The sequence below is a fragment of the Urocitellus parryii genome, chromosome 5, assembly GCF_045843805.1.
Source record: "Urocitellus parryii isolate mUroPar1 chromosome 5, mUroPar1.hap1, whole genome shotgun sequence".
In the NCBI taxonomy this organism is placed as follows: Eukaryota; Metazoa; Chordata; class Mammalia; order Rodentia; family Sciuridae; genus Urocitellus; species Urocitellus parryii.
This window is the reverse complement of record NC_135535.1, coordinates 7,937,911-8,045,540: the sequence shown is the minus strand read 5'-3', so window position 1 is coordinate 8,045,540 and position 107,630 is coordinate 7,937,911. Positions and strand designations below refer to the sequence as shown.

The window sequence follows — 107,630 nt, the reverse complement described above, 5'->3', positions numbered from 1 at the left end:
GCTAGACAGGTGTTCTACCACTGAGCAACACACCAGCCTGTCTCTTCAATTTTGAAGGTTACTTTTTCGACCAAGAGGAAACAGATGTTGATTAGGCAAGATTTTCCCTTCCGAAAATCCCTGGGGAGGGGAAAACAATTTTAGCTTCAGAAGACCCAAATTACCAGTTGCAGGTGGGAGCCTCATACTAAATGGCGACTATGAAAGTCATTTCACTTTGTGGTTTCCTCCTTTGAGAAATGACAATGATAACACCAATCCAACTTGTATTACAAAAGCTAATTTATGTGGACATATCTTATAAAATACAGAAAATGTTGGTTTCCATGTTAGAAAATGATATTAACAACATGGGATGAAATAAACATTCAACCTTTAACCTTAGTCATATTTTAAAACAGTTTCAGGAAGGCAACTGCTTTACCTTCTTATCATTGTCACCTGTCTCTATGTAAAGCTCAATATCAGCATATATATTTACTTCTCTAATGCCCTCGGTCACAGTTCATGAGTGCTTACTATAGTCCAGACCAGTGCTTTATGCCCATTACCATATTAATCGCCAGGAGAAGCCCTAAAATATTAAGGTGGTCATGTTTTTGCCAAATTTAATCATGAAGTGTTACAGTAGCCACAAGCAAAGGGCTTGGTTGGCTTTCATCTGTTGTATAGAATTAAGTTACTGCTAGATGACCTGCCCTGGAATGACTTTCAGGAATAGTCCTATCACTCCATTGGGTCATGACATAAAGATGGACTGAAAGTCAAAATACATAATTTAGATACTGAAATGTAGAAACCAGAATCTGAACATATAATGTATTCTTATCGCCATACTGGGGATTGAATCGAGGGGTTCTCTACTTCTGAACTGTATCCCCAGTCCTTTTTGAGGCAGGCTGAGACAGGAGAATTCCAAGTTCAAAGCCAGTCTCAGCAACTCAGTGAGGTCCTAAGCAACTCAGCAAGACCCTGTCTCTAAATAAAATACAAAAAAGGGCTGAGGGTGTAGCTCAGTGCCTGTACAAAATAAATAAATAATAAAGTTCAATATCATTTGTCAAACTGAGAGTGATGGCACACACTTATAATCCCATGTAAGGGAGCTGAGGTGGAAGGACTGAGTTTTCAAAACCAGCCTAAGTAACCTAGCAAGTTCCATCTAAAAAGCAAAAAGGGCAGTGGTGGGGAGCTCAAATCAGAATCATTGTCATATAATCAGAATACACAACAAACAGAAATCCCAGACTCTGGAAGCTGAGGCAGGAGGATTGTGAGTTCAAAGCCAGCCTCAGCAAAAAGCAAGACGCTAATCAACTCACTGAGACTCTGACTCTAAATAAAAATATAATATAGGGCTGGGGATGTGGCTCAGTGGTTGAATGTCCCCGAGTTCAATCTCCAAAAAACAAAAACGACTGTGATGAGTGCTCAGGAGAATGAGGCAGAAAAGGAATCTGAGGCGGGGCAGCATATACTGAAAGTTTTTTCCTTGACCAAATGTGTCCATGTGCTGAGCTCTCAGGGCCAGGTGCACACGTTCATCATACACAGCACAGGTTCCAGCACACTGGGGTTCCAGTGACCCTGAGTTCAATCCTCGGTACCAAAGAAGAGGAAAAAATGGAATTCCATTGCTCTACGAATTAAATAGAATTTTCTCTGAAGTTGTGATGTTTCTGATTTTTAAAAAATTTCCTTCCTTATTCTGAGCATTGTTAGTATCCAGAACATTTTCAAAAGATGGCCGAGTTACAAAAATAATACTATTCTTTTTAAGATAACCAAGTTAAATAAACATCAAACCCCTTGACACTACTTATACTGGGTGTTAAAAACCTGAACTCTTCCTGTTTACACCTATACCATCGGTAGAGATAAAGCCACTTCTTATGTTGCTTCTACATTGGCCTGTGGTCAGGCTACTTACACTGAAAACTGCAAATACTCTAGTAACATGAATTAACTATTTATCAGATGCCCAGCATCATCAGCATGGTTATATTGACTCTATTTACCACCTTCCTTTTTTGGCTAATACTTAAAATCATAATTTTAAAGGCAATAAACCACTAAATGTCAAGAATTTTTGTTCAACTATCTAACAGAAAAATCATAAATATTTGCTTCCACTAGCATTGTACAGGGGGGTCTCATTGAATAATTGCCCAAAAACTTCTGCCATATTGATTATCCTTATTCTTGAAGTTTATAGCTATTGTTCATTACCTGTTATTTACTGCTTATTTATTTTTTGTGGTTGGTACTAGGGATTACAAAACTTACTTTTCCAGCTTTTTATTGAGACAGTATTCTGCTAAGTTGCTCAGGCTGGCCTCAAATCTCAAGACTCATTTCAGTTTCCAGAGGAGTAAGAATTATAGGCCTGCACCACTGCACCTGGCTATTTAGAATACTTCCCTCCCCAAGCACAAGCTCTATTAAGTACACTATATTAGTTGTAAATACTGGCACACAATTAACTTCTTGGAATTACTATAGTTTTAAAATTTATTTTTGAGCCAGTTATGAGTGAACTAAGCACTTAATATACCAGGATCACTTACTACTGGGAAAATGTCCTATTGGATGTACACATCAGTACATATGAAGTGTGATATTCTTTTAACAAAGTTCATTCTTTCTGTATATCAGGTACTGGGATTGAACCTAGAGGCCCTCTACCACTGACAGGCTTTAGCAAAGTTGCTGAGGCCGGCCTTCAACTTGAGCTCCTCCTGCTTCAGCATATGGTTACTGGGAATATAGGTTATGTACCACCATGCCTGGCTTGGTTTGCAATTTCTTGAGATAATTAACAATTAGGAATTTGGGCGCTAGGGTTGTGGCTCAGTGGTAGAGCCACTAGCCTAGCACACGTGAGGCACTGGGTTCAATCCTCAGCACCAAATACAAATCAATGAACAAAATAAAGGTGTTATGTCCATTTATAACTAAATATGTTATATAATTCATATATATGATTAACTGCACAGCTGGGGTTGTGGATCAGTGGAAAAGCACTTGCCTAGCTTGTATAAGGCACTTGGTTGAATCACCGCATATAAATAAAATAAAAATAAAAGTCCATCATCAACTAAAAAATATATATTACAAAATTAACTTTGTACATTGGGTCAACAAAGTAGAGAATCTAAAAGGAACACCTCTGAAGACTGAGTATTTGAGAATCCCAACTCCACAAGCAAGCATGGGTATTATCCTGGGCAATTAAGTGCTTTCCTTCTACAAAATAGTATGTGCAGTATCAGAGCTGAGCCAATATGTGCAAATGGATTACAATTCACATGGATTAATTTTAGATGTTAGCAAATTCTAAAATGGATACTGCTTCTGTTTTACCCTAAACTAGTGTTTCTCAGTGTGGCAAAAGGAAAGTCGGCGCCAAATCTTGTTCATATCTTCTGTAATTTTTTGTTGTTGGCCACACAACCACACAGCTATAGACTGTGTATGTACCATCTTTCTGAACAGTTAATTATGGCCTAAACAAACAAAAAACACACAATCAATGATACGAGAAGAAACATGATGCTAATTCCTTATATTAACTCCAGCATCTCAGTGTAAGTTTCTCTGACCACCTCTCCCTATTTCCTCAGGGTGTTAGATGATCACCAAGGAAATCCTTTTAGACTACAAACAGAAGCTACCTGCCAGGTACAAAGCTGCAGATCTGATCTGGGCAGCCACCAGAAAGTATGTACACCTCTGCACAACTTTGGTAAAATTTTAAAAGTTTTTGTTAGTAGCATTTAATGACCTATACCTTATTATGCCCGGTAAATAACTTCAATGACCAACAGAAATAAAAGATGTGCTCACAAAAGGTAGTGGGGAGTCAATATCCAGTTTGAAACCATATTTTATTTTTAATATAGCTAGAAATATCCAATAACTATATATTTTTAAGCAGAAAACTTTCTTTTCCTTCTTACAGCATCATTAGCAGAAAAAAAGAACATTTCTCGTTTTTAGAAATGATACTGGGTCTCTAAGAAAATGAAGACTATCTGTTGTATTTATGGAACTTAAAGTCTAAAAGCACAGGACACATTTTCAGAAGAGTAATTTACTTTTACCCATTTATATTCGTAATATTCGAGTATAGTTAGGTCATGTACAATTAAGTCAATCAAATCAGGAATCCAAGAAGAAACTGTTCTTCTTGAGATAAGCATAGCACACATGAGATTTTGAGAACATACATGAACAACAACAACAACAAAAAAACACCAGCAAGCCCAAATCCAAGTATAAATGGTGTTTTTTTCCAAGGGTTTTAAAAGCATGCTCCATTAGCATACGACTTTTTCTCATTTTTGTAACAGATGCAGTTCTGTTTACTCATGTACAGTAAAGGGTTAGAACCTGTATAAATATTAGAAATATTTTTATAAATGTACTCCAAGGAATTTATCATTTCCTTTATCTTTGCAGGGACAAAAGGGAAAAAGAGGTGGGGGTATGGTCGCAGTATTTAAGGAAGAGCTGAATACAATAATGAATCTTCATGGTGCCAAGAACTCCATAATGAATAACCAGGCTCTCATCTATTTTATAATTCATGTTAGATCAAGCAGTTAATTCCATGTATGGTTACCAATAACTCAAACCATATACTCTTCAAAATACAAAGATCAATAGGTACTTCCAAAATAGAACACCAAACACTAAAAGGAATCCTTCCTTCCAATGTTTTTGACATCACAAGATTTTGCCAGAGTGGAAGTCTAATAACATTTAAATAAGCAATCTCATGGCTAAGAAAGAACTACAGCTCTTATGGGTATTATTCCACAGCTAGGGTATGTATTACATATTAAATTAATCCCAGCATTAAATATGCTTTGCACAATTATGGTATGATAGCAGTGATGATGCTAGTGAGAAAAGATTATCTTTAGTTCAAGAAGGGGGGAAATACCAGAAGCAGAAAGCAGACATAGTTGGTCATTTTCTGATGAGAAAAGGTAAATTTTAAACATAGAATATAAAAAGAAAACTACTCCCTTATTTCCCCACGGTGGAAATAATACGAAACATTTATTTGATATATTGAACAAAAACAGAGCTAAGTAATCCAACTCCATTGCAGCATAACAAAAAAAAAAAAAAATCACCTCTTCAACACAGTGTAAGGATTTAAATGCAACCTGCATAAGGGCACATGTCATATAAAATAGTAAGACTGCTGCTGCCTTACCAAGTACTTCCAGTCCCTACCCAGGTTAGAGTGAAATACTGGTGGTCCCAATAGTTTTATTGAAATTAATCATTTAAAAAATATTTTTAAATGACGAATCAAAATGCCTCAGTCTCAGTAACCATATATTCAACTGAAACTTTTATCTATGTAAATGAGATTTATTTACTTCCCACTAGTAAGTCTTTATTTCACTCACATTACAGCTATGTATTTTCCATACTTAGTATCTGCTTTGCCCAATATCAAAGAAAAAATCCAAAATGATTAGTAAATAAAAATGGAGGAAATAACACCCCCTTGAGTTTTAAATATTTTTAAGGTTTAAAAAGTGTTTTAAGTTTGTAATTCCTAGTAGGAAAACATTATCTGAATGAACACCCTAATGGCAAATCATTGTAAAATGCTTCAACTGGATTTGCTGCAGAGGGGTAGGGATTATCTTCAAAGCACCCCAGCTCTCCTGATGAGGTCAGAGGTACACTGGTTTGTATTATTGCGACAGCCATTAAGTGATCTAGGTTGCTTTTCCTTCAGTAAGGGTTTTGTCAGGTGGGCATTACGCTTGACCTCCAAATTTGGCTGACAATTTACTGATGAGATTCATAACCTTTGGGTTGCTTTGATATTTTGACATATTTGCTGGGTTCTGGGCCACATCCTGGAAGGCCACCATAACTTCTGGATCCTGTAAAAAAAGGGTTTTGTTTATTTATTTTTGAGTATTAAAGAAGTGTCCCAATTTATCAACAACTTTAGGATCCTGAACCCCATCTCTTTATTTAGACCTGTAATTCTGCTATGGTCAAATTAATTGTGGATTAGACACTCCATGAAATATAAATATTATTAATGTGCACCTAAAAGTCAAGCCTAACTGTGTTGCTTGAGCTGAATAATAAAATAAAGCACACACAACTTTAAGGAAGAAAAAAAAGATAACATGTTACTAATTGCCAACTATTACAGAGTATGTCCTATAACCAATTCTTAAAAACCTACTCATTACAAATGTCCCAACTACAAAATTAGCTATTGGATAACTAATATAAATGCAAAATGGTTAAGTGACCTTATCACTTCAGAGAATTATGTAGAAATGCCTCAATAATTAAAAGTCCAAATTTCCTCTTAATAAGTCTTACCTGCATGGCTGCAAGAACCTCCGGATCACTAAGAATTTCATTGAGCCCAGGCATTCCTGCCATTCCAGGCATGCCCCCTCCCATTCCAGGCATTCCTCCAGGAAAATTACCAGGCATTCCTCCAGGAAAGCCACCTGTAAAAATAAAGCAAATAATCATACAGACATCATCTATACTCCAAACAAGTCTTTAAAAACTTTCAATTGAAAATAACACACAAAAAACTAAGGATACCACCTAAGCATAATGCAGTGTCAACAGTCTAATCTGAACAAGACATAAAGTGCAATTTCTACTTTTCTTTTATAATTAAAGCTGAAGTCAGGAGTGGTGGCATACACCTGTCATCTCAGCAACTCCAGATAATGAGGCTGAAAGATCACCATGTTTGAGGCCAGCAAGCAATTTATCTGATATTCTGTCTAAAAAAATTACAAAGATTGAGGATGTAGCTCAGTGGTAAGTCACCAGTTTAAACCAAGGGCTCCTTATCATTGGGCTACTTCACCAGCATCTTTTCATTTTTATTTTGAGACTCAGCTCTCTCAAATTGTCATCCTCCTGCCTCAGCCTCAGTCACTGGGATTACAGATGTGTGCCACCATGCCTGGGGACTCCAAGGCTTTGAAAACTTAGCTCATACCCATAAAAAAAGTCTTCTCCAATTTAGAAAATAAAATGCACACAAACAGAAAATTATATCTTGTAATAGTACACATCAGTGGTCATTTTCCTTTTTTTCCTCAACTTTGGTCATTTTCTAAAAACGAAGGTATATGACAGTTATGAGCTAAAACTCAATTTTGTGTTTTTAAAATTTGTTGAGCACACCACCTTTTTATTTTCTAGTTTTGAACCAAATAATTAAGTTTTAGCCAGTAGCAAAGTAATGTAAATAGAATTTATAAAGCTTTCATAAAATAAAACTAGTTAACATCAAATAGCTTTAAAAGAAAAAAAATTTCCAAGTATCCACCTGGTCTAACTGCTTCAATTCAGGAAGTATTTGATAATCATTTTATGAGCATAATTTTCTCACTCTTATCTGCCTTTCGATCCTTTGTTATCATTCAAAACATTGCCTTGTTTCTTATAAAAAATTTGCCAGAAAAAGAAGAATGTTTTGTTATTTTTATGACAGTACCCGGGACTGACCACCCCAACCCGTTATTTTATTTTCAGACATGGTCTTGGTAAGTTGTAAAGCTCAACAATATAGTGTTTTACATATCCTCATGAGTTTTACTGTATAACAGAACAAAAATTCCATTATGGCAATTTAAAAATATTTAAATTGCATCATAATTAATTAATAAAAGTGTAACACTCAAAATCCAATATAAGCTAGTCATTTAAAAAAATATACTACTGGGGCTGGGGATGTGGCTCAAGCGGTAGCGCGCTCGCCTTGCATGTGTGCGGCCCGGGTTCGATCCTCAGCACCACATACAAACAAAGATGTTGTGTCTGCTGAAATATACTACTCAAATTCTGAGGGAAAAATACTCTATTTCTAACATAAAAATTCTTAAATATATTTAGCATGTAAGTCAATCTCATTCTACACACACGAGCCCTCCAAATAGAACATATTTTAATTGTTTATAGTATTAACAGTTTCAGTTTTTCCCCAAATGTACCTGGAAAAGAGCCAAACTGAGCTCCTGCTTGTCGTCTGGCTTCTTCCTCCTTTAAAAAGAAAAAATAAATAAATTATATCACAGGATAGTCTGCCAACATTACTAATCCATGTAAATTTCTCACAAAAAAATTACAAAATAAGCCATTAGCAGATTTTTTAAAAATGATAAACGTAAAAGGCAATACTAAATTAAATGGTACACTCTATCCCTCTTTGAAAACAAATTTTCGAACACAATTCTCATTGAGCATCATCATCATATTATTCTTCTGTGGAACTGGGCATTGAACCCAGGGCCTTGTATCTACAAGGCAAGTTGATCATTATTTTAATGATTTCAAATAGAATATTTTATTTCTCTGAAAAACAAATCAAGAAAAGCAATTGCTTATAAAAATTGCAAATTCTCAAATGTTTTAACTCCAAAATGAAAGCCTTTGACTAGATTACTAAGACTGCCGCAACAATTATTTCCCAGTTTCAAATTCTCCATATTCTCTCTACAAAATTAGATAAACACTACAAATATGTTTATAGATCTGCCATTTTTTTAAGACAAAATGAAAAGATATATAAAATCTCCCTTACACCCAGGTAAAAAATAAGACATATAAATGTATGAAAATTCTAAAGATTATGTTCTATGAGACTAAAAAAAAAAAAAAAAAAAAAAAAAATCAAGCATTATCTTTAAAATAAGAAACAAGGGGGGTCTGCGCAGGGAGTTGGGCTCCGGACCACCACCGCCTTGTTCCTCTGCCCCGACATGGCCGAGGAGATGACTGAGGAGCTGTCCACAGCCACGGCCTACCCAGAAGATTTCTACTGCCTGGTCTGTCAGGAGGTGCTAAAAACGCCCATGCGGACTGTGGCCTGTCAGCACATAACTGACAGGATTTCCAGATATTGAAGTGGAAGTTTCCCTTTGTGTTATCCTTCCGTTCATTATTACTCGGTTACTACAAGAGTGGAGTTTCTGTAGAAAATGTTTCCTGACTGCAATGAGAGAAAGTGGAATACATGTGGAAATGTGACTAGAAGAGAAAGAGTGTGTACAGAATGGATCTTAGATCTTGAAAATATCAAGAGGAAGTTTTCTGGTAGCTCTAGATGCTGTGCAAAACAGATTAAATTCTATCGTATGAGACATCATTATAAATCTTGGAAATATCAGGATGAATATGGTGTTTCTTCCATCATTCCAAACTTTCAGATATCTCAAGATTCAGTAGGGAATAGTAATAGGGGTGAAACATCCACATCTGATAACACAGAAACTTACCAAGAGAATACATGTTCTGGGCATCCCACCTTTAAGTGTCCCTTGTGTCAAGGGTCAAATTTTACTAGATAGCGTTTACTTGATCACTGTAACAGTAACCATCTATTTCAGATAGTTCCTGTGACATTTGTGTGTCTCTTCCTTGGGGAGATCCTAGCCAGATTACTAGAAATTTCATTAGTCATCTAAATCAAAGACATCAGTTTGATTATGGAGAATTTGTGAATCTTCAGCTAGATGAGAAAACCCAATATTAAAATGCTGTTGGAAGAATCTTTTCAAGTAAACATCTGAAGCCTGTAGACAACTATACATCTTTGTACCTGCAAGTGCCATCTTTAAGAGGAAAACTATATGAAGTCACCGTTTCAGTAACTTGATGTGTATATTAATAAAAGTAATTCAGTCTATTGTTTTAAATTTTTTAATTGAAAAATAAAAGTTGGGCCACCTAAAAACTTCATCTTCTTGACAAGTTAAAAAATGAAAGTTATGACATTACTTTAAAAGCATAAAAAAGGATTATATCTCAGAAATATAGTGAAAAGGGAATCCCTGTTGTACTTTTATCTTTTTTTATATTACATACTTTTGAATTTTTCATTATTATTCTGTTGCTTTTGAAATTTGGTGCAGTTTTTCCTATTTATTGTACCCAGGTATCACACAACAGCAAAATCTGAAAGACGTGATTGGACATAAATGTAACAAATCTGAGCCAGTTGTCAGAGTTGCAGAATGAAAACTTGAAGTGCTAAATGGAAGAATCCAAAGGAAATTTTTTAAACACAGATTATAGCTGAAGTACTCAACTATAAGAAAATTGTATTTATATAACATTTAGTATTTTTGAAGATTAGATTATTTTTGAAGATTAGATTTCTTTAATAATGTTAACTCTTAAAAAGTAAAAGTTCATTGCAAAGACATTTCCTTTTTGCTATTAGAAGGAATTATCGAGAAAAAAAATTATTTCTTTGGGGGCAACTGGTAATTCAATCTTGTTTGTTTGATCATTTTGTAAGTTGAAATACCAAGCTGAATAACAGTTGTTTTGCCACAGAACTTTCAATAGCCAGTGTTTCTCATTAGCTGAGATGAAACTTATATCACCAAAATTTTAAAAAAAGTAACAAATGCTAAATGATATAAGTTGGTTGCTATTACACCTTAAAAATTGAGTTTATACACAATTACCCTATTTATATGATGCTCATTTGTTATTCTCAAAAATAATGCATGTGACTATGATGGTAGTGAAAATAGATTTTACCAGCCACAGTTTTGCTACTTTATAGTCAAAACTAAGTTTTTCTTTAATATTGGGAATCATAAAGTATTTTGTAGAAGGGCCAAATCACAGAAAAAAAGGTTAAAGTAAATTCGCTGACATTCCATACTAATACACAATGTTTATGCTTTCTTTAAAATTACTAAAAGATCAAAATCTCAGAAGTAGTTTGCTGCTAATATATACATATATTGAATAAAAAGGTATATTCTGGTTTTCTTAAAATCCTTGTTGACTCTTCTACAGTGAACATTTTTTAAAACTTGATTTAATAAAAATGTTAATTTGGAAGTGAAGTTTTGTAAAAACCTTTTTCAGTCAAACAGCAATGACTTTATTTATAGATAGTAATAACAATCACACAGAAAGCCATACATCTTAATGCCTTTCTTCAGTTATTCTAAGAGTAATGTTTACTGTATGCTTTAACATTTTTTCTTCAGTTAACATGAATGTAATTTTAGGAACAGCAGGATGAAGGGTTCTTTTTAAAAAGACACTTTCCACCATAGTTTTTTTTCCAGTTTAAAGCAAAAACTTTAGTAGTTTCTTTCAAAGTTTAACATGTACAGCCTATGTCAATTTAAACCATTCTGAAATTTGGTTTAACTTCTTTAAAGGAAAATTGTTGGTAGAGATCATCTTGATGAAATTTTATTTTGAAGTTTTGTGAATGAGTTAAATATTAATAGTCTTGTGTGTTTTACACATAAGCTTTTTCGTAAGAAAAAAGAAAGGGCAAATCCTGTTCAAACAAACCAAACAAAAAACATCGCCAAATTTTAATCATTTGATTATGAAAAATTTCTGACTTAAAAAATTGGGGGTGGGGAGTTTTGCAAGGAGTGCTAGGGATAGAACTCAGGGCCCAGTGCATGGTAGACAAATGATCTACCACTGAGCTAGAGCTACACCCCCAGCCTAAAATTTTTGACTTTAGAAAAACATAAAAAGAACACACTTTGGTTAAATATAACCCAACTTAAAAATTTTAAAGACTAAAAATATCCCCACACATTGGAAACAATGAAAGGAGACTCCTTTTAAAGTAATAAACACTCTATAGAACTTCAGCCAGCATTAAATAAATTGGCTAGGAGTTGGAATAATATCTCAAAACAATGATCTACAGTATGTTCCACTCAGGCTTAACTAAAAAAATTTACCCTCTGGGCTCTCTCATGTTCTTCTCGAGCCTTCTTAACTCTTTCTATTCTTTCTTTGATCTCTCGCTCTTCACGTTTTCGCTCATATTTTCTCCGATGTTCAGCAATTTTCTGGGCCTAGAAATCAGAAACCATAGGTAAAGTGTGCTCCAAATTTAGGCTAAGGGCAACACAGCTTTTAAGTTACTTTTCTTTGTGGAGAGTTGTTTAATTCAATAGGTAGTTCATAAAAATGACATTTATCTTATAGGAAATGACCTAACACAAATTCAGGCATTAACAAGACCAAACGCAAATGTACAAGACACAATGAAGTCTGGGATGTACGGATAGAGAAAAATGCAATAATCTCAAACAATTAACTGAGTATGATCAAGGACAACAAATAAGTTTCAAAGGTCAGAACAATTCTTGCTTATTAGTTTCTACCAGGTACACAGTGTTAAGAATTCAGTTACAGCTCAGTTCAGTAGGAAAATTATTAATGATGTTTGTCATGAGAAAGCAGACACTGGAAACTCACAAAACAGGAGTTGGTCACAGTTGTGTCATTTATAAAATGAGGAGGGGGCCAGAAACATTTAGTCTTGGGGCCAGGGATATAACTCAGCAGTTAGAGTATATGCTTAATTAGGCCCTGGATTTGATCCCCAACACCACAAAAAAGAAAAAAAAAAAAAAACTAAGTCTTTAGTCTCATTAAATTACTTTTGGGATCAAGAAAGCAAATACCCATGGGTGAACTTTTTTTTTTTTTTTTGGGGGGGGGGTTACTGGGGACTGAACTGAGGGACATTCGACCACTGAACAACATTCCCAGCCCAATATTGTATTTTATTTAGAGACAGGGTCTCACTGAGTTGCTTAGCACCTTGCCATTACTGAGGCTGGCTTTGAACTGATGATTCTCTCAGTCTCCCAAGCCACTGAGATTATAGGCATGCACCACCACGCACAGCAGCAAATATGTGTTCTATAGCTAGAAGTTTTTGGCAGTGCTGATGACTGAACTGAGGGCCAGGCATACTAGGCAAGTACTCTAGCCCTGAGCCACACTGCCACCAGAAAACGTGTTTTCTACAATATCTTTCATCACGACTCGGCTAAGCCATGTTATTGGGATAGGGGGGGGATCAAATGAAGTTTGGTTCTAGATAAGTTAAATTCAATAAAACCTCTATTATCTTAAAATCTTTGGAAATAAATTCTTAGAAGTGTACTTTCTTATAAAGCTGATAGATCTACCATATAAAGTGCATTAAATTTAACTAACAATTTTAAATACAATAAATGTAAACAGAATGTTTTAGATTTTGGAAATTCCTCACATCAAGAAAGCCCTCATGCTTTGTCAAAAGTGGCTGTATACACCTGTGATTATATTAGGACAGACCAGATGTGATCCCAGATCCCACATGTACGGGGTTTTCTATTTCTTGCCTCATTGTAAACTTGCTTTTTTCCATTTCTGATTTTCTGGCTTTAATTCCACTAGTCTTACAAACATGTTAATACAACATATTCTAATACATAATGAGAAATGAAAAGCATTAAAACCTAATGAGATTTCAGAGTTAAGCACAAACTTCAATGATTATAACTTCCAAATGTTTCTCTGCATCTATTTCTCAGATAAATTATGGCTCCCTGGCCTAAGTCCTAAAGCCATAGAGTCTTATAGTAGTAACTTTCCCTTTTTCTACTTTACCATACCCGTGGTTGAACTTCTTTCAGCATTGCACTAGCATCATCATCATAATCCAGTTTACAGGCAAGAGCAAGATCATGGGCTGCTTCTTCCCAGTGGCCCAAAAGTCTGAAATAAGTTTAAACTCATTACAAAGAGCCTTTTATACATAGTCACCCTATGTAGCACAGCATCTGTCTTCCTTATAGGAAAAGAGTTTGATTAACAAAGAGTTTCAAGTTCTTCTATAGTAATTGTAAAGTTGCTCTATTAAAACAATGTTTAAAATTTAAATAAAAAATTAATTTCTTAATTCAGAGTCACAAGACATTTTAAAAAGTATGTACAACAGGAAGTTTCAACACATCAAAAAAGGATTAACATGATTTATACTTACTTGCACATTACTTTCTAGGTGAAATAAAAGGACAAAACATGAGTGTCTGCTTATAAAAAGAGAGTAGGAACTAAAGGTAGCTTTCTTTGAATGGAAGAAGTGAAATAATTTTTTATTTTGCATATGTTCTTTATTATATTCCCTCAATTCTTCATATTGATCTCATTATTACTTTGAAATTGAAGCCTTTAAACTTTTTTTGAAACAAACCACCTCAAAACATAAAATATAATTAATAATACTATTTACCTGTGGGCTTTCCCTCGCCACTTGTAAGGCTGAGCTGAATCAGGATTTATTTCAATGGCTCTGTCACAGTCTCGAATGGCAGCATTTGGCTTCTGTAATTTGACGAAGACACTAAAAAAATAAGAGTGGTATTAAAAAAATTCATTTTAAATAATAAAGACTGCTTGGGATTACTAGGGCAGCAATTCTATTCAAACATTGAATAGAAGAAATTCTATTCAATGTTTCTATTCTATTCTAGGAGAAGAAATTATGCAACAAGGGGTGCTTTTCTATTTCGAGTTCTCACCTGGCTCTCTTGGCATACAGAATGGCCAAGCGAGGATTTAGCTTGATAGCATCTGTGAACAAGTCAATGGCTTTCTGTAGTTCACCTAAAGTAAAATAAAAGTTGAGAAATGTTCAGAAGATAGAAGTTTTTTTGAAAAGACTAGTTGAGGCTGTAGCTCAGTGGTAGAGGGGATAGCCTCCCAAGTATTAGGCACTGGGTTCAATCCTCAGCAGCACATAAAAATTAAAAAAAAAAAAGGAAGGGGTACTTATCATGAACCCCTGCGTTCAAACCCCAGATCCACAAAATATAATAAAAAACTGGCTCTTGAAAGCAAACTTTTTACCATTCCTCTGTGGCAGCTCACCCAATACAGGCAATTTGGGGATATATAAGATCTCTCCAACAAAGAACAGGATGCCATATTCTTAATTTTAAATTTATTCACTAGATCCCATATTCATAGTTAGCTTCTTTATCTCTTATGTGATTTCTCTTAAATGAAATTATTCAACAAATAAAAATATACCACAGAATTAGAACAGTTCTTTGCACAAAGTCTAATACTTCTTGGGGAGGCAAGACAAACAATTTTAAAACAAATATCACAATTCATTGAGAATAATATTTATAGTTAGTGAACATGTAAACGACTTTAATAGAACTCATAAAAATATCATAAAACATTTAATTACATTAATTATTAATTACTACATATATCACAAGAGGTATTACAACTGAATATCTAATACACAACTCAGATCTACTGTGTTCAAAAGTTAGCACTTACTTCCTATTCCAACTCCAAATCTATTCCAAATCCCAATCAAATAAATAAATAAAAGGCTCATCAGGCTCAGGACATGATAAACTTTCTGGAAAGGGCTACATAAGAATTCTTTGCAGACCAATAAATTTGTTGTAACTATTCAAAGATGATGATGTGGTAGGAAAGCAGTCACTGTTAAGTACCAGACCTGGATTCAAACCAAGGGATTCTGGTGTATAGTACAGTTTCTCACTATATTCCTGCCTCTTGAAATCAAAGTATCTTTGCCATTGTGAGGTATGAATACGATGCCTCATTGAGAATGCTAGTGTTTCATCATTTAAAATATACTATAAAACTGCACAAAATCTAAAGTAAGAACTGGGTCAAACTTATAAGTACATAAACAGGGAGCTTGGAAATAAAAATAAAAACATGACTTATTAGAGGCAGTGCTTCATTTTTATTGTTAAATACTGCTGAGACAAATTTTAAAAAAAAGGTAGTAGGCCAAAATGATTGACAACAGTAAAAAAAAAAAATAGGTGACACTATGGCAAACATCCTGGGTAAATCACAACTTATCTGAGTCACTCAGGTTTTTGCTCCATAAAATAGATGATTATGAGGTTTTTAATGAAATAATATACACAAAAACATATTGAACTTTCCAGGCATGCAGGGTATTAAATGTTAAACAGAAATTCTAGGTGGTAGGTAAATTAAGATTATTGTGGAACAGAAATGGTTAGGAAAAGCACTGGTTGGGAACAATTGATGGGTACAAATGAAAGATTGCAATAGGTGAAAAAGAGCTCTGTAGTAGTAGTAAAGCACATGTAAAGGGAGACAGGTCTGACCAGAATGGAAGACTAATATTCCAAAATAGAAGAAAACAAAGATGGAAAGGTAAAATATGGAGTCTTGACTCTAGCACACTGATAGGATATGACAAATCTTTAATATGTACATAAAAAAGTCACAAGTAACAAGCAGAAGAACAATACAATAAAAAGTAGTTCTTATATAATCTTGGGGCAGTGAACAGAAAGCAATAAAGAAAACATTTTGGGGGGTGGAGATGTGGCTCAAGTGGTAGCGCGCTCGCCTGGTATGCGTGCGGCCCGGGTTCGATCCTCAGCACCACATACAAACAGAGTTGTGTCCGCCGAAAAACTAAAAAATAAATATTAAAAAATTCTCTCTCTCTCTCTAAAAAAAAAAAGAAAGAAAGAAAGAAAGAAAGAAAACATTTCAGGTGGGCAAACTAAACGCAGTTGCTGTATAAGCTTGTATAAATTTGTTACAGGGATCTACACAAAAAAGGTGATAAGATTATCCTGCTCCCAAAACAAAAAATATAATAAATAAAAAACCTGAATATATCTGCAACTTGGAACAATACTGAACTCATTCTAAAATATAAAATAAAATTGTACTCATTCTAAATCTTTGAAGTCCAAATGCATACCAGCATTGTGACAGCATCTATTTAATACAACCTTGTGACACTCTATCATACAAACAGGTTTGTGTAACATATTACTGATAGTAGCCAGGAACAGTGATACACACCTGTAGTCCCCAAAACTCAGAAGGCTGAAATAGGAGGATCTCAGGTTCGAGGCCAGTCTCAGCACTCTAGAGATATCCTAAGCAACTTAGACTCTGTCTCAAAATAAAAAAATAAGGGCTGGGGTTGTGGCTCAGTGGAAGAGCACTCATCCAGCATGTGCGCCTCGAGGCGCAGGGTTAGATCCTCAGCACCACGTAACAATAAATAAATAAAAATAAGGCTGAAGATGTAGCTCAGTCGTAAAACACTGAGTTTTACTGGGTTCAATCAGCAGTATATATGGGGGGAACCCACAAAACACATTTATGCAATTATTAAATTATAACCCATTACGCCTTACACTAAATACTATCAACCCTCTTCCACTTTGATAGGATTTTTTCAAATGTGCAGGGAAAGATGAGAGTTATATACCTATGAACATCTATCAAGGGTGCTATTATATAAAATAATTCTAAGGGTTACCACTACTTTTGGTGGGGGTGTGAGGAGTGACAAGGGTTCTTTCCTCTTTTTAAAGCTTCTCATAAAAGAAACACCATGATACCCTCAAAAAGCAGAGGCTATTGAGTACAATCAGGATCTGCCATGCTCCCAAGCATCATCTCTGACACTGAGTGATTCCAGCATCTACCAGCATGATAACAAATGTAAGTTCCCTTCAACTTTCCCACTATTTAATTGTCACTGCAGTAGCAAGGAGAAAAAAAAAAAAAAAACATACTTACCATCATTCAGGGCTTCAATGGCAGCCCCTTTCTTTTCATTTGCTTGATCCATCATCTCCTCGGTTATCTGAGGAAATTGAACATTATCTTAGTAGTAAGGAAAGCAAAAGGAGGAAGCAAAAATTTTTTGGACTTTTACAAACCACATTTTCATTCATTCTCAAGATTAATCACAATAAGTGATTAGTAAGAAATTATAAAGAATGAGTATTATCATTTGTAAATGAGGTGTTCCTCAAAGGCTCCTGTGTTAATGAAGGACATTCGCAAGTAAAATGCCTGACTTGTGAGAGTTGTAACCTAATAAACCTGTCCTAGATTAAAAGGACTAAGTAATGACTGAAAGCAAGTGAGTCATGACTACAGGAAGTGGTTCTGTGATTCTGTGATTATATGCCATGCAAGGGGGTCCCTTTTTCCCTGCCACTCCTTCCTAACCCTTCCTGGCTGTGTGCAGCGGTCCTCCACCATGCCCTTCAGACATAATGTTCTGTCTCAACCTGCTGTCTGTGGACTAAGACCTCTGAAACTGTGAGTCTCAAATAAATTCCTTCCTCTAAGTTGTTCTTGTCAGCTATTTTGGTCACAGTGACACACAGGTGACCAAACCATGAGCTTTTAACCTTTTGTGGGGGAGAGTGGAAGTGGGAAACCTGGAGATTGAACCCAGAGGTACTTAACACCTGAGCCACATCCCCAGCCTGTTTTTGTTTTGAGACAGAGTCTTGGGTAGGTTGCTTAGGGCCTCGTTTTCAACTTGCAATTCTCCCTCAACCCCCCGAATTGCTAGGATTACAGGTGTGTGTCACCGTGTACTGCAAGCCTTTTCACTAAACAAACTTCACTTTCCACACTATGCTCTAGACATGACCTTTGCTTTGCTCCATCCTGAACAAAGCATGATTGTTCTGCCCTAGCTTTACCACCACCTTCACAAAAATACTAAGAAAACTACACAAAAATACGAAGTCCTATCTCCTCACAGATAACTAGTTCCCTTTAAGCTTGAACCCTCATGTCTCATTTATTGCCATAAAAATATAATGAAAGATGTTGACAGTACAAAAGTTAAAAAAAACTTTCAGTAAATAGACTATCTTAAAGAGACATTCAGAAATAGTTCCTTTAATCACATCTACTTTATCCCCACCACTGTAGAAAACAGTGCCTGGAGGTGCTGGCTAATTCATTAAGAAAATGATTTGATAGGTTTAAGAATCAAAAGGAATGTAGCTGTCTTTATTCTTTATACTTATCTAGAAAATCCAAAGGCACTGACAAGTTATTAGATATAGTAAGACAATTCAACAGTTGTCAGGTACAAGAGCAGTATTTAAAAACAAACAAAAGCCAGAGTTCCTCCACACCAGCAAAAGTCATTTATAAAATGTTATAGAACAAGATAATGGGGCTGGGGATGTGGTTCAGTGGTAGAGTGCCTGACTGTTATGAGTGAGGCCCTGAATTTCATAGCCAGTACAGTAAAAAAAAAAATTGTAATAAACAGATAATAATCACAACAAAAACTAAACCTAGGACACATAGTTTATAAGAGCACACAAGAGGAAAAAATAAAATTCTATTAAAGAACAGCTCAGCGGCAGAGCACCGGCCTACCATGTGCGAGGCCCTGGGTTTGATCCTCAGCACCACATAAAATAAAATAAAGATGCTGTGTCCGCCGAAAACTGAAAAATAAATATAAAAAAAATTCTCTCTCTCAAAAAAAAGTTGTTGGGCTGAGGATATGGCTCAGTGATAGAGCATTTATCTAGCACGCACAAGGCCCTGGGTTTAAACGTTAGTACCCCCACCCAACCCCACCCCCCAAAAAAGAAAGAAAAAATATAATAAACTCCTCAGAAATAATCCTACACAAATCCAGAGTAATTTTATCTTATTTTTGTAGTACTAGGGATTGAACACAGGGCACTTTACCGCTGAGCTATACCTCAAGCCCTTTTTATTATTTTGAGACATGGTCTCACGAAGTTGCATAAGACAGACTTGAATTTGCAGGTTCAAGCAGGTGCTTCAGCCTCCCTATGTCACTGGGATTACAAGGATGTGCTACTACACCCAACTATGCCTGAGTAATTTCAGAAAAATCATTAGCAAAAAACCCCACTCTGTTTCTGGCAATATGGTAATCACAATATCCTGAAAAACTCTAAAATCAACCAAGCTTTGTCCTAAGAATGTAACAAAATTAAATGAAGGTTCAGTGATGAACCCAAGTGATCAATCTGTTTTTCACCCTTGTAGCAGGTGTCAATCCTGATACATTACAACATTGTTTCTTAAAGTAATACAGTACACCAGACACAAAGTATGTAGATTCAGGTGAAGAGAATGTATGTCATCTGACCAGACAATGCCCAAGATAAATCTCGGACTCCAAACACCTACACAGGTAAGCATAACAGAAAACCAAAAAAAAAAAAAACCCTGTCCCACACAAAGCAACATTCAAGTAGAAAAAAAAGAGGGGAAAAAGAACCTCTCCTGAGTAGTGAAAAACAAGAGCTGGACTCTTATCTGGAATTCCACCATTACTTGTATAGTTAAAAAAATACAAACAAGTTTGGTAGTGCCAAGTCCAGGGCTTTGATGCAAGCAAATATACTCCCATTTGGAGGAACATACCTTCTACAGAGGCCTCAAAATTTTTCCAAAGGCGAGACCCAATGAACCAAAGAACTCATGGTCAAAATAAAACATACACATACAGCACAAGTAAACAAGACACATCAATGAGCAAGAGCCAGAAAAAAATGAGAGAGTAAGACCAACAAAAGTTCTACAGAACTTAATGTATTTAATAAAATCAATTTCTGAAAATGGGTAAAAAGCAAGACTTAGAAAAACCAAGTAGACTTTAAAAAGAATCAAAGTAAAGTATCAAAATGGCCCCTGCCCCCCCCCACACACACACACACATCGGGGACTAAACTCAGGGGCACTGTATCTCTGAAAAAAATCCCTAGACCTTTTTTAAAATTTTGAGACAGGGTTTTGCTAAAATGCAAAGGCTGCCCTCAAACTTGTCATGTTCCTGTGTCAGCCTCCCAGGTAAGTGGGATTACATGTATGTGCTACCACAATCAGCTGAAAAACATAAAACACTACAATTAAAACATCAATGGAACATCAATGGACTAGAAAAATATACGTAATTCAGTACAGAAATAAAAAGCTAAAGCTTAATAGTGAAAAGAACCTCCCATATATCTAATCAGGTTGCAGAATAAGGGAGGAGAGAGAATACGGAGAACTCAATATTTTGAAGAAATACTTGAGATGTTCCAGTGCTTAAGAACATTAACAACCTTAGAATTTAAGATGCCCAATGAATCCCAAATAGAACAGACAAGTTACTAGAAACATAGAAACACTGAAGTGAAATAATCCAATCAATAAACAGATCATACAATTTTTAAGGATTTCTTTTACAAATGATGACAAAAAGTACTTGTATCTATTCTTGACAAACATGCATAAGACAGGGAAAATGTTACAGGTTACTGAAAGACATTTTTAAAAAGAATTAAAAATTAATCTCAAGAGGGGAGGTATGTTCTCTCCCTAACTAGATTTAGAATTAATACATTTCTAGTGGGAGAAGCTTAATTTGGAGGAAGAGAGATTTCACAATCTGATTCTGAAATTTATACAGAAAAACAAAGGGCCAAAACACTCCTCAAGTTTTAGAGGTCCCTGTCCTACCAAGTGACAAGGTTTATATGTTAAAGACAATGAGGCATTAGTGCATAGAAAAAATTAGGCAAATCAACAAAAGACCACCAACCCAAACACATATGGAAACAGTACTATTTTTGCATCAGAGAGAAAAGGAATTCTTCAATAATGACACTGACAGGTAAACTATAGATCAGAAAAGCAAAAGAGAAACAACCTAGTTGAAAAACTGGGTAAGGGTCTGAACAGAATTTATAAATAACTGAAAGACATTATAACACTCAACCTTGTTCAGCAATCAGGAAAATGCAAATTAAAAACAAGGACATATTAGTTCACGTGACAAGTCTGGCAAAGATCAAATCTGACAATATTAAGAGTTGAGGACAGACCAATATTTTAAAAGTTGCTATTATTACGTTCGAGTGCTTCTAAGCATTTCCCCCCATCAGCCACTGATAGACCCAACCTGATCTTTTCTCAAAATTGGGAGCCATGAAAAGATAATTTCGACTTGCCTGGCTCTCTGACCAGATTGCAGCCCTCGCTGAAACTTTAGTGACACCTCACAAATCTTGGCCTTCCCTGGCCAGATAACGACCCTCTCTGAGACTCTAATTAGACCTTCATATCTGATGTCGGGGCCAGCAAAAATATAAACTAGCATTAGTGTCATGCACCTCAGAGTTCTGTTATCCGTAACCCCACTTTGTGTAACTTTCTGGGCTATAAAGCTGGGCTGCAGGAAAGCTGAGGCTGCTGTCTTGTTCTCGCGGTTTTGGGTGGGAGAAGCAGCCCGGCCAGTCGAAATAATAAGCTTGCTTTAATTTGATTTTAATTGGAGTCAGGGGTCTTTTCTTGCGTCTTGGTCTAACACCATCGAGAAGATTTTACAGGGGCTGGGGATGTGGCTCAAGCAGTAGCGCACTCGCCTGGCATGCGTGCGGCCCGGGTTCGATCCTCAGCACCACATACAAACAAAGATGTTGTGTCCGCCGAAAACTAAAAAATAAATATTAAAATTCTCTTCTCTCTCTCTCAAAAAAAAAAAAATTTAAAAAAAAGAAGATTTTACAGATTTTCCTAATTTCATTTTTTGTTGTAGTTGTTCTTTTTTGGTACCTGGGATTGAACTCAGGGGCACTTACCACTAAGCCGCATCCTCAGCCCTATTTTCTATTTTATTTAGAGACAGAATCTCATTGAGTCACTTAATACCTCACTTTTGCTGAAGCTATCTTTGAATTCACGATCCTTTTGCCTTAGCCTTGGACTGCTGGAATTGTAGGTATGCGCCACCTGCCAGGCCAGTTTTTCCTAATTTCTGCCCTACTGCATATAATCTATAACATATGTTCGTGTGCCAGAACCCTTTGGAATACCACTAATCACTGTAAAATCTAAAATTTTTTCAAGGCTCAGGAATCAAATCTCTCAATCTTTGAGGATTCCCTGTGACAAAACCATTTTGGAAAACTGTGTGGCTTTAGATATCCCACTAAGACACAATTCTTTTTTTTTAAGTATATAGTGAATGTTACTAACTTTATAGAGCAATCAAACCAGATGCAAACTTAAAGACCAAACAAAATAACAGGAGATTTTCACAAATCAAGTTTTTATGTAATAAAATAAAATGCTTAGCTAAATGCCTTATTTTTAAAAATAGTTTTTGGAGGTTGTAGATGGGCATAATATATCCATTTCATTTACTTAGTTTTATATGGTACTAAGGATCCAACACAGTGCCTCACATGTGCCAGGTAAGCACTCTACCACTGAGCCACAACCCCAGCCTAAAGCCAAAGATTTAATATGTGCTTTTCTGGAAGTCATGTTGTAAAATAATTCCAACAGTGGGAAACTTTATATTCCTTATAATAAACAGAGAATGAAACAGTGAACTTACCTCCGCATTTTCATCTCCCATTTCTTGAGGAGCATCAGTGTCTGGTTCAATCACACCTTCATTATCAATTTCTGCCAAAGATGAGAAAAGAACATTAAGGCTTGCATTGTACAAAGCAGATCCACTACCCTCACAGAAGTATTAAAAATGGATGGACTATGACCAGCATAATTGAGTTGAGTATTTGTATATTCAGTTTTTATTCATATTTGTGTTCAGTTTTGGCCTGTGTGGGGAGCCACTCTGAATTGTTCATGCCTTCCATCCTGGAGAGAAGAGGCTTTGACAGGTCACTACATCTCAGAGTGACCTGGACATTGTCACAGTCCAGGAAGTTTGAGGGCGTGTCTTCAGACGTAGGCATGTCTCCCCATGGATTGAGCTACACTCACGGGTTCTTTTGTAATATTACCACTTTGTCCTGTCTGGGATCCAATGTTCCATGGAAACGCCCTGAGTATGTCCCCTTCTCTTGCTCTGCTTTTGGGTATGGGCTTTCTAGATGTGGGTCAACTTGCTACTGACTCTTTGCCTCATGTGAATGGCTTTTCCTTAATAAAAGGGTTCAGCACCCACTTGCTTGCTCTTTCTTTGGCCCCTTGTCACAGGACCTCAAAGAAAAAGGTATCTCTGTCTCTTGTGTAGTTATTTCGTGCAGCCCAGTTCCCCTGGAGTGACCCTGAGTGTTTTAGTTGTGAGGAACGAGACAGGCCAGCATAACTAATTTGAATATTTTAATTGTAATACTTGTTAAGTATAATTTTATTGTTTTAGGAAGACTTACCACTTCAACTGTTGCATCATAATGGATAATTATAATTGGATTGTAGTGGGAATGTTAGCATGTCCATAGTTTCTAGTATTATACATAAATACAATAATGACTCAGTGTTAAAGCAATGCAGATCAAATAAATTTTTTTCTACACAATGATCTACTACAATGTTAGTTCAAGCCAGGCATGGTGACACACACCTGTAACTCCAGCAACTCGGGAAGCTGCGACGGGAGAATCGCAAATTCCTGACTGGCCATTAGCAATTTATCGAGGACCTAAGCAATTTAGCAAGACTATCTCAAAATTAAAAAATAAAAAGGACTGGAAATGTAATTCAGTTGTAGAGCATTCCTGGCTTCAATCTCTAGTACCAAAAAATAAAATATATGAAGTAATATAGTAATATAGTAATGTAAAATATGAAATACTATGTAATTTTAACATACTTATTATATACTAAAATATAGTGTGGACAAATTTCAATTTTAAAATAGACATACTACTGATTCAAAAATCAAGTCCTATGGCTAGTATTATAACCAAAACAGGAAAGAAAAGAGGCATGATGCAAATTTTGGGTGGAAGGACAATTTCCACTTATACCAACAGAGCAAAACAACTTACCTACAAAACATTTTAAAGTTACAAAGTGGTTGCACACCCCTATAATTTGGGAGGCTGAGGCAGGAAGATCACAAGTTCGAGTCCAGCCTCTGCAACTTAGTAAGGCCCTGAGCAACTTAGTAAGACCCCGTCTCAAAATAAAATATATAAAGGGCTGGGGAAAAACTGAGGGGTGACTGACAATTAACACGGTATTAAGGTTGACAATGCATTAGTGGGGGGGGTCCAGGGATTGATAGGCGCACATGCTCTACCATTGCTACATCCCCAGCTGCCAACGTTGTGTTTTAATGAAAGTATACTTCTATGTATCATAAAAACAATTCCTCTCATTAAGTTAATTAAGCTATCCATCATCTCACGTATTTACTTTTCAGTTTTTTGGTGATAACACTTGAGATCTTATCTCAAGAAATTTTAAGCACACAGCATATTAACTATAGTCACCATGTTGTACATTACACTCAAGAATTTAGTCAACTTATTGGGCTGGGGTTGTGGCTCAGTCGTAGAGCACTCAGGAGGTCGAAACAGGAGGAACACAAGTTCAAAGCCATCTTTGCAGCAAGTCTTAGCAAGGCACTATGTATAAATAAATAAAAGGTCTACTAACAACTAAAACAATATTTTTTAAAAAAGAGAACTTGGTCAACTTCTAACTGAAAAGGTTAGAGACTTTGAGAATGGTACAACAACAAAAATGTTTAATCCGTTTTAACATAAACTGAGATTGTCGAACTACAAAAAGTTTGATTTGTGCATGTAAAATGCTTTAGGGGGAGAATCAGTAAATTTAATTATAGTTATCAAAATTGAGAAAAACTAAAAAAGACACTTTATAAAAAATGTAAGACTTTCAATTAAGCCACCAAATTGCACTTAAGAATACCTTTCTAACAATATTGAATATCAACTGATTTTCAAAAGTTGAAAAACTCCCAAGTATTTTTCTTTAGCTTTTAGATTCATTCTGTGACAAAAAGACTGCCCAATTAATAACTGGAGTATATTTATAGTTTCAAAACCTCCAAATTGTTTTTCTGTGGCCTTAAAAACAAAACCAAAAACCACATTCATGGTATAAATATTAATTCTTCTAAATATGAACCAATTTTATCAACATGAAAAAGTACTAATGGAAAATATTTTTTTGTTACTGAATTCAGCTAATAGAAATATTTTAAAATATGTTGAATACAAATTGAGTACGTGACCACCCAACATTTCAAATACAAATGTCAGAAGTCTGAATTATTTAATGAAAATGCAACATCTGAATTGAGAGATGCTACATATGTAAAATAAACTTTGAATCTGACTTTGAAGATCTAGTGAAGAAAATAATTTTAAAACTTTTTTTAAAATTTTTTTTAATATTTATTTTTTAGTTGTAGTTGGACACAATATCTTTATTTCACTTATTTATTTTTATGTGGTGCTGAAGATCGAACCAGGGCCTCACATGTGCGAGACGAGTGCTTTACCGATAAGCCACAACCCCAGCCCTTAAAAACATTTTTACATCACTACATAGTTGTTAATTTCTTCTTCTTCTTTTAAATGGACAATCCTGGGGACTGAACCCAGGAGCACTCTACCATTGAGCTACATCCCCAGCCCTTTTTACATTTTATTTTGACACAGATTCTTGCTGAATTTCCCAGGATGTCTTTGAATTTGCAATCCTTCCTGCCTTGGCCTCCTCCCAAGGTATAATGCTCGGCTAGGTGTTATTATTCTAACCAATATATCATTGATTTAAGTAAAATTATATTTCAACAATTAATCCTTTTTCTTTTTCAAAATATGGCTACTAGAAAACTTTTAGGGCCAGGTGCAGTGGCACAACTAGTAATCCCAGCTGCTCAGAAGGCTGAAGCAGGGGAACTCGAGCTCAAAGCCAGTCACAGCAACTTAACAAGGCACTTAGCAACTCAGAAAACTCTGTCTCTAAATGAAATATTTTTTAAAAGGGCTGCAGATGTGGCTCAGCAATTAAGCACTTTTGGGTTCAATTCCCAGAATAAAAAAAAAAACCACTCTAGCATTTCATTTGTAGCTCATTAACAACAATTTCTATTAGTGCTGATTTTGTCACTCCAATAAAAACTGACCCAGCATCATAAGATCATCAAATACAAACTGTCTCCTCACCTAGATCACTTTCCTCACTTGATGGCTCATCTCTCTTAATGTTTTCTTCCGACTTCTTGCTATCTGTTTTTTCTTCCTAGGCAAAGGGAATGAAAACAGTGCCATAAGTATTTAATAACACACCATATATATAATACATAGCAGTCAACTAATTAAAAAAAATTTTTTTAAATCCCTGGAATACTATATCAGGGACACTGTGTTGAGAGAGAATTTTAATATTTATTTTTTAGTTTTCGGCAGACACAACATCTTTCTTTGTATGTGGTGCTGAGGATCGAACCCGGGCCGCATGCATGCCAGGCGAGTGTGCTACCGCTTGAACCACATCCCCAGCTCAACTTATAAAAAATTTATATATACATTATCCACCATATGTTATATTTTAGTTATTAAGTTCCTTTGTTTAATTTTGGTAACTTTGCTTTAGATTTGTGTTTGTCCTTTTTGAGGTCAGCCCAGACAACCTATCAAGAACCTGCCTCCAGGGGCTGGGGATGTGGCTCAAGCGGTAGCGCGCTCGCCTGGCATGCGTGCGGCCCGGGTTCAATCCTCAGCACCACATACCAACAAAGATGTTGTGTCCGCCGAGAACTAAAAAATAAATATTAAAAATTCTCTCTATCTCTCTCTCTCCTCTCTCACTCTCTCTTTAAAAAAAAAAAGAACCTGCCTCCAAAACAAGACTTATGAACAGTCCATTCAGATAATATTTTACTACCAAATTTACTGTAACTTTTACTTTTCAATGGCTTTTCAATTTTGGAATTGCAAATAAGGGTCTATGGAACTATAATAAACAATTAAAATTCAAAGGATTTTCAAGTTGAAAACCAAATTTCTAATCCATTCAGTAGATAACCAGTGTGGTTTCTTATACATCACAGAAAAAATATATTTTATGTGTATGAGATAACTCTGCACTTTGCCTTTTCCCTTTAATAATGCTATGTATCTTAAGAGAATACATCATGATCAGCCCACCATAACTATCTATACATCTGTATTAGATGTCAGAATTATTTAACTATTTAGGCTCCTACCTTTTAAAATCGAAATCCCCCCATAATACAAAATATTTGTTGAGTCCCTACCAAACATGAAAATCTGCTAAATACATTAGTTAGCATACACTGAAAGACCAGTCACAAGTCTAAATTAGACTGATTTTAAAAAGTTAACAGACACATAGGATAAATATAATAGTTTCCATACATTTTTTATCAAATGCAAAGTATCAAGGGCTCAGAAAATATCAAACCAGTAAAAGGACATCTAAAAGAGTAACTACTTTTTGAGCTTTTGCTTAACCTTTCTCATTACATATCATCAGAAGTTCATATGAGAAGTTCACAACTTCTATTTCTACATTTAAACAAATAAAACCATATTAATGGTTCTACATAAAACAGCAATTTAAGATAGCTAATCAAGGCCAGGCATGGGGTCACATGCCTATAAGCAAAGCAGCTTGGAAGGCTGAGGCAGGAGGATCACAAGTTCAAGCCAGCCTCAACAACTTGGCAAGCCCCTAAGAAACTTAGTGAGATCCTATTTCAAAATAAAAAAATTTTTAAAAAGGGCTGAGGATATGGCTCAAAGGCTAATTGCCCCCCTGGGTTCAATCCATGATACAAAAAAAAACCAAAAAAACCCCACAAACAAACAAGATGACTAATCAGAAAACTTGGGGGAAAAAAAACAACTTTCAGACATGAAGGCACAAAATGGGAGAAAAGAAAAATATGGACGAGAACATTCTTTTTAAAAAAAAAAACTATTTTCAGTTATAGGTGGACACAATTTTACTTTATGTGATGCTGATGAGCGAACCCAGTGCCTCACGCATGCTAGGTGCACGTTCTACCTCTGAACCACAACCCCAGCCCTGAAGAGAACATCCTTAAAAATACCACAGAGGGGGGCTGGGGATGTGGCTCAAGCAGTAGCGCGCTCGCCTGGCATGCGTGCGGCCCAGGTTCGATCCTCAGCACCACATACAAATAAAGATGTTGTGTCCGCCGAGACCTAAAAAATAAATATTAAAAAAAAAATTCTCTCTCTCTTAAAAAAAAAAAAGACTTAAAAAAAAAAATACCACAGAGGAGTGATGCAGTGCAGCGCAGCATGCCTGTAATCCCGGCAGCTGGGGAGGCTGAGGGCAGGAGGATCAGGAATTAAGCCAGCCTCAGCAAAAGCAAGGCACTAAGCAACTCTGAGAGACCCTGTCTCTAAATAAAACCAAATGTGGAATAAAACCAAATAAAACCAAATAGGGAATGTGGCTCAGTGGCGAGTGTCTGGAGTTCAATCCTGTGTACAAACAAACAAACAAAAACCCTGCAGAGTACATTTACTCCCCCCCCTCATTTCTAACATACAACATCAGTAACATCGCTCAGGTAATAGGGCAGAAAAAAATTTTAAAATACTGATGGGGGGGGGGGGGCTGGGATTGTGGCTCATAGGTAGAGCGCCGGCCTAGCACAGGTGGGACCCAGGTTCGATCCTCAGTACCACATTTAAAAAAAAAAAAAAAAAAAGATGTTGTGTCCACTGAAAAACTAAAAATAATTATTTAAAAATTCTCTCTTAAAAAAAAAAAAAAAAACACTGATTTGGGATCCTTGTTCATGCATACCATCACAGAGCTTACTGCTTATAGGCCATGCATACAACAAATGGATAACATTTATTTTAAAATCAAGTGAATTATTCAATCTCAAATTCTCAGTTTTAAATCAGCTTCCAGAAATTTGGTCTAAAAGCAAGTTTCATAAAGACAAACAAATATTTAAAAGATCTTATTTCCAAGTGACCTTGGGGAAAATTGGGAATGGTAATTTGAGAGCAGTAGTTAAAAAAAATACTAAGAAATTTTACATTTTACCACTAAATGCATGAATAAAATTAAAACTTACCTTGGTATTTTCTTCTGATTTAGGTTTATGAGTAGCAGGTGGTACTTTACCCCCCATGCTTGAAGAAGATGAGAAAAAAGATATGTTTAGAAAATTAAATTTCACTAAGGTAAGCAACATGTTTACGCCTAAGAGATGTTTAGATGACTAACCCCTTCAAAACTTAAGTTTTTCAATTAATTTAAATGCTTTGGTATTATTATGATCAAGTTTTTTTCAGTTTAAAATTTCATTTTTAGGGGCTGGGGATGTGGCTCAAGCAGTAGCGCGCTCGCCTGGCATGCGTGCGGCCCGGGTTCAATCCTCAGCACCACATACCAACAAAGATGTTGTGTCCGCCGAGAACTAAGAAATAAATATTAAAAATTCTCTCTCTCTCTCCTTTCTCACTCTCTCTTTAAAAAAAAAAAAAAAATTCCACTGTCCGTCTCCGGCCACGTCTCTGACAGGCCCCTTGTTTCTTTAAAAAAAAAAAAAATTTCATTTTTAGTATACTGCTAAAGCCCTTTCCCTGTCTCCATAAACCTAAATAAAGATAACTATACAGCTTCTCTGTGCCTACTCCCAGAGGAAAATTAAAAGAGCAGTCAAGCCAGGCAAGTTGGTGCATGCCTATAATCCCTAGGTTCAGGAGGCTGAGGCAGAAAGATCATGAGTTCAAAGTCAGCCTCAGCAATGGTGAGGTGCTAAGCAACTCAGGGAGACGCTGTCTCTAAATAAAATACAAAATAGGGCTAGGGGAATGGCTCAGTGGTTGAGTGTCCCTTAATAACCACCCCCCAACCAAAAAGAGAGCTCAACATGCAATGACAAAATCATTCATACAAATTGTTAGCTTAGAATTCAGTAGGTATATATGAACTCAAAACTTATTTCAATTCAAACAGGCAGCTTACGAGATAATTATGTAGTAATAATTATTCAAAATGTTTGTTTCACCTGAGTCCTACAAGGATCATTCTTATATACATTCACATGTTCCTCACATTACACCTTTTCTCCTCTTTGCTTCTAAACTTCACCCATTAAGACTTCCTCTAGGCCTTGCAAATCCTTCTTCAATGAATCCAAAGCAACACTACGAATTACATGTGCACAACAAAAACAAAGAAAAAAGAACAAAGAATGTTATATGCTCCATTTGGTGTAGACCTAGAGCACACGGGTTACATGTCAACAGCCCAGTGACTACAATAATATTTGGATTTAGGGTCAAAAACAAACCATGTTCAATTAAAAAAAAAAAAAGCTATTAGCTTCTATGTAAAACAAGAATTCATTATCTTGGAAAACAGAAAGGCACCTATTAAAATGTTAACTCTAACTAGATTGTAGTTCTGCATTTACATTAATTTCAGTTGGATGGAATTTGTGGACACAGGATAGGTATAAGTTCAATTTAATTGGATATCAGTTTTCTATTTTATTTTTGGTAACAGGGATTTAAACCGGGAGTGCAATACCACTGAGCTAGATTCCCATTGCCTTTTTTTTTTTATTTTGAGATGGGCTCTTGCTAAATTGCCAAGACTAACCTTGAATTTATGATCCTCCTATCTCAGTTTCTTGAGATGCTGGAATTATATGTTAATGCCATCTCATAAAGCCCTCAAACAGGTGGAATTCTTATACACTGCTGATGTGAAGTGAAAATTGATAATACTGAACACAGTGGCACACATCTGTAATACCAGCTACTCAAGACACTGAGGCAGAAGGATTGTAAATTTGAGGCCAGCCTGTACAATTTAGTGAGACCCTACTCAAAACAGAAATAAACAAACAAACAAATAAAATGGCTAAGCTAAGCGTACACCTCAGTGGCAGAGCACCCCTGGGTTTAATCCTCAGTACCAAAAAACAAAAACAGAAAAGGGAAAGCATGCCAGCTGTTCTACATCTTGTACAACACTTGGCTGTTGTACACTCTTTAAAATTAATTTTAGCCTTCAAATCAGGTGTGATGGCACATGCCCATAATCCCAGCTACATGGAAGGCTGAGACAGGAGGATCACTCATTCAAGGCCAGTCTGCACAATTTAACAAGACCTTGCCTCAAAATTTAAAAAGTCAAAGAGTGGGCTCGGGTTGTGGCTCAGTGATAGAGCACTTGCCTGGCATGTAAGAGGCACTGGGTTCGATCTTCAGCACCACACAAAAATAATAAAGATAATGTGTCCATATACAACTAAAAAATATATATAAAAAAAGGTCAAAGAGTAAGGCGGACACACAGCTTGCTAGTAGAGCACTTGCCTTGTATGTGTGCAACTCTGAGTTTAATCTCCAAAACAGCAAATAATTTTCTGGCTTTTTTTGATACTGAGAATTGTACCCAGGGGTGCTTAACCATTTAGTCACATTTCTCAGTTCCCTTATAAAGGAATGGATATATGACAAAAATAAAGTGATCATATGATCCAAAACATTTTTTTAAAGGGGGGGGGGAGACAGACAGGGGAGAGACAAGCCAGGTGAGTGCGCTACCGCTTGGGCCACATCCACAGCCCCCAAGACATCTTAATTTGTAATTCAGCAAAGTAAAATGATTCAGTGATAAGAGGCAGGCATATAAAACCCACGAAATTCTTTTCTATAGGAAAAACTACTTTTCAAAAGAGCACAGGAATCAAACTCTTTAACTGCTCTTTGCAGTTAAATTTTAATGAAGTCACAGGCTTCTTAAGCTGTGTTTTTCCTAAGTTTCAAAATGCAGTGTCAGGAATGGATTTTGGGTGACATTCAAACAGTCACAACAGTGTAACTCTGGGAAGTGATATTCCTGCCAAGAAATGTATTAAGCAAAATCTAATTCTAGGAAAAAAAAAAATCAGACAAATCCACATTGAGAAAAATTCTACAGAATAACTGACTCATAATATTTCAAACTTCAAGACCAATGTTCATGGTCATAAAATCAAGGCAAGACCAAAAAACTGTTTCACAATGAGGGAGATAAAACACATGACAACTAAGTTTAACACTGTAATTCTGAGATTTAGTTAATATTAATGTATCCATTTTAGTTCCCCGAGATTGATGGTTTTATTTTCAACTGTCCTTGGAAATACAAATTCAGTGGTGTTGAGGGGCGTAACCATGAAAGCTTACTCTCAAATCATTCAGCAAAAATAGTTCTTTGTATTGTTTTTGCTGTTTTTCTTTCAGCCTGAAATTGTTCAAAAAAAATTTAAAAATTAAGCACAAGAGAATTTATTCATAAACTAGATTTGTTTCTCACATTCCAAGTTTTAATTTCTTAACAGAATTTACAGCTACAAAGAGTTCAATTAATGCTTCCAAGATTTAGAACAAATTAGTTTCCAACAAAATATTGCCATTTGGACTTTGCCAGTATAGGATTTTATGTTGCACAATCAGGTAGAGCTAGTACAAAGGCATCCTTCACATAAGGTCACACAAGACCATTCATAATTCTCTTAATTTCTGAATTAAAACTTTCAATCTGGGCTGGGGTTGTGGCTCAGTGGTAGAGTACTTGCCCAGCACTGGGTTCAATCCCCAGCACCATTAAAAAAAAAAAAATTAAACAAATAAAGATATTGTGTTTATTTACAACTAAAAATATTTTTAAAAAACCTTTAATCTGCTTCATACTATAGGCATTTATGCAGATCTAGAAAAAAACTGGTGTTATATATATATATTTTAAATTCTACATTTAGGGTAGAAGTACATTGTTTGGATCTCTTTTTTAAAAAAAAATATTTTATTTTTTAGTTATAGTTGGACATGATACCTTTATTTATTTATTTTTATGTGTGCTGAGGATTGAACCCAGGGCCTCACAATTGCTAGGCGAGTGCTCTACAACTGAGCCACAACCCCAGCCCCTGTTTGCTACTCTTTAAAATATTTATTTACTAAGAGCCATGTGCCATGTTCTGTGCCAGGGTAGGGATGGATACAAAGACACTCCCTTAAATTACCATCAGAGAAACTAATAAAAGCACGATATAAAATAATTATTAAATGGGAGAAACAAGGTCAGAAAACACTTCTCCCTCAACGAAGAGTAAAATGAAAATATCTCAATATATTTGCTGAAAAGAACAATCTTCCTGGATTCCCCACTGATCACTATTCAGATTTTTCTCATATGTGTAATGCAAATTTCTAATATATTCTCTCTTTGTGTAATTTAAAAGGTTGATAAGCTAAGTAATAAAACTGTAAGCCATAAACTGACAGCAATCATAGCAGATAAAATGTTCTTCAAGATCTCTTAAGACTGATCTCCTCTGCCTACGCACCTGTGAGAGAAGAACTCTGACATGGTTTCACCTCAAGGAATCCTAATCATACAATTGATATTCCTGGATTTAGAAGTCTCCACATTCAATCTACTCTGCTAAAATATTAATATAAGTGCAAAGAAAAAAATGATACCAGCACAATTGAAGTTTTCAAAGCCCATAAAAATGAAAGTTTAATATAGCAAAAACTTCTGTTAAAATTCCAATCTGATTAAGTTCAAAATAAGACCTCCACACATGGGGATACTTCACCCCATACTCACATGCACAATTTAGACTTTCACAAGAAAAATATACATGGAATCAAAAAATAAAAACTGGAATTACCTATAAGAAATATTAAAGTAAGTAAAATGCATGATTATTTTGGGGAACAGTAAAATTGAGCAAATATTTTGCATTTCTTAAATTAGGACTCTCTAATATAGCAATAATCTAATTTCTCCAGCACAAGATACAACATTGGTCTTAGGCTGTTTTAACTTTTCTTCAGTGCCCTCCTCCTCCTCTCTAGTGAGAAATAAAAAAAAGTTGTGTTCACTCACTAAAATGTTCACTCTTGGTGCCAGCTATTTTTTTCCTGTGATTTATCTGTTTTACCTGGCATTTTAGGAATAACTTATTAATTATAGGATCTTTCCTATAACAACTAAGTATCAGAGAATAAAAGTACAGAAATATCTTAGGTGAGGTTTTTGGAACCAGTTATTCAACAGAGAAAACGATTAAAATTTAGTCCTCAATTCCTACTCTCCACATTTATCTGAGTTGGTTTTGTTTTTGAGGAGGAGTTAGGAAAATAGGATTCTTGTTGACTGTTAACAATAGTGTTTTTTTCAAAGTTACTATAATAATTTTAAATGTTCTGAGTAAAAATTTCAGTGCTCAAAAACTGGTGGGGCAAAAAAAGACTGAAAAACTTCTTAAAGGAAAAAAATTAAACCATCATAGATTTTTAACGTACAGTTTCTCCCTTAGAACAAGCTTGCTCAAAGAAATGCTCATCCAAGCGTTTAATAATCATAAGTTCACTTTCCCTTATAAAATTATTACTAGAACAAATTACCATTTATGATATTGTGGTAGTTAGATCTTAGAGGAGTCACAGTGCTTTTCAGTTATTCATTCTAGTGAAATGCAATCTGCGTTTCATCTCTCTCCCTTCTTTTTAAAGAAGTGGTCTTGCTACACTGCCAGGCTGGCCTTCACTTCCTGAGCTCAAGTGCTCTTCCTGCCTCAGCCTCCTCAGTAGTTGGGACTACAGGCACGTGCCACTCCAAGGCTGTTTATCGCTTTTAAATTCCCCACTACTAGTGGTATTTTTTTCCGAAGGATTGAACACAAAGCCTCTCGTTAGTGGCGATCCACCCCCAATCATCTCCCGGGGGAAGGTTTCAAGTAGTACTCCAACATACAGACTGATAATCTCTATTATAAAGTTAAACTTACAACTAATTTTTGTTATCTATCCGTTTGTATTCCTAAGTAGGCACTACTCATACAGTTTCCCAGCAGTTGGCAAAAGCGCCTGTTTACTTAATTCCTTGCGCCTGAGGAGATACTGTGCAGTTCAAGAGAACCAAGACCACATGCTGGAAACGAACTAGTTCTTGAAAAATCACTTTCTTCCAAGTGTCTGCAGTGATAGTAACACTATGAACGGAGATATTTTAAGTGATTTCCAAGATAACCGGTTCTACGCAGTTAGAATAGCTGTACGATAAAAGTGAGGAAAATCCAATATAGTGACTCTTATAAAAGTTACTATCTTACAGGATAGCGAATAAAGGAGCTCTTATGTGTCAATGCGACCTAAGCAGGACGCCAGAGGGGGGGAAAACCCACCCCGCACGCCTTCATTCTCATCCCTCTCCCTTGCTCTTCAGGTCTCCGGGGCCCCTGTCCTTGCAATCGGCTGCGTCCGCCTTGTCCAACACACACCGTGGGGCTTTAGGCAGCGGCGACCTCGGCTCTGCCCCTGACTCCCCGGCTCCTGCACTACCCAAGGCTCCGGACCCTCCATTAACCACTCCAGGTGGCCTACCTTCCCGGCCAGGGAGCGAAGCCACCTAGGGGCCCCGAGCCCGCGCCCCGCGCCAGCTCCGGCCCAGGCCGCCCCCAACGGTCCCTGGGCGCGGGTCTCACCTCTCCACCCACTCTCTCAGGAAGCGCATCTCCTCGGTGTGCAGGACGCTCGGATCCTGCTTACACATTTTCACGAAGGCCCGAAGCTCGCTCACTTTGCGGGGATCCATGGTCGAGAAGAGGCAGGCGGAGGCGGCTGCGGCCCGTTCCCAGGCCCGGGCGCTGGCTCAGCGTGACCGCGCAGAAGGGGGCGGATGCCGCGAGGCCGAACAGACTAGAACCTCCCCGGCCGCTGGCTCCTCCCCCTAACGGCCTCGTGACCCTGGGTCCTTGGCTCGCTCAGTCGGTCTCCCTCTACCCGTGCTCCTGCGCGCTGCCTAGAATCTTCTAGAAGTGTGGCTGTTCGCGTTATTGCCTGCCTCTCTCGCCAACATTCTCAAATGTTTTCTTCTCTCTGATTGGAGTTCCCCAGGACGGGTCCAGCCCTCTTCCTGGGCACTTTGAAGCGAGCTGGAAACAGCCCTTCCAGTGAACCACTGGAATCAGACACTCTGGGAAGGTGGGCGTTAAGTGGTACGTGAAGCCCTAATGAAAAAGGGCCCCGCGGCCGGAACGCCGGGTGCGGGCGTTGATGTCAGCATTCTGCGCCGCCGGGAGAGGAAAGCCCGCGAGCGGCGCCAGCCGGAAGGGGAGGGGCGGTTGGTCCGGTTTCCTGGCGACGCGGCTGTGCTGGTAGCTCCTTCGCGGGCTGATTGCCTTTCTTTTCCTGACGTGTGAGCTGGCAGTTATGCTTTGGCTACTCTCTACTCCCAAGCTGGTTCCTGCTTTAGCAAGCGCCCGCGGCCTCTCAGGTTAGACACTTCTCCCACGGTGTCCCCTCCAGGGCTTGTTCTTGGATCAACCTGAGGCGCCCCAGAGGTATCTAAGTTGGTCTCAGGCGATCCCTGGCTCTGCGGATCCTTCTCCTGCGGGTACCTCCGCGGATTTCTTCTTTGTCGGCTGCTCCTGGAAAGGGTGGGCCCCCAGTTCTCTCTACCATTGAGGTATTCTGGGAAGCTTAAATGACTGCAGAGAGAAAAGTGTATGCCATCCCCCGGAGGGACTGTCTTCAAAGTTAGTCGGACTCAGAAGTTTTGTCAGTTATCATCACACTCGCTTAGGTGACAAAGTCTTTCACATCAAGTCATTCTTGTTTCTGTTAGGTCAACCAAAAATCCTGTTTTAAAAGAGTTGATTCCAGAGCTGGCTCCGGAATATACAAGAAACATGTTTGGTAACAAATCTTTTGAGCAGTTTCTCTCAGATTTCCAAAGATATTTGGAAATGGTGCAGGGGTTTGTAATTTTTGTTTGTCATGTCTGAAAATTTTGTTTGTAATGACAAGATGAAGGAGCCCAGGAACAAGGGGAACCTTGTTCTTTGTCGGTTGTCCTCTATCACGAAACATTAATCTGATGAACATAAAGTTTAAAAGTGAAAACTGAATCATCTATTTTGCGGACAGATCTGCCATTGGATCATATTTCAGTTTGGGGGACCAGTATGGGAACCAGATATGATATGATACTGGATATCAAAACTATGGTTTGGCATTTATGATGTTATATTTGGACTCGTTGAAAATGCAATGTAATATTACCAACTTTCCTCTTTCCTATAAAAACCAAATCACCATTCAGTGCACAGAATTACTCTTAAGTTCTAATAGTAAAGCTTTATGCAGAAAGCTGGTGGGAAGAGGTGAAAAGATAGATTGTACAATTGATCAATCTTAATCATAGAAACCAGTCTTATGATTGACCTGGAACCATCCTTTGCTTGTGACCTTTGGTTTTCTTGAAGCTTTGTAAAACCCAGTTGATCGAGGTAGAACTAGATACATTATACATACCAAGATCTTTACAGAATTAATATATTATCCTTCAGTTTACTTCCATAGAATAAGCATGATATATGAATGATCTTGAATCTTCTCAAGTCCAAGAAGGAACTGAAAACACAGGATGATGGTTCACAAGTCAGGGATTTTACATCAAGCACCTTGTATAGTATTGTATCTAGTCCTTTTTGTTATAGCACCATATATCTAGGTAATTTTGGAACTTTTTATTCATCAAGTGAGCCACGAAGAATGCATTTTAATGCGATAAGTAACTTTTTTTCTTGGGATGTAGGGGATTGAATCCAGGGCTTCACACATGTCAGGCAAGCACTCTACCAGCTGAGCTACTTCCCCAGTCCCTCATTAACTTTTTGAGTTAGTCATTGTGGATGGATTGCCACTTCCCTAGAATTGCTCAGTCTGGTCAAAGGGAGATAGACAAACAATAAATGACACTGTAGCTGATAATAGTCTTGACCAACGCTACAGATAACACTATAGCTAAGTGTGATAATAGAATCTTGACTCCAGTGACATGGAAACTCGGGAAAATAGTCATGAATTGTAAATACTATGTTACCCTGGAATTTTGTTACATTTTAGAATTTGAAAATTCCATGCCTGAGGTACTCATCAATAAACCTTTGAGATCTGTAGTTGTTCTTCCTTAGAAAGGCTTTGGGTGCAAAAAGTTGAATACTGTAGGAGACTTGCTTATCTGTGAAAGTCATGCATTCATACCTGGCATGGTAGCTCGCACCTGTAATCCCAGTTAGTCAGGAGGCTGAGGCAAAAGGAGCATGAGTTCAAAACCAGTCCCAGCAACTTAGTGAGGCCCTAAGCAATTTAGTCCAATCCCCAATACTCTAAAAGAGAAAGTCATGCAAACCTAAATTGAATTTATTGTATTTTTCACTTGTGTATGTGTGCACACGGGGGATTGAACCGAGGTCCTCATGCCTGCCAAACACTAGCTCTACCACTGAACTACACCTCCAATCCCAGATAATAAACCTAATAGAGATTTCATTAGATGAACTATGCTATTAGCACCATCCAGTCATCTGAGGACAATAAAACACTAGTGATGCATAAATTTGTTGTATTTTAAAAGATTAAGTCATTCAAAATATATCATTTTAAGTCTGACATGAGAAAAGGAAATACTGAGAATATTAAAGACAGTATTTTTAAAAACCTATTTGCAGATAACTCATTCAGCAAACATTGAGCACCAAACAATGAGCACTGAATGTAAAAGTGGCTGCTTTCATGGGAGGCAGATTAGGCAAATAATTGTAATACAGTTACAATGCAGGAAATTCTTTTCAGTGCTTACTGAATTTAAGCATCTTAAATGTAGCATATCCAAACCTTGCACTCTTATCTCAGTGAATGACAACTCCCTTCTTCTTGCTATGTTGTACTAAAAACCTTGTCATCCTCTTCTGTCATATCCCAAAATTGTCAGCATATTCTGTTTAACCCTACCTATTGAATATCCCACATTTTTATAATTCTTTGCCACTGCGCTGGACCAAACCACTATATATTCTTATGGCAATAGTGTGGTTACCATGCTTATTTTGAGTCTGTTTTCAACCAAAGCGGCCAGAGGGGTCCTATTTAAATATATCACGTTTTGTCACTCTTTTTCTCAAATTCCCCAAGGAATCCTGTGTATGATACGCAATGTGCATACTGTGATCTAGCAGTTCACGCATAATCTGACTTCCTTTCAACCCTTCTGCCTTTCTAACTTCCTCTATTTGCTGTCTTAATTTGCCACAATCGTCTCCTCTAATGCATTTTATGCAGCTGCCTTAGGAATGTGGCACTTGCTATTTCCTTTTGCCTGGAATTTACTTTCACCAGATACCCTAGTCAGTATCCTTGGCATGTTGAATCTAACCACTTTCCCTGGCTACTTTAGCTAAAATTACAATCTGTGTATCCCGAAATTTTTTTAGACCTAAAAAAAAGAACTGATTTGGATGCAATGGCATATGCTAATATTCCCAAATATTTAAGAGGTTGAGACAGGAGGATCCTTTGAGGCCAGCATGGGCAACATACGAAGACCCTGTCTCAAAAAAAAAAAAAAAAAAAAGCTCTGGGTGGGGGGCGGACGTTGGGTAGCAAGGATTGAACCTAGGGGTGCTTTAAAACTGAGCTACATTCCCAGCCTTTTTTTTTTATTTTGAAACAGGGTCTCACTAGGTTTTTGAGGGCCCCACAAGGTTATTAAGGCTGGCTTTGAACTTGTGATCCTCCTGCCTCAGCCTTTCAAGTTACTGGGATTACAGGTATGCACCTGTACCCAGCCAGATTATTTTAATATTTATTTTTTATCTCTAGTTTGTAACTGTAACAGCTAAGATTTTTGTTGTTTGTTCACTGTTATACCCCAAGAACCTACACTGTCTGACAAATAACAGGTACTCAAAAAGTGCTAATGAAAAAAATAATTGAGAGACAATATATTATTTTGAAAGTGAAATCATTACAGGAAACTACAGATAGTGAATAGTGTTGAGTCAAAGTTAACACATTTTAAAAGAAATAAATATATGCAGATATTTACTTCAGACTACTTGCTTGATACCCAATGTTATTTGTAGCTCATCTGTTTTCTCCCAACATGACCCTAAATTTAAAAGGACATAGGTAGTATTTTAGAGTAATGAGTTTGTTGATCCTGTGTACAAACTTCAGATGAAAATAGAAGTGAATGAATGATAGGTTGCCACATATGATATAGCCAGATTCCTCTGAAAAATCTGGATAATACTGGCTTTTTAAAAAAATTGTGGCCTAGCTTTCTGGTACATGCCTGGAATCCCAGTGGTTTAAGAGGCTGAGGCAGGCAGATCACAAGTTTAAGCCAGCTTCAGCAACTTAGTGAGACCCTGTCTCAAACTTTTAAAAATAGAATGGGGATGTTGCTTAATGGTTGACCTCCCCTGGGTTCAGTCCCCCATACCAAAAGAAAAAAATAATTATGGTAAAACACATGTTATGTAAGATTTACTGTATTAACCATTTTAAAATATCCAGTTTAATGATATTAGTATATTCACATTGTTGTGAAACATCTTCAAAATATTTTCATATGGCAAATCTGAAGCTCCATGACCATAAATTGCTCTTTTTCACCTTCTTCCCAGTCCCTAGTAACCAGTGTCCTACTTTCTGAATTGTACTACTTTAGATATGTTATCTAAGTGAATCATACAGTATTTGTCTTTGAGTGACTGGCTTATTTCACTTACCATAATGTCCTGAAAACTCACCCATTTTGTAGCATATGATACATTCTTTCTAAGGCTGAATAATATTTGTGTGTACACACCATGTTTTATCCGTTCATCTGTTGATAGATATTTGGGTTACTTCCTCCTCTTGGTTGTTTTGAATACTACAGCTGTGAACATGTTGTACAAATATAAGTCTATTTCAACCCAAAAGAAAATATTTTTATACTTTAATTTGTAGTATCTTTAAGTCATGTATAAAATGCTGTGCCTCCACTGGGAAAAAGTCATTTCATGATAAAAGTATATAGTCTGAACCTGTGTATCTTAATACATTTTTGTCCACTAATGCTATACATATTTCAAAAGTTTGTATAGTGGTTTTAGTCAGATAAAAGGAATGAAGTAGGTCATAAACTCTAGTGGGGACAAATTCTATACGCAAATAGCTCAAAAATAAAAAATAAATATTTTCAGTTTTCCAAAGTTTTAACATCCCCATGTTACCATAAGATCATCTTTTTCTGACATACCTAATCCAAGCTATAGACCAATGCTCGTAAACCTACTTAAAAGGTCAAAAACATAACCTTGGATAGTATTAAACAAATGTTATCTATAAAACTCTGTAATTAACCAAAACACACAAAGAGTCATGTTCAAATGTTATATGAACATAATGTGTCTAAAGTCAGTTTAGAGATTCCTTTTGGTTGACTTCTTTTTCTGCACTTCTTTGTGCTTCTTTTTTTTCCTCTTAACTTCTTCTTTGAATTCTGCTGAGAAAATAGAGGGATCCCAGTTGCTGGTAATGCAAGGTATACCTTGCTCATCATTGTCCACAAAAGTATATTGAGGTACATATTTGGGGCTATAGAAATTAGGTGAGTAATTGTTAAATGAATGTCTTCTGCAGCTGCATTCTGCTGCAAAGCTGTCTTCATCTGCCACACCATTTACAAAGAAGGATTTCAACTCATCATCTTGTATATCTTCTATTCCTTGATAATCCTCAATAATTTTCTTCATATTAATGTTTCTGCCATTAATCTTGCTTGAAGTTGTAAAAGATATATAGTTGCACATCCCACTATCATCAAATGCCAGGGAAGAGAATGAAGGAAGGCCCTCATGCCCCAGTGAATTATATGGTGTATATCCTGTATCATAGAAAGAAAATCTCTCCAAGGTTGGATGTTCACTGATGGTAGAGAAAAAGGATCCTGCACTTCCTCTGCTCTCATAGAAACTTCTCGGACTATTTAAAAGGTCCTCAAGTGAGTCTTCAAAGAAGTGAAATGAAAATGGGTCCCTTTCCCTAAAAATTTCTTTAAAGACATCATCTGGCTTACGGAATATGAAGCTATACTCGTATTCATCCTCGAAATGACTTCCACCTCCACCATTTAATCCTTCCTTGCCATATTTATCATAAATGTCCCTTTTTTCATCATTTGATAATACCTCATATGCCTCAGCTACTTCTTTGAATTTTCTCTCTGCTTCTTCTTTATTTTCCGGATTTTTATCAGGGTGCCATTTAAGTGCCACTTTATGATAAGCTTTTTTAATGTCCTCAGGTGAAGCATATCGCTGTACTCCTAGAACTTCATAGTAATCCACCATGTTTTAACAGTACACTGGATAGTGAGCACTGTCTTTTCCTCGAAGCTCAGGCTCTGTTGGTGGTAGAGGCAGTGACTACAAATAGGCACATTTTTACATTAAAGGAAATACTACTACCATGAGCCACTGCTAGGAGACATTAGAAGTCTGATTATGTGGAAAGCAGAGTTATAAGTTTATGTCAGAGAGGGCTGCATTATGGTGTCATTCCAGGTTAGAAGTAGGGACTGGAACTTCCAAATGTAACTAGACCAGAGACACGCCAGAACATCCTGAATCTTCTACACTGTTTTTACTGTATCCCCCCCCCCCAGGCCCCAAACAATGCCTCATAAACTAAAAGGCCCTTTTGCTAGTGGCCACAGCATTATGTAATATGACCTCCAGATTACTGAGCCTTACTTTCTGTTTCCTCCATGTTTTGGTTTAGAAAGAAATCACTTAATGAACTATGTGAAAAAAGATTTTAAGTAGTTGACACATTTATTTTAATTTGTAACAATATAATAAAGGCAGTGATAGAAGAAGTACTGGCTGATAAACAATTGAATAAGAAACATCTGTCCCAGACTAGGATGTCAGGGAAGGCTTCCTGGAGAAAGTGGCTTAATATGCCAGATTTTTGCATCCCAATGGTGAGTCATTTGAGATGGTATCTTTACCCACTTAAATTTACTATGGTGGCACACGTCTGTGATCCCAGTGACCTGGGAGGCTGAGGCAGGAGAATCAGAAGTTCAGAGCCAGCCTCAGTGACTTAGGGGAGGTCAGAAGCAACTTAGTGAAATCCTGTCTCAAAAAGGGCTGGGGATGTGACTCACTAGTTAAGTCCCCTGGGTTCAATCCCTGTTGTCAAAAAAAGTTTAATACTATTCAATATGTAGTTAAAGATTTTGGAAATTGTTCGTTTATGTATTCAATATAACTTGAATCCCTACTTTGTACAGGTAAAAAAAATTAACCATTGATTACAAATAATAAGTAAACAACATGAGATAATGTGATATAAACTTCCAAAGAAATAAAGGGCAATGTGATGGGGGCATAGAACTAAAAGACAGTATCAGTCCAACAAACATTTTGGGTTTTTATAGTTTGGAGCTATCTCAAACACCTTGGAAGGTCATGGGGGGTAGATATTTGGGCTTAATTGTTTGATTTACTCCCCCAGCCCCCACTATACTGGGGATTGAACCCAGAGCCTCACACATGCTAGGCAAGGACTCTATCACTGAGTTACATCCCCAGCCCTGACTTATTTTTAAATGGATCAGTGGCTGCTATGTAGAGAATAGATGGCAATTGGGAAAACTGAATTAGAAAGCCCCTGGCACGCTCCAATCTGGTTTCCATCTATACTCTGCTAAAAATGTGCTTGTCAGTTTCTCGAGGGAATTTCATGTTACAGAGTCCAGTGGTTGTCCTTTTGGCTTTCTCATATTCTGAAGCACTTGCCACAGTTGATTCCTTCCTCCTTTTTTAAAATACCTTTGTTTCTTTAGCTTCCTAAGTACCATAGTCTTCTATTTTCTTATTTTCTTCTGTGCTTTTCACACTTAAAATTTTATAGATCTAGCCTTTATTCAGTCTCCCTAAGTGATATCTAGTCCCAGGGCTTAGATATCACCTATGTGCTTCTAATACCTTCATTTAATTATTATCTAGCCTGTCACTCTTCCTTCTGAAATAAAGACTTTCTATTTGACTTTTCTATTGTGATATCCAATAAGTACCCAAAGTCTTTCCTGTTTCATTTAATGGTGTACTATTCACCCACTGTTCAGGCCACAAATCTAGGAATCATCGTCTTCTGTCTTTACTCTCTGCATCTAATCAGAAGACTGATTGGCTTTTTGTGTGTGTGTTTTGGGGAGGGGGGTGCTGGGGATTGAACCCAGGGCCTTGGTGCATGTGAGGCAAGCACGCTACCAACTGAGCTATATCCCCAGTCCCTGATAGGCTTTTTTTTTTTTTTAGTATTTATTTTTTTAGTTGTAGTTGGACATGATACCTATATTTTTATTTGTTTATTTTTATGTGGTGCTGAGGATCGAACCCAGGGCCTCGCACGTGCTAGGTGAGCACTCTACCACTGAGCCACAACCCCAGCTCCCCTGATAGGCTTTTTAACCTTCAAAATATATCTATTGCAAATCCAGTCATGGAAAACCAAAGTCGAATAATAAGTGCCTTTCAAAAATTTAGAGTAGACTGGCAAACTAGGAATTATGTGCTAAGTGGCAGGCATTATAGTTGAAATAAGCATATATAAGCATCGCAGGACAACATCTGCATCTGTAGCAGTAGGATTGGGAATGTAAGAGAAGGCTTCCTACCTAAATGATGTTTGATCTGAATTTTTAGAAGTTGTATAGTCAAAAAAAGCAGGCAAAATTCATTTTTAAACCAAGACAACTATATTTTTGAAGGCAAATGCTGTTATGATACAAAATGATTTGCTGGGCATCTTCATGTAGCCTAGTGTGACTTCAGTAATGTTTTTGAGAATTAGTCTGGTCTAGTATCTAGACTGTGAAAGATGCTAAGTTAAGGATTTTGAAGCTTTTTCTGAAAGGTAGAAAATTTTAATCGTATACAGTTAGTAGAGGCTATACTGTTAGAAAGCTTGCTCTGTTATAGAGTTTAAAGACAGCTCCTAGAATTTACATATGACTTGCCTGGCCAAGACTTGCAAAGAACTACAGACAAGTGCTCTACTGCTAAGCTATAACCCCAGCCTGAAGCAAAGGACTGGAAAGATCATTTTGGAAATAGCATGACCTATAGAGGATGAATTGAAGAGGCAAGACCAAGACAGGCAGATCAGTGAGGAGACTGTTTCCTCAATCCAGACACCATTTTCTTTTATCATCCAACAAGTTATTATTTTTCTCAACAATCTTCAATAAATTTAATCTGGGTGAACATTTAAGACTTCTAACTCTCTCTGAAATACATATAACATCATTCATACTTCATAACTCCTATAGAAATCTTTCACTTGATCCATACTTAATCATGTTCTGCCTATGTACTGATTTTATGCTCCAAGGATATTGTTCAGTACTGATTGCGTTGTTGAGATTAAAACAGAAGATCTCCTGAACTGTTGCACAGAGGGAAGAGTGCAAAGATTATGAACTATGTAAACCTGGGTTTGAATGTTAGCTCCCCAGTACTGTATGACCTTGTTCAAATTACTTCTGTATCAGATTCCTCTTTTATAAAATAATGATGATAATGTCTACTTCATGTGGAACTTAAAAATCTAATTCTTTAATTTACCATACAATACCTTTAAAGGCCTGGGCCTAACTTCCTAATCTTTTCATCTCCCTCCAGCAGCCCTCACCTTCTGGTAGAGTAGGGTGCTGTTGCCCTGGTGCATTCTTACATGTCTCTTTCCCTCCTCCTACCCTTTCACATTCAAGCACATGTGCACAGAAATATATCTGCAGAAATACCTTTTGTATGTTTTCCTGTGTTCCTCAGAGTACCACATGCCTTTTGTCATTGCACCCAACTCTAGGCATTATGATAGCTTTGTGTTCTCAAAAACCTAACATATGGCAATGTGGGGTGGTACATACCTGTAATCCCAGCAACTGAGGAGCCTGAGACAGGACTGCAAGTTCTAGATTAGATTAGCCTACGTGATTTAGTGAAACCCTGTCTCAAAAAAATCAAAAAATGGGCTGGGGATGTGGCTCAGTGGTTAAGTGCCTCTGGGTTCAGTCTCCAGAACCCACCCAAGGGGGGAAAAAAAAAACTTGCATTTGAATCTACTTCTACATTTACCATGAAGTATTATAGTGCTGTTTCTTCTCACCTTGTCTCACGTCTACTTCTAGCTGAATATTCTTAGATTGTTTGAAGACCCAGGTAAATAATCTTGATTTTTTTTTTTTTTTTTTTTTTTTTGTACTGGGGGTTGAACCCTTGTCATTCTTGTGTCTTCTCCAGCATATGTTCCAATCATGTGCTCAATAAACTTTTGTTCAGTTAGTGATAATAATGTTGAAATTTATTATATCCTATGATTAAGCATTTTCATATGTTATCTGGCTGTAATATTCCAAGATTAAATATGATATCACTCATACTTAGCATTCACACATTCATTTAAAAAAAAAAGTTAATTATCTTCTCCTAAATTTTAGGACACAGCCTCAAGCTATCTATGTGAACTCCTTCCTAACCCCTTTCTTGTTTTTTGTTTGTTCCCTTCCTTCACCTTGTTCCTACCTTTGTTTTACATACATGTATGTGTGTCTATGTATATCTGTCTCCATTATACTGTAGCAGGCAACATGATGAGAGTAGGGATGACCTCATTTCTGTTTTCCTAGAGCCCATCACAGGCTCTCACAAATGGGGAAGAACCATTTAAATATTGGGAGATTGAAGGAAATGCTAACTTGCTTTTCCTAATCATCCAAAGTGTTGGAAATAAATGCATGAGTACCATAAAGGATGTATAGATCTGTTCTACTTCATCCTCTCTATTCTTCCTTCAGGATGCATATCATGTTTACAGCGAAGATACTCTCTCCAGCCTGTGCCAGAGAGGAGAATTCCAAATCGATATTTAGGCCAGCCTAGCCCCTTCACACATCCACACCTCCTCCGACCAGGTAAGGCCTTTTAAACATAACAAGCTGTCTCTTCATTTAGGTGCTTTCTCTAGAATATTAAGATTTTTTGCAGTGATACAAGTATTCTAGATCTGTGCTGTTCTGTGAAATATCTGGTAGGCAAATATACATTGGTAATATTGCTAGGATGACTGAGAAACTAGTTTTTATTTTATTTTTAACTAATTTAAACTTAAATAGCTACATGCAATTACTGATACTGTATTAATAGTCACTCCATAACAATAAATACAGTAAACCTCATAATTCAAAATAACTATTGAAAAATATTATTTCAGGATGTTTTTATTTTCATATTGTTAAGTCCTAGGGAACAACCGGGACACTTCACCATTGAGCTACATTCCCACCCTTTTTATTTTTTGTTTTGACACAGGGTTTCACTAAGTTGCCAAGACTGACCTTGAACTTTGAATCCTCCTACCCCAGCCTCCTAAGTCAAAGTTTTTATAACTCTGTCTGACTATTGATTATTTGTAAATTACTGTGTTAAAAGATATTTTAAAGAGCTGGGACTAAGCTTAGTGGTAAAATGTTTGTTTAGCATGTATGAGGCCTTAGGTTCAATCCCCAGAACCAAACACACACAAAGAGACATTTTAAAAAACATCTTTCTCAAAAGTGTTAAAGTTCATTTCAAATATTTTTATATATGTGAAAAAGATTTCCATATTTGTTTGTCATCACCTGAAGAGGCAGTCAATTTCAATTGATAAAGATGATGCAAAAAATTGATAAATTATTTCATTAATTGTTTTTCTGCTGTGAGATCCCAGTATTGCTGCTAGAAGGTGCATCATTGAGTGTTCAAAACTAAAGATGTTTTTTGTTTTCTAAAAAAGCATTTAAGGGATCAGCTATGATGAATGAATATGAAACAAAGAGGTAGGCATATTAAAACCCAGGAGAGTAACATCAAATGCTTTGTAGAAAAAGCATTTGTCAGTTTTTCAAGAAAAGTTTCTCCCACCTTGAGGAGTTAATTAAAGCTGTATTTACTATGTAAGCGTATATGTTAATAAAATAAGTTGCCTTTAGAAACATGTTATTCTTTCACTGTCTCCATTCAGTGAATGATACCAGTATGTCTCAGTGAGGGCTTCCTTTTGCTGATTCTTCATCAGACGGGAATTCCTGCTGGGAAATTGGCTGAGACTCAGGAAATGCAGCTCACCACTGAAACACAAGAAATCAGAGTTTTTCAAAGCTGTAAGGTAAGCTTACTAGCAGTCCGATTGATATTTAAGTATTTCTCTACCATATCAACCTACCTATAATCATTTTTAAGGAAAAAAAGTACACTTGATATTGAGATTTACCAGCTTTGAAAGGTATTGATTTCTTGTGGTAAAATAATTTTATTTGGTGAGCTGCATTTTCCAGGCCTTGAAAACATGGTAATCAAATTGTCAACATATTGGTTTCTGTGTCTAGACTGCTTTGCTATACATTATCTGAGTGTTAAGCATGTTATTGATTGGTTGATTGATATATTTTTGGTACCAGGGATTGAACTCAGGGGCATTCGACCACTGAGCCACATCCCCAGCCCTATTTTGTAGTTTATTTAGAGACAGGATCTCACTGAGTTGCTTAGTGCCTCACAGTTGCTGAGGCTGGCTTTGAACTCTCGATTCTCTTATCTCAGCCTCCCAAGCCACTGGGATCACATGCATGTGCCGCCTAATCATGTTTTTTAAATTCATGTAAATAAATATATACATGTATGTGTTCATTTACATAAATATGATTATTTTTGCTATATGGGAAAACAGATGCCTGTCCTAATTTTACTCCTGAATGTAGGATTTTGGACATTGGGATAAATGAGAAGAGAGAGAAGTAAATGGAGTTTGTTTTGTTTTGTTTTCCATGTGAATGCCCTTTTATCATCAAGGATATTCTGCTTCAGTCCTTAAATCTTTTCCAAACTATACACAAAATTTAAATGGGCTGGGGGAAGAACCTAGAATGAAACAAGAAATCTCTGGTAAGGATGCAATTTAAAGGTTGAAAAAAAGATTCATCCTCATGAATACACCTTTGTTGTTAAATATTTAAGAGTCAAGGCAGAACAACTAAACCAGAAAGTGGAAAAGAATAGAGGAGATAAGAGTTTTAAAACAGAATTATCAGTGTTTTAATTTTTAAAGGAACCATCAGGTATATAGATTTTGCAGGAAAAAATAGTATCCAAAGTATTGATCACTTGTTTTTCCTCCATATGAAGATGTAAAACTTGAAAAGTGTTTAAATGATTATGGGATGGAAAGTAAATTTTTAAGAACAATTAAAAGGCATGTGGTACATTTTTTAAAATCTCTTAAACAACTAAAGACAATGAGGCAGTTTGGCATATAAAATAATGTCACCTATTACTTAGTTTGCTCCAAAAGGTTTCATATTTGGCATAATTATGGTAGTACTTATAACTTTTGGAAAACATTGCTATTTCAATTATCCCATAAGTGATACGCATATTTTTTTTTATTTTCGATGCTGGAGATTGAACCCAGGGCCTTGTGCCTGCTAGGCAAGCTCTCAACCACTGATCCACATCCCCAGCCCCCAGTCCTTTTTTTTTTTTTTAATTGTTTTCTTTTTTATTTTATTTTTATTTTGAGACAGGGTCTTGCTAAATTGCCTAGGCTGACCTTGAATTTGCAGTCTTCTTGCCTCAGCCTTCCAAGTTGCTGGGATTACAGGCATGTATTACCAGGCCTGGCTTTTGGCTTGTATTTTGAGACAGTCTCACTTAAATTGCCCAGGATGGCCTCGAATTTATAATCCTCCTGGCTCATCCTCCCCTGGGATTTCAGGTGTATATTTTGTGCCTGGCTAGACTCATATAGGAACATGTGTGTATGGTGTGTGTAAGTAAATATAGGTATACACTCTTTGTATTTTGCTCAATTATTTCCTTAAATTCTTAGCAGTGAAATTCTTGGATTAGCTCCTCTGAATTTCTGGGAGCCATTTCCCTTAGATTTTTCTTTGCCATACCTACCCAAGATTCCTGAAGCAATGGTGGTTTGGAAAATATTCAGCAGGATGGCATGAGAAGTAAAGGAATTCTGCTATAGCTATGTTGCTACTTCTTTATCTGGAACTGCAATCACACTGGCTCCCCCAGGTTCCCATAGTGATTTTTTCGGAACTTAGAAAAGTCTGAGCATTATAGACTGTTTCTACAATGCTAAGGACTATGTATCTAGAGATTGAAAATGACTGTCAATCTCCTATCACTATCATGCCCTTTATTTTCCTCCCAGATATATATATGGTTTCATGTAGGAGGCGAGTGTCATTTTGAGATATATCATATTATGAACTGTGAATCTTTTTATATATCTGTATAAGACACTGTTTGTTCCCTGACATTGCCACAGGTGTAATGTTGTCATTAGCAGAGCAGCAAACATTCAGCTCAGAGAAACAGAAACTTAATCAGGGAATGAATGAGAAGAATCTGTAAGATGACTAATGAAGCATTATTTTCAAAAACCTATGTAGCTAACATTTTTATATTATGAGGCAAAACTAAGTTTTGAATATGTGGAATAGTTTGGAAAACTGGCTTTAAGAAGATTCTGCTCAGAGGGACTTGTATCACATATCTAGAAACACTTTTTACTCTCAATAATAGCAGTGATCAGATTCTTTGGGAAGTAATCAGAGTTAAACTGTACAGCAACAACTTAATCCTTTCTCCATTTGTCTTTTTATCTCTGTCATGAAATATAATGGCAGATCCGATGCCGTTTTTGTCAAATGTAATATAGTCATATGTCTCTTAATATCAGGGCCAATTTTTAAGAAACACATCATTAGGCAGTTTCATTATTGTGCAAACATCATTGCATATGCTTACACAAACTAAAACTACTAGACTTCACTAAGTGATGTAATCTTATGGGACCAGCCTCATAAATATGTAGTCCACCTTTGACCAAAACATCATTACATATTAAAATGATGAGTGCTGGAGTTAGAACTCTGGTAAAGTGCTTGCTTAACATGTCCAAGGGTCTGGGTTTGACCCTCAGGACCTCAAAAGATAAATAAATAAAATAAAATAAATATTGGTTCCAGAGTGAGTTGTAGATAAGAATTCCCAAATAATCTTTCCTGAAAGTTTCAAAATTAGCTGAGTACCAATCTTTCAATGATAGTTTAATTATAGTTCTCCCTTGAAAAGTGGGTACATTTTTTAGAAAATGGGCTGTTAATAAGCATGGTCAGCTTTAATAATATCTAAAAGTTGAAGGACATTATTTTGGTGGTGGTGAAATTTTGATACTGTTTATAAAATATTAAAATATATATCCAAGAATGAAAGAAATTAAAAGTGGCAGAAATCTGCATAGACCATTGAGGGAACTTCGTCAAAGGAAATATGTACTGCAGGACACTGTAGATTTGCTGCATCAGAATCTAAGGGGGGCTTACAACCTGTGTTTTTTCCTTTTCTTTTTCTTTCCTTTTTTATGAGACTCAGTTTTGCTAAGTTGCGGAGCCTGGCCTCAAAGTTGTGATCCTCCTTCCTCGGCCTTCCAAGTCACTGGAATTAATAGGCGTGTGCCACCACGCCAACTACATGTGTTTTGAAGAGCTTCCTTAGTGTGCTGCTCTGCACACCAGTTGCCTATGGGATACTCGCCAAATACTTCTTATAGATCACATCTGATAAGCAGAGTAGTTGATGAAAAGTTTTGCAGTTTTTAAATTTAAGTTCAAGGTCTACTTTTTGTATTACTAATCACCATAAAGTCTACCTGTCTTTATGTAATTTAATATTTTTTTTCTCACCCCTGGTGTAACTGTAATTTTTTAAATACTATATATTTGTATTGTCAATTTTGTAAATACTATATATTTGAATTATGTGTTTTCATCTTATCTTCATTGCTTGAGTTATAAATTAATGAACAATAAAGAACCTATGCCTTTACATATGTAACTAATGTATAGAAATTCTATACACTGCCATCTAGAGCAGAAGTATAGAGAATTTCTCTGCCTTTTTTTAAATACCAGGAGAAAATAGAAAATCTTGAAAGATAATGTTTTCAGGTGGTTTAAATGCTGGTTTAGTAAGTGACCAATTTCCCTCTTTTACCTTTGTATGTGTTTCTCATAAATACTCAGAAAAATTTAGGGGCAAAGATTAAGAAGAATCAGCTCCAGGCATGAGTCAAGAGCCTTCTAAAGAATTGAATGATAATTTAAAAATTCATGAATAGTCACTTGAGACTCACTTTTACGTGAGAAAGCCAAAGATTTTCCAGGCCTTCTACACAGATAGGAATGTTGAGATGAATAGTGGTTTTCCATGAAAATTTTACTCTTGCAAAGTTCTGCCTGGCTTTGGGATTACCAAGATGACAGTCTCTCAAATATAAATTATTTTTTGGTAATAATGATAGCTAATACTTAAATAGTGCTTACTATTCTAAGCCTTTATGTAATCCTCCTGACAACTTTGTTAAGCGGGTACTATTATCTCCTTTTTACAGATCAAGAAACTGGAGCACAGAGAACTTTGATATTCCCAAGTAACTCAGTATTATGCTATGGTAGTATTCTAACTAGCAAAGTCTTGACTCAAAGAGTCCATACTCTTTTTTTTCAGCCCTGGGGATAGAACCCAGGGCCTCAAGCATGCTAGGCAAGCACTCTACCACTGAGTGACACAACCCCAGAGTAAACACTTTTAACTACAAAATAGTGCATAGCATCTGTACTGATAATCTGGGAACTTTTTAAATCTCTTCTCATTTTAAGAAGAAATCCATCTGAGAGAAGACTTAGTGTAAAAAATTATTTCAGTTTTAGAAAGGGGTATGCTTTTTTTAATAAGGTAAGTTTACATGTAGTGAATTTCACAGATCTGAAATGTATAATTCAAAGAGTTTTGACAAAAGTGTACACCAGTGTAACCTAAAACTCAGTTAAGATATAGAACATTTCCATCATACCAGAAAGTTCCCTGATGCCCCCTGCAATCAATCCCACTTCCATCTTCAACCATTCCTCTAGTGTTTATATTGCTTCATTGTTTTGCCTATTTTTTCTTTCTTTCTTTCTTTCTTTTTGATACCATGGAATAAACCCAGGGGCACTTAACCCTGAGCCACATCTCCAGCTCGTTTTATTTTTTATTTTGAGACAGAGCCTCGCTAAGTTGTGCTGAGGCTGGATTTCAATCCTCCTTCCTAGCCTCCCAGATGCCTGGGATTAACAGATGAACACCATTGCACCCAGCTATTTTGTATGTTCTTAATGTCCTATAAGTGAATATACAGAATCAAATAGTTGTGCCCCATGTGGCTTATTTTATTCAACATATGCAAATAAAATCTAATTCAAATATAATAGTTGGCTCATTTCAAGGCTAGGGATGTAGCTCAGCAGTGGAGCACTTGCCTGGCACCCGTGAGGCACTGGGTTCAAGCCTCAGAACCACATACAAATAAATAAAATAAAAGAATCCTGTTCATGTACAACTTATTTTTAAATAAAAATCATCTGGTCATTTCATTTTTTTCAGAGAGATCTGTTTTACCTTATAAAGGAATCACGAGCTTTTTCATTCTCCTCATTCTCCTACTGTATAGTAGTAAAATCAGTTCATGAACTACTTCTTTATTTACAGTAGTAACTACCTGGTATTAAGTAGAATTCTTTTTAGAATTAGACCATATTAATTCCTAATCTAGTTAGTTTCAGGAAATAATTAAAATACATACCTAGACTGTAGTAGAAACTTGCATCTTTCTATCCATTTTTAGTCTTTATTTCACTTTCCTCTCTGGGTTTTCTGCTTGGCCAAGAAAATATGAAAATCATTCTTCTTGCTCTCTTGAGAGTCCCCAAGTCCTGAATGTCTTGGAAGAATTTTACTTCTTGGCTGCAGAGTCTTGGAACTGCTTATGAGACTTTGCTACTTGAAAAGTCCAGTTTTATGACATTCAGGCTTTTGACTGGTTAAATAAACTTGTTAGAAAAGCCTGCCCATCCATAATTGATTTCACATGACAAAATAATGACTTTGTTTCTTAATACTTTACAATTTGACAGAGTGCCAGAATGTCTATTCCGAAACAGCTTTATCAGAAGAAATTCAGGTCAGATTGACTATAATACTTAGTTCTGCGATCAAAGGCCACTGCAACTGCCAAGTTGATTCTAGGGCTTAAAGTTCATTGCTTTATCACACCTTTCCCCCCACCTCCTTCAAATGAAAAGAAAAGATATCTTTATCCTGGGTAATTTTTCTGTTGCCACAGAGTTCTTTATTACTTGGAGATTTTGAAACTTGGGAAACATTTAGTTAATGATCACTCTCTGGTGTTGATAATTTGTAGACTTGGGAAAATATAGCCAGCGGTTTCAACATTTCTCATGTAGTCGTTTGTGTGAAATTGGATTTGACAAATAAAGGAATGCTTTAAATGGTGTGAAAGATTGTTTTCCAGTCCTACTTTGGTTTCAAAATAATTATTTTTCAGAAATTACTTCTTGATATCTGTTAATGTATACTCTGTTGTTAATGAAAATGAGATAATAATTTAATGAAATTATTAAAATTATGAATTTCTTTCTGATCAGAATTCTTTTGTTGGGGGATGAACCCAGGGCCGTACACATGCTAAAAGCACATGCTCTACCACTGAATTTTTTTTAGACACAAAATGAATTGTTTTTTTTTTCTTAAAGCAAATTTTAGGAAAAGAAGAAAGTGAAATAGCAAAAAAGAAAAGGTCAAATAATCCACAATTATAGTCAGACTCTGCTTTTATAAAAAAGTACTCACTGCTTGAGTAAAGTAGGAAATTTTCAATGTTGGGTAATAGTAGCAGGCTTAACATGAATAGTTATCAGAGACTTAAGATATTCTTCAGCTCTAGTACAAAGTTCAGTATTCTACCTGAGAGTCCTAGAGAACTCCTAGCCAGCTCGGTCTTAAACATTTTTTTTTATATGAGTTCTTTTTCAGCTCTCTGTATTTGCCTGGTTCAGACTGGCCTGTAAGGCCCTCAGTTATCTCTTCTGTTTCTTGTCAACTTCAATAATAACTATGTAAACTTTTTTCTTTTATACAGTCTAGAAAATTAAAATTATTTTTATTAAACGTATACTACAGAATTTGATCACATTTGCTGTTTTACATAGGTAAAAGAACTGGACAGTTCCAAAGTAATCATAAACAACTGAGTTGCATGTGCTAAACTGGATTTCTAAGAAAATTCAAAGGTCTTTGATCCAGCAATTTCTCTGCTGGGACTATCCCATAGGAACATAAGTCATGAAATTACCAAGATATAATTACAAAGAAGTTTATTATAGCAGCAGAAAACTAAGAACAATATGAATTCCTACCAGTATAGAGCTTGCTCTAAAAGTTGTGCTATTCTAAAATGTTTTGGAGACATCAAGCAGATCAGATGGATTGAAGCTATACCAGATGACTCAGAGGGAAGGATTTCCATTGATATGGTGTTATATTAGAAAAGCAAGATACAGAAAAGAGTGTACAATATTGCATTTTTGTCAAACAATAGTGATTAAAAAAACATTGTGTATTCATAATTATGTGAGTATTGAGAAAAGTAAGGAAGGATACATATTAGTTTACAGATATGGGTGGGGTGCTGATGTAGGTAGTATAGGGAAGAAAGAGCCAATGAAGGAAAGGAGAAAGATATTTAATGAAAGATTTCAGTAAGATGTGATTAAATTTATGCATAACTATGGGAAATATATATGGATACATATATAGAGAGAAATAATTGCCTTTTAAAATAACTCAAAGGATAAGATATGATTACATTTTTACTTAATTATAGGATACATGTCTAGAGATGTGTATATATATAATTTGTATATAAGTATATAAATTATAAATTTATATATATAAATGTGTATATTATATAAATTTAAAATAGTTACCTTTTTAAAAAAATAACTCAAAGGGTTAAATCAACATGATCTGGGTTGATCAAGAAAGCATTTTAATGAGAACAATCTAAAAACAAGCTTACAAATGTTTTAAGCCAAGATCTTAGAGGGAATTAGTATGGAGGGATAAAATTTCAGAAAGGTAACACATTGTGAACAAGGTAACATTGTAAACAAGGGAAGAATAGACTGGACTTATCTAAGAGAAAAGAAGGAATTAGTTGTAGAATAACTGGAGAAATTATTGGAATAAAGTTGGCTGAGTCATCAAAGATCATATATTGTGCAGTGACCTATATATGAAATCTCTGCAAAAAGGCAAATCCCAATACAAAAATAAATTAGCGGTTGCCAATTAGTGGAAGGCTTTGGGAAAAAATGGGGAGTAACTGCTCTTGGACATGAGGTTTCTTTTTGGATTGATGAAATGTTCTAAAATTAACAATATGGTGACTATGTTTAACAATATATTGTATTGTTGAAAAATGCTGAGAATGGATATAAAGTGTTTCTACCTCAAAAACCGATAACTATGTGAGGTAATATGTATGTTAATTCACTAGATTTTTTTCATTCCATAATGTACATATGATTTAAAATATGTATACACAGAAAATATATATAATTCTATCAACTTTAAAAATAGATAAGTTAAAAAATTGATTGTGCAGTCTACATCTGAACCACAATCCCAACCCAACCTGGCTTATCGTCTTAATACCCTGTGTGCTGTGAGGGGATGTAGCACAAATAGAAGAAATGAACTTGAGTATCTTCACTTAATATTAAACTGCCTTAATACTTTGGCACTGTAGACATGCAAAGTATCACTTGCATTTGTCATTTCTAGGGGAGGTGACACCAGGACTATCTCAGGTGGAATATGCACTTCGTAGACACAAACTGATGTCTCTGATCTACACAGAAGCACAGGAGCAAAGTGGGACAGACCAGACGGTGGTTGTGCTCTCCAATCCTACGTACTACATGAGCAATGACATTCCCTACACTTTCCACCAAGACAACAATTTCCTGTACCTGTGTGGATTCCAAGAGCCTGATAGCATTCTGGTCCTTCAGAGCCTGCCTGACAAGGAGTTACCATCACATAAAGCCATGCTTTTTGTGCCTCGGAGAGACCCCAGTCGAGAACTTTGGGATGGTCCTCGATCTGGCACGGATGGAGCAATAGCTCTAACTGGAGTCGATGAAGCCTATACACTAGAAGAATTTCAACATCTAGTACCAAAGCTGAAAGGTAACAAATGTGAGCAGAAGTCAAGTTACAGGCCAGGTTGGGATTAAGACCCTTCCTTGCCTACAGAGTTTTAACTTTTCTAAAATAATTACCATAGCAGCATTTCCTCTTAGTGCTGTGAAGGAGACATAAGTGTTCTCCAGAAAACTGAGCTACTTTAAAGACTTCATCCATTTGTTAAATCTTGACTAGGTCATTCTTTAACAAAGGCTGTTAATTGGGGCTGGGGTTGTGGCTTGGCGGTAGAGCGCTCGCCTTGCACATGCATAGCCCTGGGTTTGATCCTCAGCACCATATAAAAATAAATAAATAAAGTTATTGTGTACAACTCCAAAAAAAAAAAAAAATGCTGTTAATCATCCTATTTTGAAACCCAGAGAGAGAATTTTCTTTTAAAGTGAAGGGGTAGGTTGGGTGCGTCCTTACACATCTGTAATCCCAGCAACTCAGGAGGCCAGCCTCAACAACTTGGTGAGACTCTTTCTCAAAAATAAAAAAATAATAATAATAAAATAGTTGGCGATATCATTCAGTGGTAGAGTGCCTCTGGTTTCAATCCCTAGTAACCCCCACCTCAATTTTTTTTTTTTTTAATTAAAATGAAGTGTGGACATGAACCTCTTTTCAAGAACATTTACCAGGAACTAGGGCTATAGCTCAGTGACAGCACACTTTGCCTCACATCTTGAGATCCTGAGTTAGATCCCCAGTAACCCCCACCAAAAAAAGAACACTGACCAGCCAATTAACCATTGAACACCTGCATCAGAATCATCTCTAATATTAGAATTATAAATGCATAGTATATATTGGAAATGTAAAGTCTCAGGCTCTGACATCATGCCTTCTGAATCAGAATGTTCATATTAACAAGATTCTCAAGAGATTCATGTACACGGTTGCGTTTCTCTACATTCTGGTAGAATTTTTTTCAATAAGGGATATTGAATCTGGAAGCATTCTAATTCTGAGCTACATCCCCAACTCTTTTAAAGTGTATTTTATTTTGAGGTGGGGTTTTGAGTTGCCCGGGCTGGCCTCAAATTGTATATATGAATCTCCTGAGAATCTTGTTAAAATGAAGATTCTGATTTCAAAGGCAAGAAATGACTTTATATTTCCTATATATATTAAGCATCTGATTTTCTGGCATTGCTTGTAAATCCTTTCTGAAGTTACTTTCTAAAACAGAATTCCAGGGGCTGGGGATGTGGCTCAAGCGGTAGCACGCACGCCTAGCGTGCATGCGGCCCGGGTTCGATCCTCAGCACCACATACCAACAAAGATGTTGTGTCCGCCGAGAACTAAAAAGTAAATATTAAAAATTCTCTCTCTCTCTCTCTCTCTCTCTCTCTCTCTCTCTCTCTCTCCCCTCTCTCCCCTCTCTCCTCTCTCACTCTCTCTTTAAAAAATAAAAAAAATTAAAAAAAAATAAAACAGAATTCCAAAAATGTTTTTGACAATTATTTCTGTAGTTCTAGGGATTGAACCCAGGGCCTTGTGGAAGCGCTCTCCCACTGAGCTATATCCCTAGTTCTTTTTTAAATTTTATTTTGAGATAGGCTCTTGCCAAGTTGCCCAAGCTGGCCTTGAACTTGTGATCCTCCTGCCTCAGCCTCCTGGGTAACTGGGTTAACAGGCATACACCACCACTCCTGGCACTGAAATCATATATTTATATAAAAGTTTTAAAACCTGAAAAAAGTTGATCTATAATTTCATATACTAACAGCAGGTGATATAGATTGTTTTTTAAAAGTCACAATGAGGGCTGGGGACGTGGCTCAAGTGGCATGCTCGCCTGGCATGCGTGCTGCCCGGTTCGATCCTCAGCACCACATACAAACAAAGATGTTGTGTCCGCAGAAAACTAAAAAATAAATATTAAAAATTTTTTAAAAAGTCACAATGAATTTCCTTCTATCATGAGTAAGGTATTTCCCACAATCTACATGTAAAACCATTTTTATTTTAAAATGTTTAAGATGTAGTATCACTAATGCATATCTAATCAAAGTTTTCTGTACACTTTCTCTCTTCTATCCCAAGGTACTTTTCCATCATATAAAACATATGACCCTTCAGACTTACAGAGTTAGGAATACCATTCATAGTCCATTCTCAGAAAAAAATAAATAAATAAAATATATATGGTGTTAAGTACAAATCATTTTCATAATGAGCCTTCATATCATGTATCTTAGGCATATATAGACTATTTCCATAGGTCTCTAAAGTTAAAAGAGTTGTTAGCCAGGTATGTTGGTGATGCCTGTAATTCCAGCAATTCAGGAGACTGAGGCAGGAGAATCACAAGTTCAAGGCCAGCCTCAGCAATTTAGCAAGACCCTGTCTCAAAATAAAAATGGGCTAGGAATGTAGCTCAGTGGAAAAGTGCCCCTAGGTTCAATCCCCAGTACCCACAAAGAAGTTAAAAGTATTATTTACAAAAAGAATAGGTAGAAGTTGAAAAGGAGAGATACACATATTATGAAGTAGAGTTCTTTCTTTCTTTCCTTCCTTCCTTTCCCTTCCTTCCTTTCTTCCTTCCTTTCTTTCCCTCCTTTCCTTCCTCCCTCCCTCCCTCCCTTCCTTCGATTGAACTCAGGGGCACTCCACCACTGAACCACAGCCCAGCCCTATTTTGTATTTTATTTAGAGATGGGTTCTCAATGAGTTGCTTGGCATTCCACTTTTGCTGAGGCTGGCTTTGAACTCATGGTTCTTCTGTCTCAGCCTCCCGAGCCATTGGGATTACAAGCATTCACCACCATGCCCGCCTATGAACTAGAGTGTTATAACAAGGAATAATTGCTCAAAATGAGAGAAGAACTTGTTCCAGTAGAACTGAGATTATTTTGTGGGGGGATGAGATGCTTTTACATACAGTCATGATCTGAGCACTTTCTTCTGATCTATTTTGTGTACAGTTACTCAGCAGTACTCTGGATCAATAATGGTGGTAGAGAACAATTGTTATAATTGTTCTTTAACAACTAGTAATAAAGATAAAGCTGTATTTAATTTTTTTGTAGTTGTAAATGGACAGAATGCCTTTATTTTATTTATTTTATGTGGTGCTAAGGATCAAACCCAGTGCCTTACACACGCTAGACAAGTACTCTATCACTGAGCCCCAGGCCCAGCTCCCCATCTATCATTTTTTTTAAAGATATCTTTTTTAATGTTCTTTTAGTTGTCAGTGGTCTTTATTTATATGTGGTGCTGAGAATCAAACACAGTGCCTCACACATTCTAGGGAAGTGCTCTACCACTGACCCACAACCTCAGCCCCCATTTATCATTTTTATGGCATTTCTTCTTTTTATTTTTATTTTTTGGTTCAGGCCTCATAAGTGCTAAGCATGTGCTCCTTCTCTGACCTCTCCCCATCCCCCAACTCTTATTAATATTATTTTATTTTACTTTTTGGTACCAGGTATTGAACTCGGGCACTCAACCTCTGAGCCACATCCCCAGCCCTTTTTTTGCATTTTATTTAGAGACAGGATCTCACCGAGTTGCTTAGCACCTTGCTTTTTGTTGAGGCTGACTTTGAACTTATGATCCTCCTGCCTCAGCCTTCCAAGCTGCTGGGACTACAGGCATGTGCCACCATGCCTGGCCTATTAATTTTATTTTTTGAATTTTTTTTTTTTCTCATTCTAAGCTGAGTCGAACATCATTTGGTATGACTGGATGAAGCCTTCTCATGCACAGCTTCACTCTGACTACATGCAGAGTGTGACTGAGGCCAAAGCCAGGAGCAAGAACAAGGTTCGGGGAGTTCAGCATCTGGTACAGCGCCTCCGGCTAATCAAATCTTCTGCAGAAATTGAGAGAATGCAGATTGCTGGGAAGCTGACATCACAGGTATGGTTCCTATTGAAAAGGTTTTTTTTTGGTAGCAGGGTTTGAACCTAGGGGCACCCTATCACTAAGCTACATCCCCAAGACCTTTATAATTTTAAAGAGTTTTGGTAAGTTGCCAAGGCTGCTCTTCAGCTTCTAATCCCTCTGCCTCAGCCTCCAGAGTAGCTCGGATTTCAGGCATTCTTCACTGGGCCCAACTTGAAAAAGTTCTTTCCGAGTTACAAAAATCACAAATTCTTAGGGTTCATTAGGCACCTTCAGGTTATATACTTAACATTATAGGCAGATGAACATCTAGCTTTGACTTCAGTATGTTTAGTGAACATATCTAGAGACCTGCTCAATACCTTGCAGCAAATCTGCCTTTTTTTTTTTTTTTCCTCTTTGTGGTACTGGGGATTGAGCCCAGGGGCACCGTAATGCTGTAATGCTAAGCTATATCCCCAACCCTTTTTATTTTTCATCTTGAAACAGTGTCTTGTTATGTTGCTCAGACTAGCCTCAAACTTGCAATCCTCCTACCTCAATCACTGGGATTGCAGGTGTGTGCCATTATACCCAGCCATAAATCTGCCTTCTTTTTAATGGAAATAAGCATGCCATAGTTGAAGGGGGATCTTTACTCATCAATGTTAGTTGCTCTTCCTCCTATTGCCAGGGTGGTTTGGGCATGGTATCTTAGTGTATGTTTTAATTGTAAGGCACATTTTGTTAGCACTCTGCTTGCCACTATTGTCCTTACTCTTGGAATCAGATGCATTTAAGGCACCTTGTTTATGTTAGAAGATCTTTTTCATCTGGGTGACTTTCCTTATTAAAAGAAAATCTAAGGGCTGGGAATATAGCTCAGTGGTAGAGCACTTGCCTATCACGTGTGAGGCACTGGGTTCAATTCTCAGCACTGCATATAAATAAATGAAAATAAAGATCCATCAACAACTAAAAAAATTAAAAAAAAAAAATTTATCTGAGCCAGCATGGTGTCACACGCCTGTAATCTCAGTGGCTCTGGAGACTAAGATAGGAGGATCACAAATTCAAAGGCAGCCTCAGCAAAAGTGAGGTGCTAAGAACTCATTGAGAACCCTATCTCTACATAAAATACAAAATAGGGATGTAGCTCAGTAACAGAGCGCCCTTGGGTTCAATCCCCCAGTACCCGCCCCCCCCAAAAAAAAAAAAAAACGAAGAAGAAGAAAATATATCCAAAGTGAGTGTAGTGGCTGTAGTCCTAGCTACTGGGGAGGCTGAGGCAAGAGGATTACTTGAGACGAGGAGATCAAGACCAGCTTGGCAACATAATGATAACCATTTCTAAAAAGAAACCAAAAACTCCCAAATCTACCTAGTCAATTATTGCTAGCCCAGTTCCTAATTCCACTAAATCTTTCTTACTTTGAATAAGGCAATACCAGACATGTTGTTGCTGTTAGGAGTCCCCTAGGCATGGGTCATATGAATGATAATCACACATGGATAGATTGATTTAAATGTACCATAGCACTTTCCATGATCATACACCTTGAAATTTGAAATGTCAGAAACATCAAGTTGGGGCTGGAGATGTGGTTCAAGCGGTAGCGCACTCGCTTGGCGTGCGTGCGGCCCAGGTTCGATCCTCAGCACCACATACAAATAAAGATGATGTGTCCACCAAAAACTAAAAAATAAAATAATTTAAAAAATTCTCTCTCTCTCTCTCTCTCTCTCTCTCTTGAAAAAAAGAAAAAAAAAAAAAAGAAAGAAACATTTTATATCTAGTTCTTGTCAGTAAGCCAAGTGACCCGATTGTCCCGCCACCCATAATAACAAAGCAGATAGCTAATTTTTACTCATATTATGACAAATGGGACAGGGTAGTTGATAACTTTCTACCATCACATTTTGGTATGTTTTAAAAACCTTTATCATCACAATTAATGGCTATACAACGTTCATTTACATTGTTTACATTTACAGTGTTTTTCTAATAGTCTTACAGGTCCTTCCCAACATGAGTCTTTACTAATAGATGCATTCTGTAAAACAGCATCAAAAGACAAAGCCTAGCCAAGCATGATGGTGCATGCCTGTAATCTCAGCAACTTGGGAAGGCTGAGGCAAGAGGATTGTAAGTTCAAATCCAGCCTCAGCAGCTCAATTAGAGCTCAATGTCTCTAATAAAATATTTTTAAAAAAGGGGGCTGGGGATATGTCTCAATTTTTAAGTGCCCCTGGGTTCAATCCCTGGTACCAAAAAAACAAAACAAAAGTCAAAGCCTCATTTTTATTGTTCCATATGCTTATAGAAAATACTCCTATCTCTTCTGCTATTTTAAAGAATATGACACTCTTAGAAGTGTTTTTGTTAGGTTGGCTGTTGTCCACATCTTCCTTTGAGCTTTCTGAAGAGAAGAGCTTTTATAAGAGACCTTTACTCTAAGGAGCATCTGAGTCAAAACCAAGAGAAAATATTACTCTCATGAATTTAGCATCTCTTGCACCCGAAACATCTCTTGAGCTTTTGAAACACACCTTGACTTTCTCCCTTCCCTGCAGTAACAATCTCACCTTTCTTCCATTTATTATTAATTTTTCATTTATTTTTATTTTCCATATTTTAAATGAACAACAAGATTTGTGTATATTGTCAACCTCAATAACAGAGATTCTCTGAAGATTAATGATATCTATTTGAGAACAGTAGTTCATTGCTTTGGGAATGTGCATGCCATAGTTGAACTATAAGTGTATTCAAAGAGGTTAAGGCAAGGGGAAGTTTTTATTTCTTTATTTTTTATTTATTTATTTATTTATTTTAACTTAGTTCTCGGCGGACACAACATCTGTGTTTGTATGTGGTGCTGAGGATCGAACCCGGGCCGCACGCACGCTAGGCAAGCTCGCTACCGCTTGAGCCACATCCCCAGCCCCAAGGGGAAGTTTTTAAAGGAAAAAATGCATAAGATTACATCAGATAATTTTGAAACAGTAATCCGTGGCCACAGGGATGCATAATAAGGGCAGTGCCAGACTAAAGTTGAACAGTTTCCTTATGTAACAGTTGCAATGGCCTTTGTGCATGATTGTGGTTCTGGCAGTCTTTTGTGATAATTATCCAGTTTTATTTATTTGTTACAACTGATACAAGCAACTCCATTTTCTGACAGGTTTCATAGTATGAATAATGAAATGATTACTACAGTAGTCAAATTTATCATTAATTTTAACCCACACTCTTCCCACTGAAATACACTTTCTAGTTCAACTGCTGAGCTGAGCTGTCCATTCTTATGAGAAGAGAATAGATTGGTTAACTACAGGAAAATGGGACTATGCTATTGGCAACCAGAGCAATATTAGTAATTTGAGCTTCATTGCGCCCCAGTGGTATATGTTATTATTCAGCACTTTACTGGCACAGCCTTTCTTTCAGTCATTTCATATCACTATAGGTATGTTCCCTAGCTTTCCTGGGCCAGGCCCTTGGATGATTTAGAGTAGCAGTTAGTGTCCCAGACTGCAGGAACCTGATAAAAGGAGTCTGGGGTTATGGATTGGGGGTCAGTTTATATATCAAATATGTGCTCTAGGCAAGGTTGTCTTTTTCTCTGTAGGAAATGTCTAACTCTGGGGAGAGCAGTCTGTCCAGGTCAGTAAGACCCAGATAACAGAGAAATAAGAATAGCAAAACAGCTAGGTGTGGTAGCCCACTCCTGTAATCCTAGCAGCTTTGGTAGGCCATATCAGGAGAATTAGCAAATTCAACACCAGCCTCAGCAATTTAGTGAGGTCCTAAACAGCTAAGTGAGATCCTGTCTCAAAATAAAAAAGTAAAAAGGGCTGGAAAGTAAAATAAAACAAGAAAATGTAGTTAATATGCCATTCATATTAGGTTTAGATTCCCTGTCTTACCTAGACCTATTATGGTAAGACAGGTCTATGGTAAACTGTCCTGTGACAATAAACAGGAGATAGAGATTTTTGTTGTTGCTGGGGGATTGAACCCAGGGCCTTGTGGATGCTCAGCATATTCTCTATCTCTCAGCTATACCTCCAGCCCCTCAATTGGGCTATTTGCTTAAGTTATATATCCTTCACTGAATAACAACCCCTTGCTCAAAGGTTTTTTTCATCTAATTTTAGTGTGCCACTTGAATTATTTTAGTTGTTAGTGTCATAAGATTAACTGACTCATCAAAAATGATTTCTTTTGGTTAGATCTCCATCTGTTGACCAAACAGAGAACGCGTAAAGGATCATCCAGAGCTTCCTTTTAGCCATAGCTTACAGCACTAACCACACCACTGAATATTTTAGCAGATCTTCCATCAGTTTCCTTTTCCCCTCCAAATCCTCTTTTCTAAAGTCTTAAGTTTCAAAACATGTGCTACTTCAAACCAAGAATGGCCTGGCTAATCCTTTTTTTATCATCTCTAATTTTTTTTTTCAAAATAACACTTTAGCCATATTTATTTAGCCATATGTGCTGGGACAACTGGATATCCACATGCAAAAGAATAAAATTTTTTTGCTGGGGGGTACTGGGAAACTCAGGGGCACTCACCACTGAGCCACATCCCCAACCCTATTTGATATTTTTTATTTAGAAGACAGGATCTTACTGATTTGCTAAGCGCCTCCCAGTTTCTGAGGCTGGCTCGGAATTCATGATCCTCCTGCCTCAGCCTCCCAGGCCACTGGGATTACAGGCGTGTGCCACCAAAAAGAATAAAATTTTTATCTCTACCTCTCATCATATATGAAAATTAACTCAAAATTGGTTAGTTACCTAAATTTAAGAGACAAAACTATAAAACTTGTTGAAGAAAACATAGAGTAAGAAGCTGGGGTTGTGGCTCAGCGATAGAGCACTCGCCTAGCACATGCTAGGCCCTGGATTTGATCCTCACCACCACATAAAATAATAATAATAAGTAAAATAAAGGTATGTGTCCAACTACAACCAAAAAAAATATATATTAAAAAAAAAACAGAGTAAGTCTTCATGACTTTTTGGTTGCCAATGGATTCTTAGATTTAATTCCAAAAGCAAAGGCCACAAAGAAGAAATGGACTTCACCAAAATATGAAATTTTTTACATGAAAAGGCAATATCAAGAAAGTGAAAAAAACTACAGAATGGGAGAAAATATTACAGATCATTATCTGATAAAGGTCTAGTATCCAGAATATATAAAGACTCATATTACAATTATCCACAGAGACAAATAACTTGATTTTTTAAATAGGTAGTTCTCTGAAGAAAATATGCATATGGCCAGTAAACGTATGAAAAAATGTTCAACATCATTAGCCATTAGGAAAATAAAACCATAATGAGATAATCATTTCACACCCACTAAAATGGCTGTTATATTAAGAAAGCAGAAAACACCAAGTATTGTTGAGGATGCAGAGAAAATGTACTTTACTGGTTAGAAAGTGAAGTAAGTGCACAGACAACCCACATACTCACCAATAAACAGACTATGTCTTGTGTAGTAGAATGCTGTTCAGCCAAGGAACACTATTGTGCATGAACCTTGAAAACTAAACATGTGAAATGAAAGAAGACAGACAACGCTCACATATTCTATTGGTCCATTTATATGTAATACCCAGAACAAGTAAATACATAGGATACCTCAGAGGATATTAGAGGTTGGGATGATAGAGTGTGAATTAAATATTCCAATTTTGGTGGGGGGTAATGAAAAGGTTTTGAAATAGATGGTAGTTGCAAAACATAAATGTACTAAAAAGTCACTGAATTGTTTACTTTTATCGGTTAACTTTATGTAATATGAATTTTAATTCAGTAAAAAATAATGTTAGGCGTCTTCTAAGCATTCCTACTTCTAAAGATAACTATACTAATAGTAGCAATTAAACAACACTCAGTTGTTAAAGACTCACTGACAAAGCTTACAGATTTACAGTTATTATAGGAAAAGAGTGTAATATAACAACAGCATTAAAGTTAAGATAATGTATTACAGTCGATGGTAATTTTGCAGTAAGGGGCCCAGGAATACCAAGTGCAGGCTCCTATTTTCCTTTCTAGGTAAGGACCAAGAAGAATATTTTCTTTCACAGATCAGGAGCCATCAGTGCGTCCGAAGAATACCTCAGAACCATAGACCCTAAAGTGGGATCTCAGGGGGTTTTGGTTTTTGTTTCACAGGTATTTTTCTCTTTGAATGATAGCAGAGTTCTTCAGAGAGCTCATGAAGACCAAGTTCAAAGCATTTATCTGTTATCAGTACTAACAAGCTGATACAAACTGCTCTGGAAGTGTCAGCAATTTTTAGACCTATTTATTTATGTATGTATTTTTATGTGACACTGAGGATTGAACCCAATATCTCACATGTGCTAGGCACTCTATGTACAGTTACTTACAGCCTCAGCCGCGCCCCCCCACCCCTGTCAAAATTTTAAAAAATAATAAAGGACTGGTGATGTTGCTCAGTTGTTAAGCGCCCCTGGGTTCAATCCTTGGTACCAATCAGTGTGTTTCAGGCCTTGACCAGGATCAGTGCCATGCAAGAACTTTAGCAAAACTGTAGCACAAGACTGCTTTTCTGTCCTCTGCCTTTAATATTCCCAAAGTTAAGCATTCTTGTTTTCCTCATGTTAGTAACCTTCCACTGTGTGCCGGTGAGTGCTCTAGCCACAGCCAGACCAGCAAGGTTACTTACTAATACATAAATGATAAGCATGCATTTGTATCTTCCTTTGAATCATTGATTTATTTTCCCCATCAAGTCATTGATTTTTAAAATAAGGAAGCTAAGAACAAATCTGAGGTATAATAGTAAGGGTCCTCATTAAATTGACATCAGCCCAGTGATCAGATGTCTTGGATAAGGTGTAAAATCAGGTATAAATCCACAGTGTATCTCCATACTTCTTTCCCTGGCCATGCTGGGGTTTTGTTGTTGTTGTTGTTGTTGTTGTTGTTGTTTATGGACACAACACAACACCTTTATTTTTTTTTTTATGTGGTGCTGAGGATAGAACCTGGGTCCTGCCCATGCTAAGCGAGTACTCTACCGCTGAGCCACAATCCCAGCCCCCCCCCTTTTTTTTTAATTCTTACTTTTTAGGGGTTTTTTTAGGTGGACACAATATCTTTATTTTACATTTATGTGGTGCTGAAGATCAAACCCAGTGCCTTGGGCATGCTAGGCAAGCACTCTACCACTGAGCCACAACCCCAGCCTCCGGCCATGTTGTTATTAAAGTCTGTTTTAAGTGTTGTAAAATAATGTAATTTGTGGCGTTCCCTTTATCAGCCCAGCAGTGACATCAGCCAGGGAGATGGAATTTGACCTTATTTTTCTTAATGAATAACTTCCAGCTACAAGTCAACATGTTCCTTAAACATTCTCAATTCTATTAAAATGTTAAAGTGTTTCTCATGTGCAAAAGTAAGCACTCTACTATTGATCTATATCCCCAGCCCTCTATAAGATTTTTTTATTTCTTGCCTGTGGTGGCACATGCCTATAATCCCAGTGACATGGGAGGCTGAAGCAAGAGTATCACAAGTTTGAGCCTGGGCATTTCTTTAAAAAAGATTTTTTTGGTGGGTGGGGGGTATCTAGGCAAAATAATTTCCATAAGAATAATTATACTAGGGGCTGGGGTTGTGGCTCAGTGGTAGAGCACTTGCCTAGCATATGTGAGGCACTGGGTTCAATCCTCAGCACCACATATAAATAAATGAATAAAAGAAAGGTCCATCAACATCTAAAAAAATTTTTAAATAATTATACTGCCCTGGATGAAGTGATATATACATATAATCCAGCAACTCAAGAAGGCTGAGGAAGGAGGATTACAACTTCAAGACCAGCTAGCCTAGACACTTTAACAAGACCCTGTCTCAAAATAAAATTTTTAAAAGGGGAGGGGATATAACTTGGTGTTAGAATGCTTGCCTAGCATGGACAAGGGCTGAGGTTCAATCCTCAGCATACCCCACCCCCAAACAAGAATAATTATGCTTTATTTGGGGGTACTGCAGATTGAACCCAGTAGTGCTCTACCACTAAGCCACATCCCCAGCCCTTTTATATTTTATTTTGAGACAGGGTCTCACTAAATGCTTAGGGCCTCACTAAGTTACTGAATCTGGCTTTGAACTCATGATCCTCTTGCCTCAGCCTCTCATGCCATTGGAATTACAGATGTGCTATTCAGAAACAGTTCAAAATTAGGGGCTGGGGCTGGGGCTCAGTGGTAGTGCACTTACTTGCCTGACGTGTGTAAGGCGCTGGGCTTGGCGCTCAGCACTATATATATAAATACCCAGCCTATATTATTTTTATTATTGATAATATTAACATCTACCCAGTTACTTTAGATAGAAATATGGAAGTTATTCTAGACAATTTTTTCCCGTAACCCTTGCATCTAATTAGTTGCCAGATCCACTCCTAGGGAGACAGAATGTTATAGTGGAAAACGTTTGACAGATCTGGGCTTACATGCCAACCTGTGTCATTTGGGCCAAGTTACTAAACCTCGCTGAGCCCAAATTTCTGGGGCCATAATAAGGATAATATTGCCTGTCTCTAGAGTTGTGGAAAAGTAGAATGAAATAATGAAAAGTGCCTAGCACAGGAGAATACCTCATTCTAACTCTACCCTAGCCAAAGTGATCTTTTCAACTCTGTCCCTCTCCTATTTCAAGTTCTTTGGTAGTTGGCTTCCTGTTGTTTCTGGGTTTAAAGTTCAAAATGCCCATGCAAGACTTTTCATGATCTGGTCCCTGCTGTCTACATTTTGAGCTTTATCTTGTCTTATTCTTCCATGTGTGCTTAACATTCTAGCCACAGTGAACTCTGGGATGCGCCATAGTCTTCTGCCATCTCTCTACCTACCTGCAGTTCCCTTCCTTCCTTTTTTTTTTTTTTTTTTCCTTGATGTGGTTCTGGGGATCAAACCTAGGGCCTCACGCATGCTAGACAAGTGCTCTACCAATGAGATACACCCCAGCCCTCCCCTCCTTTTCGAATGTCACAGCCTTCCTTCTCTCATATCACAACACACCTACATTAAAAACATTTATAAAGTTTTTTTAGTATTTATTTTTTAGTTATAGGTGGACACAATATCTTTATTTTCTTTTTATGTAGTGCTGAGGATCAAACCCAGTGCCTCATGCATGGTAGGCAAGCGCTCTACCTCTGAGCCACAACCCCAGCCCACATTTATGAAATTTTAACTGAAATGCTTTTCCTTTCCACTCTCCCTTCTCCATAAGCTGTACAATGTTCTTTCATGATGTGTTCTGTTTATGACATGTTCAGAGAAAAAGGCAAAAAAAAAAACGCATTTTACATTTTTCAAGAAGCAAAATACAAATATTTAAGTAGCACCTAGTAGAGTAAGAGGGCCAAGTGTCATTTGGGAGTATAGGCTACATTAGGACAAGAAAACCCTAAGAAGTACTTATCATTAAGTCTGTCCCTTGATCTTTACAGGAAGGATATCAAGCACATAATAAGGAAAGGTGGCATTTGAACCATGTGTCTTATATATATCTGGAATCATCTGAGAAGATATTGACTCCTAGTAGGCACATTAATGACAGGAAGAAGATATTGACTCCTACTAGGCACATTTATGACAGAAGAGGTCAGGCATCCACCTAGGAAGGAAGAGGAGCTTTTCCATCTTGGTTAGTCTGAACAGCAATGTAAAAGAGCCATGATCTCAAAAATTCCCAGTGCCATTCAATAACAGTTCAAAATTAGGGGCTGGGGCTGGGGCTGGGGCTCAGCAGTAGTGCACTTGCCTGGCGTGTGTGAAGCGTTGGGTTCGACTCTCAGCACCGCATTTAAATAAATAAAATGATTCAGATAGAGCCCTAATAACCAGAATATACTAAGAACTCAAAAAATTAGGCAATAAGATAACAAATAACCCAATCAATAAATGGGCCAAGGACCTGAACAGACACTTCTCAGAGGAGGACATACAATCAATCAATAAGTACATGAAAAAATGCTCACCATCGCTAGCAGTCAGAGAAATGCAAATCAAAACTACCCTAAGATACCATCTCACTCCAGTAAGATTGGCAGCCATTAGGAAGTCAAACAACAATAAGTGCTGGAGAGGATGCGGGGAAAAGGACACTCTTGTTCATTGCTGGTGGGATTGCAAATTGGTGCAGCCAATTTGGAAAGCAGTATGGAGATTTCTTGGAAAGCTGGGAATGGAACCACCATTTGACCCAGCTATTCCCCTTCTCGGTCTATTCCCTAAAGACCTAATAAGAGCATGCTACAGGGACACTGCTACATCGATGTTCATAGCAGCACAATTCACGATAGCAAGATTGTGGAATCAGCCTAGATGCCCTTCAATAGATGAATGGATAAAAAAAAAATGTGGCATTTATACACAATGGAGTATTACTCTGCATTAAAAAATGACAAAATCATAGAATTTGGAGGGAAATGGATGGCATTAGAGCAGATTATGCTAAGTGAAGCTAGTCAATCTTTAAAAAACAAATACCAAATGACTCCTTTGATATAAGGGGAGTAAACAAGGACAGGGTAGGGACGAAGAGCTTGAGAAGAAGATTTACATTAAACAGGGATGAGAGGTGGGAGGGAAAGGGAGTGGGAAGGGAAATCGCATGGAAATGGAAGGCTATCCTCAGGGTTATACAAAATGACATATAAGAGGAAAGGAGGGGTAAGACAAGATAATACAAATGGAAGAAATGATTTACAGTAGAAGGGGTAGAGAGAGAAAAGGGGAGGGGAGGGGAGGGGAGGGGGGATAGTAGAGAATAGGACAGACAGCAGAATACATCAGACACTAGAAAGGCAATATGTCAATCAATGGAAGGGAAACTGATGTGATACAGCAATCTGTATATGGGGTAAAATTGGGAGTTCATAACCCACTTGAATCAAACTGTGAAATATGATGTATTAAGAATATGTAATGTTTTGAACGACCAACAATAAAAAAAATAAATTTTAAAAATAAATAAATAAATAAAATGAAACTAAAATAAGAGTTCAAAATTAAATCAGTGAAAAGAAAAATCCCTCTTTCAAGTAAATAAACTCATTAGAACTATCACTTTTTTCTTTTTTTGTCCTTATGCTAAAAATGGAATGCTAACCAGTTTATCTCTCAACATTTGTATATAAGTATGCATGTGTATCCTTTTACTAGTTGTAATTACTCATTTATTCCTCAGATATTTATTGAGTAACTACTTTGTGCTAGGCACTACTCTAGGTTCTGAGAATAAAATGGTGAGCAAAATAGCCTGTCCACATGTCACTGTTCTCTATTAGTCTACATTCAGTTGAGGAGAGAAAGGAGACAAACATAATATATAGTCATCTGGAATTAGATGCTGTGAAGAAAAAGGAAGCAAGGGCAGAGGATAAAGTGCAATGGAAGGAGCTAGTTTAGACAAGATAGTCAAAGCTTCTCTGCAGAGAAAACATGATTGAGAAAAGATTGGAAAGCAGAGAGGGAGCCAGCTGTTCAGATATTCCCTCCACTTGCTTTTTGTTATGTTATTTAAAACATTGCTGTGAATATTGTGTTTATTCTTGGGTCAGGGTATTAACAGCTTAAGGGAATTTCTTTCTTCTTATAACATCATATGATCATATCCCTAGGAAACTGACTGGCTCTTATTCAGCAGACAGTGGAACTTGTAGAGCTGACACAGTTTTCATTTTTACATTGGCTGCTAGAAAACTGAGAGAAATCTGCAGCCCACCCATAATGACAGTAGTGGTCATGAAGATCTTAACAAGATCCTTTTTGTGGTGAGAGGATGTGCCTCGGTGGTAGAGCATTTGCCTAGCATTTGCGAGGCCCTGGATTTGGTCCTAGTACAGCAAAAAGAAAAGAATATCTTTTTTGGAAAAAAAAAAAAAAAGAACAGTGGTGAATTATAAATGTATATCCTTGAAATAGAAAACACACAATAAGGGCTGGGGATGTGACTCAAACGATAGCACACTTGCCTGGCATGCGTGCGGCCCGGGTTCGATCCTCAGCACCACATACAAAGAATAAATATTAAAAAATTAGGGCTGGGGATGTGGCTCAAGCGGTAGCGCTCTCGCCTGGCATGCGTGCGGCCTGGGTTCAATCCTCAGCACCACATACCAACAAAAAGATGTTGTGTCCGCCGAGAACTAAAAAATAAATAAATTTTTTAAAAAATAAATAAATAAATAAATAAAAAATTAAAAAACTAAAAAATGAATATTAAAAACTAAAAAACTAAAAAATAAATATTAAAAAATTCCCTCTCTCTCTCTCTCTCTCTCTCTCTCTCTCTCTCTCTCTCTCTCTCAAAAAATTGAGATCCTCGAATCCTTTAAAAAATTTTTTAAAAAAATAAAACACACAATAAAGTGTCGCTATCCCAAAGAATTAATAAATGTAGTTATACTACAGGCCAGTGGTTCTTGGGAGGGGGTGTATTTTGGCAGTGTTGATGATCATAATTGTAGGATGCTGCTGCTATCCAACATCGAACAGGACAGCCCACCACAAAGAATTATCTGGCTCCAAATGTCAATAATCCTAAGATTGGGAAACCTTGCTGTAGACTAGACCATTCAATCTATAATTTCATACACTGGAGCTATAGCTTCTTGTTACAAAAATGACAGACGTTTTCAGTCTTAGTCATTGTGCTGCTATAACAAGGTGCCTGAGATTGGCCAATTTATAAGCAACAGATAAATATCTGTTTATTTCCTTATGGTTCTGGAGGCTAGGAAGTATAAGATCAAGGTGACAACAAGTCTACTTTCGGGGCCCATTCTTCATAGATGGTGCCCTCTAGGTGTCTTCACATGGTAGAAGGGACAGAAAGGGCAAGAAAGGAGGAATGCAGGAAAGCAAAAGAGGCCTAACTTCCTTTCTCAAACCCTTTTATAAATCTGCTAATCCCATCTGAGAGCATGGTCCTTGTGATTCTAATCACTTCCCAAAAGACCCTAACCTACCTTCCTACCTTTCTTTCTTTCTTTCTTTTTTTAAATTATAGATGGACACAATACCTTTGTATTTATTTATTAATTCTTATGTGGTGCTGAGGATGAAACCCAGTGCCTCACACATGCTAGGCAAATGCTGTACCGTTGAGCTACAACCCCAGCCCATCTTTTTCTTTTTCTTTTTTTTCCCCAAATGCTGGGGTATACCCAGGACCTCACACATGCCAGGGAAACTCCACCACTGAGCCCAGCCCATCCCTAACATCTTCATTTCACCATACTGGGGATTAACTTTCACTGTGAGTTTTAGAGGACACATTCAACCTGAGCAGTCTTTGTGTTGCTTACTGTAGCATGTGGTGTGCATTCTAATGGGAAGGTTGGGTGCCCCACGGTCATCAGTCAAATATTTCTGAAAGCAGTAATTTTTCCTCTTCAAGAAATCTGTATTCTGCCTACTTAGTCACAACCTCAGGTTGACAAAACAAAGGGGAAAGGTGTCTTTTGTTTGAAATCCAGTATTTTGAATGTATGAGGAAACAGCATAGTTGAAATAAGGCTGTTTTCCTTTCATCATCCTTTCTCTTTGCAGGCTTTCATAGAAACCATGTTTGCCAGTAAAGCCCCTGTGGAGGAGGCCTTTCTTTATGCCAAGGTGAGCCTCAGATGGTGGGAAGGTCCTCTTGGAAATGAAAGTCATTGATTTACAGGTGACATTCAGTAGGCTTTCCAGGGAGTAATAGCATGTCCTTGGGGAGGATTTGGTTCTAAATGTTGTTGGTAATTTATTAGATGAATGCAGTGCTACAATTAAAGAAGAAAAATGCAAAGCAGAACAGATGAAGGAAAACAGTGTAAGATGAGAAAAATAATACTGTTTTGGTAAACATGAAGGAAGAAGGGTCTGAGGTAGCATGTGGGTGGTAGCAGATAGATACCTCAAGTCTACATCTCCACCCAGAGCGTAGTGAAATTGACAGAATTTACCAGTCACCCAGATCCTTTTTCACTTACCAAAAACATTTAGAGTGGTAGCTATTTGAAAGGTTGAAATTAGTAGTTTTAGAGCTGTTGTTAAAAATATAAGCCATATTTGTTGTTTAGCTAAATAAGAATAAACAAATAGTAACCTTATCCAATGGGTCTCTGGCTCACTATTCTTCATAGGTCTTCTCTGTCCTCTTCTGGACTTAATTTGAAAATCATGAGAAATTTAGAAAACACTCAGAAGAAAAGAATAGATTCAATAGTAAGTTTGAATAACAGGATTGATGAGAATTAAAGGGTACGTATAGAATAGATTATAGTACACGGGGTGAGAATCTAAGACTAAAAGCATGAAAAGTTTGGTTAGATTCCCAGTAATCACCCTCATATAGTAAGCGCAGGTATGGAGGCAGAGGCTGCTGAAGACAGCCTTGGGCTGGGGCAGACCTACAGAGCTCATCCACAATTCTTACCATGTTGTTTTCCAGTTTGAATTTGAATGCCGGGCTCGTGGTGCAGACATCTTAGCCTACCCACCTGTGGTTGCTGGTGGTAATCGGTCGAACACTTTGCACTATGTGAAGAATAATCAACTCATCAAGGTACATAAAATGCCCCCAGTGCTTCTCCCATGAGGTCCAGATGGCCTAGTAGAAAATGCAGTAACCTTCCACTTCCACCAACTGCATTTTAAAAGGCTTTTTATTGTTTAAAAGATGATTTTTACAGACATTATCTCATTTGTCCTTGAATTATCCTTGTTAGATGGGAGCAACTATTAACATGTTTGCATGATAGATAAGGAAAATAAACTTTTAAAAACTTAGCAACTCCGGGCTGGGGCTGGGGCTGGGGCTGGGGCTGGGGCTCAGCGGTAGAGCGCTCTCCTAGCATGTGCATGGCCCTGGGTTGGATCCTCAGTACCACATAAAAATAAATAAATAAAAACAAAGGTATTATATCCAACTACAACTAAAAAATAAATATTTTTTAAAAACTTAGCAACCCATTAGTAGAGAACCAAGTATTATATTCTAAAGCATCTGCTCATTTCATTTTTTTACACTCCTTATGATGTGGTGACAGCAGTGGGCCAAGCATATTTTGAAGTCAGAAGAATTTTAAGAAAACCTTATTGGCTGTGAGGAAACACATCTTTTATGATTTTCTTCCCATATAACCATACAAGTTAAGAATCATGTATTCTTTTATTAAGTCCACTGCTTGGCAAGGTGTGTTGGAACATTCCTATAATGCCAACTACTGTGGAAGGCTAAGGTAGGAGAATTTTAAGTTTCAGGCCAGCCTGGACAAGTTAGTGAGACTCTGATTTTAAATAAAAAGTGCTGGGGATGTAGCTTAGTGGTAGAAAAAAATTATAAGGTCTGTGATTCCATTTATAAGAAGTTCTGAAATAGCATAATTAATTTATGGTGATAAAAACCAGGTAAGTTGTTGTTTCTGATAGGGGTGACTGGGAAAGAGCACAAGGGTGTGCTTACATCTGTTATGCATTCAACAAAACTCTTTTAACTCCATTTGCTTAAGATCTGTGCAAATTTTATATATATATATATATATATATATATATATATATATATATATATATATATATATATATATATAAAAATTTTGGCTACGTCAGGCATTGTCCATGCCTATAATTCCACAACTTGGGAAATTGAGGGCAGGCAGATAGCAAGTTCAAGGCCAGGCTGGTCAACTTAGTGAGACTGTCTCAAAATTAAAAAGGGCTGTGGATGTAGTTCAGCAGTAGAGTGCCTGCCAAGCATATTCAAGGCCTTGGGTTCAGTCCCCAGTACAATCAATCAGTGCTTTTTGTTGTTGTTACTGGTGATTGAACCCAGGGGTGCTTAAACACTGAACCACATCCCTGGCCCTCTTTTTTTATATTTTTAATTTTTTTTCATTTGTTTTAATTAGTTATATATGACAATAGAATACATTTATGCACTTTGATATATCATACATAAATAGAGTATGATTTCTCATTTTTCTAATTGTACATTATGTAGAATCACATTAGTCATGCAATCATATATGTACATAAGGTAATGATGTCTGTTTGAGTCTACTCTCCTTCCTATTCCCATACCCACTCCCCTCCCTTCACTCCCCTCTGTCTAATCTCCAGCCCTTTTTATTTTGAGACAGGGCCTCAGCCTCCTGAGCTGTTGGGATTATAGGCATGTGCCACCACACCTGGCTAATCAATGCTTTTTAAAATAAAATAAAATGAATATTTTAGATTAGTTAAAAGAGCTTACAATTGTGAGATCACCTTCTTTGACTTTTCTTCCTGCATTCTAGGATGGGGAAATGGTGCTACTGGATGGAGGTTGTGAATTTTCCTGCTATGTGAGTGACATCACCCGTACCTGGCCTGTCAATGGCAGGTAGGGATTTTACAAAGTAACATATCCTGCTGCTTCTTAGCATGAATGGTTTATAGATGTACTTGGAATAAATGACTAAAGAAATAAGCAGGGCTTTTGTAGGTCAGATTACCTGCCTTTGAAGAACTCATGATGTATTCTAAGACTTTTTGTTATTGTTGTTGTTCATCATATAGCAGATTCAGAAGCCTAGAAATACTGTGTTAGCTAACACATACATAACACATACATAACACATAATTTTTTAAAATAAGTTTGTTGGGTTTTTTTCCCTGATTGCAAATGTAGTATTTAGGGTATGGTAGAATAGATTAGTTGTATTAACCTCCCAAGAGTAGTAGTAATGAAATCTGAACAAAATAATAAGACAGCTACTTAAAACCACCAGAGAGCTTCCACAAACAGGAACTATACAAGTATGTCTTTGAAAGAAAATTATAAATGAATAAATTTAGTGGTTAAGGCTTTTTACCTGAGGATTCCCCAACCCACATTGCTTTAGCAACATAAAGCCACAACCTTATTGGTTAAGATGATTGATTTAGATTCTGGCAGAGTATTTAGAAATATGGGAGGAAGTTCTTCAAAAGAAGGAACAACAGAGTGTTCTACATACAAAATATTCAGAAATCCTTGGCTGAGTTGGGGGAAGTCCTCAGGACATTGAGCAAAATACCAGCAGCTAGAAGCTGAATAAACTGAGCAGAAATTTTAGTTGCTTCCCACTGAAAGCAGAGTTTATAATTTGAATCCATCCAAGCTAAAATAATAATAATAATAATAATAATAATCACTCTTGAGGAGAACATAACCCCTAAAGCAACCACAAAAAAAATACTATAAATAGGTATAGCTAAAAAGTCAATGGGGGAATTAAGATAGAATATTAAAACCCATTCTAAAAATAATTTGTTTTGACCCAAAAGAAGACAGGGAAGGAAAAAACAAAAGCAGGCAAACAAAAAGATGAGTGGAAAAAAAAAAAAAACAGCAAAATAACAGAAATAAATCCAACTGTAGTAATGATAGCCAGGCTCAATGCTGTTTAACAGAAAAGCACTGTCAAACATGGAAGACACGAATTTTGAAAATAAAATATCCAAGACAGACATACTATGCAAATATCAGTCCTAAGATAACTGGAATGCTAATGCTTAGTGCAGTGGTGCACAGCTGTAATCCCAGAGACTCAGGAGGCTGAAGCAGGAGGATCACAGGGCTGGGTATATAGTTCAGTCTCTGGGTTCAATCTGCAGTACCAAAAAAAAAAAGGAAAGAAAAGAAAAAAAAAACTAGAATGGTTATATTAATACAGACAAAATAGATTTCAGGACAAAGGAATATTAGTGGAGACAAAGAGGGTCATTTTGATGATGATGAAAGTGTCAGTATGTCAAAGAGATATAACTATTATGAAGGTGTAAGTAGCTAAAACAGAGCTTCAAACTACATGAAGCAAGCTGGATGCACGCCTATAATCCCATCTACTCAGGAGGTTGAGATAGCAAGATCGTAAGTTCAAAGCCAGCCTCAGCAATGGTGAGACACTAAGCAACTCAGTGAGACCCTGTCTCTAAATAAAATGCAAAATAGGCTTGGGAATGTGGCTCAGTGGTTGAGTGCCCCTGAGTTCAATCCCCAGTACCCCAAAAAATAAATAAATAAATGAAGCAAACTAACAGGACTAAAAGGAGAATACATAATCCCACAATTATAGTTGGAAGTATTGACAAATCTTTCTGATTAATCTATAAAACAAGTTACCAAAAGATGAAGATTTTTTTTGTAAAATAATATGTCTAACAACTACAGATGACACATTCTTTTCAAATAGGCATAAAAGAGCATTCACTAAGACCATTTGTAAAGCTGTAAAACCAGTCTCAGTTTCAAAAAGGTGAAGACTTATATAATTAGATTAAAAAATCAACAAAAATATTGTTATAAAAAGATACACACCCATACACACACACTCATATATTTTTTTTAACCAAGGATTGAACCCAGGTGTGCTTTACCACTGAGCTACATTCTCGACCCTTTTTTATTTTTTATTTTGACAACTAAGTTGCTGACGTTGACTTTGAACTTGAGATCCTCCCACCTCAGCATCCCAAACTGCCACTAATATTTTTAAATCTCCAAATAGATGAAAATAAGCGAATGCATTCTAAATAACCTATAGGTCGAAGAAGCAGCAAAAAAAAAAAAATTACAATGTATTTCACATAGAATACTAATAAAACTACTACATATAAAGATGTGGGGGGTGCTGAGGTTGTAGCTCAGCGGTAGAGAGCTCACCTAGCACATGCAAGGCACTGGGTTTGATCCTCAGCACCACATAAAAATAAATAAATAAAAATAAAGGTATTGTGTCCAAATACAACTAAAAATTATTAATAAAAAAATGATGTGTGAGTCCGAGTGCTTCTCATACACCCATAATCCCAGCGGCTTGGGAGGCTGAGGCAGGAGGATCGCAAATTCAAAACCAACCTGAGCAACTTAGTGAGTCCCTAAGAACTTAGCATGACCCTGTCTCAAAATAAGAAAACGTTTTTAAAAAGGCTGGGGATGTGGCTCAGTGTAACGCTTCCCTGGATTCAATCCCTAGTACCAAAAAAAAAGATAAATTGGCAAGGGCCTGGGGCTTTTGGCAAGCAAAAGAGTAGGATATGCCAGGCACAATGACATGAGCCTGAAATCTCAGGAGCTCAGGAGGCTGAAGCAGGAAGATCATGAGTTCAAAGCCAGCCTCAGCAAAAGCAAGGTGCTAAGCAACTCAGTGAGAACCTGTCTTTAAATGTAATACAAAATAGGGCTGGGGATGTGGCTCAGTGGTTGAGTGCCCCTGAGTTCAATCCCTGGTACCAAAAAAAAAAAAAAACTAGGATATAATTTTCATTCAGTGAAGATTTAAAACACACTTGTTAAAGGAATATATACAGATGACTTATACATACTTTAAAGTATTCATCATTGGAGAAATGCACATTAAAGTGCACAATAAGATAACATTACTACTAAAATGGCTAAAATTAAAGACTAACCATACCAACAATTGGCAACAAATTGGCAACAAAGCAATACAACTGAAACTGTGATACCTTGCTTTTGGGTAGCGGTAGTGTATAATGTTTACAACCACTTTGGGGGAAAAACTTGGCAGTTTCTTATGAAGTTAAATAAATGCTGACCCTTTGGCCTAGTAATTCCACTTCTAGGTATTTAGGTATTTACCTCAGAGAAACATGAATATGTCAAAATGAACACAAAATGAACATGGCAGGGGTTGTAGCTCAGTGGCAGAGTGCTTGTCTAGCACATGCAAGGCCCTGGGTTCAATCCTCAGCACAACATAAAAATAAATAAACAAACAAACAAATAAAGATGTTGTGTCCAACTACAACTAAAATATAAATATATGATGGGAGGGGAGGGGAGAGGGGGATAGGAAGAGCAGCAGAATAAAATAGACACTAGTATTGCTGTATGTATATATGTGGCTGTATAACCAATGTGATCCTGCAATCTGTACATGTGGAAAAATGAGAATTCATACCCCATTTGAATCAAATGTATGATATGTCAAGATCATTGTATTGTCATGAGCAACTAATAAAATATATAAAGAAAGAAATACTCATTTAGTTCTTTTGCCCAATTTATTGATTTTATTTTATTTGGCATTAGGTTTTTTGAGTTCTTTATGTATTCTGGATATTAATACCTGTCCAAGAAATAATTGGTAAAGATTTTCTCCCATTCTTCAGGTTCTATCTTCATTCTCGTTTCCTTTGCAGAAGCTTTTTGATTTAATGCCATCCTACTTACTGATTCTTGGTTTTATTTCTTAATCTTTAGGGGTCTTATTAAGAAAGTCAGTGCCTGTGTCTATATGTTCCAATGTTTAACCCTGTGTTTTCTAGCAGTTACAAAGTTTCTCATCTAATTCCTAAGCCTAAGCCTTTGATCCTCTTGAGTTGACTTTTGTGCAGAGTAGCAAATAGGGATCTAGTTTTATTCTTGTAAGTATGGCTATATTCAGTTTTCCAGCTCAATGTGGGTTTTGTTGTTGTTGTTGTTGTTGTTGTTGTTGTTTTGGTACCAGGGATTGAAGGCAGGGGCCCTTAAACATGGAGTCACATCCCCAGCCCCCTTTATATATATATAAAATATATTTTTTTAAGAGAGAGAGAGATAATTTTAATATTTATTTTTTAGTTTTTGGCGCACACAACATCTTTGTTTGTATGTGGTGCTGGAGATCGAACCCGGGCCACACGCATGCCAGGAGAGCGTGCTACCGTTGAGCAACATCCCCAGCCCCCCTTTTTATATTTTATTAGAGATAGAGTCTCACTGAGTTGCTTAGGGCCTTGCTAAGTTGCTGAATCTGGGTTTGAACTTGCAATCCTCCTGCCGCAGCCTCCTGAGTCACTAGGATTACAGGCGTGCACCATTGCACCCAGCCAATATGGTGTTTTGATGTAGTTGAGAGATGCAGTCACATGGGTCATGTAGAGCTGCTGCCATTGTAACATAGCAGACTGTTTACATTCAGCTGTGTGTGTGTGTGTGTGTGTGTGTGTGTGTGTGTGTGTGTGTGTGCAGTACTGGGGATTTAGCCCAGGATTGCTGTACCACTGAGCTACATCCCCAGGCTTTTTTATTTTATTTTGAGGCAGGGTCTCACTAAATTGCCCAGGTTGGCCTCAAACTTGCAATCCTCTGCCTCAGCCTTCTGAGTAGCTGGGATTGGTGTGCACCACAATGCCTGGCTTACAGTCAACTTTTTTTTTTTAATGAATTTAACCTTAGCATTTTATTATTATTATTTTTAAAAGAGAGAGAGAGAGAGAATTTCAGTATTTATTTTTCAGTTTTTCGGTGGACACAACATCTTTGTTTGTATGTGGTGCTGAGAATCAAACCCGGGCCGCACACATGCCAGGCGAGCGCGATACCACTTGAGCCACATCCCCAGTCCCCTTAGCATTTTATTATCTTCATAATAAAACAATGAAGCTTAGAACTGGATCACTTGGTCCTTGCTCTTTTAATCTCCTCCCAGTTCAAAATGCTTGCATCTCTTAAAAACCAGCATTCTCTTAGATCTGCTTTTAGGCTCAACACACTCAAGCCTCAGCACAATCTTTGTAGTTTTAGGCTTTTTCCTGAAAAATCACCTTAGTCTGCCCCCCCCCACAGCCACTCTGTTTCCTGTCACAATGCCACTTTCCCTGTGCATATAGAGAATCCTTGCCCCTCTTGTACTGTGTCACTTTATGAAGTTACTATTTGCCACACTTGTCATAGAAAGTGTGACAGGTTTTAGGAATGTTCACCAGGAGGCTGGGGCTGAGGCATAAGGATCACCTGAGTCCAGCAGTTCAAGACTATTCTAGTCAATATTAGCAATATCTAGTCCAAAAAGAAATAAAATTTAAACATTTAAATGAAATAATGATAAATAAATGTATGATATGTAACAGTCCAGTAACAGTCATTTATTAGCATTAGTCAGTATTACATATATTCAGTATTACAATACTGAACATAATTGTATGTGCTATATTTTTAGACAATTGGCAGCACAGTAGGTTTGTTTATTCTATAATCACTACACATGAGAAATGTATTCCACTGGCATTTTGATGGCTGTGATGGCACCTAGGCAGTGGGAATTTTCAGCTCTGTTATCATCTTATGAGACCACTCTTACATATATAGTTGATCATTGACCAAATGGCACTCATGACTGTGCATAGATGTTTATGTATATAAAGGTAGGTAGAATTTAAAGAATTGACTCATGCAGTTGAGGGTCTGGCATGTCTGAATTTTGTAGATCAGGTAGCAGGCCAGAAACTCAAGGAGGAGTTGATGATGTGGCCTTGAGTCCAAAACCTATAGAACAGACAGACTAGAAATTCAGGCAGGATTTACAATACAGTTTTGAGACAGAATTCCTTCTCTAGGTCTGGCATTTGAGTTTGTTTATTGTAGGCTACCTTTTGGTCCATGTTTTTTCCATCCAACCATCCAAACTGTTAGAGCTTTTCTGCCCCCTTAAACTACAACATTGAATCCAGAATCTCTTGCTTAGTGAAATCATAACAATAAATTCAGCCTGATCCAATTCTGTGTTCCTTCTGCCATTATCCCACACTGTAAATATCCATCCTCATACATAGTCCCAGATTTTTGTCTGTATATATTGAAAAACTCATGCAGTTCTTTTTAGAGTATTATATATCTCCTCATAGATCACACTTTTCTTTTTTTTTTTTTTTTGGTAGTTGTAGATGGACAGAATTCCTTTATTTTATTTGTTTATTTTTATATGGTGCTAAGGATTGAACTCAGTGCCTCACACACGATAGCCCCAGCTCCAGTGGATCACGCTTTGTACCTAACCTTTCAGAGAGTGTTGGGACTCAAGTCTGGTTTAGGTATAGAAGCAACCAAGGCAATTACTCAGTGGAGGTACCTGTGGGTTCTCAGACAGAGGTAGAAGGAAGACTCAGCAGAATTTGGGAGTTCATTGTCCCCACGTTCATGAGTATTGATTTATTCATTTGTCAAAATCATCATCTCAGATTGTACATTTCAGGGTATGTAAATTTTAACCAGGAGCTACTCTGTATTCCAGTAATCCCAGCTACTTCAGAATCTAAGGTAGGAGAATCACTTGAGACCAGGAGTTCAAGGCCACCCTTAGCAACATAGCAAATAAGATTCTGTCTCCAAAAAGATCGTGCACCATGATCAAGTAGGATTCATCCCTGGGATGCAAGGCTGGTTCAATATACGGAAATCAATAAACGTTATTCACCACATCAATAGACTTAAAGATAAGAACCATATGATCATCTCGATAGACGCAGAAAAAGCATTCGACAAAGTACAGCATCCCTTTATGTTTAAAACACTAGAAAAACTAGGGATAACAGGAACTTACCTCAACATTGTAAAAGCTATATATGCTAAGCCTCAGGCTAGCATCATTCTAAATGGAGAAAAACTGAAGGCATTCCCTCTAAAATCTGGAACAAGACAGGGATGCCCTCTCTCACCACTTCTGTTCAATATAGTTCTTGAAATACTAGCCAGAGCAATTAGACAGACAAAAGAAATTAAAGGCATTAAGATAGGAAAAGAAGAACTTAAATTATCACTATTTGCGGATGATATGATCCTATACCTAGAAGACACAAAGGGGTCTACAAAGAAACTACTACAGCTAATAAATGAATTCAGCAAAGTTGGCAGGATATAAAATCAACACGCATAAATCAAAGGTATTCCTGTATATCAGCGACAAATCTTGTAGGAATGAGGAAATGAAGAAAACCACCCCATTCACAGTATCCTCAAAAAAAAATGGAAATGAGGAAAACCACCCCATTCACAGTATCCTCAAAAAATAAAATAAAATACTTGGGAATCAACCTAACAAAAGAGGTGAAAGATTTATACAATGAAAACTACAGAACCCTAAAGAGAGAAATAGAAGAAGATCTTAGAAGATGGAAAAATATACCCTGTTCATGGATAGGCAGAACTAACATCATCAAAATGGCGATATTACCAAAAGTTCTCTATAGGTTCAATGCAATGCCAATCAAAATCCCAACAGCATTTCTTGTAGAAATAGATAAAGCAATCATGAAATTCATATGGAAAAATAAAAGACCCAGAATAGCAAAAGCAATTCTAAGCAGGAAGTGTGAATCAGGAGGTACAGCGATACCAGATTTCAAACTGTACTACAGAGCAATAGTTGGCTGGGCATGTGGCTCAAGCGGTAGCGCGCTCGCCTGGCATGCGTGCGGCCCGGGTTCGATCCTCAGCACCACAAACAAACAAAGGTGTTGTGTCCGCCGAGAACTAAAAATAAATAAATATTTAAAAAAAAAAAAAAAAAGAGAGTCTCCTCTACAGAGCAATAGTAACAAAAACAGCATGGTACTGGTACCAAAACAGGCGGGTGGACCAATGGTATAGAATAGAGGACACAGAAACCAATCCACAAAATTACAACTATCTTATATTCGATAAAGGGGCTAAAAGCATGCAATGGAGGAAGGATAGCATCTTCAACAAATGGTGCTGGGAAAACTGGAAATCCATATGCAACAAAATGAAACTGAATCCCTTTCTCTCACCATGCACAAAAGTTAACTCAAAATGGATCAAGGAGCTTGATATCAAATCAGAGACTCTGCGTCTGATAGAAGAAAAAGTTGGCTCTGATCTACATATTATGGGGTCGGGCTCCAAATTCCTTAATAGGACACCCATAGCACAAGAGTTAAAAACAAGAATCAACAAATGGGACTTACTCAAACTAAAAAGTTCTTTCTCAGCAAGAGAAACAATAAGAGAGGTAAATAGGGAGCCTACATCCTGGGAACAAATTTTTACTCCTCACACTTCAGATAGAGCCTTAATATCCAGAGTATACAAAGAACTCAAAAAATTAAGCAATAAGAAAACAAATAACCCAATCCACAAATGGGCCAAGGACTCAACAGACACTTCTCAGAGGAGGATATATAATCAACAAGTACATGAAAAAATGCTTACCATCTCTAGCAGTCAGAGAAATGCAAATCAAAACCACCCTAAGATACCATCTCACTCTAGTAAGATTGGCAGCCATTATGAAGTCAAACAACTACAAGTGCTGGCGAGGATGTGGGGAAAGGGGTACACTTGTACACTGCTGGTGGGACTGCAAATTGGTACGGCCAATTTGGAAAGCAGTATGGAGATTCCTGGGAAAGCTGGGAATGGAATCACCATTTGACCTAGCTATTGCCCTTCTCGGACTATTCCCTGAAGACCTTAAAAGAGCGTACTATAAGGATACTGCTACATCGATGTTCATAGCAGCACAATTCACAATAGCTAGACTGTGGAACCAACTTAGATGCCCTTCAATAGATGAATGGATTAAAAATGTGGCATTTTTAATGTGGCATTAATGGAGTATTACTCAGCACTAAAAAATGACAAAATCATGGAATTTACAGGGAAATGGATGGCATTAGAGCAGATTATGTTAAGTGAAGCTAGCCAATCCCTAAAAAACAAATGCCAAATGTCTTCTTTGATATAAGGAGAGCAACTAAAAACAGAGCAGGGAGGAAGAGCATGAGAAAAAGATTAACATTAAACAGGGATGAGAGGTGGGAGGGAAAGGGAGAGAGAAGGGAAATTGCATGGAAATGGAAGGAGACCCTCATTGTTATACAAAATTACATATAAGAGGATGTGACGGGAAAGGGAAAAAATCAAGGGACAGAAATGAATTACAGCAGATGGGGTAGAGAGAGAAGATGGGAGGGGAGGGGAGGGGGGATAGTAGAGGATAGGAAAGATAGCAGAATACAACAGTCACTAGTATGGCAATATGTAAAAATGTGGATGTGTAACCAATGTGATTCTGCAATCTGTATATGGGGTAAAAATGGGAGTTCATAACCCACTTGAATCAAATGTATGAAATATGATATGTCAAGAGCTATGTAATGGGGCTGGGGATGTGGCTCAAGCGGTAGCGCGCTCGCCTAGCATGCGTGCGGCCCGGGTTCGATCCTCAGCAGCACCACATACCAACAAAGATGTTGTGTCCGCCAAGAACTAAGAAAATAAATAAATGTTAAAATTCTCTCTCCCTCCCTCTCTCTCTCTGTCCCCCTCTCTCTCTCACTCTCTCTAAAAAAAAAAAAAAAAAAAAAAGAGCTATGTAATGTTTTAAACAACCAATAAAAAAAAGATATTCAGCTAAAAAAAATTATTTAGTGGCACACTCCTATAATCTCAGCAACTTCAGAGATTAAAGCAAGAGAATCATGAGTTTGAGGCCACCCTGGGCAACTTAGCAAGACTCATCTCAAAATAAAAAGAACTGGGGATGTAGCTCAGTGATAAAGTACCCTTGGGTTCAATCCCCAGTAAATATAAAATAAATAAAATAGTACTTTGTGGGATGAGGTCAGAGTGCATTTATAGATGACATAATTATAAAAATATTGATAATGGCTGAGCCTAGAGGGTACATAGGTGTTCATTTATATTACTATATTGTTATATTTAATCATTATATTAGAGTTCATCAAATTATGCAGTTATACCCTACAAATATTACAAAAACAAATATCTTTGTATATTCAACTTTTTTGAATTTCAATTACTTTCTAAGGATGGGTTCTTTAAGCAGAATCAAAAGTTCAATTTATTTTTAAGGCTTTTTTTTAATATTTATTTTCTAGTTGTAGTTGGACACAATACCTTTATTTCACTTATTATTTTTATGTGGTGCTGAGGATCAAACCCAGGGTCTTGTACATGTGAGTGAGTGCTCTACCACTGAGCCACAACCCTAGCGCTCTTTAAGGCCTTTGATTTAATTGACTATACTAATTTACACTCCCATCAAGAGCATATGAGAATACATATATTACCTCAGCTCATTAATAAGCACCTAGTAACCATCTGAAGGAGAGGCTGTGTTGCTGCCCCAGCTTGAAGGAGTGTCACTCTCCTACTGAGCACCTAGGGTATGGTCAGGGTTCTCTTAGTAATGGTGTTTCAGTAGTTACCAAGTATCAACAATGCCTCAGCAACAGCAGCCTAGAATTCCTCTAATCGAACAGAAGCAAAGTTCTTGCAATATCTGATTATTCTGAATTTAAGGTCTTTTACTTTCCTGTTCATAGGTTCACCGCAGCTCAGGCAGAACTCTATGAAGCTGTTCTAGAGATCCAGAGGGCTTGTCTGTCCCTCTGCTCCCCTGGGACAAGCTTGGAGAATATCTACAGCATGATGTTGACGCTAACAGGACAGAAACTTAAAGAGTTGGGGATCATGAAGAACAGCAAAGAAAATGCTTTCAAGGTACTTCCCTTCTCTTGACCCCAGTTCTCAAGAATGCCAACATGCTGCTCTATTTTACCCTATATAAAGCTAAGTAGACACTTATAATCCTACTAACTCAGGAGGCTGAGGCAAACAGATTGTGAGATTTAGTGAAACCCTGTCTCAACTTTTCAATGGTTGAGGATGTGGCTCAGTAAGAGTGCTAACATACTTGAGGCCCTGGGTTCAATCCCCATTACCACCAAAAAAGAAAGAAAGAAAGAAAAGATCTTTGTATTCTTTATCTGTAGAAAGGATTTGGCTTTAACATTGGTTGAAACAAAAGGAATCAGTACTTAACATCTTCCAGAAGATGGCAGCACATTCTGATTCTTGACTTACTGTGTGACCAGCTCAATATTCAGAAAACAAAATGAAGTCTGGTTCATAATGGATAGGAAAGGACATTAAAAAGAAGAGAAGTTAACTCTCAATCCTTTTGTGATGATTCTGAAGGTCAGAGGAGAGAATGTTTGTTGTTTGAGTGACATTGTTGAGATTTTAACACTATGTTCAAAAGCCTGTCTTTAATAAATTTTATCTGCTCCCAAAATGTAATGATGTCTAAAAATGTAAAACCTCAGCTTTAAGTGGTCAAGCCAGATAGAACATTAAGCATCTTTCATCTCTAAGTTCAGGCTGCTCTAATCGAACAGAAGCAAAGAAGAGAATAGAAAAGAATAGAAATAGAAAAGAAGCTATAAAGCCAGGTATGCTGGTACACACCTGTAATCCCAGACACTCTGGAGGCTTAGGCAGGAGGATTGAAAGTTCAAGGCTAGCCTCAGCAACTTAACTAGACCCTGTCTCAAAATAAAATTTTTAAAGAGGGCGAGGGATGTAGTTCAGTGTTAGAGTGCTTGCCTAGTATGCTCAAGGCTCTGGGTTCAATCCCCAGTACTGCAAAAGAGAGAAGAAAAGAAACTATTGGGGCTGGGTTATGTTCAGCAGTAGAACGCTTGCCTAGCACCTGGGAGAGGCTGGGTTCGATTCTCAGCACCACATAAAAATAAATAAAATAAAGATAGTGTGTCCAACTACAACTAAAAAAAAAAATATTAAAAAAAAAGAAGCTATAAATTTTCTGTTATTTAGGCTTACACTTCTTTAATTAACTGATAGAAATATCCAAGCTAGTGAATGCCTAATAATTATACCTACTCCACAGGTTGCTGTAACCTACTTAGGGTGTCCAGAGTAGGCTTCCTGAGAGAGATGTGAGAATATTGAAAAGATAAGGATCCTAATATGGTCATCTTCCCTTAACCAAGGAAAGAGATTTTCATTTGTCATAGTCATTACTGGGATTCCCCAAGTCAGCAAGTGTGTAGTAGATTTTTAGTGAGATGGAAATGTGGATTTAGTGTCATTGGCAGAATTGCATATAAGCAGAAGCTAGGCACATGTTAGTTACATTCCCCAGACCCATTATCAGGCCTCTTAAGCAATAGCCCAAGGACAGGTTAGGCATAAGTAGCAGAACCATTGGGAAAGTATTAATGCAAATCTCACTGATTTAAACATGCCCAACTTGCCCCTTAAGAGATCCTTGCTCTAATAAAACTGTGGTTATTATCTCTTCTAGTCTGCTCGAAAATACTGCCCTCACCATGTAGGCCATTACCTTGGGATGGATGTCCATGATACTCCAGACATGCCCCGTTCTCTCCCTCTGCAGCCGGGTATGGTGATTACAATTGAACCAGGTGAGGAGCTCGGTCCTTTCAGGACAAATAATACTGTGATTGTTTGTTTTTACCTGAACCAACATAATTAATTATATTAAAAGAGGGGACAGGAGGGACAGGGTGGATCTCTCCAGTGCAGTGGTGACTTCATTTTAGATTTATCTTTAACTTTCTTATTTAACATCACACAATTCGTTTAATTTCTTTTACCTTTTTTTTCACATAATTTGTTTAATTTTACTTCTCCAATAAACATCAGATGGTGAATGCTTCCTATAAGCAGATATTAAAAAATAAATCTGTTTTTAATTCTGCCTTTGCCAGAGCCAATTTGTGCTATTCTCCCAGTTGTTAGTAGTGGACTGCTCAAACTTCCAAAACCCAGTGAGTGTAGGCAGAGAGACCTACAGACTCTCCATGTTCAAATGCAACATCCCTGCAAGCTACAGTGAACTATCCAGCATTATCCTACTGCTTAGTCTCCAACTCCTTTCTTATAAGCTTCAGTCAAATAGGTTTCCTGATTGAAGTGATACCAGGTGTCAGACAGAATGCAAAAGAGAAATGGTGTGGAAGATTAATGTTCCAAGAGTTAATTTTTTTATTTTTTAAATTAATTAGTTAATTATTTATTTTAAGTAAATAATAGTGCTGGGGATCAAATCTAGGGCCTCATGCATGCTAAGTAAACACTATATTACTGAGTTCCATACCTAGACCCCCAAGAGTTAATTTGTAAAAACAGACACTGTTTTCATGGTGAAAAGAAGATCATAACTTTAGATTAAATGTTTTAACCTCTAAATTATAGAAATTATTGCTTGGAAATATATTTCATACCACCCTTTGAACCCAGTTGTTTGTTGTTCTGGTCTTAGATGTTCTTTAGTCTAATTAGTCTAATCTTGTTAGTAAATGGGTACACATGGATTCTTCCTTAGATTTTTTTGAATCCTCTTTTTATTTTTTTTATTTTTTGTACCAGGGATTGAACCCAGGGGCCTTTAACCACTGAGCCACATCTCCAGCCCTTTTCACATTTTATTTAGAGACAGCATCTTGCTGAGTTGCTTAGGGCCTCGGAAAATTGCTGCAGCTGACCTTGAACTCAAAATCCTCCTGCCTCAGCCTCATGAGCCACTGGGATTACAGGCTTGCACCACTGTGCCTGGGGGGGAAAAAACTTTAATGACTATACAACAGTTTCTGCTTGTTAAGGCTAATAATCACTAAATAAATATTTAAATGCAATTTAAACACATTTAATATATATTTTATCTTTATTTTAGCCACATGCCCTTTTCCAGAGGAGCATTAGGCAAAGGGAGTGTACATATATAATCTGCTAGTTCCCAGCATGTATAGACATATTCATAAGTTAAGTAACTAACTTTAGTGTCCTATGTGAGCTAGTAGACTATGAGGGAATCATGATCAACATTGTCATGTAGAGCCTGTAGACTAATACACAAGATGACTGTAATGATAATAATTCTAGTAATGATTATATCCCATATTATTGATGATTATGTGCCAGGCGCTGTTAAATGTGTTGTCTCATTTAATCCTCATAACTCTGATAGGCTTAAGATACAGACACAGATAAAGAATTATAACTCATATTAACTTGCCCAGGATCACCCAGTTACTGCCATGTTGAACAATGCACTCTTCTCTCTTCTTCTCAGGCATTTATATTCCAGAGGATGACAGAGATGCTCCAGAGAAGTTTCGAGGTCTTGGTGTGCGAATCGAGGATGATATAGTGGTGACTCGGGACTCCCCTCTCATCCTTTCTGCAGATTGTCCCAAAGAGATAAATGACATTGAGCAGATCTGCAGCAGAACCTCATGACCCCCATTGCAACTCAGATGCATCTCAGGTTCAAAACAGGCATGCAGGCATCCCTGCATTTGTGCATTCTGAGTCTCCATGCATATTTATGCACATGTTTTATTTGGGAGTGCAGCAGCTATATATGATGTGTGTAATCATTACATGGGCTTTTCTAAGTAGATGGAAAAATAGAAAAGTGAATTTTGGAATGATTTCTCACTGTGACTTTAGTAACATTAATTCTGTAGAATTAATGATCCAAACAAGTTTAATTTTTAAATGTAAAATAAGGTCTTGGTTATATATGTCATTTCATTCCAATTAACACATTTAAACATAGGGAAAATTCTCTTCTCTCTAGGTCCTTTCTTTTCTTTACTTTCACTGATGTCATAAGATATATGATGCCTGTATTTTGAACTAATCACCAGGGTCTCTGCCTGTGCTGAGAACTACATGTCAGTGACTTTAGATGGCCAGCACGTACCTTTCATAACTCCTGCCTCCATATTCCATATTCTGCTTATGTACTGGAGCCACATGAACTTGCAGGGTCACTGGCATCCTTTCCATTCAGCCACAGTCCAGATTCAGCAACATGAGCTATTCAACAAAATAGTTTTGAATCTTTCTTGCTATTTGATTCCTGAGCCCTAGAAAGTGTTTAGATTTTTCATAAGGAAGAAAACGGAACAGAAAGAAAAGAATATGTATGTCTCTTACAGATCCAGACTTCCAACTATTTGTTCTCTTCAATTTAAAAATGATTCCTTTCCCAGGCATCCCTGATTCCTTTATAAGTTTTTTGTTGTTGTTGTTATTGTTATTGGTTTTGAGATAAGTTGTTTACCTAGGCTGGTCTTAAACTTTAGGGCTTAAGTGATCCTCCCATCTCAGCCTCCAGAGTTGCTGGCATGCCACTGTACCTGGCTACTTCACAGTTTATTTACTTTGTTTTTTCTTTTTCTTCCCACCTCTCCTCCCAGTACTAGAACCTAGCGCCTCACATATACTAGGCAAGCACTCTACCTACCACTGAGCTGTATCCCCACATCTTTTAAATTTTGAGACAGGATCTTACTCAGTTACCCAGGCTGGCTTAGAACTTTGTAATCTTCCTGGCCCTGGCCCAGCCTTTGCCTACCTGGGATTACATTTAAGTCCTACCATACCTGCCACCACACCAGGTAATGCACTGACCTCATAAGTCACTCTTGAAATTACTGCACTGGCCAAAAGCAGATCCCCCCCTTACCCTGTTAAAGTCAAAATAATGGCATTCAGTTTTCAGAGAAATAACCCTTCTATTCTGTGATTTCCTCTAGCTCTGATTAAATATTTTAATCAATACAACAACTCAGTCTGTATAATGAACAGAGCTAAATTACTAAAGATGGTTTATTCAGAAGTCTTCTTTCTAAGGACCAGTGCATTCACCTCCTTTAAACCCAATATACAAAACATAATGGTTCAAGGGTTTGTGGTTTTCTTTTTTTCATATTTGTGTTAAGGAAGCTCAAGGCTAAGGGATTAGTAATCTAGTGCTAGAAGTTTGCCCATAGTACGTACTGAGCCAAAAACAGACAAAAGAAAAAGATAATGTTACAACAAAAGTGATAGAGATCACATTCTGACAGATAGTTCTCATCCACAAGTGCCTGGCTCTGGTAATGTTAGTTAAGTGGCTAAGGGAATGGAGGCTGCACCAGTGGAGGCTATATCCCCATTCCTGCCCTCCCACCTTCTTCCAATTCTCAGTCTGTGCTGCTTTCTAACAGAAAGGGAGGGGCATAAAACCACTCTGGCTTTTCATTCACCTAGCCTTTGTACTTTTTTTTTTTTTTTTTTTTGTAGTTGCAGATGGACAGAATGCCTTTATTTTATTTGTTTATTTTTATGTGGTGCTGAGGATCGAACCCAGTACCTCACAAATGCAAGCACTCTGCCACTGAGCTACAGCCCCAACCCTCCTTTATTCTTTTTAAATCCTGGAATACAGAATTTCCTTTTCTTCCCGTAACTCGTTTTCTGTGGTCTTCACCTGGACATCATGCAGAAAAGTTCTACAGGAGTACTGGTGTCTATAGTCCCTGCGCCAGGTTCATCCTCCTTTGAATTAACCATATAGTCCCTGCGCCAGGTACATTGTCCTTTGAATTAACCAGATTAACCATAGTAGCTAAGCGTTTGAGTCAGACTATTAGAACATAATGAAGATCTCATAGCTGTCTAATATATATTAGGATTTGTTGAACAGGTAATTTTTCACAGTGCAGAGATCTTATTCGTTCTTAGCCATGCCACAGACATACCCCATATTTTTCTCCAGTCAAAAGTATAATAATCAAATATTTCACATATACTACCAGGCTTTCCTACTGAGAACTTTTATTTAAAATTTAAAAATGAAAAGAAAAAAACCTTCTCCAGATATTGTCACTGGAATTTTTCCCCTGCATTTAGATATGTGGTTGTATCATCAATTATACCATCTAAATGAAAGAAGCATATCTGGATAGGCAGTGTCACATGCTTTTATGAATTTATTTCAGAAATTGCTCTTCTTCTCGGGAAACTAGAAGTTTTTTAAATTAGAGACACAACAGTAGGAATACTCAAATTACAGATTCACTTCTTATCTTGACATGATGAAGCACGCCTGTAATCCCAGTAATTTGAGAGGCTGAGGCAGGAAGATCACAAGCTGGAGACCAGCCCCAGCAATTTAACTAGACCCTGTCTCAAAAAATGTATATAAAGCTGGGCGCAGTTGACATATCTAAAATCCCAGAAATTTGTGAGGCTGAGACAGGAAGATTTCAAGTTCAAGACCAGCTTCCGTAACTTAGCAAGACCCTATCACAAAATAAAAATAAAAAGGTCTGGGATGTGGCTCAGGGGTTAAGTGCTTCTGGGTTCAATCCCCAGTACCAAAAAAAAAAAAAAAAAAAAAAAAAAAGCACCTCTTCTAGTCACAGTCTCCAAATTCAGAAGGTGTGCCTTTGATGGTGGCTTAAAATGTACATTTTATACACCCTTTCTAGAGCATTCATAGTCTTTTCTCTCCTTTTTTTCTCTCTTGTTTTTTCTTTCTTTTCTTTGCAGTGCTGAGGATAGAACCTAGGTCAGTGTATCTCATTAAAACAAATTTAGCTGCTATGTATTTCCAGATATTTATAATGCACACCCTCTTCAGATTTGTTATTAATAAGGAGACTGTAGCTGTGAAACACGGGTGCTGCCTCTCCCTTCACCTGTGCCCCTCAGATCACAGTGACACTGAGAGAACCCTCCCACCAGTCTATCCATCTAGTGATCTCAGGGTCCTGTGTAACAACATTTCGATAACCTACCCCTAAAAGTGTTGTAATTCAAGTTGGAACCCATCTGCCATCCTTCAGCTAGTATGACAGTGTTACTTATTTGTGTGTTAGAAATTGAATGAGGGCCTAAGATGGTGGCACTATAAAGGACCCCATATGGAAAGTGTTTTATTTTTTTTAATACTTTTTTAGTTGTAGATGGACACAGTACCTTTATTTTGTTTATATGGTGCCAGGATCGAACCCAGTGCCTCACGCATGCTTGGCAAGTGCTCTACCACTGAGCTATAACCCTGGCCCTGGTTAACTTTTTTTTAAATTTTAGTTTCCTCAAGCTGGATCCATAACCCAAACCTTAAGCAGGAGGGGTAAGTTTTAAGCCCCAAAACTTACTTTAAGCTGAAGCATTTTTCATATTCTAGGAGTCATAAAAAGGTGAAGGTCATCACATTCTAACATTGTGGCAGAATTCCATAGTCAAACCACACCGGTCTGGTTAATCTTGTCTCTTCCTATGTGTCACTGAGGAACTTGGAATATCATCTCTGCTGTTCAGGTCATAGTCCCTACTGGACCCAAGGCCTCTTGGGTATACCGTCTTTGTTAGTATTAATGCTTTGTATGACTTCTGTGCAATTATATAAGTTCAGTTTGGACAAAATGCTGTTACTTTTTAAGGTTCTATTCATTGAAAATAACATTTGTCATTCCCCAACAAGGGGAAAGCATTTGTTACTGTCATTTTTAAAATATACTATAAAACAATATAGAATTGTTTGGGTATGTGTGTTATTTTATAATCTAGGGTTTATAGGTTTAAATGTGAGAACACATTGTTTTACAAAATATTTTCTTTTACAAAGTATTCATTAAATGGCATCACAAAATCTTGATAGTAAACTTGAGATGCTCTTACAAGTTGCAGATAGAGGAAAAAAAACTGGATTTGATCCAGCCTTTTGAAAGTTAACTCCGCAACACTGGCCCATAATTTTCCAGGCAGCCCTGTAAGACCACAAGACTATAAACAATAGCCATAGACAAGCACTTTAGGAAGGTTGGATTTTATGGGAAAGTAGGATAAATTTGCAAAATAGTGAAAAAGCAAACTTTCTCCGTGAGCCGTACACTGAATCATGTGCTGCCTCTCCATTGGGAACCATCTGTGTTTATTTACTTACTTATTTGCTAGGTTTTGCATTGCGGGGAATTTAACCCAGGTCCTTGAGCACTAGACAGGTATTCCACCACTGAGCTGCATTCCCATTTCTAGGAACCATCTTTTATGTACTTTGAGTATTCATATACATACATGCACACATACATATATACACACATATACTTTTGTTTCTATATACATATACATACACATATATACTTTTTTGTTTTTTCACAGTAGTGGAATTGAACCCAGGAGTGCTGTACCACTAAACTATATCCAGCCCTTTTTATTTTAGATAGGGTCTCACTAAGTTGCTAAGGCTATCCTCAAACTTGTGATCCTCCTCCTCTCAAGTCATTGAGATTACGGATGTGTGCCACTGTGCCCTACTATATGTATGCTTTATGTAATTTTGGTAAGAAAAAAAATGTACTTTTAGTTGTTGTTACCAGGGATTGAACCCAGTGGTATTTAACCACTGAGCCACATCCCCATTCCTTATTTTTTGTTTTGAGACAGATCTTGCTAAGTTACTTAAGGCCTCACTAAGTTGGTGAGGCTGGCTTTGAATTTGTGATCCTCCTGCCTCAGCTTCCTCAGCCTCTGAGATTATAGATATGCATCACCACACTCAGCAAATGTACAGATTTCAGAGAAAATTTTTAATTTGCATGATGCTTTCCAAAATTATAAATTTTTGAAATGTTGATATTGCATACATTATGGGAATTGAACCTTTAAAAATAATTTAATTTAAAATTGAATTTAAGTATAAAGAATCCAACTTTTCCTTTCATTGACAAAATGAAACACAAAATTTACAATAATGTAAATAGACTGCTAACCCCTTTTACTTCAAATATTTCTAAGCAGTTTAGCCATAATATACATGAATTATTTGACCACCAGCTGGGGGAGCTGCTCATAACCTAGACTCCACCAAGAAGCACTTCCTTGACAGGTCACAAGTTCCCAGCATATGTAAAGCAAAAATCTGGGCTCTCTGAAGCTGAACCTGCAAGGAGCCCTCCCCCACTAATTTCCAGCCCCCCACCCCCACCCCATGTCTAACAGCCCTGTGTCTCTGGAACACCACCTGCTCCAGCAAGCCCAGAGCTCCCTTGTCTGTGATGAGCATTCAACTCCTGCTCCTGCTGTTGCTGCCCCTCCTTGTCATGTTTCACTAAATCCATGGCTCCTGGTGACTCTAGCTGCTCCAAATTGAGTCCATCTGGCTCTTCTAAAGACAAGAGGATTGGTATCTCCCAGAGCACTGATTTCAAATCCTAACACTGAGGGTATTTAATTTAGGATCATACAGTCTAGAATTAAGCTGTTGAGAGTTTACCATGGACATAAAAATTTCTGTGAGTATGTAAATATTAATGCAGATTTCCACCAGTTTTTTAAGACCCAGTTGTTCTGGTAGTGGCCACTAAATACTGTCTTTTCCTAGGAATCAAAATTGGAAGTTGGAAACCTAAAAGAGTAGATCAAGGAAAACTATAAAAATATTCATCTCGAGAAATGTTATTAAAGATTCCATTGCCCAGTGTCTAGTAATGCTTCTTTGCATTTACAGAGGTTGTAGTCTCAAACTTTGGTCAACTCCTACATTGATTATCATCTGGGTGGTGAACTATACATTATACTTATGTGATTCTACTTTACACTAGGGATAACAATGTGCTATAATATTTAACACTGCATAAATTAGTTAGACACAGAGTCCAATTGCAGAGGCCTGCCTGAAAATAACAATGTTTGTTCTTCAAAAAAATTAGTTACCATGTGATCTAGCAATTTCAATTATAGTTATATACCCAAAAGAATTGAAAGCAGAGACTCTTCACAGCAACATTATTTACAATATCCAAAGGTGTAAAAAAAACCAGATGTCCATTGATGGATAAATAGATAGACAAAATATATGCAATGGAGTGTTATTCAACTTTAAAAAAGATATTGCCAAGTACAATGGCACCCACTTGTAATCCCAGCTACTCAGAAGGCTGAGTCAGGAAGAGCTTAAGTTCAAGGCTAACAACATAGCAAGACCCTGTCTCAAAAAAGAAAAAGAAACATGACAACATAAATAAATCTTGAAGATACGTTGAGTAACATAAGTCAGACAAATAGTGTATGATCCCCCTTGTATGAGGTCCCTAGTGTGGTCAAATTCAAATTCACAGAGACAAAGTACAACTGGTCACCAACAGCTGGAGAAGCAAGTGGGGAGAATGGGGAGTTATTGTCTGATGAGTAGAGTTTCGGTTTGGGAAGATAACAGGTTCTGAATATGGATGATGGTGATGGCTGCACAATGATGTGAATGTATTTATGCTTAAAAATGATTAAAATTGTAAGTTTCATGTTCTATATATTCTACATAATACAATAATTTTTAGTTAAAAACTATATTAGGATATGGCAAGAGGAAGAAAAGGGCTAAATGCAGATTGGAGTTGATGGTATTCAATTAATTAAGATGAAATTTAATGAAATGCAGGCTGAGGATATAGCTCAGTTGGTAGAGTGCTTGCCTTGCATGCACAAGGCCCTGGGTTCAATCCCCAACACCAAAAAAAAAAAAAAAAGAAAATTAATGAAATGCTAAAATCAATCATGAAATAACAGGAGTTAGTAATCTCATAGTTCCCTGCAATAGTCACTCTATATCTGAAGTATGTACATTTTAGGGGGACTTTGTTGGCTGGGAATTAAAACCGGGACCTTGCAAGGGTCTATCTTTAAAAAGATGTGCCCAGCTGAGAGTTACCAGGAAATAGCATCATAAAAACGTGGTTGGAAGAACAGGCTATTTTGGATGGAAAAGAGAGGTAGGAGAAGCAGGATCGCTGTCTCCAAACCTCTAAAAGGCCACGTGTGAAACTATTCCATCCCGTTGGGCAGAACAGGAACTGGCAGGGGAATAAGTGCTCTCTCAGAGTCAGAATGTTACAGGCCAGTTGGTTTTTCTTTATTTGTTCTATTCTGTTTTGGTACAGGGATTGAACCCAGTGGTGCTTTACCACTGAGTTACATCCCTAGCTCTTTTTATTTATTTATTTTTATTTTTATTTTGAGACAGCCTCTCACTAAGTTGCTTAAGGCCTCACTAATTTGCTGAGGACCGGGACATTGTCCCTACACATTGTCCATTGGGCCTCAACTTGAAATCCTCCTGCCTCAGCCTCCTGCTTCGCTGGGATTACAGGTGTTTACCACTACACACATCTGGAGGCTGTTTCAAACAGCTGTTTTTTGATACTGTGACTAAAAGACCTGACAAAAACAATTTTAGAGTTCTCAGTCCATAGATGGCCCACTCCAAAGCTCTTCCCCCCAGGTGAGGCAGAATATCATGGAAGAAGGGTATGCCAGAGGATAGCAGCTCAGGATGTGGCAACAGGAAACAGCTCTGCTCAACAGAGACAAAATATAAACCTCAAAGGCTCACCCCTAGTGCCACCTCCAGCTTGACCCTACCTGCCTATAGCCTGGTATAAACCTGCAATCTCAGCTAATCTTGGGAGGCTGAAGCAGGAGGATTACAAATCTGAGGCCAACTTGGACAACCTAGTGAAACCCTGTCTCAAAATTAAAAAAGTGCCCAGGTCATCCATGTCAATGGATTAATCCACTGATTAGGTTAACACTCTCGTAACCCCGTCATTTTACCTCTGAAAATTCTTGCATTGTCTTATATGAGCTTTTGTGGGACCTCATATCTGAACCATAACAGAGGCAAAAGAGAGTGACTGTCCACCCGCTTTACCCATGAAACTAAAAGGATATGCGTCTCGCCTCAGAGCCCACCGCTGGTTGGTGTGGTCAGGTCTGTACACAGGTCTGTAGCGGCCTATTGGTTCCCCCGTCTATTCCAAATCATTTCTACTCTCTTCAAGACTTCAGTGCCTTTACTTTCTCAAACTTAACTAAATATGTTCCTCTCCCTTTCCAGTATCAACTCTCAGAGGTAAACTCCCCTGCCCCCTGCACCTCCCTTGGGGGTCCACCTACACGTTTCCTTTTGTCTCAGCCCTTGCTCCTCTCTGTGCCCTTGACCCCTTCTTTCAATCTCCCCTGCAATCTTACCTCTTCACTAATGCTCCTCCTTCCCCCAATTACCAGTTTCACAACTTTCCAAAATACACAGCTTGAAGGCCTGGGGATATGGCTCACTGGTAGAGCACTTACCTAGGATGTGAGAGACCCTGCATTTCAGTTCTTGGTGTCTCCGAGTCCACTACATTCACCCCCCGCCCTGCCCTCCACTCAGGATTGAACTCAGGGGTGCTTTACCACGAAGCTACATCCCTAGCACTTTTTTTATTTTGAGACAGAGTTTCACTAGGTTGTCCAAGTTGGCCTCAAATTTGGTAATCCTCCTGCTTCAGCCTCCCAAGATTAGCTGGGATTACAGGTTTATACCCGGCTCGTTACCCTATTTTGTAGTAACGTTTCTTGAGTGAATTTTTGTACTCATAACTAAACTAATAACTCCTACTCTGAATTCAACCAGGGTAACCAAAAGCATTCATTTTCATGATACTTAACCTCTGAAGTCTTGCATCAGAACTGATGTTTTTTTTTAATTTTTTTTGTTTCATTTTGGTACTGAGGATTGAACCCTGAGGCACTTTACCACCGAGCTACAGTCTATTTCTTTTTATTTTTTATTTTTTTATTTATTTATTTATTTTTTTAATTTTTTTTTTTTAAGAGAGTGAGAGAGGAGAGAGAGAGAGAGAGAGAGAGAGAGAGAGAGAGAGAGAGAATTTTTAATATTTATTTTTTAGTTCTCGGCGGACACAACATCTTTGTTGGTATGTGGTGCTGAGGATCGAACCCGGGCCGCACGCATGCCAGGCGAGCGCGCTACCGCTGAGCCACATCTCCAGCCCATCTTTTTATTTTTTTAATTTGAGAAAGATCTCTGTAAATTGTTGAGGCTGGCCTCAAACTTGCAATTCTCTTGCCTCAGCCTCCTAGTCGCCAGGATTACAGGCGTATGTCATCATGCCCAGCTAAACAGAAACCCTTTAAAACAGAAAATGTAACAGCAGGTATTTTTTCACCATTGCAAAAAGAATAGCCAGATGGAATGGTGAGGCATCCTAAATATTAGCCACAGCAGGAAGTTTACCAGGCCCAGGAAGGAAGCGGAATTTCTCAAGGCCAAGAGCTTAGGTCAACTATGAAGTCATGCCACAGAGGGTCTGCCTGCTGGTGAGGATTAAAATCACAGAAACTAAGTTTCTTCCCAAGTTTTATAGTTTTATGAACACACAAATAAGAAAGTTACATATGTAAACTCTGTTCATAGCAAAAATCCAAGTCTTTTTTCCCTAAATGTACAAGACCAGAGTATAAATTTGAAGATCTTCTGATTCAGAAGAAAATAGCAAGGTTTGATATCATTCTAACTAAAGTTTAACTTTGAAAAACTAACAACAATTGCTGGTGGTATTGCAAATTGGTACAGCCAATTTGGAAAGCAGTATGGAGATTCCTTGGAAAGCTGGGAATGGAACCACCATTTGACCCAGCTATTCCCCTTCTCGGACTATACCCAAAAGACCTAAAAAGAGCATACTACAGGGACACAGCCACATCAATGTTTATAGCAGCACAATTCACAATAGCTAGATTGTGGAACCAACCTAGATGCCCTTCAATAGATGAATGGATTATAAAAATGTGGCATTTATACACAATGGAATATTACTCAGCTCTAAAAAATAACAAGATCATGGCATTTGCAGGGAAATGGATGGCATTAGAGCAGATTATGCTAAGTGAAGTTAGCCAATCCCTAAAAAACAAATGCTGAATGTCTTCTCTGATATAAGGGGAGTGACTCAAAATGGGATAGGGAGGAAGAGAATGAGAATGATTACCACTAAATAGGGAAGAGAGGTGGGAGGGAAAAGGAGTTCTGGAGAAAGGGAGTTGCACAGAAGATGGAAGGAGACCCTCATCGTTATACAGAATACATGTATGATATTGTGAGGAGAAAAACAAAAGTGTGTCACATTAGATTAGATAGAAGTGATGGGAGGGGAGGGAAGGGGAAGGGGGGATAGGAAGGGCAGCAGAATAGAATAGACATTATGATTGCTGTATGTATATAGGTGACTGTATGACCAGTGTGATTCTGCAATCTGTACAATCAGAAAAATGGAAAAAGTATACCCCAATTGATTCAAATGTATGAATTGCCAAGATTATTGTAATGTCATGTGTAGCTAATAAAAAAAAATGTGAAAAAAATAAATGAGTTTTTGACTAGGAAAAAAAAAAACTAAAAATAAGCCAAGTGTGGTGGTGCACACCTATGATCTCAAGGCTCAAGAGGCTGAGGCTACAGGTGGGCCTGAGCTAGTTAGTGAGACCTTGTCTTAGAATGAAACTAAAAAGAGCTGAGGATGTAGCTCAGTGGTGAGCACCTCTGGGGTCAATCCCTGTTATTACAAATAATAAATTAAAAATAAAACAGCATTTCTACCATTTTATTGTTTTACATCACTTTGCAAATCAACTCAATACGTTGTAAAGTTCATTTTCAAAAGTCACACTAAATAAGTTCCTGGTTGAGTTCCTTCTCCAGCTTTTCCCTCCTCTTAGTTCTGGAATCATTTACATCTGATTCGGGTCCTTGGACAACAATACATTCACTGATCATGTTCACCTAAATTATTTTGGACAACCAGACCCTTCCTGATAAACTAACATAACCAAAATATGTCTTCTAGGTGGCTCAGACTGTCCATGTCGCTCAGCAGGAAAGTGCTCCTTAGCATGCATGAGATCCAAGTTCGATCCCAAGCATGGTCAAAGAAAAAAATATTGATGAGCATTTTCATTTCTTATGTTTATAAATGTACACAGAGAAGATTAATGACATAAGTAATTCTAAAGAAAACAATCCTCAAAAAAAAGAAAAAGAAAACACAATCCTCAATTATTATTTTTTTTTCCTGGTGCTGGGAATCAAACCCAGGGTCTCCACATATAAGGCAAGGACTCTACTGCTGAGCCACACCAGATAAGATATTCCAGGGAAACCCCAAATTACAGCAAAAAGGGGATTCTTTTTGCCATAAGAATTAGTATAATTAATTATATATAATTTATTAGTTATAAATAATAATAAATAATATGTTAACTGCTGGGCAGTGGTGCACACCAGTGATCCCAGCTACTTGGGAGGTTGAGGCAGGAAGATGGACGTTTCAGGCCAGCCAGGTCAACTTAGGAGACTGCCTCAAAATAAAATGTTAAAAAGCCAGGCACAGTGGTGCATGACTGTCATCCCAGCCTCAGCAAAAGCAAGTCGCTAAGCAACTCTGTGAGACCCTGTCTCAAAATAAAATACAAAAATAAGGCTGGGGATGTGACTCAGTGGTCAAGTATCCCTAAATTCAGTCCTCTTTACGAAAAAAAAGGGGGGAGGGCTGGGGATGTAACTCTGTGGTTAGAGCACTTGTCTAGCATGTGTAGGGCCCTGGGTTCCATCCCCAATATCAAATATATATATTTGTTTGGTTTGTTTTGTTTTTGATACCAGGGATTGAATTCAGGGGCACTTAACCACTGAGTCACGTCCCCAGCCCTTTTATTTTTTATTTTGAGACATGGTCTCAGTTAAGTTGTTGAGGACCTCACTAAAATGCTGAGGCTGTCCCCAAACTTGCAATCCTCCTGCCTCAGCCTCCTCAGTCACTGAGATTACAGGCAGGAGTGCACCCAGGGCCCAATATCCCTAAGCTATTTTTTTTTAAAGAGAGAGAGAGAGAGAATTTTATTTTTAATATTTATTTTTTAGTTCTCGGCGGACACAACATCTTTGTTGGTATGTGGTGTTGAGGATCCAACCCGGGCGCACGCACGCCAGGCGAGCGCGCTACCAGTTGAGCCACATCTCCAGCCCATCCCTAAGCTATTTTAATCACACAATAAAATGTTGGGGGCTGAGGGTGTAGCTCAGTGGTAGAGCACTTGCCTACCATGAGTGAGTCTCTAGGTTCAATCCCCAGTGTTGTAAACAATAAATGCATAAAATAAAATGTTGGTAGGAGCTCCAGAAGTTAGGTTGATATTATTGGTGTAGCTAAAGGTGACTGCCCAAGTGAAGCACCCCCCCAACCAGAATGAGCTGGGCAAAGGATGAGGACAGAGTTGAATAAAAGAGCAGCCCTGGGCACTCTTAGAACCATATACAAAAGACAGTTCTATTCATTCAGGGATGGTGAGGATACCATCCAAGACCTGAAGGTTGTCTCTCTTTTTTCAATATAATAAAGAAGTGTTAACTTCTCTGTGCTTCAAGAATTCACAATGAGGCTGGGCTGTAGCTTAGTGGTAGAGCGCTTGCCTAACGTGTGAGGCACTGGGTTCAATTCTCAGCACTGCATATAAATAAATAAAATCCATTGACAACTAACAAAATATATATTTTTTAAAAAAAGACACACAAAAATACAACATGACTACAAAATACAATCATTTATACCAAAATGCACCCTACATAAATATGTCCATGTAAAAGGGAACATCATGCAAAGGGTCAACATAGAATTAGAATCCTATAAATTTTAAATAGTAAAGTGGTTTTGTATTCTCTGAAGATAACTGGCAAGGAGAGAGGCAGCTATTGTACTGATGTGTGCTGCTGGGCAACAGAAGAAGCTGTCTGCCATTGAAACTTGGTGTGCATGAAATAAGTGAGAATAGCTCAGGCCTACGTGTGAAGAACCCCATGAAGGGTGCACACTCCCTGTGTGTGACTGCCAAGCAGAAGGGTTACAAAGGTGAAAAGGAAGCCATCCTGCCCTCAAAGAGCTCTTGGTCACTAGAGAATCCAGCCTGTACATAATGACAACAAAGTATCATGTCAGAATAGAGGAGAATCCAAGTTACAGTAACCAGACAAAGGAAGGAAGGAATGAGCTGCATTCCAGGCAGGAGTCAGGATCACTGGTCAGAAAAGAGGCCACATGAGTTTTGGGGTTTTTTTGTTTTTGTTTTTGTTTTGTTTGTTTGTTTTGTGTGTGTTTACTAGAGGTGGAATCCAGGGCCTCATACATGCTAGGCAAGCACTCTACCACTGAGCTACATCCCCAGTCCTTTATTTCTTTTTTTTAATATCTTTATTTTTATGTGGTGCTGAGGATTAAATCCAGGGCCTCACACCTGCGAGGCAAGTGTTCTAATACAGAGCTACAGCCCCCACCCCAGCCCTGGTCCTTTTTTATTTTTTGAGACCAGGCTTCCTTAAGTTGCTGAGGCTGGCCTGGAACTTGCGATCCTCCTGCCTCTGTCTCCTGAGTAGCTGGGATTTGAGTCACCATACCCAGCTGAGTTGTTTTTGTTTGTTTGTTTTGTTTTAATCAAACTGCCACATTTGCACAGTATAGCACTTCCAAGTACATTATTATCTCATTCATCCTTATGATGACCCTGTGAGGCAGGTTGAGATCATTTTCACACAGGTGAGAAAAATAGAGGTTATGATTTGCCAAGTTCCATTCAGTAAGTGGACAGAATTCAGTTCCTCAGACTTAAAACTATGATGTATTAAGCTAACACTGAGCACTTTGTGTGTGGTGTGTTAGCATTATCTCATTTAATCCTTGTAGCAACTATTCTTTGTAATCCTCTTTTTATAAATTGAGGAAACAAAGGCTTATAGAAGTAAATAACGTACCCAAATCAGGATATTTAATATTTATTTTTTAGTTATAATTGAACACAATATCTTTATTTTATTTTTATGTGGTGCTGAGGATTGAACCCCAGGCCTCACACATGCTAGGCAAGCGGTCTACCACTGAGCCACAATCCCAGCCCCCCAAATCAGGATTTTAATTTGACTGTTACTCAGACCCTGAACATAACAACTCTATTGTACTCAACTGCTTCCCATGCTTATGCAAGTAAGTACTTAACATTTTATAAGTAATCAAGCTAGGCACTTGGTGTACACCTTTAATCCCAGTGACTCAGGAGGCTGAGGCAGGAGGCCCAACCAGCCTGGTCAACTGAGCAAGACCCTGTCTCTAAAGAATAAAAAGGGCTGAGGATGTGGCTCAGTGATAAAATGCCCCCAGGGTTCAATCCCCAGTACCCTCCCCCCCAAAATTTTTTTTCATCAATTATCCAAATTGTCAGGGTGCAAAATGCTTGGAAAAGCCTTTATATTAGCCATAGCTCAGACTCTCTCCATGGCTATTTACCAACTCTCTAATCTTTTTTTTTTTTTTTTAACTGAGAACTTAACCCAGGAGTGTTTTACCACTGAGCTGCATCTCCAGACCTTTTTTATTTGTTTGTTTGTTTGTTTGTTTGTTTTTTGAGACAGGGCCTCTCTAAATTGCTAAAACTGACCTTGAACTTTTAATCTTCCTGGGGCAGCCTCCCAAGTCACTGGGATTATAGGCATGGCTCACCAACCTTCTAACCTTAAAACAAGTTACATAAGATTTTTTACCTTGTTTCCTCATCCATAGAGTAGGAATCGCACATACCTGATTACCCTGGTTATTTTTGCTCACAATCTGCATATGCTTCTTTCGTTTTTCCTTTAATCCAATTTGTAATTCATTACTGTTGTCTGCCTTTACTTGTAGAATATAAACTCGATGAAGTCCAGGATGATGGACATGTGTCTTGCTCTCCATTGTATCCCTACCGCACAGCACAGTTACTTATTTGTTCAATACCATAACTCATCCCAGGAAGAAAGAACAGGGTTCTCACTTTTCTTGCTACATGATATATGACTTCCCTGGAAGGATTCTGACAGAAGTAACCAGGACCATCTCCTGCCAAAGGAAGTGAGATGGCATTGGCAGCCCTACTAGAATCTAGCGTGTGACAGTTACACAGGACCTCGAACT

At 37.4% G+C, this 107,630-nt stretch overlaps 3 protein-coding genes and 2 pseudogenes across 5 annotated transcripts; 2 read left to right on the top strand and 3 right to left on the bottom strand.

The window, feature by feature from the left end:
- Nucleotides 1-3,855: 3,855 nt before the first annotated feature.
- Nucleotides 3,856-36,435, bottom strand: St13 (ST13 Hsp70 interacting protein). Its single transcript, XM_077799305.1, has 12 exons — nucleotides 35,939-36,435; nucleotides 29,516-29,573; nucleotides 26,595-26,670; nucleotides 23,039-23,109; nucleotides 17,431-17,497; nucleotides 14,376-14,460; nucleotides 14,087-14,197; nucleotides 13,467-13,569; nucleotides 11,754-11,870; nucleotides 8,013-8,061; nucleotides 6,373-6,506; nucleotides 3,856-5,915 (listed from the first exon to the last, which is right to left on the bottom strand). The coding sequence occupies exons 1-12, from the start codon at nucleotides 36,046-36,048 to the stop codon at nucleotides 5,787-5,789; spliced, it is 1,110 nt and encodes a 369-aa protein (XP_077655431.1). The 5' UTR covers nucleotides 36,049-36,435; the 3' UTR covers nucleotides 3,856-5,786.
- Nucleotides 8,756-9,663, top strand: LOC113194713 (E3 ubiquitin-protein ligase RNF138-like; annotated as a pseudogene).
- Nucleotides 36,436-36,578: 143 nt separating the features above from the next.
- Nucleotides 36,579-93,806, top strand: Xpnpep3 (X-prolyl aminopeptidase 3). 3 transcript variants are annotated; one of them, XM_026405914.2, is made up of 10 exons: nucleotides 36,579-36,729; nucleotides 47,158-47,274; nucleotides 57,107-57,514; nucleotides 61,186-61,388; nucleotides 74,973-75,035; nucleotides 75,856-75,969; nucleotides 77,699-77,784; nucleotides 88,518-88,695; nucleotides 90,302-90,422; nucleotides 92,093-93,806. In XM_026405914.2, exons 1-10 carry the CDS (start codon nucleotides 36,666-36,668, stop codon nucleotides 92,257-92,259), a joined length of 1,521 nt encoding a protein of 506 aa, XP_026261699.2. In that variant the 5' UTR covers nucleotides 36,579-36,665; the 3' UTR covers nucleotides 92,260-93,806. The 3 variants fall into 3 exon arrangements, with proteins under 3 accessions (XP_026261699.2, XP_026261700.2, XP_026261701.2); XM_026405915.2 differs by lacking the exon at nucleotides 36,579-36,729 and adding an exon at nucleotides 37,128-37,151; XM_026405916.2 differs by lacking the exons at nucleotides 36,579-36,729; nucleotides 47,158-47,274 and adding an exon at nucleotides 48,388-48,509.
- Nucleotides 41,711-42,640, bottom strand: Dnajb7 (DnaJ heat shock protein family (Hsp40) member B7). The gene is made up of 2 exons (XM_026405947.2): nucleotides 41,968-42,640; nucleotides 41,711-41,790 (listed from the first exon to the last, which is right to left on the bottom strand). Exons 1-2 carry the CDS (start codon nucleotides 42,638-42,640, stop codon nucleotides 41,711-41,713), a joined length of 753 nt encoding a protein of 250 aa, XP_026261732.2.
- On the bottom strand, nucleotides 82,817-83,824 carry LOC113194706 (large ribosomal subunit protein eL42-like; annotated as a pseudogene).
- Nucleotides 93,807-107,630: the final 13,824 nt, after the last annotated feature.

Bases quoted from the DNA above. Each gene is read 5' to 3' on its own strand.
- St13 (XM_077799305.1), bottom strand. From the start codon at position 36,048: ATGGATCCCCGCAAAGTGAGCGAGCTTCGGGCCTTCGTGAAAATGTGT. The intron at 14,198-14,375 runs GTGAGAACTCGA...TTATTTTTTTAG, and splicing joins CTGTATGCCAAGAGAGCCAG to TGTCTTCGTCAAATTACAGA. The intron at 13,570-14,086 runs GTAAATAGTATT...AACTTATTTCAG, and splicing joins TGGCGAGGGAAAGCCCACAG to ACTTTTGGGCCACTGGGAAG.
- Xpnpep3 (XM_026405914.2), top strand. From the start codon at position 36,666: ATGCTTTGGCTACTCTCTACTCCCAAGCTGGTTCCTGCTTTAGCAAGC. The intron at 47,275-57,106 runs GTAAGGCCTTTT...TGTCATTTCTAG, and splicing joins TCCACACCTCCTCCGACCAG to GGGAGGTGACACCAGGACTA. The intron at 88,696-90,301 runs GTACTTCCCTTC...TATCTCTTCTAG, and splicing joins GCAAAGAAAATGCTTTCAAG to TCTGCTCGAAAATACTGCCC.
- Dnajb7 (XM_026405947.2), bottom strand. From the start codon at position 42,640: ATGGTGGATTACTATGAAGTTCTAGGAGTACAGCGATATGCTTCACCT. The intron at 41,791-41,967 runs GTGTGGCAGATG...TTTTCTCAGCAG, and splicing joins GAAATCCTTCTTTGTAAATG to AATTCAAAGAAGAAGTTAAG.